Source organism: Thunnus albacares, chromosome 11 (assembly GCF_914725855.1).
Source record: "Thunnus albacares chromosome 11, fThuAlb1.1, whole genome shotgun sequence".
Lineage (NCBI taxonomy): Eukaryota > Metazoa > Chordata > Actinopteri > Scombriformes > Scombridae > Thunnus > Thunnus albacares.
In genome coordinates this window covers 4,374,666-4,489,861 of record NC_058116.1, presented here as the reverse complement: position 1 = coordinate 4,489,861, position 115,196 = coordinate 4,374,666, and the positions used below count along the sequence as shown (strand labels likewise).

Genomic DNA, 115,196 nt, shown 5'->3' with positions numbered 1-115,196 from the left:
ACATTAAATAGCTTGCATCTTGTCAGAAATGGAGGCTGACCAAACAAAACAGAACATACAGAGGACATGAACTCAGTGTGCCAAGTTTTGGTCATGTTTTATTTGGCTGTGCATGTTCCATAGTGACAAAGGCTGTAATCATGCTTAATATAGGCAGTGCATGAAGTGGCATGAAGGTATGAGATAACTAACACTACCTGTCCATTCACGTTGGCATAAGGGGTGTGCACCATGTCGTTTGTTGGCTTGTTGGTGAAACATGTGAAAACTCATGTGAAAACTTATATGTCATGTCATCTGAGTTTGGAATTCATGACCATAAATGACAGAGAACAGTTTGGAAAGGAGTGACGCAGTTTTCTCGGGCAAGAAATAAATCTACAAAATCAATGGATGAGGCACTGTGTGGTCACCAACTGAAGGTCACCTGTGAGACGAGAAAGCACAAAACTCTGGGGAAGATGCCAAGTTAGTAACATGCATTTATGGTACATGAATGTGTACAGTGGGAGAGGGATGGGAGGAGAGAAAAGCTCAGTGCATCATGGGAATCAAAATCACTGGGGTTTTACTTCAAGACATTTCACTAGTCGTACAAAACACTTAGTCAGTTGTAATTGTTCTGAAGAATAGAGTACACTGGAAGAAAAAAAAAAACAGTAAAACATCTGTCAGCAAAGTTTCCAGATGGATACTGCCAAATTTCAGTAATTGACCATAACACAAAATTACAAAAAAATATAGAGCAAGTTTTACAGTCAAAATTGATTAGATTACAGCATATTATTGTTGATAAATGTGCATTGAACTGCTGGAAAACGGCTGTTTTTCATGTATTTTGACATATTAAAAACAACTACCTTTCAGGTTAACCACTGTAAATTTAGGGCATTTATTACTTAATTTATGAAACAACCCAGTCTATCTACAGTAATTTCCTATTAAAATACTGTTTTTTCATGTATAGTAACTAAGAAATTATGTATTAAAATGCAGTAAGTACATAAAATCAATTTACATTAATACAATCAATTTACAGTATTAATCTGTCATTTTAGAGAACTATTATATTAAAAAAGTTCACTGGACAGTGGAAAAACAATCATAGTACATCAAAAATAGCTAAATTTCACTGTAAATTTAAGCTATTTAGGAGTTACTTTATGAAATTGTCCTATTTACCTACAGTGATTTCCTGTAAGATTATGGTTCTCCAAGTTAAAAAAAAAAACTTTGACACAATGTATAAATATAGAATATGTACTTAGGAATTTCTGTACATTTACAGTATTAGTTAGTAATTTTAGAGGATTGTAATATTAAAAAAAATTCATTGGATAATGTAAGTATTGTATGTCAACAGCCAATGAGGAAACTCCAATAGTATTGGAGTTTCCAATGAGGAAACTCCAATAGTATTGGAGTTTCCTCATTGGCTGTTGCTCTTTCAAAATGAATGGGTGCAAGATGATGGAAGCGGAGGACAGAAGCGTGACGCAGAGTGACTGTGTTTCCTGCTCCGAGCTCTGACGCTCTCAGCTCTGGTCTTAAATGCAGAGAAGCAATAACTGATAAATAAAAGATGCTGTTGGACTGTCAACTTCATAATCATTTGTTGGCTACCGGACTTCACATCCAAGCTAACACTGTGCGCTCAGCTGAAAGGGCAGTTTTTACAAGCTAATACTAATGATTGCTGTAATAGTAATGTCATTAAATTCAATATAATACAGTACAATGCTTGTGGGTTTGTGTCTTACCGAAGCTGAAACATGTGATTTTATTCACATAGCAACCTACACTAAGTTAATCTGCTACTGCACTGGCTAAACGTTCAACATCCTCATTGGAGCTTATATTAATTTGTCATGACTTTGCTGGCAACTAGCAATTACTGGAAATTATGTTTCCTGGATAGCCTTACGTAGCCCATTAATATTGTGTTTATTCACATTTAGAATGGTAGCCATGATGGCTTTGAAGTTGTGTGGCTAACAGTTTGATTCTAATGGCTTTTCACCAAGTGGGAGACTTGTCAGAAATCCAGATATCTCACACTATAACTACGGTCAAGAGACTGAAACTAACAGTTTTTCTCTACAACGTCAACAAATGGCCACAGTGCACCAGCTTCTTTCCCCTCATCTCAACCTCAACCCTGTCATCTTCATCAAGATGAAAAAGAAGAATGAAGAAGCAATGCAAGAAAAAGAAAGAAATAAAGAATTAAATGCTATTTGTTCCTCAAAGTTTTTTTTAATTTATTTTAAATAAGAAGTATGTTCAATTAAGTATTAAGTTAAGGATGTAAGATTTTGGTTTTAATATGATTGAAGATGTACAATGTACACTTTAGATTACAGCCTGCATCTCCTGTACTTATCCTGTAACTACATGTAACAAGAAGGGAACTAGAAGTGCTTTGAAATACAGCCCGCACACCCTGTTATTACCCTGTAACTAAATGTAACAAGAGGGGAACTAGTAGTACTTAAGATTACAGCCCACACACCCTGCAGTTACCCTGTAACTACATGTAACAAGAGGAGAACAACCAACATAACTTGCTCTGTAACTACAGAGGACAATGTGAGAACAGTTTGTTTCAATTTTACTTGCCTTAAAACATGGAAGAACAAGCTACATTAATTACACAGTTTGTAATCAGAAGAGTATATGAACCATATATATGTGTTCTGATTCATACCTCATGTTTTATCTTTAGCCGTATTTATATTAGCTTTAGCTATATATTTTTTCCTGGGTTGACAGGAGACTGTGCACAGAGCTGAAAAAAGGATAAGCTTGTACATTGAAGAGCCGTAATGCCAGGGAGAAGATTTTCAACATTTTAATGACTTCACAATTGTCAACATGTGTTTACACACAAGTGAGTGACATCTTTGGTGGATGAATTGTGTCCACCGATGATGGGCAGAGCCATGATGCCATAAACGAGCGTCAAGTGATGAAATTTGCTGGTGAGGTGAATGACAGCTGAGACAGTCTTCAGAGGCCGACAGCATCCATGACAATACACTGTCCCCTGGACCTTTGTTCCGAAATAAACGCACAGATGTACCCCATAATTATTTTCAGTACCCCAAAATGAAAAAGGAGCAATGTTTTTTGCCTGTTTGTTGGTAATAAGGTCATTTTGAAATAAAATCATGTCAGATTTATTAAATGCTGCAGAAGTCATCACCCCTGAAACATCCAGATTTTTTTATGGTCATACTGTACCCTGTAATAACATAACAGGTGCCTAGTAGTTAAATAATAACTAAAATATTAATTCTCTCTAAATTCTTCCCAAATTTCCAGATTATTGCTCAGTAGGTCATACGTGGCTGCTCTGCAGGTGCGCTTGATTTGACTAACTGCAGGAACTGGGCAGAGATAAGCCTCCTAAATTTGCACCCAAAATGCTGTTAAAACTTTTCATTTACAATTTCCACTGCAGCCTCCATGATAATCGACTCTTTTTTGACTCAAACATAGCTTAACCATGTTATGTGCTTTGCTACTTCATTGTCTGTTATAGTTATATTTGTTTAACAACAAATATCACTGGAATCACTACAGAAAATTGCAGATGAACATTTAATATCCAGGAATTCACATTATAGACACTACCACTGACTATCCCTATAACAAACTGGCCACAATTCACACAGTGAACATACACAGTCCAGCCATATCCAAGGTTTGACCTAGTCTTGTTAATAGTTTGCCCATCACTGACATGTCACTGGGTTTTGCTTTTCCATATTTTGATGACAGCCAAAACCCTAACCCTAACCCTTTTCCTTGACAGATTTGCTGACTGGCTGTAGGAGATCAGGATCTGATATGATGTTTACTACGGTAATACTCCCTCACCTCTACTTTTATACAAAATGCCAACAATAAAGTTAATTTAATGAGAAGACAAGAGGGCTTAGTGCCAAATGTCTTGTGATTCGATTTGTGAAGATGGGGCAGAGATTGGTGTACCCCTAGGTACATATAAGAAGCAATGCAGAACATAATTGCCTTTGATGCAAGTAAATTGCTGCACACACTGAACACAACATGATGACAGAGAAAGAAGAAGAACAAGAAGTGGTGTAGGTACGGAAGAGAAGAGGTGTTAATCTGGAAAGTAAATGTGCTAAAATTGCTGCGTTTCTGAAGAGCTGACATGTGTCAACACTTATAAATAGGCTAACACATGTCAACCAACAATGACCAACCAACAGTTTACAGGTGTGGGTGCTTTGACAGGCATCATATGCTGCTGGTGTGTGTTTCTCTTTAGAGTCAATGCCCACAGGTAGAAACATTTGTGAGGAAATGTCCAGTAAGTAAGAATGTTTACAGTATTTGTGTCAAAATTTTAAAAAGTAGACCACAAACAAGATATTACTTCTGTTTGACAATAATTTGAAAAATACTATTTTTGACTATAAAAAGTGAGAGATGGACAAACAAGATACAAGAACTGTTACAGGATGCATGAGGTCGACTGAGATAATATGCATGAGAGAGATATGATAAAATGTTTCTCTGAAAGAGAAAAACAGGAAATGTTTGTGCAAGATTCGGGGAATCTATCAGTAAGGGTAATTCTTATCAGGACAGTGTTTTTTTTGTGCTAGAAGAGACTAACTTAAGAAGTCTTGTAGGAACTCAGTTATAATTTAATTTTAAACTATTTAAAAACTGAATTCCAAACTAAAAATTCCTCTTGGGTGGATTTATTTGTGATGAAAGCATAAAGTGTGTGTGTTGTCGAAGGTTTGCAATGGTGCAGATGCAGGTTCATGGTGGAAGTACATGATGATATTGTATTCAACAACAACAACAAAATTGCGAGAGAGGGTGTTAAGAGAGGCGAAAAAGTGTGTAATTATTGTTGTAACTATTTGTTGATTCTGTGCCTACCCACTGGCTGAATGCTGGTATGAGCTTGTGAGACCTTATGAGAAAGGAGACATGATATCCATTCACCAAAAATAGGTATAAAATTGGGTAACAGAACAACAACTGAAAAAAAAAAACAAAAAACTGAAGGAGGTTGCCTCCACAAGTGTGCCGACAATGTACTGTCAGAAACCATCTTTTAGTTGTCATCTTGTTTGGGATGATAGACTGTTCAATCAATAGGGGTGCAGGATTCAGGAAATCTCACGATTCGCTTCGTTTTCTTGGGGTCACGATTCCATTCACAATCAATTTGCGATTCAAAATGATTCGCGATTCAAAATCGATTCGATTTGCGATTCTATATCAGTTCTCAATTCAATACATTCATAGATTTGATTCTAGATTGATGTTTTGAGTTACTCTTTCCATTTGACTGCAGCAGACACTTTTATAGGTCTCAAATAAAAAAGATCACACTGAATCAAATGTAAACATTTACTACTCAATGTCAACCTGAGTAAGATTTATGTTCCTTTAGTCCACTTAGTTAATAGCGGCCCTGAGACAAAAGGTAAAATGAATACTTAATACAAAAAAAAAAATGATTGCAAAGATAAACTGCTAAGTGTAAAACCTCAAATAATTTAAATTCCTCCTTCAATTCACAAAATCAAACAAACAATAGCTGTCTGCTACATTTAGCTGCAAAGCGCATACAAGAAAATTGATCACTATAGGCTAACTAATTTTGTTTCATTTTCTTAATTTCTCATGCAGATTACCATCTAATTGATAATTGTATATTTACTACATGAATATAAAGTAATGAAACGGGCAGCTTCGCTATTTACTAAATTTTATTGACTGTTTCAAAATGCAGAACAGCTGTTTAAACGCTTGTTACGCTGCTGCATCTTGTTGGCTCGTTTTTGGCAGTCTGTCATAAGCTTCAAGGAGACCACGTTCTTCATTGAGAGATAATTAATTTCTCATTCCCGTCCTCAGATAACCAGCTGGCAGCACACCTGTTGTGTGTTAAACTGCGGGGGTGGAGGGCTGCAGGGGCCGCAGCGAGAAAGTTGAGCCAGAATCAACTTTTGGAGAAACGCAACCTGTAACGCTGTACAACCTGCCATATGACAAAAAACATTACTAGGAAGACATTTCTCTTCCTTTGATAACGTTAAAAGTAAAGTTAGGCTTTGCTCATTTCAAAAAGACAGGAGAGAGAAGCAGTGGTCGAGCGAGCTAGAGAGTGACTGAAGAGAGGGAGCGCTGGTAACGTTAGTGAGGAAGCTGGTGAATCAGATCAATAAAACGTTATTGTCTTACTGTTTCACAGTGGTTACAAATAAATTAAGCCCACAATGGCACAAACCTGCGGAAGTGCGTTGCAGCGCCTGATAATGGCATTAGTTTTGTCAAGCCCCTTCTTCCCTTCGGGCTAAAAAATCCAGGATTTGTCCAAATGATCGCCTTTAGACGATGGACCAGGTTGTATTTGTTTTTCTGTCAGGTACTCCATTGCCCACAGCCTCTCCATGACACACACTTCACTTCCTTCTTGCCCCCGGATTTGGGTCCAGGGCGGCGTCATTGCGCCATCTATGGGATTTAGCGAGCTAATTCATGTCAGGAAAAAATGGAAAAAAAAGCGCCGAGGCAAGACTGAAAAATGTGAATCGATTCTTGGAATTTCTGAATCGATTCTGAATCGGCAGAGATAGAATCGCGATTCTTATGTGAATCGATTTTTTTGCGCACCCTTAGAGCAGCATAACTCAGCCCTGCTTATCCTATAACTGTAGAGGAAAAAGTGTGGGAAATACTCATATGTCGAAATTCCTCAAAGTGAAAGCAGTGTTTTAGTAGATCGTTTTTAAAATGTTTTTATATGTTAGAAACATGTTGATGTTGCTGCTGGTCGAGGTGGAGCTGTTTAATCTGTATCAGTGCATCATACTTAATAAACTAGAAGAAATGATTCATTTTAGAAATTAGCAAGTGCTCTAACTGGAAGTCTCCACAATTCTTCATCTGAACACATTGTTTCACGTTGGCTTAAAGTTCAAGTTAAATTAGATTTTCTTGGCATATTACTTTCAGATTTGGAAGTGAGTCTCAATTACTTAATTTCTTTGATTTTTTTTGTTTTGCTTTGTAAAAATACACCACATCAGACTTTGTCAGGGATAGAATGCTTATTCCTAATGCTTAGGGTTAAAACAGCATCAGCTGTAAATGATCCCCCTGGCGATGAATCAGCAGTTATTCCCCAGTTCAACTTTTTACTTCGGTGCATGGGAACTTTTTGGCTCCCATGCACTTGAGCTCCTAGCCCTGCAAGTTGTTTTAAATGTATATTTAATATCTCTCAAAGATTTTTATAAGAAACAAATATACTGTTTGAGTGTTTTTGATAAGTCGTACCACCAAACTGCTAAGAGTTGTGATTTTTAGTGGATTCCCTCTGCCCCAGCCTGCTCCCGCTGGAAGCCCTTCTGCTGCTTCCACTGCAATTTGTTGGCAGGCCCAAAACTGGGCCTGATCACATAATATGGATTCCAGTGGGTGTATTGAAAAACTGGAGAGATTTATGGAGATGAGCTATCAAAAAGCAAATGGGAACATGTTTCAGAAAGAAACAAATTTTAGGAATAAAGACACAAGAAGATTCTAAAGGATATCAATGAGGATTCCTGACCCTCCCCAGGCAAAAGAGCATGTTCTGACAGTGATGGGAGTGAACCAACAATGGAGATAGAAATTGCTCTACTGCAATCCATTGATAAAAGGCTTGCAAAGTTTAAGATATTGGATGTCATGAGAGAGGAATTGGGCAAGTTCAGAGCAAGCCCAGAATAAAGTCAGATGCAAATTGATGATTTGATGTCTGGGAATGTGGTGCTAAAATGCTTAATTCTAACTGTGGAGAATAAGGTGACTAGTATTGAAAAGTAGAACAAGGAGCTAATAGAAACTTTGCTTAGCACCGGCGACTATATGCACAGACCTTATTGATTGTGGACAAGCTGTACATAAACAGCCAGTTGTAGGGACTCAAAGGTTACTCTGTTATTCTAGATCAGTGTATGGTTGATGGGTTGTCTAGCCCTGGACTCATGATGGGTTTTTTTTGTTTTCTGTAGCATGTCAAAGCCAAGTAGGAAATGAGTACGCTCTTTGCATATAAGCAAAAAGGACAAAGAGCAAATTGAACTTCTATGGAAAGGGATTGTTGCATGAGGATAAATTATTGCTTGCATACAGACAGATCTGTCTTTGATCTGATCAGCAACAGCTAAAATTAATTACAGTAATTTGGCAGATGCCTACATTTAATTATTTAATTACTTTTTGTGGGTGCTAATGTCATAGATAATGTGTACTGATTGATTGGTCAGTTTGGTGTCACAGTGTGGCAATGTATGAGCTGCTCCGGCAACCTCTTGATTGAAGAAAATCATAAAAAAACATGCCAGAGTTTAGGAGACATGAGAGTGATGCTCAGAAGCAAAAGGCTCAAAAAGTAGAAGAAAAGCGAGACCAGGAGTTACTTTAAAAAATACCAAAGTTTGGTATTTTTCAAAAAGGCTCAAAATGACCATGTAGTAGGTGAGAGTCATGTGACTCAGACACTTGAAAATTCTGAGGCAGCTAGCGCTAATGTTAGCTAAGTGCCTCAAGAGAGTGGCGTTACCTAAAAAGATGACCTTCTTATGACAAAATGCCGATTGTGAAGTAGAGCAAATACTAGCACCACCAGGGCCGGACATTGACTTGAAACAACTGAAACAAGTGCTTCAACAACAGGATACCTTGCTATTCACAACACCAAAAGGCAGCTTCTGCCACCACACAAGCTGGAGAGACCACCAAAGATGACAGTGAGGATACCGATCCATCCGACACTGACCCTGGTGAGTTGATATGGGCAACTGCCATGGACAACGTTATGATAATGCTATTAACATGTTTGGCACCTACAAAGGTCTGCAGGCTTGTATTAAAGAGATTGACACAAGATGGTCAGCTCATTCTGAGGTCACAAAAGCACTCTCTCTGAACTATGCTAATATCCAGCATTCATTGCAGAAAATAATGGAGGGTGATAACCAAAACGTGACTACAAGAAATGAAGCACAGGCTCTACACAAGAAAAAGTGCAGGCTTAAAACAGCATTTGTGTGTAACTAATTTTATCAAGATTTCAGCGAGCGAGCACTGCCCTACAAGCAACATGCATCTGCATCGCTGTTCACACCATCACCGACAGACTATTGGGGGAGCTTGACAGATGATAGCGCTCATATCAAGATGTTCAGAAGTGGTTCACTTTTTTGAACACATTCACCTCTACTTTTCCCAGTGAGATCCACATACTGGCACTGAGGCAGCAGAGGAAATATTCAGTGGACTTGGAGGAAAGAATTGCTGAGTAAGCCGTTAAGTTCGGGGAGTTTAAATGCAACCAGAAAACAAATACAGTATATCTGCCCTTCAACTGCTCAATCTAATACGAAGATGGAATTTACAGTTTGTGTTCCATAATGTTGACATCGCCCTACATGTACTCCTAACAATGCCAATGACAAGTGCCAGTGGGGAGCGATTATTGTCCAAGTTTGGCTTGGTCAAGACTAGATTGTGCTCAACCATGCATCAGGAAAGACTAAGCCATCTGATGCTAATGTTCACTGAGAGTGGCATTCTTTGAGAACTGGACTTTAAGGAGTTGATCAGGAATTTTGCTGCCAAGAAAACCAGGCATTGACACCTCTGAGGGTCAGTCAGTGTTTAATTTTTACTGCTTGTTATGATTACATTAATATGTTCTAGATTGTATATGCAGCCTGCAATGCATCTGGTGTGGTCTGTTGTATTGGTAGTAGTGTTTGCAGTTGTGCTGACATTTTTGGAGAGAGATATTTGTTCTGTTTGAAAGATGTAAATGCAGTACGTTTCATGTGGTGAGGCTTGATTTAGCAATACCACTATGTGCATAGGTAAACTGGTTGGTTGAGGTGGTGTTGGATATGTGGTTGCGAGGAGTTTTGCTAAACCAAAAGGCTTAGCCAAATCCAGGGAGCCTATTGCAGGATTAAATTGCCTAAACAACTTGTTGGTGCTGCTCATGCTGCTAGGCAGAACTGTGAAACAGAGGAAGGCTTGTGGCACTATAGCAACCGGACAGCTAGATTATACACACAAACACACACCATAAACACTGCTTCAAACACTGTTGTTTTTGTACTGTACATTCTTGTTCCTGGAAGTCAGTCCCTTGCACCTCCTTCCAATGACATCATACAGGTTGTGAAAAACGGCAAGCTTTAATTGGTCAGGTACCAAGTATGTCATGTCTCTTGGCCAAGTCACGGCAAGAATTTATGACTCTATTATTGCCTTGACATAATGGTATCTTATCACACAAAAATTTTGTGTAGTCTGAACCTGGTGTAACACTTGCTCAGGTTTCTAAAAGAAGAAGCTCAAGTAACTCACTGTTAACTTCAGAATGTTGAGGATGTCTTTCATATCTGCTTCGTACACATACACCAAACTGTGTTTTCATCAATGAATTTAACATTCCTATGGTTATAGCTTCTGTTGAATACATTATATTGTATGCATTTATATTAATGGTTATTTTATACTTTCTGTGTTGTTTTTATTTTACATTGTATTTTTTCTACGACTCACTATAGAATCACTATAGTTACGTGATATTATTGGCTATCTTTAAAATCTAACGAGTTAAATAGCCTTTCTGGTCTACCACAGCATATCTGCTCTGTAAATAACATGTCCTGTGTTCTCCTTTGAGAAAAAAATCAGGAACCAAAAGGAAGACATATTTATTTGACTCTTCCTCCTACAGATGTCTGACCTGTTGTAAAAGTATGTCTGGTCAAACAGGAAAAGTGGTCAAAGTTATAGATGATGAATTTATTGTAAGGTATGATATATTGATCTGGTATTGTTTCACTAAATTTATACAGTGTCTACAACACTCAGACATGCTTTTGCACAGAGATCATGTTTGCTGAGGCAGATATTTCTGCAAGATTTTAGGTATTAAACTAGTAGGTTGATTACAGTTTACTTTATCATGCTTTTTACATCCTATATAATACTCCTGTAAGAAGAACTAACTAACTAAAGAGCTAATTGTTTAAGTTTCCTTCTGACATGCATTATTTTGTGGCATTCATTTAGGTTTTCAAGTATGAAATAAAGAGAGAGGAATGTCAGGTCATCACTTACTAGCACATGGCATCCATCCGGTCCTGAATTATTCCTCTATAACACACCAAGAAACCAACCCGAACAAAACGGACAGTAAAGCAGTACTTTCATTTCGTTTCAAAAAGCTCACGATCACGTCTTTGCTGCACGTGTGTGTTTGTGTGTGTGTGCGTACGTGCGTGTGTGTGTGTGAGTAAATAAGATAAAGCAGGGCTGTGAACATTTCCATCTGTTACCTGCCTGACTGCCTCCACCTAGCGACCACAACCTGCATCTGTCCACAGTGCAAACAGTCTCTCGTCCGGACGTCAGTCTGCGTGCTGCGACTGTCCAAATCCACGATTCATCAAGTCCACAAGGGACCTCAAGCTTTTGGCATTTACTTTTTTCAGTTTTGTTATAGGTTAAATGATGTAGTGAGGTATAATGTACACAGTAGGCCACAATAAAATTCTGTAGGCCTGTAGATTTTGAAGTTTTTTTTTTAATCTTAAACTGAGGACTTTTCCAGGTTAATCAGTGCAGCATTGTCATGACATTTAAATGAATTCATTATCAAATAATATTACTAAAACAAGTAAACCAAACCTTTCCTGAAATTTATTTGGAGGATAAAATCTCATAAACTGAATAAATGTATTCTTTTTCATAGTAAGGAGGACATACTGTAGACTTTGCTGTAATACTTAAAAGATGTCTGGGTACTCAGAAGTCAGTCTGGGGCTTTACTCCATGTAGGTAGCACTATTCTGGAAAAATACCACGAGATCTGGATTTATTTATTCATCATTGTGAATACTTTCAGCAAGCACTTTTGACCAGAGGTGCTTTGTGCACAACTTTCTACCACATAGGGCATTATAGTAATATAATGCAGATGTTATCAGTGGTGGAATGCCTGTATTGTATAAATGGCACAGTAGGGAAATGCTTGTCTACTGCAACTGCAATTTGATTTAAAAGTAAGAAAATAGTGTATGAACAATTTGTAGTTTTTTTCAGTGTTACCTTTTAAATAGAGACTGTGAATAGATGTCACAAATTAAATTAGAAAATGTGTCTCCCCCTACTGGATCAAATCTCTAACAACAGATACATTAAACGGGCGTTTATAGGCTAAGAATATCCCCAAAATGTAAATTCTACAGAAGTTCATTAATTGCTGAATGATGTGGGCTGGAACAAAGAATGCTTCCTTGCCTATAAATATGTCTATAATATTACTGATTTCCCCAACAAGCATTGCAAAATCCTTATTCTGTTGTGGCAAAATTGATGGATGCGAGTTACAAGTGCTAATTTCTAGTACTAAAGAAGACGCTTTTCTACTTTTTTTTAATCAATGTCAAACTCATAAATGTCACTACCGTCTGCAACAAATTCAATACAATACAATACAGATCTGGCTGACATTAATCTATATTTTTTTTGAAAAATGACTTTACCTTGATAATATGAAGAGAGCAAAAGAAAAAAAAAAAAAAAATCATGAGCAACTTCAATAGTGCTGTGGTATGTTTTTTTATTCATAAGCAGATGTTTGTGACAGAAATTGATTTTATTGTCAAATTTTAAATAAATAACAAATATAGCTAGTCTTCTAGAAAAAAGAATGACCCCAAAACTAAAAAAAAAAAAAAAATTGGTTACATTGGTTTATTTTATATTGATTTATATTCTTATATATTTGGGGACTTTTATTACTCCTTGTAGTAGCTTATTGTGTATGATCTTCAAAAACCGGAAGAGCCAGCAGTTATCTTCAAATTTTACAGAACAACCCTCAATAGAGCATATATACACACTATTAATTACATAATCAGACTATACATAGATGCTAGATTTCAAAGAATCTGCACCTCTGACACATTCATTTGAAAATAAAACCACACAAATGGTCACAGACTATAAATGACGTCTACATTCAGGAGTCAACTTCACATCAGTACAAGCTAGTGACAGCAGAACTCTGATATCAGCACAAAGTTGATGAGATTAAATGAAAATATCAGTGGTGCAGGGAAACAACACAATAAACAAACAAGAACAGATGCGCTTCCTAAAATAAAGGCTGTATCATCTCACTGATAGCAGTGAGAGTCCTGCCTGTGAAAACCCTGGACAGCCCCCATATCACTGGAGGTCCCAGGATCAGCACCTTGAACAGTGGTCATGAAACCATCAGAAAATGCAAAATTTTGCAGAATTATCTATATAATCTACCGGAGGAAAAGCAGGATTACACTTAAGACTGTAGTCTGAGCTACTGACAGTCTTGAATCTTTATCACAGCTGTACATACTTTCTTAGCTGTAGCCTTGTTATGATCCAAAAGCCACCAACAGATTCAGAACCTGGTGGAAAATAAAACACAGTAGAAAATAATCATCATCTTAAAATATGGCTCTCCAACAGCTTGTCATCAGCTGATTAACAGTATTTCTTTTCCATGTTGCTGTAGCCAGGATTTTACAAATGTTAAAGTCACCAGTGCAAAGTCTCCCAGTGTACACCTCTCACTAAAATTGTTCATATTCCTTATATATATATATATACATATATATATATACACTTTTACTTATATTTTTTTATATTAATCTTTCTAAAAAAGTTGTTAAAAAGCGTAATTTTCCAGAAATGCAGATACCATGACATCAATGTCTTCAATGGCAGCTATGGCCCTGATACAGTATTTCATTTCATTGTGCATTACAAAGGAGAGCAGCTGGAAAGAATGCATGCAGGTCTGACTGATGACTATAGTACAGGTATTCTACACCTCGCCTATCTATTGCAGCAGACACATTCAGTTGACAGGCAATACCTAATGTCCTCCTCAAGAAAAAGACTGGATAATTGTTTCTTTTAATAATGTACACTGCAGTGCAGTGTTGTAGTACTCGAGTCCAGAACTGATTTTCAGGACTTGTGACTCGACTTGGACTTGAGCACTGATGACTCAAGTATTGACTGCATTCGGACTCTGACGTTGGAGATGAGGACTCAGACTTGTTAAATGATAAAGAAGTATATGTTTTTTTTGTTTGTTTGTTTTTGTTAGTTTTTTTTGTAACAGGCCCTTCTAATTTGGCATAAGATATTAGCTATATGAATTAGAGATGCACTGATGAATTGTCCACTGATCTAAAACGGCTGGGTTTCAGCTGATCAGCTATCGGTGACTGGCAGATTTGTCTCATATATGTAAGATTTTTTGCCGGTCAAATTTTTCAAACATAGCCACACTATAATACACATCACACACACAGTGGCAGCTGCGGCACAGACAGTGTAGCCACACACACGCAACATGTTGTTGGTGTGGAAGTTCTTAAGTGTGAGTGAAGATGACACAAAGCTCATAATTTGTAATACCTTTAAGTCCAAAAATCCCAAAAAATCTTGTGTAATTCTTATAAAGAAAGAAAATCAGAATCTGCAAAATTTTCACAAAGATAAACCTGAGGCTGGTCATGTGATGATATGCACAGGGTTCTGTGGTCAAACTTGTGGATCATCATAAGTATTTGGGAGTGATCTGGTTGACACTGAGTGACTACATGGATCATGTCATAGGTATAAACAGTGTTTATAGTGCTTAAAACAGCTCAAGTAATTCACTGTTCATTTCAAAATACTGAGGACGTCTTTCATATCAGCTACATACAGATATACACTAAACTGTGTTTTATCTCTTTCTTCCTGAAGAGATTACTCAAACATCAGTGAATTTTAACATTTTTATGGTTATACCTTCTGTTGAGTACATTATGTTGTATGTTTTTTTATGTTATGTTTATTTTACACTTTCTATGTGTTTTTATTTTACATTAGCTTGTGGGTATGTAGGTTGGGTGTGAGCACTGAAATGTTAATTATTTTATGGATAAATAAACATAATTTTGAAACTAAACTCTCATATCTCTCTGGATTTTATCTGCGTTATACTGACATTCTGTATACATACAACTGACACCTGTGATTTTCTTCACACATCTGTGTAAAGGGTGTTATGGGACTGGTGTCAGTCCATAAGGGTTTCAGATAATAGCAGACTTTGGAGATTTTGAGGCTGGCTTGGCAGGCATCAGGTATCGCACTCTCTTCCAAAAGCGCGAGTTCCATGCAGCAGCATCCCTCGAGCCCTCTGGCCACCTAAGGGGGGCGCTACTGCGAATCAGGTGCTGCAAGCCAGGGGGAAGGTGTGTGTATCCCTGTGGCCCCGTGTCCCCCAGCTGGATCAGAATCACATTCATTTCCCTCTGGAACAGCGCATGGTGAAGCCCCAGCTGGAAAATGATCAACAGCAATTTATTACTCATTGAATGCTTAATATCAAAGAAATATCAAGCAGTATCAAAGAATTATTTGGCAATAGTAGTAGCAGCAAAGCTAGTATTGAAGCCTGTAATATCAATGACACCTCATCATTTTTTCTTTTAGCCCAGTTTTCTTAAAATATGACTTAATTATGATTACATGATTACAACTTGATAATCTCTGAATCTTAAGATAACAAATCATAATTTTCTGGTGCAGTCATTACTTTTTATGCAAATTAATCTACAGATAATCATGTTAATCTAAATTTTATTTTTATAGACACAACTTAAGGCAGAAATCAGACAAAATGTGTATACTAACAGCTCATAATACATTTAAAGATGCAACATTTTGCTCTCACAGATCTCAAAGTAACAATATTCAGTGTATGTATGTAGGGGAAATTCCCCTCATGTTTTGAATGCAGACAGTACAAACCCTCAAACAACAGCACCAGCTCTTTCTTCAACCCCCCAGGAATGCTGGCCAACAAGACATCAATGAGATTCCCAAACTTCTCACTCTCCAGACCATACACAACAATTTCTACAAAACCTTCATCAACTTGCTTAAACCCTGGTGCTTTCATAATTTGTAACCCCCAACTGGCAATTCAGAACTAAGCTGTTGTATCATTGATTTGACTCGCTGCTTCTCAGGTAACAGTCATCTCATCTGTTTTTCAGGTCTCTCATACTAACTATACAATAGATAAGTCGGCATCATTCATTTGAATCATTCACTAGTCATGGCCTTATGTACCAGTTTTTCCTTTCCCTCTTGTGTCTTGTTTTTGTAAAATGTTGTAGTTGTAGTGTTTAGTTCTTGTAGCTGTAGTGTTATAAATAAATATCCCTATTTATCGCCAAGTCATTTTAAATGGTAAATGGATCATAAGTGGAGCACTTATATAGCGCCTTTTTACCGTAACGGACAAAGCGCTTTACAATGTTTGCCTCTCATTCACACACACACACACACTCACACACCAATGGCGGCGGAGCTTTCATGCAACTGGAGCAACTTGGGGTTCAGTGTTTTGCTCAAGGACACTTCGGCACTTTGACAGGAAGAGCTGGGAATCAAACCATCCATCTTGCCTAAACTGTTTTAACAAACTGTTTTACTTTTTTAATCTGCATTTGTAAGACTTTTACCTGCCAGTCAAACCCTCCTACTACTGGGTTTAGGGGCGAGGTGGGCCGTTTGTCTGTGACCCCCATCCCTGATCCTGAACCAGGGGTGAGGATAACCATCAGTCTCCTGCTCTGCTTCATACGGTCCTCCACCAGCTCCAGATGGTCTGTGGGGTCAGACAGAGAGCTAGTTTGTATTGTTTCTGAAAATGGTTGCTAAGGCTTGTTCCATCACAAAAATGCTCCAGTGTTGTAAAGGACACTTTCCGAGAGGTTTCAAAGATTGTTTTTCTGGTTTTTCTGTTTTTTTTTAATTGAAATCACAATCTAAACCAAAAAAACAAAACAAAACACAATGACGATGTCATATGATATCATATGATGTACAGTATATTTATATGATATCATTAATTCTTATGACTTAGTCTTAGTCTTATTCAAAATATTTGAACAAGAGTCTTGGTGGACACAGCCAAAAAGTATTTTTCCCAGGATTAGTAATGCAGACCTTGCGGATGAAATTAATCACAGTGTCACTTCAGATTGTGTTTTGAAGAAGTCATATATTGGAGCCCGTGTATCCAAATAATATTAACTCACCTTCCCCAGGTATGTCATCCCTCCCATGGATGAAAAGTCGATAGCCGCACTTTTCCTCGAGCACAGAGGGCAAAATCTTTGTGACAAACTTGCAGAGTGTGTCCTCAGTGACATTGTCTCCACTCTGCATCTGGTAGACCACGTAGGCATCGAACGACTTTGCATCTGTGAAATACATGGTTGTGTACAAACTTCAGTTCAGTTAACTTTTGAAATATTGGGGTTTTTTTCCCTTGTGATCATTATGACCCACTGCAACCTTGTCATCACACCCTGCAATCTGCTGTTGGTGAATGTGAATTGTCATCATACAATTACAGTGCTGAAAATAGTCCTTTCGAATTATAGGGCGCATGAACATTTTGAAACCTAAATGTGAGCGTAGAGTTCCTGGAAAAATAGAGAATTACAGTGAAACTGTTATTTGTTTTATTTGGACTTAATTCAAACTCTCTCATCTGGGTGAAGCTGAAATCAAAGCAATGTGATTGAAGTGGGGTTGCAAAACTACAGCCAGAAGATCAGTAATATGTTCACTGATTTGTGAGAAAGAATTTCAGTTAAGAAACCCAATGAGTAACATTCAAAAAAAGAAAAGAAAAAAAGAACATATATCAAACTATGCTCCTGTGAAGATAAATATCCCTGCAGATCCACAAGAGCACTATACATAATTGTAGGTCACAGAAACTTACACTTCGCAAAAAATATGTTGTGCAGCCCTGCATATCTACTGATTGATTAGTTCAACTTTCTGTCAGGAGGCAGGTTTGAAACAGACATATTAAAGGTGCCCTCTGGAGTTTCTGACCACTAGTAGCGCTATGGAGGTCCCTGTTTTTCTGTCTATCATGCATGCACACAAGGACACACATGCACGCCCACAATCACTATTTACATTTCTGGTGTCAGTTACATGCTATTGATCAACAGTTTTATTGTGGTCATGCACAATGAAATGCTGCAATGCACCAGCAATGGCAGTAAAGTATAAGACAATGCACATTTTAAAATATTACAAAAATTCACTTTGTAAAGTTTTATGTGGAAGAAAATTTGCTCAACATGTTTCTTAGGCCTCAAGGATAAAAACATTACTTGTCTTTTTAAAAAAAATCTGAATCAGGTTTATTGCCAAGTAGGTTTGCACATACAGGAATTTGCCTGGGTGTTGTTGTGGTACATAACAGTCAAAATATACACAAAATTAAGTAATCCTAAATAATAAAAAAAGAAAGACTTTACAATAAAAAATATATAAAATATATTCTAAGTGAGAAGAGCTGTTACAGGTTTAAGTTTTAAATAGAAGAGAAAGAGATGATATGTACAAAATATTGACCAGGAATAAACAGTATTTATACAACACGTAGTTCCGACCAAGCAATTTGATTGGTCAATTAGACATTTAGAACATACTCAAATCAGCATGACAGCACACTAAGCTGTGCTCAAATGAAAAAAGCCTCATCACTAAAAATATTACTCCGCCATTAATTAGAACTACAGACCGTGATGTTGCACTAACAACAACAGTCATTTCTGGGTAGACGACTGGCGCCTCGTTCCTGACCGCATCACTGTCGTGCAAACAATGATGGTAAAGCACACCCTCTCATGTAATATTGCTTAAATGCAGTGCACAATCAATAGTAATAAGTAATACAGGTTGTGTTAATGTAACGCATCATGTTAGATCAAAGATCACAGATGTGCAAATATAAGATTATGGGGTTTTACATTGATATAACATGTAATATCCATGGGTGGGATAGAGTCCATGTCAGTGGGGGTCCTAGGCCTTGTTGATGAGGCCAGCTGCAGATGGAAAAAACTGTTCTTGTGGCATGAGGTTTTGGTCTTGACAGATCTCAACCTCTTGCGGCAGGGGAGTTTTTCAAAAAGATTATGTCCAGGGTGGGAGGGGTTGGGCATGATCTTTCCTGCTTACCTCAGGGTCCTGGAGACATGCAGGTCCTGGAGGGATGGCAGAATGCCGCTGATCACCTTTTCGGCACAGCGGATGATACTCTGCAGTCTGTCCTTGTCCCTGGCCCTTGCAGCAGCGTACCAGATGGTGATAGAGGTGAGGATGGACTCAATGATGATGGTGTAGAAGTCCACCATCACTGACTTTGGCAGGTTGAACTTCTTCAGCTGCCACAGGAAGTAATTCCTCTGCTGAGCCTTCTTGGTGAGGCTGCTGATATTCTGCTCCCACTTGAGGTCCTGGGTGGTTCCCAGGAAGCAGAAGGCACAGATTGACACAGGTTGATGGGGCTGCGTTCCTTCTGAAATCCCCAATCATCTCCACTGTCATTATAGCACCGAGCTCCAAGTCGTTTTGTCTGCACTAAGTCAACAGATGGTCAATCTCCCATCTGTAGGAGGTCTCATCCCCACCAGAGATAAGCCTAATGAGAGTGGTCTCATCAGTGAACTTCAGGAGCTTGACGGACTGATGACTGGAGGTGCAGCTGTTGGTGTACTGGGAGAAGAGAAGTGGAGAAAGGACGCAGCCTTGAGGGGAACCGGTGCTGATGGTCTGGGGGTCAGAGACGTGTTACCCCAGCATCACGTGCTGCTTCCTGTCAGACAAGAAGTCAGTGATCCACCTGCAGGTGGAGTCAGGCATGTACAGCTGGGAGAGCTTGTCCTGCAACAGAGCCGGGATGATGGTGTTAAAGGCAGAGCTGAAATCCACAAACAGGATCCTGGCGTAGGTTCACTCAGACTCCAGGTACTGGAGGATGAAGTGGAGGGCCAAGTTTACTGCATTGTCCACAGACCTGTTGGCTCTGTTGGTGAACTGCAGGGATCCAAGAGTGGGTCTGTGAAGACTTCATTACCACAGAGGTCAGGGTGATGGGTCTGTAGTTGTTGAGCTCTGTGGTTTTTTGGGGACAGGGAGGATGGTGGAGGTCTTGAAGCAGGCTGGTAAATGGCATGTCTCTAGTGAGGTGTTAAAAATGTCTGTGAACGCTGGAGACAGCTGATCGCTACAGTGCTTCAGGGTGGAGGGAGAGACAAAGTCTGGTCCAGCTGCTTTGAGGGCGTTCTGTCTCTTGAACCGCCTGTTAACAACCATCTCCAGGGTGGAGAGAGTTGTCATTGTGGTAGGAAAGGAGGAGACCTCTGAGGTGGGCAGTGATGGAGAGGTCCGGGCCCCTGCTGGGGTGGGGGAGGAGGAGCTGGTGGTCTGTAGCTGGCTGATGGAGTCATGGGGGTTTGTCCGATTGTCTTTCAAATCGACAGTAAAAGTCATTAAGGTCATTTTCCAGGTGCAAGTTATTAGTGAAGTGGACGGCTTTCGGTTTGTAGCCGTTGATCTGTCTGAGGCCCTTTCAGACAGAGGCCAAATAGTTTTCTGAGAACTGCTGTTGAAGCTTCTCAGAGAACAGATGTTTAGCATGTCTCACCGCCTTGCTAAACTTGTATTTAGCCTCTTTAAACCGGTTCTTGTCCCCACTCCTAAACACTTCTTCCTTTTCCAACCTTGGCTTTTTAGCTGTAAACCAGGGTTTGTCTTACTTTAACTAACCCTGATGCGTGACAGTACACAGCTGTCCTCATGGAAACTGATGTATGACGTCACAGCCTCTATGTAGCTATTCACCCAGACTGTTGGTAGCAGTCCTGAAAACAACCCAGTCAGTACAGTCCACATACGTTTGGAGATCCTCCGTAGCTTCACTGGTCCACTTCTTGGATGTGCTCACAATAGGTTTATAGAGTTTTAATTTCTGCCTGAATGCAGGAATCAGGTGGACTATGGTGTGGACAAAGTGGCCCAATGCAGCGCAGGGGATGGTGTGATAGGAACTGCTGATTGTAGTGCAACAGTGATCTAAATTGTTCTCTTCTCTGGACAAACTCATGGGGTGAGTAGAAGGGTTTAAAGTTGATGAAAAAGTGTCCAGAACAGAAGAACAGTGCTGCAGAGTCACTGTCACATCTTTACACCAGCCACTGTTAGTATAAAAACAAATACATCCACCGTTCATTTTGCCAGAGAGCTCTGTATTGCGATCTGCTCTGAACAGCTGGAAGCCTGCCAGCAACAGCACAGAGTCTGGTATCGATCTACACAGCCATAGGCGCCTGAACAAGTGGAGCAAGTGGAGTAAATGCATCCCCATTATTCAATTAGGGGGTGCAAAGTTATGGTTTTGCTACCCCACATTTTGTCTTTCTAAAACTGAACTTATAACACAGTCAGTGCTATCAGGTGATTATATTTAAGTAGCTTATATCAATGATCATTTTACTATTTTTAGCAACTGATAAAAAGAAGTAATAAAAAAAGAACACATTTTTGGACCCTTTAAGTTGGTTCTGATCGATCGGAGCAGACTGTGCAGTGAGAGACAGACAGACAGAGCGGAGCTTTTCCTCACAGCGTTAAAGTGCCTGAATTAACAAACAGTCAAATGTCCAGCGGTTGAAAGTGACTTATTTAGACTTCTACAGAATACTTTCCTTTAGTTTAAGTTTCAGTCGGACTTTGGATGAAATTATTTTTAAATATCAGGATGCGTCACTCCATGTAATGATCTCTCCTTTCATCCAGCTGCTCTGCGTTGTGTTTTCATTATTATGATTTTTCTCCCATTTTCTCATACAGGCTAAATGAAAGGTACAAGTTTACTCTAAGGGGGGTTTCACAATTAGGTTTCAACTAAAATGGCCCTTTCAAGTCTTGAGGAGCAAAAGTCACCTTCTGAGTTGTGCATCAAAATAGTCCTTGATATGAGATAATGTAAGTTAAAATTACCTGATTTTGAAGTTATGATATATTTTTGTATAACATTACAACTACATCAGCAAGTGGTGCTAATAGCTCCCACTAGAACCTGTGTGTATAATAAACAGGCGGGATTGGAATTAGATAGTTGTTGTGAGTCCATATTATTTGTGCTTAATTGCCATTGTTAGACTTTGAAGATGCTTTGTGAGTACTGAGAACAGCAACCCTCAGCTTTAACATTGTTTAACCAGGTTTAATTATACAAATCATATGGTGATGTGTTGTGAGACTATTTCATTTATGAGTTGATTGTCCTTGTTTGGCCTTGAACATGGCCTGGTAGCCTGCAACCTACTACCATTTAAGGCTACAAAATGTTTTTATAAATATAATGTCAAATATGAAATACACACACTCTCTAAGTTTGCTCCCCCATTTTAAAACATAACGAGGCACCCATGCACACAGCGAGTTTTTGTGAAGCACGGAACGTTTCTCTCTACAACAAATTTATACAGAGCACCATCAAAGGAGTAGTTCAGCATTTTGGGAAATTCACTTATTTGCTTTCTTACCAAGAGCCACACAGGTGCTGTGTTAAGACTGTGTGAAGTATGGCGTTGGAGCCCTGAGGCAATTGTCTTAGCATGGCATAAAGATTGGAAGCAGGGTGAAACAGCTAGCCGAGCTCTGTCCAAAGTACATAGCTTGTTTGTCTAATCTGTATACAAACAGACATGTAAAAACAGCCGGTGGTGGTTTTTGGGGAAGTTCAAATGGTGAAATAGGTAGAAAACATAAACCTTTTTTTTCCATTTATTCGGTATGGATCCTTGGTATCCTTTGACCTTTAAATCCTCAAAAAAAACCAATAAATTTAAAAAAAAACATTTTCTTCTTTACCTTTATTGTGACGGCTTAGTGGGAGGTAGGGTCTGAAGAGGAGAGCAAGGTCGATGGCGAAGCACTTGACCATGATGGCCACGAACACACACAAGAAGAATGCACACATCCCTCCAATGACCAGTGGAATTATTGTCTCTGGAAGACAAATAATGAAAATGTATCACTTCAGGATTAGGCTGGAGATAGTGTACTTTTTTCTTATTGTTAAGAAATTTGATAAAAAGACTAAAACCAACAATGGATTGATCCCACTAGGTATTAGCCATGTAGCCAAAGCCTGATATAGTCTTACCCATGAGTGTTCTGTCACTAACCTCTTTGCTTAAGAGTTAAAATGTCAGACACCTCCTCATAATAGCCATCGCCAATGCATTTAAACTCATCCTGGAAATCTTTAGCAGACACTCTTTCAATGGTCAGGATTGCAGTGGAGATGGTTTTCTTTGAAGGCTCTTCGTCAACTCTTAACAAGGACACAGAGTTTAGTTCATTAACAAAAAGAGATCGATGTCATCATTATCTTTGATTACAGATAATGAAATGATAAACTGGATCAGTGAAGCAAGACATGAAAATGTATGAAATAGGGAGTGAAATTTGAAAATATTCAGTTGGCCACAGTAACAGGGAAAGTTCTGAAAGTGGAACGTTTCTCTGAGCTCACTGAATATCTGATTTTAAGAGGCAGGCCTACGAGCATGATTTGTGACATCACAACCAGGTTGGAAGCCAGTCGAGGTCCAGTATGCAACTTACACAAATGTGATTTGGAAACTTGAAACCTCCAGTGCACAAACACTGGGAATTAACTTTACAGTGAAGCAAGAGACATCATGTGTGCAGCAGTTAAACTTTTGAGATGAATTATATTTGCATATTCATAGATTGTGGAATTTTGGAGGGAGAAGGAGAAGATGCCATAATAAGGATTTTAATGTGGTAATTATACTTTTTTTCTGGAAAAACCATATCAGACACACATTATTGTTCCAAACAGAGTATGATTGTATGTCTTAATAAATGTGTGGAGGGGATCTTTAAGTTTAGACCGAAATGTCTCAACAACTGTTGGATGGGTTGCCATGAAATTCGGTACAGATTAGAGGTGTTCAGCACCTGTACAAACAAATCTTTAACACCGAATCTTCCAACTGAACTGACTTTACTGAATCAGCATTGTCACTGACCAAATCAGTAGCTTTTAGCATTGGAATGAATTTACACCTTTAGTAAAGACTTTCATGACATTTGTTTAAGCTTTATAGTGACACAATTTCTACCGCCTTTTGCATTTCACACATATACACACTGGTATATACTGTATTTGAGTTTTGAATACTGTGCTGCTTTTGATTATGCTTACGTGTTGATGGTTTGATTGTACCCATCTGCCTTGTTGAAAGGGATTCCGTTAACATTCCAGCTAGCCTTACAGTTTTTTCGCACATTAATGCCACAGATAACTGAGCATTTCAGCTTGGTCTCAGAGCCTGGCACAGAAACAAGAACAAGACAGATTTTACTGGAGATATCAGACACGCAGTCACATGGAGGTAAAAATCATTCAGACACAGCAACCTCTGCTCATTTATTTGAGTGGCTTTGTAGACATGGCAGTGGCAAGTGGCAAATGATGAGAATGTAATAAAATACAATGGATTTAAAAGCTATAACAATATTAATAATAATAAAATAAAGGGAGATAAAAACTAGATTAAAAAACTAGATAAAATAGATTAAAAAGACAAAACGAGATAAAAATGATAAAAATGTAATAAAATAAAATTTGAAATTAAAAAAAATTAAAATAGATTAAAAAGACAAAACAAAACAAAACAAAGACAAATAAAATCAATAAGATGGGCAAAAATATATAATAATCTCAAAGCTGGGGTGCAGGATTGTCTCCTCCTTCTGGCAGTGACAGTAAAGGGGGGCGCTCGGCTGTGATTGCCTGAGTACAAAGACGTTACAAGGATGAGGGGAGAACTTTTCTCTTTGTTTGATGACAATTAAAGTAAAGTTAGACTTTTCTGTTGGCTTCCCAACTCATTAAAAAAAAAAGACAAGATAAAGAGAGAGAGAGAGAGCTGAGAGCACCAGCGAGCGAGAGAGACAGTAGCTGTGGTTGAGCAAACTAGAGAATGAATGAAGAGAGGAAGTGCTGGTAATGAGGAAGCCAATGAATCAGATCAATAAATTGTTATTTTCTGATAGTTTCACTGAGGTTATATTCTAGAGCACAAACATGCCCACACACCTCTGCTCAACCCTGCAGCCTGATTTGGTCTGAATACGGCCTGACACAGGCATGCAGTTATCATGCGCACCCCGAATGGCAGGCACACAGAGAGGGCTGGTAAAAAGGTCGGTCCACTGGCCCAAAAATTTATTTTTTGACAGCCCACTGGGATGTGTCCCAGTATGCCGAGGGTCTGTACACACTGGCTGTAACCTACTGTTGGGGCTATAACAAGGTGGATAAATTGTTCTAAGCTTCACAGAACCCCCAAGAAATGACTGGTTTCACTATCAGAATTTGATCCATTCAGTCCGATAACATTTGGAAAGTCTAGAAGAGCCCCACGATTAACCAAACAACGTCATGCTGGCCAAACATTCCTGCACTGGAATGTTGCCCTCGACATGAGATTTAAAAACTCACTGTGAAACACAGAGAGATTTATCTGGTGGTGATAGGCTTTATCAGCTTTGTGTGAACTTGTTTGGCAAGGGCTTGAATGTAACAGAACATCCATTTATATGTAAAAGTTCCACACGACAGGTTTAAGAAAAATAATCAAATAAGAGATCAAATAAATAAAATTTTCACAACATGAATACAATAAAATAAGTGAATAAAATAAAATTAAAATGTATAGAAATCATTGTTAAACAAAAGCCAGGCTGAAGAGGGATTTTTTTTGCTGTCAGATACTCAGGCAGACTGTTCCAGCTGCTTGGAGCATAAAGGCTAAAAGTTGCCTCACCAAAGGTTTTAGTCCTGCACTTTGGATCAATTAAAAGAGACTTGCCAGAGGACCTGAGGGGCCATACTGGTTCATACACAGTAAGCATGTGAGACATATAGGCTGGTGCAAGACCATGAAGTGCTTTAAAAACAAGTACAACAATTTAAAAATCAATACGGAAACTGACAAGTGACCAATGTAAGGACTTTAAAATAGGTCTGATGTGTTCTATTCTTCTGCTCGTGGTCAGCACTCGGGCCGCAGAGTTCTGAATCAGCTATAGCTGATTTATAACTTTTTTGGGTAAACCAGATAGGAGAGATTTATAGTAGTTCAGCCTGCTCAATATAAAAGCGTGCAATAGTCTCTCTGTGTCACTCAGAGAGAGAAGTGGTCACACTTAAGCAATGTGTTTGAGGTTATAAAAAGTAGATGTCTTGACAAACCCCACATTGAGCTTTAAGTTTAATTTTGAGACAGAGACCACACCAAGGTTTCTTGCTTGTTGTCTCTGGTAAGTTCTAAGGAATTTAATTTTGTGGTCAGTTTCTCTCGCTGAGCTTTTGAACCTATGGCTAAAATTGGCAGTGTCTTGCTTGAGAAGAGTAGCTACATCTGTGAAGGGCTCGCTGTGGATGTTTTGTAAATTAGTTTATTCATTTGTATGCATCTTCAAGAAGTGAATGTACACGTAAGGAAAATGTTTTACAGTGACCAGACTCCTACATGAGGTAAATCAGACATTTTTGTCTAAAGTAATTTAGCAGTTTTTTGCAATTTTGTACAGATATTCATGGTCCCCTGAGGAGGAATACAAATTACTTTATTCCAAAAGATGGTTCCTACTAACTTTGGTGATCCCCTGACTTTTTATCTGACACCACGAAGAGGTTTACATGTAAGGTTTTGAGTGAAATGTCTCAATATCATTTGAAAGGATTGGATGTAATGTGGAACACACATTCATGTTCCCTTGAGGATGTCATAACCCCTGAATTGTCCTTGAGATGGACTCTGCTTGTTCTGACTTTGGCTCCGGGAAAGTACCTTTCTAACTTTCTGATTATTAAGTTTGTTAACTTTTAACAGAGCCTTACTGGTATTACACCAGTACACCAGTGAAAATACAGTTCTAACATTAGGCCTACATTGATCAAAACAAGTTCACAGCTATCTCACCCAACAAGAATATACTGAATAGCAACATTAATATACCATCAATAATACATGATTTAACCGCACAAATAAATGTACAGGTACTGTAAGGGATTAAGTCGATATAGGGATTGTTGTATTTGCAGTGTTATGACAGCACTTTGGTGTTATTAGGTGAAGCATTTATCTTACCTTCATCAGCATACTGCTCCTTGTTTAACAAGATTAACGGTGTTTGATAGTGAACAAGAGGCTCTGTGGGCAAGCAAACATAAAACACAAAATAAAACTCCTTTCTGTTCTTTTGTATAGGACACTTGCAAATGATCTCATTCCAGTGTTATAACTCGAATCAATAATCTTTACCGGGTACACACAAAAATAGTGTCAACTCTTTTTTCTCTAACCCAAGGTTGTCCTCACACAGTGTACAAAATATTTCAAATTACTTTCTATTTTAAATATTCATAGTTATAACATTTTACCAGCTGTTACTTGTGAATGCAATGACTGTTTCATGTAGAGTGCTGTTCCAACACTAGGGTTTACTTGTTGCTAATCTTGACAGAGTGCAACAACACAGTCACAGTGAAATTTGTGCTAATAAAGCCATGCAAAAAAATCACTTTATTGTCAGTCTAAATATTGGAGGTGTTCAGTGTGTAAAAGGGCAAATCATGAATACCGTATCTGTATCAGTAGCTTTTAGCATTAGATTTCCATTAAATACAGTATTTTATTTTGACAACATGAAAGAAGAAGACTGATCCTGTCATTGTGGTGGAATTATTAATGATTATAAATAATGAAATCACTGCTGCTGTGCCACATTCATAGACTTTCACTTAGTGAAATATAAAAACATCCGATGTGACTGTACCGTAAAATGTGTTTGCAACTGTAGTGTGAGTGTGTACAGTACATTTAAATGTATAATACAATAAGTCAGATGGACAATATTAAAGTTCAGCAATTTAATTACTGATAAATCTAATTTTTGGTGGTGGTAAGTCGGAATCATTCTTAGCAAACTATATTGACTGTAGCTCAGTGTAGTAGAATCAATACTTGAAACATATAGACAGGGGTTAGTCACTATGCATAAATGTACCACCTATGATATGTTGGAAATTTTGTTTTGAACATATTTTTTAAAAATATCACGGACAAAAAAAAGTCTCTTTAATTTCCAGGTTAGTCATGAAGCTTTGATCACCACTAACATTTTTAGACCTACAATGGCGCTAAAGTGCACTAATCTGAGAAGGTAGACAGTTGCAGATATTCCTGCTAACCATGTCTTTGTTTACACTGGGTTCTCTATCAACAATTTAGCCTATTTTGGAAAATGAGAAAATTCAACATCACTAAAGCTAAATGTGTGGCTAAGTGGAAATGTCAAAAGTTCTGAGGAATACACATAGAAAAGGTCCTATTTAGAACAATCAGATACTACTTTCCCTGTTATTTTGTTGAAGACTGTGTAGAGCTATATGTAACTCAGCTATTAACTAATAGCTGGATGAATGTGTTGTTTCTTGATATAATTTCCAAAAAATATGTCAGATCTGCCACATATCTGTATTTATGAGGTTTCATTACTAAAGTTGCCATTACAAAAAGAACCACATTGCCTTGTTTTGCAAATATAAGTCTTCTTATTCTGGGTATAATTACTAAATGCTTACCTCTTACATGAGGTTGTAGTATTTTGAATGATCCATCAAGAATCAGATGATTTTTGCCTCTGTCATCATTTAACAGGTAAGTTGACTAACAGCTAATCTCTTGTACTCCTTTTGACTCCTATTACTCCAACTAAAGGCTTATAAAAAGTGCTCTCTCACCCATAACTATTAACTTCCTGGAGCCTGAGGAGTTGTACACCATGTGATTGTGTTTCCAGGTACAAATGCAAGTGTAGATGCCCTCATGATCTTTGCTGGCATTAAACACCCACAGGTCAGCTTCATGTTGACCTTCAAGAATACTGAAGTCCTGAAGCCGGTGCAGCAGGGGCCACAGTCATGAGGAGGAGAAAGATAATATGTAAATGTTCAGTGATACTTTAATTTACAACAAATTGATATGCAACTTTTATTTCCTCAGAAGTTCCTAGAAAGGGCTACGTAATCTGCTACTACAGTACTACAATTGGTACACTCAGGTTTTGTAGGAGAGAAGAGAGAAATGATGTAGGAGTTCCACAGAAAAAAACAACAACAGCACAGTTGAGTGGAGATATTATTTCCACCCAAATTTCCTGGGAATAACTGTAAAATTCTTACAGCTAGAAAACCAACAAAGATCTGTTTGGTAACCTAACTGGATATTCATTTCGTATTGGAAAACATATTTCTTATATTGATTATACTGTACATTTACCTGTTATTGACAGCAGACAGACAAACTATACTTTTGCACGTTCAGCTGACCTGTTGACCACTTAATAACACGCTCTAAGGTGCTACAACAGTTACCAACAGACTCCCTTGTCTTACTGTACATTGGTACCTTTGTTAGTGAAGGCCAAAAATATACTATATTACTACTGTTGCACACAACACCAGGACTGTTACCAGAACTTTCCTGAACTGTTACAAATACTGGGTTCCCATTGATTAGATATAATTATTTTTAACAGATATCAGTTATCAGTTTACCAAAATATAAAGTTTGATTATTTTGATCTTGAAATGCATCATAACTATTCATGGCTGTTCACAGCAGTCACATTCAAGTCAAGTTACATTTATTTATATAGCACATTTAAAAACAATGCAAGTTGACCAAAGCCCTGTACAGAACAAAATCAGGCAATAAAAACAGAATGAAAGACTAAAAACAAAACAACCACATAACATATAGCACAAATCAACAACATAGTTGAGGCATAGAGTAAGAATCCATTTCAAGAGGATCCAAATGCTAAAGAATAAAAGTTTTGAGCCTGGAATTGAAGGGATCAATGGAGGGTGCAGATCTGATAGAGAGGGGGATGGTGTTCAACAGTCTAAGGGCTGCAAGAGCAAAGGCGCAGTCCCCCCTGAGCTTAAGATTTGTTCACAGGACAGCCAGGAGCCCCAGGTTAGATGACCTTGGAGTCCTGGAGGTGGAATAAGGGGTTAAAAGGTCACAAATATAGGAGGGGGCCTGCCCATTTAGGGCTTTAGAACCTTGAAATCGATCCTGGACTGCACTGGAAGCCAGTGGAGAGAGGCCAGAATAGGGCTAATATGGTCTCTCTTCCAGGCACCTGTCAGGAGCCAGCTGCGGCGTTCTGGACCAATAACAGGTGGGATAGGGACCACTGACTAATCCCTGTGTATAGGGATTGCAGTAGTCTAAACAGGAGGAAAGGCATGGTTGACTTTTTCAAAGTCTTGGAATGAGAGGAAAGATTTGATTTTAGCAATAGTGCGGAGCTGAAATAAGCTAGCTTTTACTACTGCATTGACCTGCTTGTCAAATTTTAAGGTGGTCAAATATCACCCTGATGTTTTTAACATGGGGATTGATGATTTGGTGGAGTCAGAGGGGCCAAATAGGACAACTTCAGTCTTGCTCTCATTTAGCTGCAGGAAGTTTCTTGCCATCCAACAGTTGATGTCCTCAAGGCAATTCATAAGACTGAAAAGGTTGCACTGGTCGTTTGGTTTCAGGGGGAGATACAATTGTGTGTCATCTGCATAGCAGTGGAAAGAAATGTTGTACTTTTGGATGATTTGACCGAGGGGAAGCATTTAAATAGAAAACAGAATGAGACCTAGGATGGATCCTTGTGGGATACCGCAGGAGAGACTGGCTGGGGGAGAGGAAAAAACGCCTATGTTGACAGAGGAGTTTCTATTGCTGAGAGGTAGGCAGAGCGAATAACACCAACCCTATACTGGAGATGGTTTATTAAAATGTTATGATCTACTGTATCAAGTGCTGCAGCAAGATCGAGTAGAATCAGGGTGGTACAGTAGCCGGAGTCAACGGAAAGGAGCAGGTCATTAGATACTTTCAGCAAGGTAGGTTCTGTGTTATGGTGGGTCCTAAAACCAGACTGGAATTTTCCAAGATGTTATTTTGGTGTAAATACAGCAGAAATTGATATAGCATAAACTTTTCAAGAACTTTCGATAAGAATGGGAGTTTAGAGATTAGTTTATAGTTACTAGACAGGGTAGTGGGTTGTGTTTTAACAAGAGGGGCTTGACCACTTTGTGCTTGAAGGAGTTTGGAACAGTACCAGTTGCCAGGGTGCTGTTGATTATGGAGAGGATGCTGGTGTGAAAGTGAGTTTTAGTGCATTAAAATGAGTTAAAGTGTGTTCAAGTGAGTTAAAGTGCCCATACCTTGTACCAGGTGAATGTTCCATTCATAGTTTTACACACTTTCCTGAGAGGATCTGGACATCTGACCATTTTGTTCTGGTCAGAGTTCTCAATTTCTCCATAGAGTAATTTTTCATTCATCCTATAGCTTGCACTGAAGACGTCAACTTTCAAAGGATATTTGTGACAGTCTCCTGTTGGAGTTTTATACCTAGAAGAGAAGCAACATGTCTCTGTCATTCACATCAGGGGCCATATCAACAAAGTATCTCTGTGAAAAGAATGATCTCACTTTAATGAAAGAAAATAAATAAAATTAATCTCTTAAGTTTCCACAATGTTTGATAGAAACAAGTATTATTACCGGCCAATGTAAACACCAGAGTCCTCAATGGAGAGGTTTAAGAAAAAGAGCGCAGCACTGTGGCGATGTATCCTCTTTTTCTCATCAGAGGAGATGTACTCCATCTGGGAGCTATTTTTGTACCACATGAATGCTTCATCAGAGAGGTTCCTCCCTTGCGGCCTCAAAGGGTCATAATGAAATGATTCACCTTCAAGGAGGTTAAATGATTTCAAGCTCCGGTCCTTACATGCGGGCTCTGCTCTAGCTGAAAATGAGAGATGATGATGAAAGTGAAAAGCATAATATTATTACTTCCTAGATGTGTTACTTGCACAGCCAGATATTGAAGAGGACCATACTATTACAATCTTTGTTTGAAACTTTGTATCATATTATTATAAGCATTATTTGACCAGGTAAGATCCCATTGACATTCCAAACCTCATTTAAAAGAGGGTGATGATAAAAAGACATTTAATAATGGTTTACATGTAACTTATAATAGGGGGTTATTAAGTGTTTATACACAAGCACAAATCCTTTACAATTATTTATAAATGTGTTAAAAATGACAGGAATTATGTAATTATATATAACTATGTTCTACTGTAACCCCCTGAACAGGGGGAGTTAAAATAAAGTGTTACCTAAAAGGGTGACCTGGCAGACATGAAACAGGCAGGAAAAACATTTAGTACTATTGTATTAAGTATGTATAGAAGGATAAAGATAAGGATATTATAGAATAAAATATAAAAAAAAGTCAACATATTCCATAAAAAGACTTAAAGCCACAATGTGTTCATCCATCTCTGAATAGGCTACTTTATGACTTCCCTGCCCCATCTGAGGAAATTTTCAGCTGGAGGTTAATACACATTTAGTGTTCTAATGAGTATTTCCGGCAGCAGGACAGTGTGTGTTGGATTGAGTCTAAATAAACTACATATCACCCAGTGTAATGGTCTGACTCACTGATGTGTTTTTAATAGTTTTTTGACAACAATGAAGCTCTATGGGACAGAGGAATAAGATACACAGACAATGTTTGTTAATTGTTTATACATCCATTGAAGGTTTTGGTCTTATTGTGAGATGTGTTCTTTAAGTCCTCACTGTTTGTTGTAAGAGTATTAATAGTCCTGTTATTATGCAATATAAGTACAATTTACTTCATAAAACCCTAATACAGATACATGAAGTCATAGTTCATATTCAGACCCTGCATCCTCTAAATACAATCACTCTTCCATTTATGCGTACAGTATATGCATGCAACTATCCTCAGTTAATGTAGTCTACTGCGGTAGCTACTGTATCATTTAAGACACTTTCCACCATAAGTGCAGCTTCAGTACTTTGAGTGTACTGTATATGCTGGGTTGATTCAATGGAGTCGACTTCTTACATGGTTACAGCTGCATAAACAGATCCATTATATCCAATACGTGTACACTACCTGAATATTCAGATGCAGATATCACCATTAGGATGAAGAAGAGAAGTTGGGAAGAATCCATTTGCTGAGAGAAACAGAATACATTCAATGTTAAATTATACTGTTAAATAACATGTGTCAGTCTTGCAAGAACCTTCAGTCTTGAGGTTACTTCCTGAAACTCCCTAGCAGAAGGAACCCACTTCTGCAGAATGATATGATCACAACAGTTTCGTAATCATTCTAGAGGAAATTCTTTATTAGAAGCACACAGCAGATGTTAGAGGGCTCAATCATGTTAGAAGGAAAATCACATGTTAGAGGACTGTGAGGATGTGAGATTTCCCTGATAATGTGGTAGTTCTATTTGTATACTTTGTTTTTGTATACTTGTGATATGGATGCCAGTGACATAATTGACTGCACTTGAGGCTTAATATCATAGTTAGAATATGCACCTAGAAAAAGACAAGAACAGACAATTTCTAGTCTGCATTTGCATTCTTAGTTAACAAACTGTATCATTATCCGAGTATTGTAAAAGATTAAATTTTGATTCATATAAGCAGTTGATCACTGTAATCACTATAAGTGGTTTCCACTGGTACTATACTTACAGTGCATTCAGAAAGTATTCAGACCCCTTCAGTTTTTTCATATTTTGTTATGTTGCAGCTTTATGCTAAAATCATTTAAATACCTCATAAATCTACACTCAATACCCCATACTGACAACACAAAAACAGGGTTTTAGAAATGTTTGCAAATTTATTAAAAAGGAAAAACTGAAAGCCACTTTATTTATCATCACTATTAACACATAGAAACATGGAATACCATACTCCTTCATAAGGATGAATTACCATGGATATCCCATATATGAGTACAGAACTGGGAAAAACTGCATTCACCGACTATGCTCCTCATAGGTGGAATAAGCTTCAGGACTCCCTTAAGCTAGATCCATTTTTATCTCTAGAACATTTTTAAGATTCTGTTGAATGATTAACGTACAATGTTCAATGTTTAATGTATTTTTTCTATGTAATTTATTTATTTATTTTATTTATTTACTTATTACAGAGAAGGAGGGTTGACTTCTCATCAAACTTGACAGGTTGAGCTTCTGAACCCAACTTTTGACCTTCCGGCCCCACCACGAAGCAATCAGAAAGCATCAGGTCATCATAAGTCCGGCTCTCCTATGCACCACGCGGCAACCTCTGGGGCTGAAAAATGAAACCAATGCAGAAGTGCCAAAAACTGCAGTTCCTTGAATGGCCACTAAAAGCTGGCTCCAAAAGCGAGTTATTCTCCATAGACCCCAATGTTAAAATGCCCAATTTTACAGCAGAAATAAACATGTTAAAGCCTGGTACAAAAAATGATTTTGGTCTCTATTGCTAATTTCCCCTTTCATGACAACTGTACAGGGGTTTAATTTTTTATAACCCACCCACTTAAATAAAGTTATGCATAATTAATGACATGGCCGCTTTGAGTGACAGGTTGCTAGCTGCTAGGTGTTTCAGCAACCAGGCTTCTGCCTGACTCAGCTCCACCTATCTGCCCATTTTTGATTAGCCAGGAGTTAGGCGGAGTCAGGCACTGCCATGGTGACAGCCAGAGCCGCCCACTTTGAGCTTCAAAACCACTCTTCAGAGACCAGTTGGTGACATGACGGTGGCTACATCCATATTTTACAGTCTATGCTATGCACCAATCAGGGAGAAGGTGGGTGGATCTTTATCTGTCTGTGTGCAGGATAAGGTCAGGTCAGTGGCACAGGTCACCAGCTGCAGCCCTACGGGACTGATGAGAGAACAGCCCACAAGGGTGTTGATTACATGGTATGTGTGATAGGAGGTGGGATAGGATTTAAAAAAACAGAGCATATAAGAGCCTGTGTGCAGGATAAACACATGTCATCAGCTGTGGGGTCATAGAGGAGTAACAGTTTTCAAAATCCTGACAACAGTGTATTAATCCTTCTCAACATTTCATATGTAGTGAAGGACAGAGCATCTCTCAGCATGAAAGTATTTTGATTTATGCAAAAGCATGACAACTGATCAAAGTAATTTTAAAAAAGAGCGCGGTAGCTACAGATATCATGGTGGTGTGAATGCTTGAGTAACATCTGTCAAATGAATATGTTCTACTAGGAAGAAATTAGCAGCAATTGCAGCAGCAGTTTCACGAGCATACAGTATCTGCACAGGGCAGAGTTATCTTATCTTATTTTCAACACAGCAAGTTCCTCAACACACAGTTAAACTCTACTCTATTCATTAAAAAAAACAATTTCTCATAAAGACAGCTTTGTAATACACCTTCGAAGAGTCATAATTTAAGTATTAAATGAGTACATTTTTTACTATCTTCAATAAAACAAATGGTCTTTTTTTAATAAAAAAAGGGTCCAGCATTGCTTCATTGGGTATGAATTGTAGGCTCATCCATGGTCCTGCACATCCACTATCCTAACACAGAAATGTTTTGCTATCCTGGAGCTCAGGCACTCCACATTAATTCAGTGCTCCATTAGGGGTGTGCCTGAATACACATATGTTATTCGGCACAAAGCACAAATAGTGTTTTTTTTTTGTTTTGTTTTGTTTTGTTTTTTTTTACAAATATTTGTTTCATACAAATATTTTAAAAATTATTTGTTTTCGAGAAGAAAAAAAAAACGTCAAATACCAGCACGCAGGTTGGTTACATTGCTATCTCAGTCTCTCTCCTCTGCTCCACTGTTAAGTTCTATCAGCAGGTCTCAACTAAGGGAGTCACATCCACCTGCTACATGACACATATTTCATAATTTGGACATAACTCCTGGAGTTGGGGGTGTTCCCCAGAGATAAAGCTGAGCTACTGACACAGGCAAAGTGCCCTCAAGGGACTCTCCATAACCTGTTGTTCCCCTTCTCCTTTCTACAGTTAGGTTGTAAAAAATAGGCAATAAATGAAAAGTGCAAAGCAATAATCGCCTTTGAAGTTCTTCCCTACTTGTTACACAGTGTGCTGTCTCTGTGTTATGGGTGTATAAATAGGTAGAGGTCTGTCTGCAATTAGGTGGTGAATAAAGTTTTAGCCCAGTATCAGCGCAGTCGCCTATGATCTGGGAGACTCTAGTTTGGGACCTGGTGTGGGGACCTGCTTCGTAAGGTAGTTTATGCATGAATACTTATTGTAACACTTTAATTTTCTAAAATTAAAAGCATAATAAAACAAAAACAGGATTTTTACGCCTATTTCCACTGTTGGATTTGGCAGGGTTGTGCTTGGTTATTAGTAATAATTAATAATTATCAGAGATAATTATAAATTATGAAATCAAAAATTATTAATATGAATTAATAATACAAGGCACCAACTGTTAGAAGGCCTCACATGGGGACACCAACTGTTGGATCTGTGAGGAGCACAGCTGGTTATGATAATTATCAAAGATAATTATTAATTATAACATTAATACAATTATTAATTTGAATTAATAATAGCGGGGCACCACCCGGACACCGGGACCAATAACCAACCAATAAGGTAGTCTCATAAAAGAGTTCACTTAGAAGGCTAATATTAGAGGGATATCAATATTCACAGGTGAACAAAGAAGGTTTGAGTTTGAGCTCTGTCAATCAGCCACTTTTCACAATATACACAATAAGGACAAAAGACTTCTCTTTAAAGATATAAGTGTTAATTAAGCAATAGCAGAGTTAACAAAGTTAGCAGATACTTTGATCAATAAACCACTATCCTAAAATCTAATTGTACCTGAGCAAACATACAGCTATGTACAGTGAAAACACATACAAGCAGGAACGTGTATGTCTGAAGCAGTTGTCCACAGACAGCGCGCCAAAGCAACTTACTTTCTCACTCACGGTGCCACAAGCAGAGCAGTCCCGAGGGGGACAAACACAATACAGTCTACTGTGGTGAACACAACTAAACAGGCAACAAACTTGAAATACTCCTCGGAGTGTAGCAGCACAAAGGAACTCGGTGGTCTGTCAATTCACAAAATAAACAACAGCACTGAAGCTGAAAATTACACACAATGTAATCTATCTCTGCCCAGACAGACCTCTTGGTCGCTTCAGAAAGCGAGTAGGATGTGTGTTTCAGTTCGTCTTTCAGTTCAGCTTGCTTCCTCAGCGGTGTGGCAGAGAAAACAGCGGAGTCGACTTAGCTGAAGAAGAGAAGGGAAGAGAAGTTAACCGCGTCTTTGTGAAGAAATCCTTTTCTTCCTTCTGCAGGCTGTAAGAGCGCTGGGTTGCAGTAGCAGCGGTCTCTGTCGGATCCGGTGATTGTATACGGGCGAACACGGTCTTGTTTGATCCAGCGAGGGAAGAAACTTCCAGTCGGTGGAGAAAAATCACACGTGCATGGGGTTACCTCCTTTAGTAAACTGGCTCACAGAGGGAACAGAGCTTTCCCCCCAGCACAGTTACAAAGGACAGGCGGGCATTTCTGTGTGCAGCCGGTACTTAAAGCCGCGGTGATGTCAAGGCACAGCACAGCTGCCATGACTTGTGCCAGTTGCATATCTGTCTTAAAGGACTGTACCGTGTAATGGGAATTCCTTTTGTGGATAACCTCCCTGTTTTCTGGAAGTGACCTGACCTCTTTGCATGGGATGGACTCCATCCCAACAGAGAAGTTAACAACTATTAGCCTACTGAAGTCCTGTAAACCATCAAAAAACTGACATCCATGTCATGTAGGAACTGGTCGTGGTTCAGTCATTTCACAATGTCAATACATCAAAATACCCGCCTGTTCCTACCACACTTCAACAGCTGTGAATAGTTCCTGTTATAGTTAGCTGTCACAATAACACAAATAAATACCAGGGTGCTCTTCACAACAGCTCAGCCTTGCACATTAATCTCACACCTATCCCTAACCATGGAAGAAACGTACACAACCAAGTGAAAATTGGGCTGACACAGTTGGTCCCAGTGAGGCCCAAACCGAAGCCTATAAAGCTAGCACTTTTGAATATTAGATCCCTCTCTAGCAAGATATTTTATATTAATGATTTTATTTCTGAACATGGTCTTAGCTTTTTATTTATTTATTTTTTATTTCATTTGTTTTATTGGTGATACTGTTAACGAGACACGAGTAAATAAATAAAAGACAAATCAAGCAAATAGACAAACAAACAAACAAAAATAATGACAACAACAGCAATGACAACATCATATTAATATGAAAAAGATAATACACGTAGAGAACAACTAAGCAATATTGATTGATTATGGGTGATAAGGAAAAGGGAAGGGGGGGAGAGTGAATGAAAGTGAGAAAAGGAGAGTGAGAGAGCGAGGGGGGGGGAGAAAAAGTGAGAGAGCTAATAATTAATATAATAATGATAATAATAACAATACAATAATATAATAGTTTTGTTTGATAGTATACAGTGGCCACAGCAGTGAGTTTATATTAATTAAAATAAATTAATATGGCTATGGGGGGTGAAGCCAAACACACAGAGCCCAAGGAGGGGAGGACACCATCACCCTCCCACACGACAGCCAGCCCCCCCAAGCAACACAGCCACAGCCCAGGGACCAGACCATCTGAGACCAGCTAAGGGGTATTCCTCCTATAGTGTTTGTTTGTTTTCATTCTTTCCTCTTCTCCCCCTCTCTGTCTTTTTTTTGTTTGTTTGTTGGTTTGTTTGTCTGTTACGGAGACGGCCCAAACCTAGTCCACTTTGTCGCTGGACCACTGTCGGACCCTTTTGGAGAGAGTCTGTCCAATGGGAAGTGGCCATTAATATTTTTTATTTTTACTATACAAGGGGTAGGAGTGGAGGTACCCCAGCCAGCTACCTCCCGTTGCCCTCGCCAAGGACTGTGGCCATACCACCAGAGGGCAAGGAGTTGGGAGAGGTGGGCGCCCCCACGCCCCGCACCGCTTGGCTCCACCCCCCACCGCCCTGCAAATTAGCATTACCCGGACTTGCGACTCCCTCTACTGCTACCGCCACCACCCTCAAGGACCACAACAACGGCAGTCATAATAACAATAACAATAACAATAAAAAAAAATAATAATAATAACAGTAATAATAATAATGATTATGATAATTATAATAACAACAACAGCAACAATAATAACAATAGTATCATTCATAATATCTGGGATAACAATAATAGTGATAACAATGATAATAATGCCAATAATGATAAAGATATTTAGTTTCTAAACAACAATAATTAGCCTATTATGATATATATTAGTGATATATTTGTGTAACTGAAATGAGAGGGAGCGGGGAGGGAAGAGGCAAAAAAAAAAAAAAAAAAAGGAAAGGAAAAGTGAATTAAAAAAATCTGTTATGGGTTGGAAATGTGATCTGATATGTGGTCATGTGTGTCACACGTTATGGGAGAGTAAATTGGTCCAGTGAGTAATATGGCAGGAATGTTTGGATTGGAGATAGTTAGAGAAATATAGTAGGTTTTTGTGTTTAGTTTGGATTGTGATGTGTGTCAAGTCTCCCAGCAAGCAGAGCCATGGGGATGCTAAGATTCTGCAGCCAAAGATACACAAGAGTTTTTCTGTGACTGTTATCCAAAATGAAAGAACTGGGAATATAATCGTCTGTGTGACCCAAGGTGAACAGATGTCTGTATTAATCAATCCCATTTTAAACATTTTCCCTTGAGTGATGTGTATTCTGTGGATGGTTTTATATTGTATTAGTTGTAAATTTGTATTGGTAGTCATGGAGAAGATGTTTTTATTGATTTGTATCCAGAAATCAGAGTTGGGAGATAGAGCATTTTGAGGTTGGGAGTGTTATGGAGGTTTCTGACAATGAAAGAAGTTTATAAATTCTTCTGGAGATTTTAAAGATTTCTTCGCTTAATTGGGAAGACTTTAATATGTTATTGGATATGTTGATTTTAGATTTAATAATGGATTTTAGTTGTTGGTATTGGAAGAATTGGTCTCTCCCAACCCCATACCTCTGGATAAGTGTATTAAATTATATGAACTAGTTGTTTTCACATAAGTGGTGGACGTGAGTGATTCCTTTTTGTTGCCATGATGGAAAGTGAATGAAAGTGTTATACAGCTGGAAGTCCGGATTGTGCCAAATCAGGGTGAACCTACATGGTGCTAGTGATGATTTGGTGATTTTGTGGGCTTTTCACCAGGCTGTTAGAGTTGAGGAGATTATGATGTTCTTGTAGTAGTCCTGTTTCTTGATTGATTGTGGTAGGAATGGGAGGTCTGTGAGTGAAGTGGTTTTACATTGATTTTGTTCTATCTGTAATCATGGTATACTGTAATTATCTTTATGGATCCATTTGAGTAAATATTGTAGCTGATTTGACAAGACGTAATGAAGGAAGTTTGGTGCTTCTAGGTCGCCCTGTGATTTTGTGCTCTGTAATGTTGAAAGTGAGATTCTTGGTTTTTTATTTTTCCAGTAGAATTGAGTTGTTAAAGAGTTTAATGTTTGAAACCAGTTGTTAGTGGGGGTAATGGTATAGGTAATTAATTTGTAGAAGGGTTTTCATTTTAACTGTTGCAATGCGTCCAATAAGAGTAAGTTATAACTTGGTCGTGCGTTGAGGTTAGTTGAGGTTAAACAACTCTGACAGCCTGGAGGAAATATTAATGCCTAAGTATTTGATATTACCGAGGTGGAGTGGGAGAGAGGGATCTTGGGCTGCAGAATCCCAGGCATTTTCAGCCAAAGGTAGAATAGTGGATTTGTTCCAGTTTATTTTATAGTGTGAGACTGTGGAGAAGATGTTGATTATTTTGAATGTTTCTTGTAATGATGTGAAAGGATTTTATAGGTGTAATAATAAATCATCCGCATATAAGTTAAGCTTATGTTCTGAATTAGTATATTGTATTCCTTTGATTTTATTGTTTTGTCGTATGGCTGTGGCAAGTGGTTCGATGAAAACTGCAAATTGAGATGGAGAGAGTGGACATCCTTGCCCGGTTCCCTGGTTGAGTGTGAAGCTTGGTGAAGTGATCCCGTTTGTGATAACTGTGGCCCTAGGTGAAGTGTATAGTGTTTTAATCCAGTGGATGAATGACTCTCCGAAGCCAAACCTGTGGAGGGTGGAAAATAAATAAGCTTTATTAATAAAATTAATAAAACTTTTTCTGCGTCTAGTGATACAATTATGGTTTTGTTGTGTTTTTGCTGTAATGTATTGAACAAATTAAAAAGTCTACGGATATTGTCTGAAGCGTGTCTATTTTTGATGAAGCCTGTCTGGTCGGGATGGATTATAAGTGGAACGACTTTTTCTATTCTGGTTGCCAATGTTTTTGTAGTAATTTTGAGATATGTATTAATTAGTGAGAGGGGGCGATAACTGGGTTGGGTCCTTATTTGGTTTTAACAGTAACATCATTACGGCAGTGTTCATGTGGGTGGGTATAATGGAGGTAGTTTTCATTTCTGTAGTTACTCTGAAGAATAGTGGTGATAATATGTTCCAGAAATGTTTATAGAATTCTGCAGGAAATCTGTTTGGTCCAGGTGATCTATTGTTTGGCATTTTGAGCAGAGTTTTATGTAGTTCTTCGAGGCTGAGTGGTGAATCTAAAAAGTGGGCTAAATCTGATGGTATTGTTGGTAGGTCCAGATTACTTAAAAATGTGTCTATTTCTGTTTGACTGGATTTGTAATTTGAGGAGTAAAGGTTGCTATAAAATTTATGAAATATATTATTGATTTCTTGCGGATTATGTGTGACTGTACTTGTAGAGTTGAGTATAGATGGGATTATTGCTTTTTCTTTTTTGTGTCGTAATAGATTAGCCAAATATTTACTTGATTTATTACTGTACTGAAAGTCTTCATATTTGAGCTGTTGAATAATGAATTGTGTTTTCTTGTATATGATGCTTTCCAATTGGGTTTTAAGTTGAGCTAATTCATTTTGTTTTTGTTCACAGGGACTGCTGATTAGTTGATGCGTTAGGTGTTTGATTTTTGTTTCTAAGCTAGTTTCTTGTTCCTGTTATTGTCGTTTCTTATGTGATAAATATGAAATTATTATTACTCTGATGACTACTACTACTCTTAGTCTGATGACTGAGATCTCTGGAGAGTCATTCATCTCCAGGAAGGATGCCCACTCTCTCTGGATTAATGTGATGAAATCTGAATCCTCCAAGAGTGATGTATTGAAGCGCCATCTTGTGGGAGACTTGATTTGTGTTTGAGTTTTTATTGATAAGCAAACTGGAGATTATGATTGGATGGATTGTGTTTTCTTAGATGTGCTGGGTGACTGAATTGCTTACAAGAAAAAAGTCAATTCTGGAGAAAGATTGATAGAGAGAAGAAAAATATGAATATTGTCTAGATGATGGATTTTTTATGCTCCAACTATCACCAAGTCCAAGTTCCTTCATGTATTGTTTAATTACTTCAGTTGAGTGCCAGCTTCTTGTGTTACCAGGTGTGCTAGAGCTGTCGGTTGTAGGATTGATAACAATGTTGAAATCTCCAGCTATTATGATGTTTGCTGAATTGTATAGTAAGGAGAAAAAATTATGGAAAAAGGATGGGTCACGTGATACATTACCGCTAAAATTAAACCCACAAGCTAGCAAAATGAGTAAAAAACAAACGTCTTTGGAAAGCTTCTTTGTGAAGGGGAAAAGGCCCAGTGAGGAGACAGAAGAAGAGCCTACGACTTCCAAGAACACCACAACAGCACTGAAAACCCTGTTGCCATTTCCAACATCCTATCTGTGTTTTCTGCAGTGACAGCAACCAAAACAAAATTACCCCTTGCGCACGTTGGGGCACGGTGCATTCCAAGGGCTTCTGTCACGGCATGCAGATGTTGTCAGACCTGGGCTGACAGGTCTGACAGGTCTGACTTTACAAACATGTGAAGTTTGGTGCAGACTGGAGCATGTACAATAAAGTGTACATGATAGGATGACAATTTTCTGCAGGGTGAGACATGTCTGTCTTGCTCACCCCTCCCCCCTGTCATCAAAATTATGAAAGTTTTGGGCCCTTTCACTGTAATTTCAATTAATAATTTGAAAACTTTTGATGAGTTTGTGTGTAAATGAAATTCACTTCCTAATTTTCATCAAGTCTACTTTTAGAAAAGTAGACTTTTAACCCACACGACCTGGTCAAAGTTTGATTGAAATGTGTACTGTCAGGTGTGTAGAGACAATAAGTAACTGCAGCTGCACATATTTTTTCCCACTTGGCTGAGGAGACTATTACACATGCAATCATATATTGTACTGATGATCAAGAAAGACTATAGCCTATATAAAGGGAAGAACTCAGGAAGACTGGAGTTCCAAAGCTCAGCATTAAAATTTTTATGGACCCGCCAAGAGCGTGGAGCAGCAGTTTTGTTTTGTAGTTTATTAGACAGACAGGGTTAATGTGTAGGATTTAATCATTGGTTCACAATCCGAGGCGGAGGGTGGCAGTAATGCACCTAATATGCTGGTTGCCAACCGCTGTTATAAACCAAAAAGAGGAGAGTAAAAGACTTCTTCTTTTTGGTTTGTGCAGGCAGTTGGCAACCAGCGTATTAGGTGCATTACCGCCACCTTCTGCTCTGGAGTGTGGTCCAGAGATTAAATCCTACACATTTATCCTGTCTGTCTAATAAACTCAAAGAAAACTCTACTGCTCCACTCACTTGGCAGGTTCATTAAAGTTCTTCCTTCATATATTGTCTTTCTTGATCATAGTATAATCTGTACTTGCATGCATAATAGCCTCCTCAGACAGCTGGTAAAAATATGTGCATATATCGGTATCGGCATTGGCAATAGGCCACAGTGAGTTGGAAATATCAGCATATTGGATATCAGCAAAAATCCAATGTCATGCATCCCTAGTTAAAAGTCTTGACTTTCCTAAAAATAGACTTGATGAAAATTAGGAAATTAATTTGTTTTACACACAAACTCATCAAGGGTTTTCAATTTACTAATTGAAATTCAAGTGAATGGGCACAAAACTTGCATGATGTTTATGACACAGGTGTGAGCAAGGCAGCCATGTCTCACCCTGCAGAAAATTCTCATCCTCACACTGTTGAGATTTAATGTTTCACCATGACAGAGGAAGTTGCTAGAACTTTATTGTAAATGCTCCAGTCTGCACCAAACTTTACATGTTTGATAAGACTCCCGGCCTGAACACGTCTACGTGAAAATATTCCACCAGTGATGCAAACTGGCTGAATACCGCCCCCCACGAAATTTCAGTAAAGCAGCCCCAACAGTGGGCAAAATGGTGGACAAATGAAGTGATGTTTAGCCTATCTCCTTCTTGAACTGTCTGAAAACAGCCAGGGTCTGAAGACATCTACATGCCCGTCACAGAAGACCTTCGATTGCGCCGCGGCCCGACGTGCGCAGAGGCGCGAGGGCCCGTTCAACGCTGCTTGCAGATTTAATTACATTTAGAAAAGGCCGGTCCGTGAAAATATTGCCTGACATTAAACCGGTCCGTGGCGCAAAAAAGGTTGGGCACCTCTGACCTAAGGCACACATGTTCCAACTGATGGGGAACATAGTACCGTTGCTGTTGAGGGGGTTGCTGGGGAGGTTGCCATCATAGAGTGCTTTTCATTACGCTCTTCACGAGGACGGAGGAACTTCATTCACCAGACGGGACGTCCTCCCCCTACAGTCTATGGTCCTCGCTCACTCCAGCGTCATTTTGAGGAGACACAACGACTCATGACCCACAGCACCTCAACTGTCAATTATGTAGCCTGGAAGTCAGCTTTAAATATGTAGAAATTATTAAGTAACAGTTTAAACTCTAGAGTTTAAACTTAAAATTCATTCATACAATTAATTAATACTTTACACTGTTACTTAATATTTTATACATATTGATAGCTGGAGGGAAAACACCTGATAACTGCTCCAATTTGTATCATTTGATTATAGATCTATGGCAGCGTCTGGTTGTCACAGAATAAGACACAAATAGACAATTTAAACCTGTTAATTACTGAACGAACAGAACCGACATAAAAGAGCAAAAAAAAGTGTTGCTTATTTAGTTTGTGAAAGTCTGACGTGATGATTTTATAGGAGACGCAGCTGTGCAGCGTCATATTCTCCAGAAGGAGCTGAGACGCACTGAAACACAGAAGAAATGAGAAGCCTTTTGGCGCATGAAGAAAAGAAAGTCACAAGAGTGTTTTTTTGTGATTGATTCATGATTCAGTAATTTTCATTTTATGAATAAATATGATCAGCTGCTGTTGGTGCTTTCATTCCTGCTCCACAGGTAGTTTTGCTGATCTGCTATATTACTACAACAGCGGACGGTTTACTGTCCCGTTAGATCAGCTGACCAATCAATGAACACATAACATATATAACGTAATGAAAAGCACACTGCGTTTAGCTGGCGGCTAACTGAACAGGCTGTACAACAAACGTGCGTCACTTTGTCTTGCAAAATACACCAAACAACGTGCACATAACACCGCTGCAAAGCCCACTTACCGGCAGCTGAAGTTCTCCTTTTTTTGAGTGAAATGAAATCCCAAATCATTGTTATTTCTCCCGCTGAGCGTCAGTCTGCAGCAGCGACTCAGGGTGCATCAAGTCTCTTAAAGTACATCCACGTTTCCCTCACTTGCGTCTTTTCCTTGCGTCTTAGTCCCTCCCACCGTGGATGCAAGGAGAGACGCAGGGAAACCAAGCGAGGAGAGAGGAAACGAGGAAATTTGTTTTAAGAGACATGAGACGTCCTCTCCTCTGAAGCGTCATGTGAAGCGACGTCCGTTTCTGATGATTTCTGATCACAGCTGGTTCTCCTAATTTCACCTTTTTATTCTCCAGTAGACAAAATAAAAGAGGGGAAGGGATCGCCACTATTTTCTCTAGCAGTTTTACCTGCATTTGATGTTCTTTTGGCATTTTTCTAACATTTGAATACTTGATTATCAAACAATGATTATCAAACCACACCTGTTCTCACTGTGACTGTCTATCTGGCCCCCAAACATGACAGCAGCTTCTTATCTGAGTTTTATGAGTTCATGTCCATTGTTCTTTCCAGTCATGATAAAGACATTTTACTTGGTGATTTTAATCATCATGTCAATGACTACACTAATTCAAGGGCTTTGGATTTCCTGGATCTTGTTGCTCGTCTCAATATTGTTCGGCATGTACAGAGTGCCACCCACATTCATGGAAATACACTGGACTTAGTTATTACTAGGAGTATTGTATCATCCATTGCCAAAGTCCCTGTTTCTGATCATTCTTATGTCTTTTTTAACACCACCTTTTTTACATCAAATAATTGTCCAGAGACTGTTGTTGTGAAGTGTTACATTGACGATTTTATTTTCATTATATATGCTCCCACTCGGAAACATTATTAACTATCACCTGTTATTTACCATTTTTATGCTGATGACACGCAATTGTACATCGCTGTATCACCAGATGACCCCAATGCATTGCATGCTCTCATTGCCAGTCTAACTGACATTAATGTTTGGATGGGTAAAAACTTTTTAAAATTAAATGAGGAAAAAAATGAAATTCTTTTAATAGGACCCACAATGGCAAGAGAAAAACTGCACTCAATGCTTAGTCAACAGTTTAAAACACAAACACAAACTTGGGAGTGATTTTAGACTCTGATTTAAATTTTAATTCTCATTTTAACAAGGTCATTAAAATATAATTTTTTCATCTCAGAGACATTGCCAAAGTCAGACCTTTTTAACTCAGAAAGATGCTCAAATGCTCATTAATGCTTTTATTACTAGCCATTTAGACTATTTTAATTCCCTTTTTACTGGATTACCTAAAAAGAAAATGGATCATATCACCCCACTGTTGAAGACACTGCACTGGCTTCCTGTATCGTTTAGAATTTATTTTAAAGTTCTTTTACTTGTTTATAAAGCTTTAAATAACCTCGCTCCTCCCTACATCAGAGATTTTCTTTCATTTTATATTCCAGCCAGATCAGTAAGGTCCTCCACCACTATGCCCCTAAACTGTGGAACGCACAGCCTCTGGATATTAGAATGGCAAGCTCTCTCTGTATTTTTGAAAGGAAATTAAAGACCTATCTTTTTAATCTGGTTTTTAACTTTTAATTTGGAGTAATGTTATAAAGTTTAGCTTTAATTTTTAAGTTTTAATCTTTTATGTTATTTTATCCCTAGTGTTTATTTTTTGACATTCATTTTGTTTTATTCTATTTTGGAAACTTCATTGTTTTATTGTTGTAATTTTAAATCCTGCAAATTTGTATTTATTGTTGTTTTAATCCTGCTATGTTAAGCACTTTGGGCTGCATGTTTGTATGAAAGGTGCTGTATAAATAAAGCTTCGTTAAATTTGTAGCGATTAGCCATCCCTACCTCAGAATGCCCCATCACACACACACACACAGCTGTCCCGGACACGCCTACTCCTGACCCAACCGTGTCATTCACCTTTTTCTGGAGTGATGACGTGGTACGGTAGTAAAAAAAAAAAAAGATTGCGCAGTACTACGAGAATATGAATGGCGGCGTCCGGCTTCCTTGTTTTTTCGATTGAAAATCCGCGTTACCTACAACCGCGGTGCTCACGGCAGAATTCTCCAAGCAATGCAATCTTGGATGTCATGCACCTCGTGGAGCTACGGCGGATAATCGTCTGATGTGGAAGGAAACGCACGGACGGCCTTGACTTCACTGAGCAGGACTCACGTGACAAAAAGGTACTCCGGTAAAAGAGTTTTGTTTTCCTTATGGGTGGGTTTTCTGTTCTTTTTCATGCTGCGATTGAACTCAACTGAATTTACTGTGATTTTCACGCTGAAATTGAACTGAATTGACTGTGGGTCTTCATGCTGCAATTGAACTGAACGGAATTGAACTATTGTTTGAAACGAACTGAACTGAACTGTTTTTCTTATTTGGAAATAATATTATTTTGAAGAATATTTCGTTTTGGGGGTTATTGAGGGGGAACATTTATTTTTGTTTTGGTTGCACTTGAATCCTTAATACGCTTATTTTTTTGCATTGAGAGATTGCTGTTGTGGTGGTTTATTGTTGTTGGTTCAAACTATATGGTTTGCTTATTGAACGGTGTTTTGGAGGGTTCAAGTGAGTATTGTGTTTGTATGCTCTATACTTGAGTCCTGTGGACGGTTGACTTAACTAAAAAAATTATTGACTCTCAAGGAGAATATTGTTAGGCGTGGACCTAACTGGCACCCCACTCTACTAGTCAAACCATTACGAGTTGAATTGAGTTGTAGATTTGGAAAAACATTCACTAAATCACTCATTCATCGCTTAACAGGTGATGATTAAGTGACATATGTGTTAGAAAGCAGCTGCCTATTTACACACCCAACAGAGACAGAGTTGTTGAGAGTTTGTGGGCCAGAAAACTAAAACAATGAGCTTAAAGAGGCTAAAAAGCTGTGGAGCTGCAGAGATAGACACTTGTCTGTTAGTGAGCCCATTCACATTGTATATAGTAAATGTACAGTAGTCATTTGATCCACTGTTGATATAGAAATGTTGATTAGTACAGTTTTAATCACTCTGTACCTGCCATGTGCAGACACTGTGGAAATAACAGATCACTAAACCATTTAACAAAACCCATCACACACAGTCCCTCTTTGAGTATGTTTTCCTCTCCCTCACAGGGCTGTTATTATAACATCATGCAATTAACACTGGTATAATTTTACATAAAAGGTACACTTACAGATGAAGCCACTTGCTCCACTGCAGCCTCAAAAAAGAGACAGCATTTTGAAAATACCAACTTGCTTTTTGCCTATCCAAAAAAGTTTTCAACTCTCAGTAATTACATTTAAATATTTACTCTGGCTAAAAGTAATTCTTTTTCTTGCTTTTATCGTTCAGATCTATGTCAAGTTTCTTTTTTCTTAAGTTTAGACAAGATTATGCACTTAAAGTATAATGCATATTCAAATAAACATGCAGCAACAGGGTTCAAATTAAAAAGCTTTCTTACCTCATGAAAGAGTTTGTTGAGAGGTGGAGCAGATCCGGTTAGACTGTCTGTGATGTTCTTCTACAGTGATTTTATATCTTCTCTGCTATCGCTCAGCAGTGTTGGTGAGCAGAATCACCTTGACATGAGCACAAGACAAAAACGGAAATCACATTGCACCTCCCACCCTTCTCTCTCTCTCTCTCTCTCTCTCTCTCTCTCTCTCTCTCTCTCTCTCTCTCTCTCTCTCTCTCTCTCTCTCTCTCTCTCTCTCTCTCTCTCTCTCTCTCTCTCTTAACAAAACAGAGAAAAAAAATCTTATTCTTATTCACAAAGACATGACTGCTTGTATGTTGCCACAGAGGCTATTTGGTTAAGTATCAAGGTTGAATCAACTGCACAGGGGGTTGAACTTTACATCAAAACTTTATCAGTAGATCATAGTCAAGTTGCAGATATCCCATAGCATGAGGCTGTTCTTGAGCTCAGGGCATACTTTAAACTGGGCAAAGCCATGCATGTTCCCCTAATCCTGTCTGCTTCTGGGATTCCTAAAGATTGGAGACTTCCCAGACTGAATTAATGGAGGACTTTAAAGAAATGAATCCCTGTTATAGATATATGCAAAGTCAGAGAGATGACTGTCAGTGCTTCCCAATGAGAGGACTCATTGGAGGGACTAAGTAGATGAGAGACTGAGAGAGGACTAAGTAGATGATTGAGAGCACTTTTCAATGAGGAAACACACTGAGTGAATGAATGAATGAAAGTGCATCCTAACAGCGCAGCTTATTTTCTGTTTAGCCGTTCAGGTTCAGAACAACAGATATGCATAAAGCTTTGCTCTTTGTTCAAGACTTTTCTTTTGGAAATGTAGGCATTGTCTTTGCAGGTAAACTTTTAATAGTCTGGATACCGATAATCAGTATAACATCAATCTACATTATTACAGTACTCTTTCTTTTGGGATGTTTCCTGGGATGTCACAGAGAGTATATTGCAAGCACGACACTGCTTTCCTTCTCTACTGCAGCTGCTGGCCTTTGAAACTGCTGAAAGACAGCCCTGGAAATACATACGCATGTAGGGGTGGGGAGGTAGAGTGTTGTATTACCACGGAAAACTCAGTGTGCCAAGTATTGGTCATGTTTTATTTGGCTGTGCATGTTCCATAGTGACAAAGGCTGTAATCATGCTTGATACAGGCAGTGCATGAGGTGGCATGAAGGTATGAGATAACTAACACCACCTGTCCATTCAGGTTTGCACCATTTTGTTTGCTGGCTTGTTGGTGAAACATGTGAAAACTCATGTGAAAACTTATGAGTCATGTCATCTGAGTTTGGAAGTCATGACCATAAATGTTAATAAAAACAGTTTGGAAAGGAGTGACGCAGTTTTCTCGGGCAGGATATTCCCTGCCCGAGAAAACTGTGCCTCATCCATTGATTCTACTGAATCAATGGATGAGGCACTGTGTGGTCACCAACCAAAGGTCTCCTGTGAGACAAGAAAGCACAAAACTCAGGGGAAGATGCCAAGTTAGTAACATGCATTAATGGTACATGACTGTGTACAGTGGGAGAGGGATGGGAGGAGAGAGAAGCTCAGTGCATCATGGGAAGTCTAGGCAGTCGAGGCCTATAGCAGCATAATTAAGGGCTGGTACAAGGCAAGCCTGGGCTGGCCCTGACTATAAGCAAGAGAAAAACTGCACTCAATGCTTAGTCAACAGTTTAAAACACAAACTTGGGAGTGATTTTAGACTCTGATTTAAATTTTAATTATCATTTTAACAAGGTCATTAAAATATAATTTTTTCATCTCAGAAACATTGCCAAAGTCAGACCTTTTTAACTCAGAGAGATGCCCAAATGCTCATTAATGCTTTTATTACTAGCCATTTAGACTATTTTAATTCCCTTTTTACTGGATTACCTAAAAAGAAAATGGATCATATCACCCCACTGTTGAAGACACTGCACTGGCTTCCTGTAACGTTTAGAATTTATTTTAAAGTTCTTTTACTTGTTTATAAAGCTTTAAATAACCTCGCTCCTCCCTACATCAGAGATTTTCTTTCATTTTATATTCCAGCCAGATCAGTAAGGTCCTCCACCACTATGCCCCTAAACTGTGGAACGCACAGCCTCTGGATATTAGAATGGCAAGCTCTCTCTGTATTTTTGAAAGGAAATTAATGACCTATCTTTTTAATCTGGCTTTTAATTTTTAATTTGGAGTAATGTTATAAAGTTTAGCTTTAATTTTTAAGTTTTAATCTTTTATGTAATTTTATCCCTAGTGTTTATTTTTTGACATTCATTTTGTTTTATTCTATTTTGGAAACTTCATTGTTTTGTTGTTGTAATTTTAAATCCTGCAAAATTTTATTTATTGTTGTTTTAATCCTGCTATGTGAAGCACTTTGGGCTGCATGTTTGTATGAAAGGTGATGTAAAGCTTACTTAAGTTTGTAGCGATTAGCCATCCCTACCTCAGAATGCCCCATCACACACACACACACAGCTGTCCCGGACACGCCCACTCCTGACCCAACCGTGTCATTCACCTTTTTCTGGAGTGATGACGTGGTACGGTAGTAAAAAAAAAAAGATCGCGCAGTATTACGAGAATATGAATGGCGGCGTCCGGCTTCCTTGTTTTTTCGATTGAAAATCCGCGTTACCTACAACCGCGGTGCTCACGGCAGAGTTCTCCAAGCAATGCAATCTTACAAAAGAAAAGTCTTGAACAAAGAGCAAAGCTTTATGCATATCTGTTGTTCTGAACCTGAACGGCTAAACAGAAAATAAGCTGCGCTGTTAGGATGCACTTTCATTCATTCATTCACTCAGTGTGACTATAAGCCTTATCAAAAAGGAAAGTTTTAAGCCTACTCTTAGATGTAGAGAGGAGGTCTGCCTCCCAGACCCATAGATTATTATAATTAATTAATTAATAGAATAATATAATCATCACTGCACACACAATGGAAAAAGCCAAATATAGTACTGACAACCTAATATGTTGAGAAAGTAGAATCAAAATCACTGGGGTTTTGCTTCAAGACGTTTCACTATTCGTACAAAACACTTAGTCAGTTGTAATTGTTCTGGAGAATAGAATACATTGTAAAAAAAACAGTAAAAAGTCTGGCAGCAAAGTTTCCAGATGGATACTGCCAAATTTCAGTAATTGACCATAACACAAAATTACAAAAAATATAGAGCAAGTTTTACAGTCAAAATTGATTAGATTACAGCATATTATTGTTATTGTTGATAAATGTGCATTGAACTGCTGGAAAACGGCTGTTATTCATGTTTTTTGACATATTGAAAACAACTACCTTTCAAGTTAACCACTGTAAATTTAGGGCATTTATTACTTAATTTATGAAACAACCCAGTCTATCTACAGTAATCTCCCATTAAAATACTGTTTTTTTCATGTATAGTAACTAAGAAATTACGTATTAAAATGCAGTAAGTACATAAAATCAATTTACATTAATACAATCAATTTACAGTATTAATCATTTTAGAGAACTATTATATTAAAAAAAAGTTCACTGGACAGTGGAAAAACAAACATAGTACATCAAAAATAGCTAAATTTCACTGTAAATTTATGCTATTTAGGAGTTACTTTATGAAATTGACCTGTCTACCTACAGTGATTTCCTGTAAGATTATGGTTCTCCAAGTTAAAAAACAAACAAACTTTGACACAATGTATAAATATAGAATATGTACTTTAACAAAAAGGAATTTCTGCACATTTACAGTATTAGTTAGTAATTTTAGAGGATTGTAATGTTAAAATTTTTTTATTAGATAATGTAAGTATTGTATGTCAAAATACATGAACAATAGCTATATTTAAACATAATCTCTGTAAATTTAGGGTATTACACAGTTCTGTTATGGAATTTCCCATTATATCTACAGTGATTCTTTATTAAAATACAGGTTTTACTATGTTCAAAACAAGGAAATAATGTGTAAACATATAATATGTACCCTCAATGAAACAGAAAAGTCTGTGAATTTATGGCCATTTTAGTGTATTGTGAACAAATATAATAAATATTTGTTCACAATACACTAAAATGGCCTTTCCTGTAAAATTACCCACCAAAATATACTGATCTTAGACAAAGAGGTCAGATGGTTTGAGTGAGGCTGTTTACTGTATGTCAAACCTTCCCTGAACATAAGAGGAGAATGAAGACAACATTTTACAGTGCTCTGCTAACATCCATGTCCGGGTATTTCTCCCAACTCCTTCTCACCAGTGCAGGTGAGGACATGCATGAGAACAAGACCTCCTCATACTGGTGGGTGGACCCATGGTCACCTGTAGTTTTTTTTTTTTTTTTTTTATGTTTATAGACTTAAATCAGTCTGATATCAGTCTTTTCCAAAAAATGTGTTAACTTGACATGTGCATGGGAGCTTACCATAAACCAAAGCAGATAAATACTGGTAATAACGTGGTTTGGAGTGAACATTAAAATCATTGTGAAACTGTGCCTCCTCGAAATAACTGACTGACTACACCATGCAAGTTCACTTACATATTTTAGTGCTGTTGCTGGTATCAGTGCTTTGGGCTTGGAAGGTAAGTTGGCATGGACCTCACAGATTTCCAATGAAGGGATGTATCAGTCTGATGAAAGATATCTGCATGACATCTGCTGTGTTTTTCTCTGCAGCAGAAGTCTTGAATGACCAGACAGGGAGGAAAAGTTGAAAGCATAGTGACATGCACCCAATGACAGTGACAATGTTCCTATCCTTATCTTGCATGCAAAAGTAACATCTCAAATGATGATCACTTTTTGATTATATTATTATTGGTCTCATAGCTGTGACAACTTAACTAAGCTTTATTTATACATCACCTTTCATACAAACATGCAGCCCAAAGTGCTTCACATAGCAGGATTAAAACAACAATAAATAAAATTTTGCAGGACTTAAAATTACAACAATAAAACAATGAAGTTTCAAAAATAGAATAAAATAAAATGAATGTCAAAAAAATAAACACTAGGGATAAAATAACATAAAAACCACTCGAGTTTAATATTATATTGTGGAATTTTTATTTGATGGCTCTGTGTAGGGGAAATCGTAGAGTTTGCCACACTAATTTTAGGCTATGGTTTTGCAATCAATAACTTTATTTGAACAGTATAGCCCTACATCTCATAGAAACACCAAGAACATAAAGAAATGGTTTTCCCAGTTCCCAGAACCCATTAAACAACTTTGGGATGAACTGCAACACCAACTCCAAGCCAAGCTTTTTCACCCAACATCAGTGTTGGATCTCACTGATGTTCTTGTGGCTTAATGGGAGCAAATCCCTGCAGCCAGGTTCCACAATCCAGTGGAAACCTTTGTCAGAAAAGTGGAGGCTGCTAAATATTTTTGGCTGGACCAGCCATGGACCAGGCCTATAACCGCAGTTGTCCGTGAGCAAGTGAGTGCCTGAGTGAGTGATGAATTTACACCATTGGTTGGCCGGCCAAGTGTTGGAGTTTCCTCATTGGCCGTTGCTCTTTCAAAATGAATGGGTGCAAGATGATGGAAGCGGAGGACAGACGCTCTCAGCTCTGGTCTTAAATGCAGAGAAGCAATAACTGAACAAAAGAAAGATGCTGTTGGACTGTTAGCTTCATAATCATTTATTAGCTACCGGACTTCACATCCAAGCTAACGCTGTGCGCCCAGCTGAAAGAGCAAAGCGATAACATTACCCTGCAGTTTTTGTGCAGATTTGCAGTGCAGATTTGCTGACTGGCTGCGTAAGATCAGGATCTGATATGATGTTTACTAAGGTAATACTCCCTCACCTCTACTTCTATACAAATTGCCAACAATTAAGTTAATTTAATGAAAAGACGAGAAGGCTTAGTGCCAAAGGTCTTGTGATTCGATTTGTGAAGATGGGGCAGAGATTGGTGTACCCCTAGGTACATATAAGAAGCAATGCAGAACATAATTGCTTTTGATGCAAGTAAATTGCTGCACACACTAAACACAACATGATGACAGAGAAAGAAGAAGAACAAGAAGTGGTGTAGGTACGGAAGACAAGATGTGTTAATCCGGAAAGTAAATGTGCCATAATTGCTGCGTTTCTGAAGAGCTGACATGTGTCAACACTTATAAATAGACTAACAGATGTCAACCAACAATGACCAACCAACAGTTCACAGGTGTGGGTGCTTTGACAGGCATCATATGCTGCTGGTGTGTGTTTCTCTTTAGAGTCAATGCCCACAGGTAGAAACATTTGTGAGGAAATGTCCAGTAAGTAAGAATGTTTACAGTATTTGTGTCAAAATTTTAAAAAGTAGACCACAAACAAGATATTACTTCTGTTTGACAAAAATTTGAAAAATACTATTTTTGACTATAAAAAGTGAGAGATGGACAAACAAGATACAAGAACTGTTACAGGATGCATGAAGTCCACTGATATAACATGCAGGAGGAAGTGTAATAAAATGTTTCTCTGAAAGACTGAACAGGAAATGTTTGTGCAAGATTCAGGGAATCTATCAGTAAGGGTAATTCTCATCAGGACAGTGTTTTTTTGTGCTAGAAGAACTTAAGAAGTCTTGTAGGAACTCAGTTATAATTTAATTTTAAACTATTTAAAACTGAATTCCAAACTAAAAATTCCTCTTTGGTGGATTTATTTGTGATGAAAGCATAAAGTGTGTGTGTGTGTTGTCGAAGGTTTGCAATGGTGCAAATGCAGGTTCATGGTGGAAGTACATGATGATATTGTATTCAACGAATGTATCAACAAAATTGCAAGAGAGGGTGTTAAGAGAGGCGGAAAAGTGTGTAATTATTGTTGTAACTATTTGTTGATTCTATGCCTACCCACTGGCTGAATGCTGGTATGACTTTATGATGGAGAAAGGAGACATGATATCCATTCACCAAAAACTGTTGTTTCAAGTTTTTCTATCAGCAGGTCTCAACGAGGGGAGCCACATTCACCTGCTACATGACGTACATTTCCTAATTTCCTTATCACTCCTGGAGTTGGGAGTGTTCCCCAGAGATGAGCTGAGCTACTGACACGCAAAGTGCTCCCAAGGGACTTTCCATAACCTGTTGTTCCCCCTCTCCTTTCCACAAAGTTAGGTTGTAAAAAAATTGGCAATAAATGAAAAGTGCAAAGCAATAATTGCCTTTGAAGTTCTTCCTTTCACTTTATATGGTGTGCTGTTTCTGTGTTATGGGTGTATAAATAGGTAGAGGTCTGTCTGAAATAAGGTGAGTTAATTCATGAACAGTTATTGTAACACTTTAATTTTCTAAAATTAACAGCGTAATAAAAACAAAAACAGGATTTTTAAGCCTCTTTCCACTTTTATTCGAATACAAATACAATTACAAATAATTTTGCTGCCTCAACAAATATAGATACAAATACAAATACTGGTGCCTTATGCACATCCCTACCATCTAGCCATAGTCATGATCCTGTCATACAGGGTCCTCCCACTGTGTATGGACTGAGTGCAGCTGTGGGTCAGGTGGATGTGCAGAACTTGAGATGCTGGTCTGTTCTGAGACAGTCAAAGTAGTCTGACAAAGACAAAAGTATGGTCAAAGAGCCATACACAAGGAGACAAGTAAATACAACAGACACTGTACATCTGAATCACTTCCATGTATGTGAATGGGTATAGAAAATAAACTGATAACTCAGTGTATGACTTGCATTGATTATTAAACTGTCTACATACATGATTATATTCAGACCGTGTAACATACAGTTTTTACAATGACAGTATACAATATTATATGTAATATAATAAAGCAACAGATTTTCAATTTGAGATATGATATTCATTTAATATAAATATTACCAATACTATTGCCCAATAGCTAATGCTAACCATCATATATGCTATTTGCTGGAAAAGTGATGCCAACATATGATTTGTTGTGTATAACAGGGAATAACTGTAATTACAGTTTAACTTATGAGGTCCATGTTCAACACCTTCACTAACATTAACGCTGCTGCTGCTAAAATTAGCCTTTTGAGTCCGAGTTGCATGGACTAGCTTTCACTTCTTCTTTAGAAGAGGTCAGTTGTAGCCCAGATAGAGCTATGGATCGGGGTCCAGTTCTGTGGGCTTTTTATTGATGAAGTGAAGGAGCAAACACACTCTCTTAGGAGGAGATATTTCAGTCTCAGTCTTAGCCACGCTAGTTCTACATCGCACATGCTCTTCATGCTGAAAAGCTGAAAAGCTGAAAAGAAATGTTTTTTAAATTTGGACATAGCTGTTCCCCTAACTGCATCCCAATTCCTTTCAGAATGTACAGACATGACATTGGTCTGATTCTTGTCATCTCAAAAATGACTATATTTCCCAATATGTTGAATTATTCCTTTTAAACAAAGGGGCAGAACTTATGGAAGTAATACGCTAAAGCAACACAAAGCAGAGGCAGAAAAAAACCTTGAAATCTTCAAGCAACTGCAGTCACCCTGCTCCATGAGTGATTCAAACTTGTCCATTGAGAAAACATTGTATTTGAGGAGAGCTGAGGAGAGAAACTGGATTTTATATTGCAAGAGCTATGCCTCCTTTTCCTATAAGTATGAGTCAGTTACTGCATCAACTGATCCCTTGAAATTAATCTGCTATATTTCTGGCAATCGTAATATTTCATTCCATATCCCCTGGTTAGTTATCAACTTCAAGTACTCAACAGTGTGATTAAAATGTCTTTTGGCTTTTGAGCAAAAGACTCACACAATACCTCTCATTATTTATGAGAAATAAATGTTCATAGCAGTGTATTCTGCTGAAAATAGATATGGCTTTGGTTTCTTTTCCTACTCAAGGAATCAGAACCAGTATTATATAGAAACTAAGAATAAATAACTAATATTTGAATTTCAATTTGATTTGACATCATAAAAACAATACCCAACCCCAATCAAGGGTGTTTAATCATCCCTCACATGAGAAACACATTACGCTCAGCAGTTCATTAGGCTCACAAAAACATACAGTAAAAAAAATCAAGCACTTAAATAGGAGAGCATAAGCTTACACTCTAGTCAAGAATGTTGTCCATGTGTGTAGCATAACACAATACATCAAAAGGGAATATAAATATCAGTTTTTTATAAGGACTCTATCTGGAGCAATCTTTAGCAAAATAAAGTCTAAGCTTTCAAATACCATATGTCTAATTATACATCAGGTCTTTAGAAACCCCTACCTCCATTAGAGATGATGTGCCAACTGCAACATAGCCAGGCCTCATATGTATATTGTATGTATGACCATTGTCAGATATTGAGCACATAAAGCAGACAGTAGAACAGAAACGGGGTCAGACATCTGTTGTTGTAGGTTTAATGTTATACTCACACTCTGAATGCATTATTTCTGTTGGAGTTAAAGGACAAAAAGTCAGCTGAAAGTTTGCTGAAATTCATCAAGGTTCTCTGCTCCATGACTGTGCAGATAACTGTGCTCTTTACATTTTGTTTTGATCATTATCTAACTCTTGAAAACAGAGTTGAGCAGTTTTCAAGAAGTTTCTTCTGTTGTTTTACTGAACCTCTCTGGCCCTGTTTACACCTGGTACTAACATGCGTCTCGGGTGATCCGTTCACAAGTGGACATCTTTAAGTGTGTCTGTTTACACCTGGCATTAACATGCATCTCCACATGCGTCCTGAGTGACCACATGTGATCGGATCTCACTTCCCTGCTCTATATGCAAATAAATACGGACATCATTTCCGTTTTCAAAGACCAAATTCGTTTGTTATTCATCCAAAGCTGTGTTCAACTTGTTTGATAACAGGATAAATATTTAGGATATAAATAAATATTCCGCGTCGGGAGAGATAGAGAGAGATGCAGCGATCTCCCCGCAGCTGCATCTCTCCATTCAGAGACACCGTGTGCATTTAAGCATAAGATACAACAGCATAACTTCATTGATTATGCTAATGTTGATTAATGTTCTGTATTCTTCTACACATCCAGTAGGTCAGCTGTTACACACACAGTCCAGGTTCATACAGTGAAACTGTTTGGAGTAAAGCAGTCATCATCCTGATAAATCCTGAGCTCATTATGTTTAGCAGCGCAGCAAAACTAAAAACTGTCGTTATCAATTTGACAGGACAGAGCAAACTATCCAGCTACGTTTAGCTTCTGAAATATTTTTTTAGACAGACAAGCGAAAAATTAATGGTTTAATTTCTATTCTAACTGTCGATTTGAAGAGGGAAACTGGTTAGGTTGTTTATCCTGACTGTTATCAAACAAGTTGAACAGCCTTGGACAGAGGGTCCTGTGTCTAATCTGCCGAAAAATAGAGGACGTCAGTTGAGTAGGTGGTCCTTCAATGTCAGGGCCAAAGAAGTTGAGGTCTCGTTTCCATGTGTTGAGAATAGAGGTGCTTCCAAGAAACAAGCACATTTGTTTCCTGACAACCAAGCATCCATGCTGGGTCCGATCAGTATCAATCAGTTTTTAACTTGGTTTATACAACAGTCTGATGAATCCCTGCAGGCACTGAAGGCATGTGGTACCTCAGATTCTTCCAGAAGTGTCTGTTTGAGTTGAGTTTGTGGGTTCCAAGAGAGGTTGTCTTCCACTTCAGAGCTCCTTGTTTCCTCCTAATAAAGTGCAAAGACTCTGGTAGGTGACTGTAATCCACCGGACCACCTGGTAGAATAGAACAGAATGGTGACCATATATTACAACAAACATATTGAGTGTATTAACACATGTATTGTATCAAACCTTGACAATCATTAGTAAAAACCATTTTAGCATGTTTCCCAGTGGCATGTTTCACAGCTTCTGGCCTTCCAGTTGTTAGTGCTCAACTTTGACTTTTAGTGTAACAAGCAAGTTTATCCCCACACTTGCAGCCCCATGTAGCTTGTAACACACCAGAAGGCAAAAGTGTTAGACTGATGATAAATGCACAGAGCTTTGCTATTTTTAAATCGTTACTACTAGTGGTGCAAAAAGGTTAAAGTTTGCCCCAAATATTGCTAAATATTGTAATATAAATCAAAGGGTTTATTCTCTACACAGATTTTTCCTCAGACTCACCATGTCAGGCTCAGCTCTATGTGGTCAAAATCTATCTAGAATTATGACCTTAGACTTAAATTTGATGTTTTTAAGTATGCTAGTAACATTGCTCTATAAGGATGGCAATGTGGGTCTGTCAGCTGGTCAGTCCTTCACTTTGCTCCAGACTAAAATATCTCTGCAACTATTGGATAGATGAATTTTGGTACAGGCATTTATGTCCCCCTCAGAATAGATTATCATCACTTTATAGCCTTATAGAGTCACTAGCATGACTGGAGACTCTTAGTTTTGTGAAACATAAAAAATGTCACAGCTGTAAGCTATCGGATTGGTCAGTAGTGACTGATTCCCAGAAGTTTCTTCAAACCTTTTGGGGATTTGCTCTGACACATCTGGGATACATAGTGCTGACTATAAGTTACTGTATCTATGAACAGAAGGAGATCAAACTTTCTTGTTAAAAAAAATTATGAAAGCTGGAAATCATATTAGAGTCTTCACAGATCCACTCAGATCCTAATAAGTGAGACCTGACCCCTGGACTCGAGTGGAGCCATATCCAAACTATATTCATTCTTACTAGGTCGAGTCAGGGTCATGTTCTATTGGGTCTGTGATGTATGTCTAATAACCAAGTGGATCCAAAAGTAAAAGTTAAAGTACATTGATTCTTAAAACACGTGTTTGTCATTATTTTGGACCACTGCTAATCATCAATAGCAAATCCTGCTGCTGTCAGTGCTGGTGTTCTCTCTGTATTTGTGTCCTTCATGAAGAATGTTTGAACATTTTGGAACCATAAAGACCTCAGCTTGAGATGTCTGCAAAACACCATCCATTTGTGTCAGTGGGGTGACTACATTAGCCTAGATTGCTAAATTTGGACTTAACTTCTCAGATGTGCGATCATATGCTCACTTATTGAAATGCATCCTCATGAGTCTGAGTCTGTCCTTACCTATTTCCACGAGAATCACTCGTGGTTCGTTCTGAGTCAAAGCGTCATGAAGGCCAACTTTCTGCTCATAGCACAGCTGGTTTTGGTCATTATGTATGGGACATGCCTCCTCTGTTTTGCCATCAGTAGAAGATTTTGCCTCGGCTGACAAGATGATTATAAGTCTGCGGCATCTCTGCACGGTAGACGCAATGAGATCATGCATTGCTGTAAGAGATTAAGCACAGGAAACAAATCATTACTGCAAGGTAAAACAGGGGCAGGACTACACCTCAACCACACCACTTCTGGCATTCCTATAAATACCAACCTAACCCTCTCCTCCTCTTTTGCTCTCATATTCTGCACCCCTCCCCCCACCCTATTCTTTCTTCCTGTTTCTCCTCTCCTTCCTCCCCTTGTAGGGTCCTGGGGGAGTTCATCGTTTCCCGGGTGCCCTATGAAGCCTCCCCACACCGCATTCAAGCAAGCAAATGGAAGAACATCGCTCATCAAACTTTTTCTTTAATAAATCATTTAAACACATCTTGTTGATGGTGTGGTCCTTAGTAGTGAAACTACAGTTGAACATTTTCCAAAGCATAGCATAAGCTTTTAGGCATATATCCATCTTCTTCTAGGCTTTTCAACTTTGTTTATTTTCTCAGTGTTAAAAGGTAAGTTCACCCAAATTACAAGATGAAATGTTATCTTTTGTGGTCTGTGGAATATTCTGAGCAACAAGGACAAGGAACAAGGTCTTTTTAATGTCATTTTAGAGCTTTGAGGGACTCAAACTGATTTCCATTAAACTCAGCATAAGGTTCAGAGGCAAATGTCACAAAATCTCAGCACATACTGTAAAACTGAAAACTACCTGCAGCTATTCATGTATTTACACTATTTACGCTAATTTACACTTTTGAATCTTATTTACATAATCTTTTTTCCAATGTCCACGCTTATTTTTTTATTCTCACTACATTTTTCACTTTTCACCCATCCACTAGATATCGGATGCTAGAGTGTCCTTAAATGAATCACTAAGTAACTCAGAAATTGTATAAACCCCTGACAAAATGAAATAAATAAAGGAAAAAAAACAACAGTGCCATGAAAAAGTATTTGCCTCCTCCTCATACTAAATTGTTTCAGATCTTCAAAAAATTTGAAACTAAAACAAAGGCAACATGAGTAAACAATGGTAATTTTATTTACTGAAGCAAAAAAGTTATCCAACACCTACGTCATCCATGTGAAAAAGTAATAGCCCCTTGTTGTGTACCACAGAATATTGTGAGAAAAACAATAGAGAGAAGAAGTTGGCAAAATACGATGGCTACTTCAGAGTGAGAGTTTGCATGAGAGATGGCTTAATGCTGCATCCATATGAAAAAAAAGTAAAGTAAATGAGTGCTAAACAGAAATGGAAACATCCACTTGATATGACTAACTCTGACTGCTAAAGCCTCATATAAGCTTCACATCAACTTTTAAATGCATTTTTGCACAAAATGACTGTGTGGACACACTGTGGATTTTGGCCCCCATCAGTTACACTGAAAGCACATTTGAAGGGGATCTTTTAATAGCCAGTATGAACAGGAATAATGATTACAGTGAGGAAAACCTCTTTCACTGTTCATATGGACACCTGACTGCTGTTTGAAGACAGACTTATGACTTACTTGAACCTATCCTTTAAAAAGTGCCCTATGGATATTTTTTTTTACCACTAGTGGTGCTGTGATCTCCATTTTGTTTGTATCTCATGTTATGTGTCATGCAAATGTGTAGCACATGGAAGCCATACAGCAGGAAGTAGAGGAACAGCTGAAGGCTAGGCCTGCACATCAGATCGCCACATCTAATGGTAAGTGAAAATGGCTTTTACCTTAAAGTAAAATATATGTATGTATGTATATCAAATGAAAGGATGTGTGTATGATTTATTAGACATCAAGGATACACAAAACACGTTTTGGTGAGAAAGGCTGGATGTAACCATGTTTACAAGAAAATTCCTACTGTAATACACCTTAAAATGTGAAGCGGGTGTCTGTTCCTGACCTTCTCCAGGGCAGTCATCCCGTCCTCTGATGTACAGGGAGTAGCCATGTTGTTTCTCCAGCTTCTCAGGCAGGATCTGCAGGGCAAAGCTCTCGGCTGAACTCAAGGTGTCGGGATGGAGATAGCTCACAAAGGCGTCATACAGCTTCCCATCTGGAGCTGTACAGAAGACAAGATGAGGGCGACCATCATCGCATCTTTCAATTCTGTAGAATTCACTTCAACTACCTTAATTCTGCTTGTATAAATTCCTGTTGGTTTTATTTCCCATTTAACTAATTCTGTGTTCATTTCTTAATGGTTACACCTTGTTTGATTATTTTACTATGTCAAACAAGAGATGAAATTGAGCAATAAAGCACGAGGGAAATCTTGGCAGTATCCAGTCTGATGATCCACAGAAAAGCACATATCCTCCTGATGAAATACTTACACTTGGAAAAATGTCTCATCACTTCCCTGGAAGCCAGCACCAAATCTACTTTAAAAAAGAGGAGGGCAGCAGCCAAGGCCAGAAGAGTCAAGGTGGCAGCAAGGCAAACAGCCACATTGGTGTAGAGGGCACTGTGGTCAGCTGGAGAGAGAGGGAGGCAGTCAAATTTAACCTCTAAATCTGTAGTTTGAGAACACATAAACAAAACTGGTAGTATTGTGGAAAGACTTTCAGGAATATTCCACCCTGTGGAAATCTTTCTAGGCAACCAGCAGTTTATTTGTACATCACATTTCAAACACAAAGGAATCTTGTGCGTCATATAAGGTTTAGGATTTCACTGTGTCTATTACATTCCTTTTCTTCAGTGAGTCCATTGGAGAATCTTTGTTTTTCTCTTTAAAGTTTATAGAGATCTTTAGACACACAAAAAGAGTGGCCTTTTTCTTGTTCTTTTTCCATGGTATGCTGGAAGCAGGTAATAGCAAGTATGTGTTTTCCTTTTTGGCCCCATTATGTGTCAGTGACACAATAAATTAAGACATGGATATGTGATTACTGTGCTGACTTTGTGTTTGGTAAGTGCAGTTAAAGTAGTCTACAGTATGTGTAACAAAGTATAATATAATAATTATGAAACATTATTTATACAGCATTTCATACAAAATATGCAATACAATGTTTTTCAAAAAAGCAGAAATAGGAACACTGATATTAATATTTCCATAAACAAATTAGTTTTAGTATTGTTAATACTATGTTCTGAGAAGTTTACATTATTTTAATTTGTACTTCACTCGCAAGAACCACACCACAAGTTAACAAGTTAACTACATATTAATATGTGTTACATAGGTAACGGTCTCTGAAGACACCAAAACACCCATGTCCTTAAAGGTACCCTGTGGTGGTTTTTTATGAGTGGGTCCCTGTCTTGTTTGTCTCAGGCTTCCGCGTGACACAATTCACATTCCTGCCAATGGTTTCCCACTTTTCCAAAGATCTCCAGGTGGCTGTAGTGTGGCACAGCCATGTGCCAGCAAAGGCAATGAAGAAGAAGACTGCAAGCCAGTAAGCATGGACGCAAACAATGCAGGATTTAAAATTCTTTAAAAAAAAATGTTTTGCAAATGTTTTATGATGAAGGATATGCATTTAACACCTTTTTGTTAGACCTCAAGGATATACACAATGCATTTTCATGATGCACAATGAGTAACACTCAATGTAAACATGACTTATGTTTGTTTACATGAAAACTCCACAGAACACCTTTAAAGGTGAAAAAAATAATCAGAGAGAAGATAAAGCTCTGTACATAAAAATTGAATTAAGTACCTATAGTAGACAAAAAATACTAAAGGTTACAGAGCCATTAAAGTGTAACTATAGTGAAGTTGTCAAGTTACACTATATGGCTCAAAATATGTGTACACCCTTTGAGTGGACATAAGTGATCATTATGTAGATGTAATTTCAGGACCATGGGCATTAATATGCTGCTTCAATAGCCTCTGCTCTTCTGGTTTCAGATGTTCCAACCTGGCTCCTATCCAGCCACAGGAGCATTAGTGAGCTCCAGCACTGATGTTGGGTGATAACATCTGGCTGGCAGTCAGCGTTTCAGTTGGTCCCACATGTTTGTTGGGGTTGAAGTCAGGGCTCTGTACAGGCCATTCAAGTTCTTCCCCACCAAACTGGGAAAACCATGCCTTTATAGAACTGGCATTGTGCAAGAGGACAATGTTGAAACAGGAAAGGACCTTCCCCAAAGTGTTGCCACAAAGTTTGAAGAACACTATGGTCTAAAATATCATTGTATGCTCTAGCATTAAGATTTTACCCAAATCATAAAAAACAAACCCAGAGATACACAAATCTACGTGGACAATGGTGTCCACATACTTTTGGCTATACACTGTAGTGTAGATAGACAGACAGATAGATGTGACACTGCAGAAACATTTTTGTGATTGTCATTTTCATTTATATGTTTATTCACATTTATGGCCTTTTTCTTTGCTTGCCCTTCTAAAATGTTTTGAAATTAATTTCAGTGATTTTAGGAGTGAACATTTACAAACACTGACATCTTATACAATGTGTAGAAGTTACAGAAGAGAGGAAAATACCTTCTTGAAGCCACACCACACCATCTTTCTCTCCAACTGGGCTCTTGACATGGCAGCGAATGGGAACATTCAGGAACTTACGAGGAACTTTAGAGATGGACAGAGTGGACAGAATGTACACCCTGCCTCTGACTTTATTACTAAAATGGACAGGACCAATCAATCAATCAATCAATCAATCAACAAATCAATCAAACAGTGCATCAATTAGTCAGTCAATTAATCAGGTAACCAAACAAGAAATGAAAATTGTGTTTAAAAGCTGCTTTAGAAATACTTAGCAATGGGGCAGAAAGATTACTTAAAATACAGCATTTGGCAGTTTTTTGAATGATAAACCTGCAATCTGTGCACAAACTATTCAGGCTCTATGCAGTTCTGTAAGTTGTCTTGGTTTTTTAACTCAAAGATCACATGCTAGACGTCTTTATCGACTCTCAGCCTGATGCAGTGCACTGCAGTGTTGTATTGCAATGAGGCAACTTCAGACTTCAAATCCTTTTTCCAAGAAGTGCTTCTGTGTTTATCTTATTCAGTTCCAAGCCCCCTCCATGTCCATATAGAGGCTGAAACAGAACGGCAAGAAGCAGAAACTCACTATTCCTGGGACACATCAAGCTCCTTATGGTCCTCAGTGAAGTCCCCGTCAACAGTCCAGTATACGAAGGCGTCATCTTCCTCAGTGACGCCTATGTAGGCCAAACATTTCAGGTCCACTCTCGCACCTGATCATCAGTAAAATTTATAAACAAAGCAGCTGTCACTGTACACATCCTGGTGTTTTGATAAAATTGTCACTGTCAGGTGAAAAAATCTTTAACTTTATTTTGATCAGTTAACGCAATACTGACCTTCATATCAACAGTAACAAAATCAGAAATCAATCAATAGATCACAAATGAAAAAGACTGTCATTTTAAAATATGATTTGATGTAAAACTTAACAACTGTCATGTCAAATTTATGTTAAAAAAAGACATTAATATATATCAGTCTTCTATTTTCTCAACTTCAAATTATCAAACAGTGGTAAAATTTAAGGTACCCAAGGCAATGTGGCACATTAGTAACATTTAAAACAGTCACATTTGTAGTAGATGATGTGTGTGTGTGTCACTATGGCAGTGGTTATGATTTAAAACAGTGTATTACTTGCCCACTTCAACCATGTTCACTGTCTCCTGAGGGTACACCACCTCAGGGTATGCCGAAACTCTTGGATCTGTTGACACGAAGACACAAAATCATTGTAGTAGAAAAGATACAACACAATACAGTACGATACATACTGAAACTGTGCTAATGGGAAAAGCCAGATAAACTGAAGATGAAACTTAAATGTCGGTAAATTAGCTGAGAGAATGCACTGACTCATAGATAAAACAGAGAAAAAAAAACATTTTTTTTTTTTTTTTACAAGGTTGCTTGACTTAACTCCCACAACGGAGCCATTGGAGAAGCAAATGCCTTGATAACAAGCCCCTTAGCAGTAATATTAGTGGGAGTGAGTGTTGGTCATTCACTTTCCCCGCTGCTCTTACCTCTTGCAACTTATCTTATAAAATAATCCTAAAATAATAAATTTTGTAATCCAATGCATTTATTTCAGATGAATGACATTTCAGAAAATATAAATAATTACCACCATAAGTAGTTTTGTCTTTATCTTTTATAAGTAGAAGTAAATGAAAAAATATACTGAAATAACAAATAATTCTCAATCATGCAGTAAACCTAATGACACTTCAGGCTCAAGTGACCTACAGTACATACCGTTGTCAATATTCAACTGGATGCTGCGTGCGGAGGTGTACCTCCTGCCGTCCAAGTTGACATCTACCAGGCAGGTGTATTTCCCAGAATCCCTCTCTGAGGCCCTAGGCAGCCTCATGGTGCCGTCCACTTCCACAGAGATGGGCTCCCCTTGTCGTTTCACAGGCTGGCAGTCCTACACAGAGAAGCACAGACTGTAATTATTGATGACAATAAGTAAGAAAAAGTAGCAGAATAATATAAAATAGGGAAAAGAAGAAAATAAGAAGAACAAAACATTTTTTAAAATTAGACATAATAATTTCATTAGACAACTCATGTTAAATTGGTTTAAAAATTCAAGTAAAACCAGGACACGCTCATGATAAGTTAAAGGACTATTTCTTCTTCTCATCTAAGTTTTGGCAAGAATTGTATTAATTCTCAAAATGTCAAACTATAACTACAAGAGTTCATGCTCTTTTCCTGCCATACTGTGCTAATATAATTATAATTGATAATAAAACAATATCAATCAGTGCTCTTACTGAGCATCCTGCTAATCTGTGTCAATAGCAATTACGCAAACTTGAACTCAAACTTGGCAGTGAAAAGCATTGTTTTCAGTTGTTGGAAGTCACATGGAACACTGTGTTGTATAGTTGCTTTACTTTAAGACTAAGGCTGGCAATATGCAATATTTTTCTTATTGTCAACAAATTCCATGAAAAGACCAAAATGATGCATTAATCCAACTCTCAATACTTTCCGACTTCCCATCCCTGTCTGTGGCATTGAGCCAAAGCATCATTTGTTCCTACTGTAGATGTAAATCCTTAAAGAGTAATTGAATACTCTCTGAACATCTTGTTTGTGCTGACCTACAGAGGTTTAACTTCTCATCTGTCTGCAGTGATGTCCAGGTGTACTTCAGGACCCCTTGATATTAGTGCTGGGTGTGGTTACAGGTGCAACAAAGCACATCTCTGACCACACCCAAAAACTTTCAATCACTGTGTTTACATGCACCTAAGTAACCAGAAACCAGGTTATATGCAGGGCTGACACACTGACCATGAGACTCATGCAACTGACACTTTTCACATGCTCTCAAGCCACACATCCATTTTCTCACATAGTGAAAAATAAATTCATAACTGATAACGTTGCAGTGAAAAGAGGACACTGACAACGTACACACAGAGAAGACAGAGCAGCACAGTGCATCAGCAGCACTGTGCCGCAGCGAGTTAGTCAGTCCATTGGAGGGGAAGTGACAAATATGCACAAATCTATTATACTGTATATGTATTGTACTTTATTCCCATGCATGCTGCTCAGAGTAATCTCAGTCATCAGCAGCACAGCGTCTCTCCCTCTCCTCTCGCACAGTGTGCACGCAGGCAGGAGTGAGAGTGAGTTACTATGGTTACAGGCACACTTGTGTCTCTGTCACTCTGAAACTTTATCCCAATAATAGGTTTCGTAGGTTAGTTATGAGGCAGTTTCATTCATCCAAATTGTTTGTGCTTTGTTGCAATTGTTAGACTTTGAAGATGGCTTTGTGAGTACTGAGAATAGCAACTCTAAGGTTTAACATTGTTTAACCAGGTTTAATAATCCATATTATATTGTGATTTGTTGTAAGACAATTTCATTTATATAAATTGTTTGTTCTTGTTTGACCTTGAAGATGGCCTGGTAGACTGCAACCTGCTACCACTTAAGGCTACATAACATTTTTATAAATACAAATTCAAATATGAAATAGCCATTCTTCTAATAATCATTTCCTGTCCTGATCCACCCAATTATATACTGTTCTTGATGCATTCTTGGTTTTCATAGCACCCTCGATCAAACTAATCTAGACTAGTGCAAGTGTCTGTTTTTTTACTTAATCCAAGAGTTAAGGTGGTGTAGAAATGCACAAAATTTGTTTTAAATTACAACTTTATGTGTCTTTCCAAGTTTGCACCCCCATTTTAAAACATAACCAGGAGCCCATGGTGAGGAGCACAGATCTTTCTTATCCTATGTTTTGAAGAAAAATATGTTTAATATCTGGAGTGTATATCAAAAATGCTACCCAAAAAACACAAATTAGCAAAAAGAAAAAGTCTTATGAAAAAGGTTTTGGTTCATAAATCTCATTCCAAGCCGAAGTCAAAACTTGGCAGCCCTGTTATATGAATAATAGAAGAACATGTTTACATGCACTGTAGTAACCTGGTTTCTGTAAATCTGCACATACGTGCAGAAGATCAGAAACCAGATTTCTCATCCAGCTGCAAGTCGATTAGAAACCTGGCTACATGTGTACATGGCAGAGTAATCTGCATTCTCCAGGAGAAATTTACCAGGGGAAACCAGCTGTCTCTAATCCTCTTTCCAGATTACAGAAACCAGGTTTCTCGTTTACAGTTAAGAAATCATCTTTCTGGAGAAAGATGATTGTAACCTTGTTACTCAAGTGCATGTAAATGCACTGTTTATAGCAACCCTTATTCACACAGAGGAATTTGGTGAGGGTTATTTTGAGCTGTGGGTTGATACACATTTGGTACTGCGGTGCGTATTTACAGCAGCAAGTCTGTGCATGCGTGACTCACTGATGTTTTTTGAATAGTTTTGGGACAACAGTTGAGGTATAATATAGCAGGCTTTGGCTGCACAGACTATACGTGTTGGTGGGATCAACTCATTGGGTTTCATCTTTTCATAGGATTTGTTGACAATATAAAAAAAAAGAATACACATATTATCTCTCTTTTATGATTAGTTTATATTCCTTTTTGTTTCGATTTTATTTTCTTTTATTTATCTTTTTAAGTGTTTTATTGCTTTTGTTTGAAATTGTGCCCTACAAATACACTTGGACTGTGAGTCATGCAGACAGACTTTCCGTAAAAATGTGAATATCAACTGATGCGGGTTTCCTGCTGCTATGTACAGTATGCTGCATGAATAGAGAGTGGTTTGGGACTGTGCCCTTTGGTTTTTCAACTCAATGTGGGTTCCTTCCTGACTCAGATGAAAAACTACAACAACAGCAAAACTATGGCAACCAATGTAAACATCCTCAACAGATAGGGCAGATGTTTTGTAACCTTCAATGTTGGCACACGTCCACATGTTCCTAACAATAAGGGGCGGTGTTGCATTTATCAAGCCAGAATGTACTGGAAATATTGCAGAAACCTCAAAATAGTTATGTGTTTTCAAGCAGAATTAAGTTATAGCCTATAAAAAAATCTGAGGCTTATATAATTTCTGCTTTTGCCATTCATATGCTTTTAGACACACAATAAGACACATAAATGCAGTAAAAAGAGCACATAAATATCAGGAAGTGTTTATACCTTCAGCCATCGTATGTTCTGTGTCTTATTCAGTCTGATGATCTCGTTCTGTTGACAAGAAACACCTCTGCTGACTCCCTGGGTGATGGGTTTCGTATCAGCTGGATCAGGACACTCTCCACTCGACACTGACACCCCTAACTCCATTCTCAATAATTTATCTTCCGTCCTACAGAGGAGATTAACATTGAGACATTGGCAGGAAAGGCCAGCCTGAGCTGCAGTAACACATGACCTGTATGGGGCTTGACTGTACTTTGGCAAATTTAGACTAAACTGTCAGTTGATTTTTTCCCCCCAATATTTTATTATTGCTCTTGATAATCTTGATTATCTTATTGTCTTTGCCTTGCTCCTGCTCCTTTTCTTCTTCATATATATTTTTTAATTTAAATGCTCATATTTTTCTGATTTCTTTACTGTATCATTTTTGTTCCCTTTTTTTGTTCTGTGAATTGTTTTTTGTATTTTTGTATTGCTTAATAAAAACTGAGAAAAAAAAAGTCCACATGAGAGCTCTCAAGCACATATTGATTTCACAGCAGCTTTGAGCTGTGTCTGTGTGTCGGTAAAGGTGGGCATTGGTACTGGGCTTGTATCTCATTTCTATTTTTGTTTGGTCAATTTTGGTTGTTTTTTAAATTTTGCTTTAAACACTACATTTCCCATCAGCCCTATTACCACCTGTCTGACTGCTCTTCCAAATAGATGTGTCAAAGTGAATTCAATAATGGTTTTAAGACGTTAGAATACTTCACACAGCAGCTTTGTGCTCTCATGCAGTCTTTAAGGGTCAGGATCATTTGCAGTCAAACCTACTAAGTCATACAGGTGTTTTTATACCTTATCTCACAGTTGTAGGTTCCATTATGAGACATCTGCAAAGGCAGAAACCACAGTAACCCGTCCCTGACTTCCACTCCAGCAGGCAGGCTCTGGTTGTGCTTCCCCCCTCTACTCCAGGTCACGTTGGTGTGAGCAGCACCAATGAGGCACTTCAGCAGAAAGAGATGGCCAGCACTCACACGGAATGTATCTATCTTCTCCCTGTGGCCTGGATGTGACAGTACAAAGGGAGACCAGTCATTTATCTTGCAATGCCAGGGGTGAAAACTTCACATTCACACACCGGTACACATGCATGAACAGTAGACATAACATTTCTCAAGTAGATGGAGAAGAGTAAGAAACACAAAGCCAGAAGTGTGCTCTGGCACAAATGAGCATCAAATCAGCATCACTTTTTGTGATTGTGTCTATTTTGACAAAGATCAAACTTAGAAAAATTGTAGACATTTACTAATATCAGTAATCACCAGCTCTTAGGCCAAGGCAATGTTTAGAAAATAATAAAGAATTGTGTACAAGCTGCTTAAATAATTAAATGTTTTTCTACCTTCTAAAAAAACGAAGCTGCCCAGTTTAGCTCTGACCACAGAGCCGCACCACTGCCATACAGATCACAAGCAATGATGATGCGAGAGAGATAGTCCAAATTCAAGTTTAAGTGCGCAACTAGATACAGCAACAAAATATATATCCAGTTTTGGGGAGAATAATCCGTTTTTACAAAAAAGTTTGAAAATGAATCATCAGGTACAGAACAAATGTGGGGAGATTCATGAATTTAAAAGATTAGATTACAGCTAGTACATCAAAGGCAGGAAAACTGCAGCCAAACTCAAAACTGATTGGCTTAATGCCAACACTCATGAAACAACACATTAAAAAAGGCTGTGGAGTGAAATGTCTGTTTGATGCCACACTCAGTCATTTTTAACTGTAAAATGATGTAGCCTACACCACAGACCTCATTTCCTAGCCAACCCTGGAAACAATAGTTCAAAAGAAAGTGCCACTGATGATTTATGCAAAGAGCTTAACCTCTTACACTCCACAAGGACACCAGCATCTTTGGCCAACATTACTGTCTTTCAGAGGCTGTAGCAGGCTCAGTTTTAAAGCTAAAGGGAAGATTCTGATGTTATATGTAACTAGACGACCTAAGGCATCTGATGGTACCATGTCACGTAACCATGTCGTGCTAGCTTGTCAGGAAGGGGGCTAAATTACATTCCAGATTTTGGTAATGGAAAAACTGGCATAATTTGAATAGGCACCTAACCAAAACACAATGTTTATTACAGATTTATGACCAGAAAAACTTGAAGCAGTGCTGAGCTGCATCTCAATCAATCTTCAGGTCCCCAGCTTTCAGATGATGTATACCACTTCTATGTGGCATATACTGTTGGCCTGCTATCTCCCCCTAAAGATCCCCTGTCCCCCCCTAAAAGAGACAAATGGGTCTATGGTAGGGAGGGGCAGATGGCAATGTGTAGTTTACAAAAATAACAAAAATCATGTTTATCCTTTTCTGTAGATGTGTACTCTATATGCTGTAGCCTTCTTAGTGTTCTTTATATGGTATGTGCTCTACGCTCTCATGCTTTTACTCTCACCTCCGCATAGTGACACTGCTGCATTACATCTCGGGCAGATAGGGTTAAAACTTTGAGCATTATGTCACAGCTTGAATAAACCAGTAGACCAGTGAAAAATATAAAAACACCAACAAAAAAGATAAAGGGAGATACAGCTTGAATTAGCTTTTTTAAATTGCTGATCATAGCTAATTTTTGTAGTGGTTAGTTACAGTCTCATACAGTATGATATACAGTAGTTAGCTTCTTTATATAGCTACATCAATTTATTTGTGTTAATACTGGATTTTGTTGACAGTGGGCATTATCATTACCATCAGAAATTTAGATATTTGTAATCAAAGCTTGTTGTCCATATGGATCTTCCAGCTCGGATACTTGTATTTACTGTCTTGCTTGAACAGAGCATGAGACGGATTTCAGTAGGCGGGCTACTTAACATAAACTATTGATGCACGACTATTAGTTAAAAACAAGGTTGATGGAAACCAAACTGGCTTTAGAATTGAAAAAGAAGCAAATTTTGAAATAGACAACTACAATAATAAAATAATGGAGGAGTGAAGACGTATTTTGACAACATTTTTAGAGGATGTACATGCAGGCAGTGGTAGTAAAGTTGCACAGTTGACTGCAATTCTGGAGTTGATACTGTCAACTCGTTACACTCCATTTCCATCTTCAGTCTGACTCTCCCCTCTTCTCATTTCTCAGTTTGTACATCCTCGATTCCTTTCCTCGCGTCTTAGTCCCTCCCACCTGAGATACGAGCGGAGGAGGCGAGGAAGAGACACGAGGTGAGAGGAGTCGAGGCAACAGGCATTTAACAAAACGAGACATCCTCGTAATATAACATGCGGCAGAGCTGCATCACCTGTCCTTTGTTTTGTTACAGCCTACCGCTGTATTTAATGATCTCTGACAGATGAGCATAAGTGTTCATGGCAACTTATATATTTACTTTTAATTCAAATCACAACGTAATAATATATATGATATAATAAGAATGTCACAGCTGGATGATCACAGCTGGATCAGCTGTCAGTCGGCTTTAAGAGCTGTAGAGACTCTTGATGGAGTTTGTGTCTGCACCGCACACATGTGCACTGTGCTGACACTAATTAAGGTTCACAGTTATCACCGCTAGAGCAGCTGTTTTCTCTCTGCAGCCTGTTACTTGTTTAACAAACACCTAAATATAAACCTGCATTCTACATTTATACTGTGTCCTGCTCAGAGGCACAGGAACCATTTCTACTCGCAGAATGCTTTTATACTATTTATTGATTATTTGCATCTGTATTTTTTGATCATCCTGATAGTGAATTCATTATTCAATAACCCATAATATGATCAAGGTGTCCTCTGAACACTGGAAAATGTGTATTTGGCTAAATGTTTCAGGGAAAATGGAAATTATGTAACTCATATCAAACCCGACGCTCAGGAATTTTCAGCATCACATGTGACTGAATGGAAATAACGATAAATGGCGTAAAATATAAATGTGTTTAACTTTTATTATGGATAAAATTAAAGTCAGGAAGAGTCTGTCTGTCAGCAAGAAACAGTTTAATGGAGGAAATAACAAGATGAAAAGAAAAATCTTTCTAATAAATGAAGAAAGTTGTTGATGGTTATTTTGTTGATCAGACCGACAATTAACAGAGTTTCAACTATATGATGAATCAGAAAACAAGTAGCCTAAAGCATAAAACTTGGGAGTGATACACTTAAATTTAACCTGTAATCTGTCTCCGCTTCGGCATGAAACTCAGTCTGATCAGCTGCTGCGTCCTATAAATAACTGATATCCAATATGGGGGCGTGTCGGCTGATAAAACACTTCCGGGAAGTCTGCTCTGTTTTCTCGCTCCTCAAAGATCCCTCCACGCTCCTCGCTCCTCCGAGCAGAATAAGAGGGTGCATCCCAGGTCTCTTAAATTGCATCCACGTTTCCCTCACTTGCATCTTTTCCTTGCGTCTTAGTCCCTCCCACCGTGGATGCAAGAAGAGACGCAAGGAAACCAAGCGAGGAGAGAGGAAACGAGGAAATTTGTTTTAAGAGACATGAGACGTCCTCTCCTCTGAAGCGTCATGTGAAGCGACGTCCGTTTCTGATGACGGCGACAGCCGATCACAGCTGGATCAGCTATCAGTCGGCTTTAACAGCTGTAGAAACCATTTGTACTGGCAGAATGCGTTTATACTATTTATTGATCATTTCCGTCTGTATTTTTTGATAACCCTGATCATTCAATAACCCAGAATATGATCAGGGTGTCTTCTGAACACTGGAAAATATGTATTTGGCTAAATGTTTCAGGGCAAATGGAAATGATTTAACTCATATCAAAATCGACGCCCAGGAATTATCAGCCTCACATGTGACAGAATGGAAATGACGATAAATGATGTAAAATATAAATGTGTTTAACTGTTATTATGGATAAAGTTAAAGTCAGGAAGAGTCTGTCAGCAAGAAACAGTTTAATGGAGAAAATAATAGAATAATAGAATAGATGAAGAAAGTTGGTTATGGTTCTTTTGTTGATCAGACTGACAATTAACAGATTTTTAACTATATGATTAATATATAAATAAATATATAAATATATAAATACATAAAACTTGGGAACGATACACTTACACACGTCAAAATGGCGCATCAGGAACAACTTCCGATTCAGGCGAGGAGCGAGGAGACATAGAATAAGAGACTTGAGACCATGGATGTATAATAAGAGCTCTTATAATACATCCATGCTTGAGACTTACCCAGCGTCATAGATGCAGATTTAAACGCACAATATGTAATTTCAGCCGCTAGGGGTCTCTCAATCAAAACAATAACAAAGGACGGAGTGTGATGGCGGTGTGAAGTAGCAATGGATCATGGGAGTTGTTGTCTTCGTGAAACAACCAGTTTCACCAGGATAGAATTACTCCAGTGTTCATCGTTCGGGATGTTTTTTACCGGGAGCCGAATTACCCGCAGAGGTCTTCTCCTCTCCAAAACAAACGGACCCGGCGATTACGGGTAAAAACACTGAATAAAGCGGTTTAACCTAAAACAAAAAAATCTTTCTCTGACGATAGTTGGCGAGCACCGGACGCTCGGTACAGGATGTTAGCTGAGCTGCTGCTAACACTTGTTCGGACTATTTCTCTCATAACTTTAGATCCAGACGTTCGGCAGGTTTCTCCCGGGAGCCGAATTACCCACAGAGGTCTCCTCCTCTCGAAAATCAAGCGAACACGCAGATTGAAATCGTTAAAATACTAGTTAAAGCATTTTCATCTAAAAAATCAATGTTTCTCCGACGATATTTGGCTAGCACCGGGCTTCCTAGAGGGGCCGAGCTGCTGCTAACGTTTGCCCAGTTTATTTCTCTGATTACTTAAGATCCAGACGTCCAATTACTAAAATCCTTCTTCCGGCTAAAAGATATAGTAAAAAAACGACAAAAATGTATCACGAAAATGTGGCTTAAAACCGAATAAAAGTCAACTTTTAGCAGTTTCTAGTTTCTGTGGAACAACCACAACGCCGATGTATTATCTTGTAGGTGTGTAAGTTGCTCTTTGGTAGACGCCATTGTAGCGCACAAATACAGCGCCGACGTGTGCATCTTGTGCACTATACTCTTTGGTAGAGGGGTATGACGCCATTGACAGGCGACCAAATGAAACGGTCCATTACTTTTATTAAAATTACAGATTTCTCTGGGTTTGAAAATTGTAGGAAACATTTGGGATAATATAAGTACACAACTCAACAAAATATATAACATAGGTCAAGTTGGTTTTAGACATTTTAATGCGAAATAATTACATATTATAGCTTTAATTGGTTTACGAGCTGTTTTGCGTATTTCTCAAGCGGCTGTAAAATGATGCCTATGCGGAAGTGCCAAAAACTGCAGTTCCTTGAATGGCCACTTGAGGCTGGCTCCAAAAGCGAGTCAATCCCCATAGACCTCCATGTTAAAATGCCCAACTTTATAGCAGAAATAAACATGTTAAAGCTTGGTACAAAAACCGGTTTAGGTCTCTATAGCTAATTTCCCCTTTCATGACAACTGTACCAGGGTGAAGTTTTTATAACTCGCCCGTTTAAATTTTATTAAGCCGTAAAGTTATGCATAATGAAGGACATGGCTGCTTTGAGTGACAGGTCCGCCAGCCGCTAGGTGGCTTGTTTCAGCCATTCGGCCCACCTCTTTGCCCATTTTTGATTGGCCGGGAATTAGGTGGAGTCAGGCACTGCCATGGTGACAGCCTGAGCCGCCCACTTTGAGCTTCAAAACTGCTCCTCAGAAACCAACAGGTGACGTCATGGTAACTACGTCCATATTTTTATACAGGCTATGGTATTTCTCCTATGATTTCTCTCAGTAACATCACCGATAGCAGGTGCTAACAGGCTAAGCTAAAAGTATGCCCGTGGCGTTGCACTACCAGCAGTCCGGATGGAGGAGCTGCTGTCTGTGAAAACTACGACTATGGTCCCAAAAAGAAGTAAAACTACAACTGTGGTATCAAAAAGAACAACTGTGGGTCCATGTAACACTTATCACTTCAGTTTTACATATAAAAAATGAAGTTCAAGTGACCATCTCACCATTCTCTCACAGGCTTTACTTGACAGCTTTCCACCCTGAGCGTGACGTCAGAGAAAAATAACCATTGTTTGAATATGGTCCATGCAACATGTTATTAACAACAGATATATGGTATGCAGTACCTTTTGATATTTCTGTGTGTCATTTTTCTTTGTCATCCCCTGACATTTTCCTTTCCTTTCTGTTTCCAATACATATTGTTGTAGTACTTTCTTTGTTCACTACATGAAGTTTGGGTGTATAAAGAGAAAGACTTGCAGGTGCCAGTATGTGTGAGTACAAGTTGCTGTGTGTCTATTGATTTTTCCTGATTAAAACTTGTATTGACATGCAGGTGCTTATAAGTGGAGCTTCACCTCTGTGTGATGCTGCCATCTGGCATTTGATATTAAGGTTGATTGTTGGCAAACAGCATGATTTTTACATAAAATGATAATTAGGTCTCCACTATGTGTCAGGCCACAAGCCATTGTGTTTGTAATCTGCGGATGATGTCTTATATCCAGTTCTTGACATTAGGGAAGCAGTTTGTGTGTTTCTCTGTATGTGTGTGCTTTTATTTTATTGTACATTTTTTTAAAGATAAATCTTTAAATAACAATAATAATAATAATAATACTTTTTTTAACTTTGTCTTTAAACTGCTTGGTGCTTGGCAGGCAATGTACTGTACAATCACTGAAAGCAGCTGCCTGCTGACACAAACATTTCCCAAGGATTGTCAGATGATTTCTAAAAACAGGAATTTATGCAATCGGACTACTGTAAAAGACACAGTATAATCACATGACAATTATACTAATAGGGGCTTTAAATAATATTATACAGAAACACATCTTGATATTTTGATATTACAGGAACAGTTTGGTTCGTCAGAGTATAGTGTATTTTCCTGGAATATCAACTCCTGTATGTCCTATCCAGTTGTTCTTCAAGCAATGAGGATGCACCCTGTTTGCCAATGACAGTCACATATGATGTAAATCCATTATAGGCAAAGTTACAGTAAATTATGTAAGAGGGATCATGCAGTGCTTATATGACACTATTTGGACATGACATTTCTACATGAGAGAATACCGGGTGCAGTGGAGGAAGAAGTACTCAGATCCTTCACTTAAATAAAAGTACCAATACAGCAATGTAAAAATACTCCATTACAAGTTAAAGTCCTACTTAAGTAAAAATACATAAGTATTATCAGCTTGATGTAGTTAAAGTATTGCAGTAAAAGTAGTAGTGTGGTCCCTCTGACTGATATATTATTATATATGACATCATTATATTATTAATAGTGAAGCATCAGTGTTAGAGCAGCATGTTACTGTTGTAGCTGCTGGAGGTGGAGCTAGTTTACACTACTTTATATACAGTTAGCTAGTTTAGTCCAGTGGTTCCCAACCTAGGGGTCGGGCCCCTCCAAAGGGTCACCAGATAAATCTGAGGGGTCGTGAGATGATTAGTGGGAGAGGAAAGAAGAAAAAACAAAGTTCTGATACACAAATCTGTTTTCAGTTTTTGGACTTTTTTTCTAATCTTTGATTTTTGGTGAAATATTAAATTAAACCATGTGAGAAGTTTAAAGGGAAAAAATCACTATTTGGTGGAGCTGTTAACAACTCATAGACATGCGAAATGTGACTCCGACTACACACTGCTTTTTGTAAGACGTCAAAAGCCAAAAAGGTTGGAAACCACTGGTTTCATCTTTAACAGTGTGTTGGATTTTAAAAACTTGTTATATTCTCCGTTTTGTCAAATCTTCATCTGAAAAGTAACTAAAGCTGTCAAATAAATGTTGTGGAGTATAAAGTACAATATTTCCCTCTGAAATGACTGATGTATTATTCCTTCAGTAAGCCCAATTTGAACTGCCTGTCACCTCTCTATTTGGTCAGTATGACATTATTGTTGTACGATGCAGAGGTGTCAACTGTGAAAAAATAACTCAATTGCAAAATATCAAGTTCACACTATCCTTTTCAGGACAACATGTTTGCTTAACTGACTCATTTGCCATGGAAATAGTGCGTCCTTGAATGCTTCAACAATGAGACTTTTGAAAATGTCTAATTATAAAATGTGCTTATAATTACAGGGCAGTAATTAGAGTGCTCACTGAAAGAAAACCAAGCTGCAGTTAAGTAGTTCTTGTCAAGAGTAAAAAAATCTTGTCTTTCATTGATTTCTGTAGTTTCATTCTCCTGCACAAAGCTGGAGGATACTTCATACTGAGTGAACAGTTTCCTTTTTAACTCAATTCTGACGTCTTTCAGACAAGGGACTTCCTGGAGACTCAATCATAAAAGTGTGAGAAAAAATATTTGCCTTCTTTGACCTATTTAATCAGTAGAGGAGGCAGAGTGAAAAAACCCGCTGACTTTGCAAACTTTTGCATCTGCTCATAGGTTTGTGAGCACGTTTTACAGTAAGCCCCTCACAAAAATAAATGTCTGTCATGAGATAGACATAGTGCATGAGAACTGCTTCACACTATTATTGGCAACTGTCTATATTTTCATATTATGCTATTGTCATTGTGTTAATTGACTGAAGGCAATGTGATCAGAGGATATGAACCCACATGTGGTCTACTACTGCTTAGCTGTCACTCTGTCAGAGACTTTCCACGTATACGTATACATGATAATGCATAAGATGCAGAAAGAGCCATGGACAACAGTGACAGTGCAGCCCTCAGATGACAGCAAGGTCTTAGTTGGACATTTCATAAAGAAAATCTAATATCAACTTTTCAAAATGTAACAAGCTGGAGGTGGAGCAAGCAAACATAACAGCCTGTAGAGGCCAATGATAAAGTAACAACACAACAGCAAGGATAATAGTTTATCTTTTGTGGATATTTAATATTTTTATATGTTATTTATTAGAATCTTTAACTTCCCTCAGTAAACAAACCGAAGCTTTTGTCATTTGGAAGAACGCAGTGCATTTATATCAAACTGCAGCCTTCCTCTGTCAGATTTTCAAAGGTACTGACATACAGAAGGTACACTGGAGAGAGAAGAGTTTTGTTTAGCTTTATTCTATTTAGACAAGTCATAAATATATTTTGTCCCACTGACCAATAGATAAAAAATACAACGAAATAAGTAGTCTCAAAACTGGCATCATAAGTTGGCAATCAAAGGGATGGGGTGTGGTAGCGTTTTACTAAATTCAAATCTGGTATCCAATCCAATTATTGAACCTGAATCCTTTCAAAGCCCTAATTGAATTGTATTAGATTTACTTTTCAAAATGTACAAGTATCTAAAGGCTAAAATAACTACAACTCCAAGATGTCTAATCACCTTTCCTTGGATGAGAAGACAATAACACTACAGTCTTTAGTGACAGCCTAATTCATGTTCACAGCCTGTAGCTACAACCTGAAAATAAGATGAGCAGCATAATATATGAAATGTTAATTAAATATAGCTGACACATACAGTTAACAACCAGCCAAACCTACTGTACTTCACCAGTTATTGTATTCCAAATACTGAAGGTCCTGATTCAGAACTATGTGATAAAAAGGTTCAATAAGAGATTCATTAGAATCAGAGGAAATCTGGTTATTTTGCCAACTGAGAACCGCATCCAAAATAAAAACAGAATATGAGCGTTTGCACCCCCTGAACTTTGGCACTAAAAAGACTGTAACCTTGAAAGATATTTACTTGATTTGACTCATTTGAGCGACTGAAGCTTCATATTAGCTTCAGATAAACTTTTAAATACATTTTTACACAGAAGGAGGACTGTGGATTTTTTCCCCCATCACTTATATTGTAAGTGTATTATGAAGGGATCATCTAATGGTCAGTATGATCAGGAGGAATGATTACAGCAAGAAAAACATGTTTCACTGTTCATTTGGCTCCTGAAAAATTGTGAACCTGTCCTTTAACAAACACGTTTCTCAAGTGCCTGTTCTACAGCTTATAAACATGAGAAGCAGTGCATCGCAACTTTCAGTTTAATATTTAACAAATGTGGTATAAATACTGTATGTCCCTGTCATAAAACTTAATATCTCTTTTCTTCATGTTAGTTCTGTGACTGGTAGAATACTGAAAGTGAAAATGTTCAAAGCTAAGCGTCAGCAAATCATCAAAACAGCATTCAGCATTTGACAACAGCTTTGTGTTATAGATTTCCTGTAAAGCAGCCACAGTCTGGTTTTAGAATTTCAAACAGCAGTATCTTTTTTTCAGTCTGTACAGCACTTAGAAGTATTGTGATGATCATTACTCACTGTGTGTCACCGTGAACATCAGAGACAGCAGTGCAGCCAGAGAACAGACCCAACCTGCCACTTCCATGGTCTCTCGTCTATGGAACTGGACAGGTTACATTTCATTTAAGTTCTGTGTCATCTCTCAGACATGGCTCATGCTCTCAGCCACACTGAGTTTCTTGACACATTTCCTGACAAGATTCAGCTTCCAATAAAGGGAAGTGAAAGATTTACACAACTGTGACAAGGAAGACAGGGCAGAAACACTCCCAGTAAAGTCCCAGGAAGTTCCACTGACTGCTGTTAATTCAGAGAAGCTCTTTGTCTGTCTGTCATTATCTGAATCTCTCTCAATCCACCTTTTTCATAATGAAACTGATTCAGCTGAGTTTGTCATTCATTATTTTCGTATTCAGTATTCTTTTCAATTTGTGGTTGGTATCCTTTAATATGACTGAATTTCACTCAAATATTTATGTTGTATCTTGGAGAAAATTACAATAGAGTTGCTGTGCTTCTTTTATAATAAATCACTAGCATGTAAGAATTAATTTGCATCAACACCAGTATCCAAAACAGTTAGGTTTTTTTTGTTTTTTCTTTTTGTTTTGTTTTTTGGCACCAATGAATTGCAAATCACATACCAAAAACGGTAATTATGGGTAATGGTTAAATAATAGATCAATACTTCTCATGATGTCAAGAAGAAGGACTGACTAATGTAACATATCAGAGTATTTATAGTTAAGTTAATTTGCAACATTTGTCCCTTTTTATGAAAATACATATGATGTGCTATTAAAAAAATACTTACTCAAATATAAAAATAAACAATTATACAAATAAACAATTGTAATGTATCATTAAATCAGATAAAATTCCAAAGAAAGTCCCTGATCTTTTTGCACAAATATAAATATTTACCAGGTTGCTATTTTGTGACCCTCATAAGCCCACATTGACCTAAAAAATCCCATGGCTGCAAACTATCTGGGCTGCAAAGCTTTTATTAACATTTATAATTACAGACTTGGTGGCTATTTTTTAATGAATAAACTTTTGATTTTGTCACTGCTTGGACTGTTTTAATACTAGTAAGAGTTTTTTTTCCTCCTGTGAGTGCTCTTCAGTTATGGGAATCCTTCCCTTAATGTGTGCCTTAAAACTGGCAACCCAAATCAATACATATATAATTACTGAGTTAAAATATTGTACTGAAATAATTTTGGCCAAGATACTATGAATTTTCTGTTAGCTTAGTGCCCTCAGACATCCTTTAATTTGCCTTGATGTAAAGTGGTACCCCACAAAGAACAGTGAAGCCGACAAACTCTTAGTCCCTCTACAATAACACTGCTGAACATTTGAAATATATCAAAGAAGCGTTGAGACATACAGACACACTGTAGGTAGAAGGATTATAGCAGCAATATACTTATTCCAGTGGATTTAAAAACTGTTGGTTATAAATTCAGTATGTAGTACCAAAAGGTTTAAGGAACACTGGGTATATTATATGTAATATGTAATTTTGATGAACTTACCAGGCTGAGTGTGAAGACTTAAGGAGAAGTTCTTATTACCTGTGCTGAACTTCTGAAGAGCAGCTGGGTTTTCCCTCCTCCTCTTTTCAAACCACTCAATTCTGCTCCACAAACGTCTGCGTCAAATTTCCACTCAACAGAAAAAAACACCTCTTGCTTTGCAGTGTAGGTGCGCTGCAGCGGTTCAGTGGAGCTTTGATTCAAATGTAGGCCATCAGACCTCAGTTGCTTCAGATATGAATGTAACAGCTATAGTATATTGTCCCAAAGCCAGAACTACTTCAAGAGTGTGTCAGTTATTCGTTCATACTTATTTAAGAAATTCCAAAATAAATTTTATGTCAACATTTTGTGTTCTTTTACTTTTAAGATACTTCTTCTTTAATATGCGCTTCCCTCTCAAAAACAGAAAATCTTTACTGATGACCTCACATGTGAGAACTGGTACCAAGAAACCCTCCAACCAATAAAAGCATCATGGATTATTTAATAGTTACCACATCTAATCAAACTGCCTCTCTCTTCATATCTGAAGTTACATTTAACTTGTGTCTTGGAAAGACCAGATAAAGAGTATTCAAAAGCTAAAACCATCATGAAAAGTAAGTTGTGCTTTGTAAACTGAAGGTGCATTCAAAGACGCTCCAACAACCGAAATTTCAGAGACAAGTGCCAAACAGTTAATGCAATAAACATTTACAGTATCCTCCTTTTCATTCTCACGCCCTTGTTTGTTTTGTAACATACATGAAATAAGTCCCTGTTTGCAAATGTGTTCCTACATGACAATTATGTAACTTAAATAAGAATAATGTGAACTGTGATTAATTACCAGCTCAAGTAACTTACAAGTCTCTGAAAGCTCATTTACACAGTGTACAGAAGTAAACAATATACACAGTTTGTAGGTTATGGGCTAAAACATGCAAAATCACTGGTGCTTCACTGTATTTGTAATGAAAAAGGAGCAGGTTAGGAAGGACAAACAACTTCAAAATGGAAGATCTGTTTCCTTTTGAAATGTTCCATTTATTGACAAAATTGTCAAGCTTTTATACAAAGACCCTCATCCATAAAAGACATTCATCAATAAATCTTGTTTCAAAGCTTTAGTTACCCAGAGTTTCCTCACCATACATCCTCAACATCCAGTATGTGGTGGATAATTTGTGTCCCATGGCAGTAGAGAGTCAATCCTGATCCAGAGGCGTTTGCATATGAAACACTGGATAAAACCCTATAAGCATGTAGGTGTGGGGTTTGACAGCATTAAATCAAACTCAAATCTGGTATCAAATCCATTTATTGAATCGGAATCCTTCTGAATTCCTTATCAAATCTCATTAGGTTTACCTTTCAACATTGTAAGTAATGCTGAAGGCTGAAATTACTACAACTAAAAGATGTAGAATGACCTGTTGTTAAAAACATTTCCCTCCCTTGGCAGCTGCTCTTTACAGTTATTTACCTGTTGTTCATTAACAGTAAATGAACAATAGTACAAATGATATAAAGCTCACACTTTGCTGCTTGACTTTTACATATTTACACTTTTCACTGCACTATTGAAAATTTCTGAACTTGAAAGAGTTGTTTACACTGATGACTCTCTGGATAAGTATAACACTATGTGGTCACCCTTCTCAGCAACTCTTCTGAAGCCTGACAGACAGGAAAGACTGTCTTGTGTAAATAAGACTTCTGTGCAAGTTTCCACTTGTTAAAAGTTTGCTGACTTGAACTGTGTGGATTAACCTCCCCAGCCCTTTTTTCTTGTTGTTTACTGGATTTGATTGATTTGTTGTCTGTATTAGCTATGAGTCATTGTGTTAGAATTTAAAAAAAAAAAAAAACTATATATTTACACTTTTCATCATACATATGTACATTTTACAGTCATACATGATCATTTGGTTTGATCAGTCCTTCGTCCATGTCGTTCTGCAGCCTCCACCTTCCAGGGAATGTCGACAGTTCATACAGAGGCAGGCTACCAGCAGTATATCCCAGGCACTGTGATGATCTGTACATCAGGTGTGAGGTACTGCTGTGGCATATTTGAGCAAAACATCTTGCTCCTTATTGAGATCCGTTACTTTGTGCTTCAGTGAATGCTCTGCATTGTACAGTTATGAGCCACTTGCTGTCATAGATGTGCTACTTGAAACAGAAGAATTGATAGTCAAAGGACAAATGTGCAGAAATGCATCCATGCTGTAACCCTGACTCTGACAGCGTGACTCACAACTTATATTAACAAAACAGTGTGTGTGTATTTTCTGTGTGATAGGGAATTCACCTCTATACACATTTGCATCTGAAACCAGCTTCCCTCTGGTCCAGCAGTTCACAAACACATGTAATAACACCATCACAAGTTCAGCAGGGCAGTTTTCTCAGGGTACACCACCCTCTTGCCCCTCACAGGCATATGATACTTCATCTCCTTCCAAAACCTGGAGGAAGGGGAGAGGGATGGCGATAACTCTGCATCCTGTCCGCCTTTCTCCTCATCTTCTCTCCTCATACATGTCTTCCACCTTTGCTTCGTCCTCTGGTTCTTCCACCAGCACACAGCCCCCTGCTTCTTCCTCAGGTGACGCACTGACTCTGGGAAGAGAGCCAGCTGAGCAGGGGTGACCTTTTCCAACTCAACTAGAACCACCTGAAAAGCAAATGGGAGCAATTATAGTTGTATACAACAAGTTGTATGCTGTAAGTGTTCTGAGGAAACTCTGACGTCTGATGTTTCCTTGTGAATCATTAAACCTGCATTCATTTGCCACTCTGGGGCAGAAGAACTCCACCAAGCTGACAGACATACAGCCGTGACATATTATCTCCCTCTTAAGTTGTTGCTAACCTGTGAGTGAATTGTTGCCTATTTACATATCAGGAAGACACAGGGCAACATAAGCATTATTTTCTATTATTTTGGAGTTGTTTCTCTTCACCTCATGAATGCAAGTCCAGTACTCACTCTCCTTTTAGCTCTGGTTTGGTCTTTACCAACTCCTGAGAGAAATATCTCTTTAGCTGCTAGATAGTCCACTTTTATCACCAGCTAGTTGATAACTTTGCCTCTCTGGCATTTGGTGCCTTGTATGTTGTGTCCAGTGGTTTAGCAGAGATCGTTTCTGAAAAAAAGTTGCCTTCTGTGGGAAATAGGGCTCATGAGAGCCCTGAGACTGAACCATACTGCAAATGCGCATAAAACCTAAGCAATGAGCTAAAAGGGCTAAAAGAGCTGATTGCAGAGCTGGTTGCAGTTATCTGTGGGTTGGTCATTAAGAGCAACCCTTCTCACATTATTCATTACTCTGAGAGAATCTTTGAGATTGTTTGTTCCTCCAAGACAGCTCTACCTCTAATCTGCTGTCAAGAATACACATGAAAGTGTTTTTTCTCACCTTGAGAGATGCATCCAGTAGCGCTCTGTGCATTGCTGCCACACACTCCAACTGTTGCCTCATATCTGAGTAGACTCCATCAAAACTCATGCTATTGTTGTCACTGGTCTTGCTTTCATTATTATTGATACCATCACTATTCTTGGAGATGTTGTTGTTATTATAGCTACTAACGCTGCTGGTGTGGCTTTTGCCGGTGAAAGTAGAGGCGTTGTAGAGCAGGAGGAGGCGGCGGCTGGCTTGTATGTTGTTATCCACTGAGTCAACTATGGCTGCAGAGAGGAAACAGAGGATTAAGACACGTAGTGGAGTTTGATTAGATAAACATGAGCTTGATATGTGATGAGTACCAACATTGCTGTACATAAAGGGTATATTAGTGAACTAACTCTAATACTATGATTTCGACCAGTGTTTTCAATGGTAGACACTGTATTGTTTTGAGGGGCCACAATCCAAAAAGGTTGAGAAGCACAGATTTACACCAGTTTTCCAATGAAAATGAAAGCAATTGGCCAACCATTGTTTGATTGGTGGGTTACTAAACAAAGAAACATAGATAGCTGCCTACAAAGTATCTATAAGTCAAAATGTGGCTCCTTTTATCAGCACTGCCATGACAAATACTATACGGTGCATGATTGGGTGACTAAAAATATGATATTAGTAGTGACAACCTAAGAAACGGTGCTTCAACTTGGCATTATAACTTTAAAGCCAGGAAGGATTTTTCTGAGCAAAGTTGCATTGAAAACACATTTCTACAGTGGACACCTGTCATCTCCAAATCTGAGTCAATACTACAATGCTATCTCCGCCATGTAGGTGACTTACCCTGCCCGGGCAGACAGTCACGGCCTGCTATGAAGAGTTTGTAACCGCAGGCCTTTTCCAACACTTGAGGCAGTGTGTGAAGGGCAAATGTCTCCACTTGTTCGTTGAACCCATCCAGACAGTTCTGTGGGTATGCCACGTAGGCATCATACAGCTTTCCATCCAAATCTGACACAGAAAAAAGAAGCATATTTAGTGGTTGGTGTTTTTGCTCAGGTGAGAAAAAATGGTTCTCAACCTCTGATACTGATATGTCTCGGTAAGCAGTGGTAAGAAGAACATAATCAGCATTTGTTGGTCTGTTACATGTCTTCATGATAAGGTGCTCATTCACATGTGAAATATGTTACTTGAGTGATCTTAAGCCATGCCCCCTCATTTCTTCTTTTTTGTATGACCCAAATAAGTCTGACAGCAGTCCTGTCAGCCTGTGTTTCTACAGTAAGCTAGTCACTGCGGTCAGTCACCTCCTCTCATACAGCACAGTAGTTGAGTGGTGTAAAGCCACATTTATTTGTGAAACAGTCAGTAAGACTGTTCTAGTGAGTAAATGAACAGCAGCCCTAGCATTTTTAGTGCTGACAGCTGCTGGAAAACACATGCTGCACTTTAACTGTTACTAAATGATTTCTGTAGTTAGCCAAAAAGCTAGCTAATGTCACGGCTGTTACAAGGTCCTTCTGTTGCATACTCAGAAGATGACATTTGATCAGAAGCAGTGGAGGTGGCCCTGTGGTTTCCTTTGTTCGCTCTCACTGTTGACACATGCACTCTGGTATGATAGTTGTGATGTATGTGGGGGTACTGTATGTGTGTGTGATGAGAAGTCAAACCATCACTGTGGGGTTTTCTATATTGGAGTGTTTGCATATTTTTTGCGTGGGCTGGCATTATTACATTGCATACTTTATGTAAAAAAGAGCTCGTTACTAATTACAAAACTGCAGTGTAATGTTACCTGTATTGGTATAGAAGATGGGAAATGCTCGTCTGAACCACAGCACAATGTCAACCTTGAAAAGGTAGTAGACGATGACACTGATGATAAAGAGAACCGTCACACCACCAAACACCAATCCCATGGGAAGTATGAGGTCGGGCTCTGTAGAGATGGACATCACAAATACAGGACATATGATTTCTCCACCATGAATGTGTGTTGAGAGTAGAGACATTTACAAATGTCAATCCTTTCTTTACTGTTTCATTACTGTACTGTACTGTTCGGTATTGCCAGTATTGCAGGGCTGCTCTAACAGTCTACAAAGCGAGCATTTTGCTCCTTATATAGACACAGAGCTTGGCAAAACACACAGATTCACTGTACTCTGCCTCTAATTCTCTTTCTTATTAGCAAAAAGTAGTGTACAAAACATTCAGGTAGCAGCTTCTCATTTTTAGCCAGCATTGACTGTCGCTTTCACCGGTTAACGTCACTAGTGGCAGATCATATCAGCTGTCACTAATTAATGTTAATTCTGTCAGTAACTTGATGAAAGGCCAAAATAACTCTCCCCTCCCCCCATCATTTTTTGATGTCAGATTAGGGGTGCTGTTTACAACAATTTGTGTAAATTTCTAAAACCTGACATTCACACCTACTTCACCACATGATTGGCCAGTTATGCAGAAGTGAGAAAAGAGCCAGGGTTAGGGTTAGGAACTTCTCTCTCAAGCCCTCTTTTAAAACTTGTCTACACAATTATTGGACTCAGTATCAGCTGTTTCTTTTGTAATGATTGCGCACAATCCAGCAGGCATCAAAAGACCTGCAGCTTTGAATGTGGCCATGTAGTCTTTTGTGTCCTAAGTCTTTTCGACGGAAGAAATTTTGTCACAGTAAGAAAAGCACAGGTGTAAATAATAAAATAAATGATGGCTGAATTCAATTTAGTAGCCATTCAGGTGCGTTGTTAATGTTTCTCATAACCCCTTTGCTTTTCCTACTATTACAATTACAAGTCAGCTGTGAAAAAGGCCTTTTAAGTGGGGATGAAAAGTGTTGACCTGCACCCTCTACTGGTTGTCTTTCAGAAATGAAGGTCCATCTTAGGCCTAGTCCACACATACATGGATATTTTTGAAAACGTAGCTTTTTCTATGTGTTTTGGCCTGTCGTCTGCATGCAAACTGCATTTTAGGTCACTGAAAACAGACCTGTTCTCCTTCCAGAGTGAGGACATTCAGGAACTCTGTTTCAGTGTTGACATTTAGACAGGGAAAACAGAAATTTTGACTTTGAATGTCGTTATCGTTATCTCCTCTATTTATATGAGGCGACATTTCGTGCAATGATGGACGTGACCAAAACAGTGCTGGCTCTAACCTTGCTAACAGGACTTTTTATATTTTTACACATAAATGTACAGCCACTCTATTGAGGAACAGAGGCATCAGAAAGCACCATTGCAGGTAAGCGTTATATCACCACCTGTTGGTTTGGCATGCTCTTGACAGTGTTTCTGCATTTTAATTTGGACAGAGATTTTTTTTAAAAAAAACAAGTGCCTGTGTGGACCAGATTTTTTTTTTGAGTATGAAAGAGGGAAAAACCCTGTTTTCAAAAATATCCATGTGGACTAGGCCTTACATTAATTGACCAGTATTCAAAAATTATTGCAAAAAAAGAAATCTAATTTTTTGGTGGGGGGATATATGCATACAAACACGATGTGAAGTATGATTGCCAGAAAATGTATTGGTAACAATTTTGATAATTGTTTAATTATTTATGTATTTTATTAAGCAAAAATGCAAAAAATCACTGGTTCCAGCCTCACTGGACAAAACAAACTGACATTTAATAAACCAAATGGTTAATCAATTGATCAAGAAAATAACTGACATATAGTAAAAATAATCAATTATTGGACGCAGCCCTAATCATTATTAAAAGTTGTCTTAAATCAAGTAACATCTCAGCCATGTCTAAATTTCCCAGTGGAACATCAATATCTTTATTTCTCAGGTGGCTGCTACAGTATGTGTCTGTAAGGAGATTTTCCCATAGAGAACCATTGTGAAATCCACAGCTGAGACACAATTCAAAATGTCAAAACCAAACAGGGCTGTGCAGAAAGCTAGAGCCCTAGAACAGAGAACCTTTACGGTAAACTGGCTACTAGAAATATCTGACAGCCTTCAGAAATAACAAGAACAAATTAATAAGAGGAATCAGGAGTTTGAGAGGTTTACTCTGTTTTTACCTGCTGGTAACAGAGTAAAATATCCCACAGGATTTCCCCGGTCACTGTATGCGCGACAGGTATAGTTGATGTTGAAATCCTCCTCCGTCAGCTTAGAAAACATCAGCATCCGCTCCAACCACACACCTTTTCTGGGACTGTCCTGACTCCACATACTGTTAAGGACAGAGAGATGAGAAAAAAGAAAGTTAATACAACAAAATGTAGGGCTTCACTGTCTGTGCCTGGATAGAGCAGCTGTCTCTATTCTTTATACTGAATATTCTACTTCTGTCTACTCTTTAGTCTTGGTTTAGTTGTACATGCTTACTTGACCCAGTTCTGATTGATTCCAGTCTGCAAGATATTTTGAATGGGATTAAAGCTGCATTAATCAATAATTTTAAATCTTTTGCTAGTATAATCTGAATATAATTTTGCTAAAAACAACTTTGTGACAATATGTTTGGGCCATATGTCAGCTGAGTTTTCCTGCCCCCTCACGCAAATACCATATATCTCTCACTTATTGTACCTAAAAAGCAGTAGATAAAACAAAACAAATGAAAGGAAAAGTAAGTGTGCTGACCGTGTTTCTGATGTGTAGAAATGGTCAGAGGGGTTAGTGCTGAAAACGAATTCGTTTCTGACCAACCAAAAGATATCAATCATGGGCCACCCGCCACCCGGCACAAACACCAGGCACCTCCGCTTGAAACTGGACCCTAAACACATGCACAAAAAAAACCATAATAAATAAATAAAACAATTTCTCTTAATCTATCAAATATATAGATATTTAAAAACATAAAAATGGAACATTTCCAAATATTTTCCAGACGTATATCTTAAACAGACTATGATGTATGTCAGCTAAGGGCCTCGGACCAGTTCAGACCAAAAATGGCACTGTGTGTGTGTGAAAGTATCTTACAGGTACAAGTCTGGTTGGAATAATACATCAATAATTGTAAAAGCTTATCATGAGTCAAAAGACTTCACAGTGGTTTATAATACAAGACAGGATTTTCCAACTCTGATGTAAAACTTTACAACTACAATCATTTTATCCTCTGATTTGATGATAGCGAGGTTAAGAGTAGAATACCACAGTTCACATTGCAAAGTATTGTACCACCTTGAATTTGCCACTTGTACTTAATTGGTACAGTGCATAGTGCATTGTTAGATGACATTTCATTGTGTTGCAGCAAACACTGAGCCAGGTTAAACTTTTTTTTGCAGATGATTTTTTTGCTGAAATCCTTTTCATTGGGACCCCTGTTGTGCCATCAAAGTGGTCCCAAAAGAACTGAAATGAATGAGGGGGCTGCATTTTTGACACAGTGCTGATGTCAATCTCCTCAATACACATGTTAAATTGCAAAACATTTCTAAAAAATATGTTACAGGTAGAGGCTCACCCATCTCTGCCTTGATGATTTCATTGGCTGGTTCCTGCACTTCCGGAACCAAACAATAGTCCTCTGAAAAGAAAGACAACATGAAATACATGCGTGGCTCATACATATGGTAACAGAGGTTGAGGTTGTCTAATCATTCAAATGTGCTGTACATGGAACCATATCAAGGAGTTGCCAGGTTGGTGAAAACTCAGTAAGCCCCACTGCCATTTGGTGGCGCTAAATTCTAAAGTATTCTCTTGTCAGGCTGCTATGACCTTTGCACTACTCACTAGTGGTTGCTTGTAAATTTGGTGATTTTAAAAATTAAAACATATTAAATATAGCACATGCTGTTGTAATCATTTTATCATGTTCCGGACAAATAGCATGAAGTCCCTCTCTCTCAATCATTCAATTATTCATCTCAGTTCTAACCTTTGACCCAAGCCTCAATGGTCTCTGACACAGATCCTGTGACGCCACCAAGGGTGAAGGTAAGAATGCAGGTGTAGGAGCCGTTGTGGTGGGGCATCACCCCTTTAATCATCAGTTTGGTCTTGTCCCAGTAGGTAATATTGTCCTTTCCATCTACTATGAGGTTACAATCCTGGAAGAGAAAAGGAAATATAAAAGTAAATCAGGCTTTATATTATGACGATTTGTAAAAAACAACAACTAACAAATTCTTTCTATGAGAGACAGTCTTGTTAGTAACTTGGTGAGCAGATTAAAACCTGCCACATCCCTGTATGCAACAGAGTTTTTCTGTCTGAAAAGGAGCCAAATCCAACCGTAGACTGACTGTTTGATAAATTCAGGATGAGACTTGAGATGTTCCCTCCCATTGACAACTGTCAAGATTTGTTATAATAATCATCCGCAAATTAATTTGGCTGAAGAAAGAAGAACTAGGTTTTCATCATGAGTAGTGATGACCACCAAGCTGAACAGACAAAGAAATGACCGTCATCTCTGTAAGGCAAGCCTAAAGGAAGTCATGCAACATAAAAGAAGAGATTACAGTACTTACTACAGTACTACAGTACACCTCCAATGAGTGCTTCAAACTTTTACTGGTAGAGTTGCTCCACAGACAAAACATCACTCCCTTGTTCACTTATTCACATCTCCCTATACTATTGACAATCAATAGTTTACTCAAAAGTGAGCAGCAAATCAAGATTTTGGACTTACTAATCATCATTTTCCATCATCAGATTCACTGACAACTGTAGAGTAGCATAACGTCAATATTCGCCTCTATAAAATGCGGCGTATTACATTGTGGAATTGTTAGCAGAAAGTAGTCCATGTCATGGATGCTGCTTTTTTCTTTGCTTTGTGGCATTTTTAAGGGCAATATATGGTGGATACATTTACACTCTTATACACTCAAATAAAATGTCAGGTGATTATAGTGCACTATATAGTAAATAAGGAGTGATTTCAGAAACAGCTTATATCTGACACAAGACGACACTTTCACCAGAATTTTTAGCATGTTCACATACATGTACCACATCTCAGTTTATATACAGCTGGTCTCAGGGCCAGATGTACTACTGTACATCATGTTATGAAAATAATACACACATCTGACATAGAAATAATGGCAGTAGATGCAAGTAAAATTCATAACAATGCCATGGCCACAGCAGGATTTTCTTGCAGAGAGCAAGTTCGTTGTATTTACATAGCCCATAATGGCTTTACAATCTGTATAATGTACAACACCATCTACCCTTAACCCTTGATTCAGATCATGTTCAACTCTACAAACAAACAAAGAACAGGAAAACAGGACCCTGCTTAAACTTCCTTCAGTCTTCTGGAGGATGCACAATTGAAACTATATGTGATAACTTTTAATTTGCACCAGTACTGTATCTGACACTTACTGCACATAATTAAGCATCTAGCCTAAGTGAAGACCCTCCATGATTGGATCTGCTGCGTGGTGTACAGGACAATTACAATTTTGTGTCAATTCCAACCATATTTAAGCCAAACTGACAGCTGTTCCCAGATTATGTCTGTAAAGACATGACACTAATACTCAATATCTGGTGTAAATTATGTCACCAGTCAATGAGACTTTCTCATACAGTAACTCACTTTGTACCACTTGATAGAGGAAGTGATGTTGTAGCTGTCCAGTTTCTTTATATAGTCTTTCAGAGGGCAGAACAGATTGTCATCCACTCCCCCCATAAGCGTTTGACCAGATTTTTTTGGCCTCACACACTCTCCAGCATCTGGCTGATTCACCTCCAGCCTGGTGGTCTGCCTGTAGCACTGAGTAGGAGTCCTGTCAAACAAAGAGGAGAAAAATTGCTTTTTTTCTTACTTTTTTTTTGTACAGTGAAGAGAATCTGTTCATATTCAAGCAATGGGCAGCTGAATCAGGAGCTTCTCAGGTTAAGGACAACAAACCCTTGTCAAACCTTTCACTCAATAATGGTATTTAGAACAGCAGAGAAATTTAAGGACTTCAGGAAAACTGCACATGGCACAAGCTCTAAAGATCTAATATCTGTGAGTCCATCGCTCTGTGGCTCACTGCTATTTAGCAAGTGTTTGTATTTTACCATCAGTTTCCTTTTATCACACCTGAATCTTGAATTAATTATAGCAGTGACAACATGCTCTGCTGCCTGCCACAGTGCCTTTTGTGATACTACCGCTATGAGTCACCAAACTAAGACATTTTCAGATCCTAAAACAGCTACAATGTCCGGCTCCAGATGTTATTTAGAATAGGTGACACATAAGGGCACAATTTATATTTAATGTTCCAACTTATAATGCTATTTCTATTTTATTTGATGCTACCGTACCTCACTATGGTGATGTATTCCCCGTCGTCGTCCAGCGTCACGTTAAGCAACCACAGAGTCTCCCTTTGCACCAGGATTTGACCAGGCTGGTTGCTCAGCTCTCTGCCAGTCTTTGACTCATACCAGGTGATGTTATAAGGCACTGAGGTGAAGTTGAAGACATCTGGAGACACCAAGGTGCTATTCAGCATAGCTACGTCCCCGGGAACAGAGAAAACCCTCTCAAACTGGAGCTTGTAGTTGGTACAGTTCTCTGCAACAAAAACATACGAGTGAAGAATGGATTTGTCATTTATTCATCCATTCAGTGTTAATAGAACTCTGAGCAAACTTTTCAACGTCAAATTTGGGAATTTACCAGGAATAAATAATTGTTTGAAAAGCAAGGCAAGACAATTTAATTTATATTGCACTTTTCAACTCAATGTGTTTTACCTAACCTAAAGTTACTTTAGAGGAAACTTAAAGTAAAAGAGTGGGATTAATTCCCTGCCCAGACAATCCAGAACAGACTGCACACAGCCAAACTCTGGTCTCATAGGGCTGCCAAGAGGCCTGCCATGAATGCCCTTCACCGTCAGGCCCATTTGCGCTGGTGTTGGGTACACATGCACTGGAACCTGAACATGTGGAGGAACGTTATGTTCAGCGATGAGTCCAGATTCTGCCATCATAGGGTCAAAGTGTGGAGAGGAGGCAGAGAACACTATGCTGATTGCTGCACTAATAGAGTAACATCTTTTGGTGGAGGCAGTGTGATGGTGTGGGGCAGCATCTCCCTCACTGGAAAAACGAAGCTTGTCATCATTGGAGGCAATCTCAATGCAGAGAGATATTGAGATGAGATTCTGCAACCAGTGGCAATCCCATATCTCCACAGTCTGGGACCCAACTCTGTCCTCAAAGATGACAACGCTCGCCCCCACAGAGTGAGGTTTATCAGAGACTACCTCCAGAATTTGGGAGTGGAGAGGATGGAATGGCCTGCCAGGAGTCCTGACCTCAACCCCATTGAACACTTGTGGGATCAGCTTGGGTGAGCTATTCGTGTCAGAGTGACCAACACAACCACGTTGGCTGACTTGCAACAAATGCTGGTTGAAGAATGGGATGCCATGAGGGGGAGGTGCCAGGCTGTTGTGGCTGTGTCTGGTTCTTCCACACGCTACTGAGGCTCCTGTTTGTTAAATGAATAAATTGTTAAATTGCCAATATGTCCTGTTTCCTCAAACTTCAATCATCCAATCCACCAAACACCAAACAAGAGTCAATGGCAGAATAAGCTGTTTGGCATTGGCAGAGAAGATTTGGCATATTTTTCATGGGTGCAACCCACATACTCAGCTCTGCTGCTCATCCCACAAATGCATGTTCCTTACAAATGTGGCACCATTTAAAATGAAAATAAACAGGCTTTCCAACGGTATAAGATTTATTGCCAAGAAGCATTGTTACAACAAAGAAATAATCTACCAAACACAAATTTCCTTACTTTTTGTGCTATGTTTATTTACAGTATATTTGCTCTTATGTTTATTTTTACTTTGATAAATAGAGAAATAGGTAAAACAGATCAGTCATCTAATCCTATATATTTGATTTTGCAGCAAACCCTTCCTCCTAGTTGGATGTTGTTTTCCTGCATTCAACCAGCAGCTCAGAATTGAGAGCTGGCCAGAGAACAAAATGCCTGACCTCCAGTATTTTTCCATGCTGCTCTATGTCACTGAGAAGGATTTTTCCAAGCTGAAGTGATTTTGATTTTGCCAGCTGAAGCCAATATTACCAGCCAGTTTTGCTTTTTTACTGTCATACACATATGAGAAAACATAAGCTCCAATGAGGATTCATACTGTATATAATATATATGGCATGTACTTTTTAGTAGTGATACCTTTGTTCAGTCTGCTAATGTGTGAACAGATTCAGGATTCCCTAAATGTGTCTCACAGAAACAGGAAACTGTATTTTCTGCCTTTGTTTACCTTGTTGCTGAGCATGTATGCTGTCATATCTGCATCTAATGGTCAACGAGCTACTGAGAAGTTAAATGTCTTGCTCAGTGACACTTCATTGTTGAAGTAGAATTACTTAAACTCAACCACATTACAATCAAAATAACAACATTGGTGTTTGAGTAAACTAACTTGCAGCCTGACAGTTGCTGCTGTTTTTCTTTTGTCCAAGAACAGTCTGAAATCAGTGTGAGACATCTGAAGAGCTCACAGCAACCAGAAACACTGAAGTTACTCTAATTACACCAGTGTCCAGAAGAGGGCAACAGAATTCTACTGTACAGGCTGGAGGCAGCTGTTGAACTTAGACTTGACAACTTGGCAAAAACATATGAAATGTAATACTTTATATATATATATATATATATATATATATATAAATATGATAAAATGTAAAAAATAATATTGCAACACTGCAACACTATCTCATTTCCCTGTACATTGTGGCACAGATTTGTTTTAAACAGTCTCAGAGCTCTTATAGTATTCATGTAGCTCTTTGAGAAAACAGTGTGACTCAGCTCACCTTGTAGAAATCCTGAACAGATCCCGTAAAGCTCAAGGAAAAACAGGAGGCTTTCCAGTTTAGAACATAGGCCCATGGCTGAAAAACAGAGATATAAACAAAAGTTAGCAATGAATGTATACAAGAAGCCAGAGTGAAAATGCTACAGGAGAAAAAGATACAAGAGCCTGAAGTCCTGACAAACAGCTGACAACTTACTGGAAGTTCTGTCAGTGACACTGACAGATCACAAGAGGCTTTAAAACACAATAATCACCAAAATCTTTATATTTTAAGCCAAACTTTATCTGTCTTAATGTTTCTTAAGTTAAGTATGTCTGATTTTACCTCTCTCTGCTTTTACCTCCCTCTCTCAGCCTCCCTCTACCTCTCTCCCACTGTCATGGATGACCAACATTCTGGTAATACATTTGTGAAAGAAGCTCTGACAAAATGCTGCGTAATATTTTGATACTGGAACAAGGCCCAGCATTCCTTAACGCTGCTCAGCGTCAAGTCAGTTTTCTTGTTCAGCCTTGCCAGTAAATCTGTGAATGAGCACTGCAAATCCTGAGGGAAAGTGGTTTCCTCATTGTCTCCAACTTATACAACTACTATAGATGCTGCAGTACTCCAGACCACAGTCTGTGTCACGCAAGCAGTTTGCAAAAATCCCAGTTTTTAAAAACCACAATCTGTACTTACAATAGATTACATATTTGATAGATTTTTGTGATGATATGAACTATAGTGAACAAATACTATCAATATATATTTTTGAAGTAAAGTTACTGTTGGGCTTCAGTCCAGTCACACTTTTTTTTTTAATTGGATGTGGCTCCAGTATGACGGGAAACACCAATCACATTAACACTGTGGTTTTACCAAACATTTAACCTTTTCTATTGTAGACATTATGTCAGTTTTTCCTAAATCCCTTTTTATTCAACAAAAGAAGAAAAACATCTTAAATGTTAAATGATGTCTAAACACAAGCAGCCATACAAGAACATTTCTTTAATTAAAGATTTAAATTGGAAACTGTCTGTTAAAGAATACAGTAAGTAAAGAAAAGTAGAAACCCCCTCCCTTCCCCCCCTTAACTGTTTAGATGCATTAAAGTAAGCTTAAACATTTTTATATTGTAATAAATATCTTTCTTTTGTTCTCTATGGCTTAATGATAACACTACAGCAAGATCCATTTCATGAAAGCTTTTCAATTACTGCTGTTGATGAATGAATGCTGATATAATGATTAATAGGAAGCAACACATTTTGTTCATTTGTGCCACAGAAACTGAAGAAATTATAATTTCATGATGAGTTCAGTGGACATCACCATCTGGTCACTATTGGTTGTTTATAACCCACCAGTATCAGACAGTCAGAATACCAGCTTAATCTGACTGTATGTCCAGTCATCTGGGTGGGTTGTAATTAAAGAATGTGACTAAAGCTGGAAACAGTCACAGATGTATTTTGGTGTGACTCAGTTAAACAGAACTCTTAAAGTTTTCCCTATTAGATCTGAATCCAGGAATCCCATTTACAAAGGAACTTACAGCCTCAAAACACATGAGTATAAAAATATTCATGTCTTAAAGACACATAGAACAAACATGTCCCTCACCCATTTGGCTGTCCAGTAATAGTAATAGATCTGAAATGAACATGTGGAAACCTACTTGAACCCAAAGTGCATAAATTTAAAAAAGACACATCCAAAAGGGACCCATGAACAGTTAGACCTGATTCAAATAGGCCCAGGGATAATTAGAAATGTGTGTGATAAGAAACAAAGGATGACAAAAAGTCTTTTACTGATTATCAGCTACCAGTCAGCCTTGATGTAACTCCATGATAAGATTTACATATTTTCAGTAAATAAGCTGGAGGAAACACTGAAAACCTGTAAGTTTATTCTCTTGAAGTTGGCATTTTTTAAAAACACTGTTACTAAAATCAAAGTTGAAAAATGGGACATCAATAATGTACAGTATAACAAACCAAGAAGTAAGAAACCCTCAAGAGAATGAAGCTGTTGTTTATGTTTGGGCTGGTTGTCAGACCACAATCAAATGGGTGAGTTTTCAACAGATAGCAGCTATTCTAATCTACCACATCCTTCACCTCATGCATTCACAGATCAGCTCAATGACAACTAGCTCGTGGTGACCTCTACTGTACATTTAGCAGCAGTGTTAGTGTTTCACTAGCAGTTGATAGTATATATAGTATAGTATAGTATAGTATGGTATAGTATGTAAAATGAAAAAAAATGGTGCTTTGCCACTGCACTTTTACATGGTCTTATGGTGGATCCATTGTTACAAACACATTTTGTGTGGCCAAGTGTGTTTTTTAAACCCACAACTTTATATTTTGAATGATTAGGGATGAGGTTCGATAGCATTTTATCAAATTCAAATCCAGGATTTAATCCACTCATGGAATCTGAATCTTTCGAATCCCTTATTGAATCTTATTATGTTTATCTCACAACAATTTCAAGAACTCAGCTGTGTGGTCATTAAAGTGAATTGAATTCAACTGAATTTGCAAGTAAAAAGGCTCAGATAGTTTGTGTGTTGTCAGGACAATACTAAGACAAGCTTTAAGGAAGCTTTTATGAAAAAACAGTAGCAACAAAATGAGTTGAACTGCTGTGGGAAGAGGAAAGTGAAATTATTTTAACCACAAATCTGCAGCATCTCACTACAAGAAGACCCACAGATGGAAACAAAACTGTGCACTGGTTGAGTAGGCTGCAGTAAATGTGATGTTCTGCATGTGCTGTGGTTTGACTCTCACTGTCAGCTTTTGTTGTTCACAACTTTCAGATCAGCAATTTCTTTGCAGTCAATCAAAGGACAAACGATCCCTAAAGCTTCCTGTCTTGTAAGACATGCAACAATTTTTTCCCACAACACAGCATCTAGTGTGCATGAATATGTTTTTTATCAAGAACAAATTATGTATTTTCATTGTATATGTTAAATTCTGAGCCCAAGTTCCCTGATACTTAAGAAATCTTTAGTACATAAGGAAAGTGGGAGAAACCTTGTGAGATGCACCCAACAGGAAGCTGAGGGTGCAATAGCCATAGATACAATATTGAGCTGCATCTAACAATTGTTTCACTGTTGATCATTCTGTCGATTATTTTTTGATCAATCAGTTAGTCGCTTAGTGTATAAACTGTTATGTCAGTGATGTCTGCAAATTACTTGTTCTCGTTGACCAACATGCCAAAACCCAGAGATTTCAAGTCAGATTGAATAAAACAGAAAACCATCAACCTCAGTCATTACAATGGGTGGGACCAGCAAATATCCAGCAATTTTATTGATAAACAACACAATTAATTGATTGCAGATTATTTTTCTGTTAATTGACTAATCAATTCAGCATTAATGCAATATAACAAGAACAAAAAGAAAGCATTTGAAACAGTTGTGGATATTTTTTTTATCTGTAGGGGTGTATGACAAAGCGGCATTAAAGTGAATCTGAACTTATTAAAAAATGTGTTCAAAAAGTTGTGTGTTGTAGCTTTAAAAGCTACAACACAAAGTGCTCTTTTGATCAAAAAATGTTTTTTCAAGATACATTAAGATCGATAAAAGAACACCAGTCTTTTAGTGCAGCGTCTGGATGTTGTTAAGAAGGATCCAGAGTTTGAGGAGCAGTTTAACAGCATAGTTCAACTCTGGGACAAGTCCAAGTAGAGAGGAGCGTGGGAAGAGATGTGGGAGTAAGACTTTGGAGACTGAAGTGATCGGAACTGATTGCGTCACATGTAGTAGAAAAACGTCTTGCAAGTGCTTTCCCTCACTACTAGAGGTCTAGAGGTGTTAGTGCTCTGCTGTGTAACAGGATGAGCAGTGACTAAGACAGTGTTGTATTTTTTTAATCTTTTGTTTACCAAGGGTTGAATGACAGGCCACCATGCTTTCAATGTATTCACTATCTGTTAGCTGTCTGTCACATCTAATGTGTCATATTACAACACCTTCTTATCTTTACTTCATCCCGATGTATAACTGGTTCTCTGTGCTTAACTGCAGACAGCAGCTGATGGAAATCTGCCTTCCTGACAGGAAACTGTTAAATGAAAAAGGCTGCTACTGCCAAGATTTTGTGTTGTTATCATGCCTTTTTATATCCACATCTGCTTTCTTAACCTTGAGGCTACCAGCACTCACATTGACACTTGAATATGAGGATCCACAGCAGATATATTTGTGTAGCACTGTAGTATCCTTAAATGACCATATTTATTTTTGAGACATTGGTTTTTGAGCTCAGACAATTAGTCAGTTGATCGATTAGTTTTTCAAGCAAAGATGCCAAACATTCTCTGCTTCCAGATTCTCTACTGTAAGAATTTGCTGCTCTTTTGGTCTAAATTGAATATCTTTTTTTGGAGAGTTTTGGAGATTTAAAGGTGTCAAATTGGGTTTTAGGAAATTTTGACTGTGTGATCTTTCAATATTTTCTGACATTTTATAGACCGAATGATAAATTGATTAATTGCAAAAATGAGGTTATGACAGAGAAGACTAAACGGTAAATGGACTGTACTTGTAAAGTGCCTTTCTAGTCTTCCGACCACTCAAAGCACTTTTTACACTACGAATCACATTCACCCATTCACACACATTCATACGCTGAATGGGTACAGGGGCTACCATACACGGTCCCAACCTGCCTATCAGAGGAAGCTAACCATTCACACACATTCATACACTGATGGCACAGCCAGTACATCAGGAGCAATTTGGGGTTAAGTGTCTTGCCCAAGGACACAGGGGCATGTGGACTGGAGGAGCCAGAAATCGAACCGCCGATCTTCCGATTAGTGGACGACCCGCTCTACCTCCTGAGCCACAGCCGCCCCTAGGACTAGCAGCCTCTATCAACTTCTAAGCTGCACCAAAACTACACAGAAACTGAAGGCCAAGCCAATCATGTGCCACCTCTATGAATGAGACAGTCTAGCCTCAGAGGAACCAAAACTATTAATGCAAAGTGGTGCAAATTTTATTACAAGGAAGTAGCTCACAAATGGATAGAAATAGTAAAGAGTAAGGGTTAGGGGTGGGGTCTAATAGCAGTATCAAATTCACAGATCTGAATCCCTTATCAAATCTATTTAGGTGTCAACATTTTAAGTACCTAATGTTATACAAAAAACCCTAAAACTCTGTTATTTAATCCAAGTTGTATTGTGTACTTCTTATAATGACAAACTACCAGTAAGTCACCTCTGACTGAATGTTAAAGCTAATGATGACTAACAAACCGTATATTATATGTTGATAACTTTGCAATTCAGCTACTGCACAGATTGACAGGACATATTTCCTGCCCAGAATACTGGAGGTCCCGATTCAGATGTATTGAGTTTCTAAGATTCAAAAATGTACATGTATATGATATGATAAAGTTTACAATGAGATTCCAACTACTGAAACTCACATGACAGTTATTTCACTCATCACTCTGCTGTATGGCAAAAAGACAGTCCACTTGCTATCACAGAGAGGTGTATGGGAAAGTACAGTACAGACACCAGCATACATGAACCAAACAACAGCAAGCTTGTTTTCTCATTTGGCCAGGTCATAACAGAACCCAACCCTACAAGTGGTAAACAAGGACAAATTCCATGATACCTGTGTTTACAGTGGTAATGTTTAATTTTAGAATATGTCTGTAACACCCTGTGATTACCAAAATATCCAGTGGACTAGAAGCAGGTTTTATTTTTCTGAGTGTCTGTTGAGTACAACTGAGAAATCCCTCAAATGTGTAACACAGACCAGGTTTTACTCAGCAAAGGTACATACAGTACATAAAAGTCATTGCCAATGTGTTTATCCTGTGCAGGGAAGGGCAGGGGGAGCATGGACAGGAGGGAGCAAGGCTGCTGAGATTTTTTTAAAGCAATAACTGCTCTACAGATTTTAGATAGATTAGATAATCTTCAGTATGATCTTTTCTGTGAGAATTCATTTGACAAAGTGACATGTCGTAAACCAAGATCCAAGGCAGTGTTGTAGAAAACGCTCACATGGCAGAAATGAGACTGTTAGGAAATGGCCCCTACTAACTGAACAAATTTGTGCAATGTTCAATGTCACTAAAACAAACTGACTGAAAGGAACATGTCCATTTACTTCTGTTTGCATTCGCTTAGTGTGCTGGCTTACAAATCTGCTCAGTCACTTGAACTTTGTCCATCTGTTTGTGGGACAGCGGTTGCAAAACAGAGTAATATAGAGTGAGCAAAGGTCCAAGGTTGTGACAACATGAAAATGTACAGAGCAGATAATGATCTAATCAACAACATGGAGTCTGTGTTTTTATTGTGAGTTATGTTTGTTAATTAGTTATGTTGGCAATCTCGAAAATTAATTATATGAATAAAGTATATTTTACTGTCTCTTTTACTGTCATTGTGTGTACTGTCATACATGTTTTGAACAGTCGTTGCACACAGCCCACCGAGATACAATTCTGGTATGAATCATCATAAACACTCAGATTTCCATCATGATTCACTTACATGACAAACGTGAGATGGCTACAGCAAAATGTACTTTCACCTGCTGTTCTTCTCAACTGTTCACACTGAGTCACTAAACAGTGGACCGATTCTAAACTGCTGGAAGGAAAACATTACAGTGAACACATGGCCCAGACTTCATCTGGTCCTCTGTGTCTCATTTTCTCCCCAGCACAACAAAACATTTAGGAAATTTTATCTACGCAATTTGTAAAAACCTAAAATGTATGTGAATAATTGAGTTAGGGCTGCAACAAGTAATTTTTTTTTCTTGTAAATTAATTGAATATTTTTTATTTGATCATTTGTTTTGTCTCAATATGATCAATATGTCAAAATTGTTTCAAGTACAAGTTCTAAGAGCCCAAGATGACATCCTCAGATTATGCAAAAAGAGCCCAAAGCTAATTAGATTGTGATGATTTTATAGCTGTAATTAACCGTAATTTCATTATGGCTTAATCTGCTGTTTATTTTCTTTATTAATCATTAAAAGGTTTTTACTATAAAATGACAAAAAATTGTAAAAAAAATGCACATCACAATTTCCCAGAGCCCAAGGCCAACAGTCCAAAACCCAAAGATATTTTGTTTTCTATCATGCATCACAAAGAAAATCAGCAAATCCTCACATTTCAGAAGATGAAATTAGTTTATCATTTTTGGTTGAAAAGTGACACTGAATCGATTATCAAAAAGGTTTCAGATTAATTTTCTTTGGACCAACTAATGAATTTATTGCTTCAGCTCTAAATTGTATGAAAAAGTGAATCTTCACACTGGAGGGGCTGGAATAAGCAAATACAAAAGTATATATTATGTACTACTTGATAAATTATTAATGACCAATGACTGATTATCAGAATTGTTTATTCATTTCCTCCAGTCAGGTGAATTAGATTTACAGATCTGTTCGTCCTTTAAACATTTCTAGGCATTATTTTAACCTACTTAAATGTGTACAGTGCTTCTCATTCAGTCTCCTCCTTTGGATCCATTAGACTCTATCTCTCCTGAATTTGATTTGAACTCAACTAACTTGAGGCTCTTTCTCTCAAAAGCACTGTTACACTGACATGATCACATCAGTGTTACATTCTCATGATTATAGAAGGACAGAGAAGTGCTGAGCAAAGCAAAAAATCAGTTTTTTGGCAGGAGAAGAGGATGTGATCCTAAATGACGATGGAGAATTGAAACTCAGATCCTCAATACAACCTGCAACATGAGCAAAAACTTGTTCACATGACAGACAAGCCTTTGTATGAGAGCTCACCGGTCACACTATAGTAACGCTTCATAATGTATTACATAGCACATAGCTTATCACATGCAAACAAGGACTTACTACTATGTACTACTAATACTAACTACTTAAGTATATATTGATCTATGTGTGCATATTTTGCATCATAGAGTTGTTATGTTAATGCCCCTTGACTCTGTTAAACATTAGATTAGGATTATTTTCTTTGCTGAGAGGAAACATGCTGGCCCTAAGAGAAACACACTACATCTGATTCTGATGTCCCGCCTCTAAACCAGTTTATTTTTAACTATGTCTGAGAAAATATCTTTGAAATTAAAGACACAGTATTAGCAGGCACCGGAAATCTGCAATACAGTAGTAAACACCACTCTGCAGGACTGGTTTAGGGACAAAACAACATGAGAATATTCTAATATAAAAGACAAATTTCAGCCCTTAAGGGAGGAAAGGAGGAAACCCCAGACAGTATGATGGAAATGTCCCGGGATGAATGCATTTTTAATAATATTTCACCACTTTTTTACAACAATGACTGAAATTTACATTAACTAAGCTTTATGGTAAGTTTTGAACATATCAAAACAGAATAAATAAGCAATGAATATGAAAATCACTATATTAAAAAAGAGTTTAAAATGCAACCTGAAAAAACCTGAAATGAAAACTCATGGATGCAGGTTGTCATAGTAACACAACACGTTTTCCAACTCGGGAGTTTTGCAGGATCTAAGCGGTCAAAAAAAGTGAGCGTCAGAGCAGCAATGAAAAGATTTGACACAAAAAAACAGCTCAAACAAATGCTGCAACATCTCAGTTCTCAAAAGACACAGTGAGTTCAGACTACTGGCAACAAAGTAACAGGCTACAAGTCATTTTCAATGGAAGCCGGTATCATGAAGCTACAAACTGACGCCCAACACTAGCTGGCCATGAACGGCCGTTTTGTAGCTTTGTCGCTTATAGTGTCAACAGCCTGAGGGACGACTGAATCTGAGCCGACCGACAAAACTACTCTGCTAATGGCTTAACGGACAGGTTTTGGCTGCTTGTGGATGATCTATCCATCACTGTTTGTAAACATTCACTGTGGTCTTATACATTCCCAAATTCATATTTGTGTTATTTGCTTTCTCATTGCTGGTAAACATGAAAACAAGACAAGACACGTCCTGTCAGAGTCAGACCAACCAGTTCTTGTTCTCTTTCTCCACTTCAACAGCAGCTCACATGTCGCATTAAAATGCCCCAAACCTTTTTTGTTTTATTTGTTTGTTTTTCCTTGTACACTACATCTTAAGTATCAGTGTTGTTGCTAATCATCGACATATCCTAGACTTGCATTTAGTATACAGTATATACAGAAAATAATACATTTTTTTTGTTTTTTTTTCATAATAAAATAATAGTGACATTATGTAAACCACCTGGCATTTAAAGGATTACTGAATATTTGGTACTTATGATTAGGACTGATGTTGGTTAAAAGATTTAACTCAGTGAAAATGAAAAATAATATTAATTTATAATATTTTTATGTCAGTTTTTCAACATGGACATTTTTGTCTTTATCAGTACAACTTTTTTTTTACCATGAGGCACTTCAATTTTCCACTGTAGCTCTGTTTTTTATGTACAAATGAACTCAACTAAATTAGATCTGAAAAAGTGGGTGCAGCAGCATGCATGAACAACATATTGTATAATGTGAGGCATTTCCAACTCAAAAGTCTGTGAAACAGTAGTGAAAGTTGTGAAAGTGAAAAAAACAAACATTTTCCTGTTGGATAAATTATATGCATTCAACAAACTACAACACAGCAAGTGCAGTAGGAGAAGTAAACAGGAGATGCACAGTTAACAGTAAATAAAATCAAGTAATTCTAATGCTCGTGCCTAGCTAACCCAACCTCAGTTAAGAATTTAGTCAACAAAAAACCTCATAAGGATCAAAGCCTAACATGTACAGTGTGGCTAACCTCTTAGTTTCAAATTCTGTGCTATCTTGGTGAAAAATGTGGTCACCTATTTATTGGTGCATAACGTGCCTCACCACCTATCTTCCATGTACCTGGCTCTGACATGCAGAATGTGAAAAAATGTATTCATAAATGCCCTACCACTATTGTAGAGAACACATCTACATAGCACTGACGGTCAAAACACACGCAGAAAGAAAAGCTGCACGGTTTCCCCAAATGTTTGATGTAGTTGATTTTTGTCTGATTCTTTTGTTTTTATTATTATTAATTGACACCATGCCACTTATTTTAGGTACATTTCCATTGGTTTACTAGGAGAGAAGGAGCATCAATCTGTCTTTCTACACAGTACAAATCTTAAAAGATACCATCTTTATTGGATATAGTAGATCCTCTAATATTACAACACACTTCTCTAATACAGTAAACACAAACCAGAACGGTGTGGTCCTCAAAGCCTGAGTATCCCTCAGTTTCTAACAAGGAAGGTAGCTGATCTGAAAATATACTTGTGTTTGCCGTCAGTCACTAACTGCTAAGGGTAGGAACTGTCCTCAGATAAGCAAAATTGAGCAGAATATCGTGACTCACCTCAGAGTGACACAGAGGCACTGAACAGACGGAGGAAGGATGAGAGAGTTTACACCACACAGCAGAGCTAACAGAGGAAACCTCACCTCTGACCCATGCATGCAGAATGAAGTCTCTACAATGCAGCACAGCCAGTTACTCAACAGCTCTGTCCCACCTCCATGGGACGTAATCACAAAGACAGACAAAGAGAAGGAAGAGTGTGTTTGGATTGCATTTCTCAACTCTCTGTTCACCTTCCTGTGCATGTCAACCTACTGTTAAACCGTCAGGAAACATTTCCCAAACCCCAGCCAAAATAACTTAGTGTACTTTCACTAGGATAATTTAACACAAAGTTTAGACCAAACACTTGACAAAAAATGACCAGAGGTGTTGCTATAATTTCAGTTTCATACAAAATATTACCACATGTTTCTATAGATATAGAAATGTCATGAAAAATAAGCCTTTTCACAGTTAATATGACTGAAAATTTACAGTCCTATGCTGTTGGTAACTGCTGTGAGTATATTGTTCTGTCAGTTACTGCATGTGAAAATGGGGCTTTCAGTTTTGAATGGTAAAGAATTAAAAATCCTTATTTTAAAGATTCTCATAATTTTAAGAAATAAAGAAACTAAACGAGTATAAAGGTGCATTATATATGCATGTATATGTTGTATACATCTACCAGTGACAGGCTTCCAAAAACCAATGCAAAGTACGGTCTTGCATAGGTATAAAGCCACACCTGGGTTTCCCCACTTGATAGAGGAATCACCAAGAGACACAGGCATTCATTCAACTATGAGTCAGTTCCCATCGACCATAATCCCTTATTAAATGTCACTTTCTCAAACGGGATGCACTGCAGAAAACGTGAACTACATTCACAGCCACAAAATGGCAGTTAGAACACACATCTTGACTTGCTGGAATGAGCTCTGTTCTCTTTTCTGTTTTGCACGACAAAAAGGTATCAACCACAAGATGTTTTTCTTCTTCTTTCCCCCCCCAAAACTTCTTTGTGGTCTACATATGACTTTGGGGCAGCAATGATAACAAAGGGTATTTTCATTGTTTCATCATTAAGATACAGTGTACACCTTGTAATGTTTTGCTAAATTATGTCTTTTGACTGTGTGGATAGTTGATGATTTACAGTAAGTGTTTTTGCATACTGACTAACACTAAAAGTTGAGAAGTTTTGAATTTAATCATTTTTATGTAAGAAATAGGACATCGACTAATGATTACCTTGCCAACTGATGGATTTGATTTGGGTTTACTGGCACAACTTCATCTACTTCCAAGGTGCATTGAAAGGGGAAAACTGTCTCACAATAAAGTTGTTCGTCATTGATGAATTTGCCAATTATTTTTAATTATTCAATCAATGGTTTGGTTTATAAAATGTCAGAAAATTGTATTATTCTATTTCCCAAAGCCCAAGCTGACATATTGGCTTAACTTACTCCAAAACCCAAATATGTTCAGTTCACTATCATAGAAAACCAAATGAAAACAGTAAATTCTCCAGAAGAATATTTAGCATTTCTGCTTAAAAAATTTCAAGTCGATTTGATCCAAATGTGTTTTTCACAGTGAAAATGCTTGTTTTCGTGGTCCACAGCCATACCTATTCAATCCTTGTTTGAAACTCTGTGCCTTTGAGGAACTGTTATACAAAATGTCACTGAACATCAACATCAGATACTTCAAATACTTTTTTTCATAAGAGTGAAGCGACAAATGATTTTTCAATGCCTTTGGCCTCCACACACAGCACCATCTTTTCCTTTACATAGCATCCATCAGTACAACAGACTAACACTCACCTCTCTGATATTCTGAGTTTCTGTATGTAACAGAAATTATGCTTCGTTTACTAATTAATTCAAGTTAAAAAGTTTTAGGCCAAGTAATAAGTAGATAAGTATTTTTTTTAAAAATCATACTAATTGTGCCTAACTGATTTACATTTTATATTAAAGGTACTATATGTAAGAATCAGAAATTCCTTCGCATTAATGACACATCCTGTTGCTCAAGCACGTGCTCACACTCCTTCAGCGCAAGCAGCTAAAACCACATGCTTTGCAGTAATGTTATAGCCAGCTCGGCTGCCAGTCATTTATTGATGTTAGCAGACTCTATTTCTAAGCTAACGTTAGCTAGTGTTGCTCCCTGTTGATGCTGTAGTGAGAGGCAAGGCAGCGTGCATAAACATCACATCCCTTGGGTTTTCCCAGCAAAACCATCCTGAGTCTACATAGAAATCAGTCTACAGGCTGTTATAGGCAACTGAGAAAATCAGGGAAGTTCTCATTTCATTACTTATTCACATTCTGTTGATAATTTTAGTTAATTTTTTAATGTTTTAAACTAAATTCTTAATACATAATTAATACATAATTCTTACATATAGCACCTTTAACAAGCAAATATATTACCTTCAAGATATTGAAATTTCCATCACAGATCAAGATCCATACTGAACCATCATGTGTGAGAAACTGTGTTCAAACCGAACTCAGTCTGTGGAGGACTAGTATGAAAAAGATTTCACTTGCAAAGACCATGTCACAGCAATTAGCAATTAAAGGATTATAAAAAATGCAGAGATATATTTTGGATGTTAAAGATGGACATAGGAAGGGAAATGAATGTCGTACAGTTAGGCTGGTCAGAGAGATATAAATAGGAGCCAAAACTAAGAGAGGATAGGTTAATCATGTATAAGTAGGCTTGACCGTTGGTTGGGGGTGCTGTTGAGGCACAGCCTCAACAAAACCTGTGGAGGTTTTGACCATTAGTGGTGCTATGGAGCAATGATCGTGTGTTGGTTTTGTTTGTATCTTGTGCTTTACACAAAGATTTCACTCTTTTCCACTGATTGACAACTGATGTAGGTAACTCACTAAGAAACACAGCAATGCACCAAGAAAAGACAGGAAAGAAGAAGACATTGCAAGCAAACATGGATGTAAACGGTGCAGGTTTCAAAATATTCAAAAAATGGGCTTGTGAAATGTTGAACGAGGAAGGAAACTAATTCAACACTTTTGTTACAACTCAAGGATGTAAACGTAACTGTGTTTTTCACATACAGAACTCCCTACATTTTTAAAGAAATCCAACTGTGATTTCCTTAAAATTTGCAGAAATTTCTGTATGCTGACTTTGGGGGTCCTATAAGCAAGCTTTTTCAGCTCCACTTAAGAATATATTGACAAAGTTAAGTGAAGAAAATGTTGTGGCTCAGAAATTGTTTGAAACTGTTAAGGTACTATAAAATGGTATTCCACCTATGTAGTTGAACAACCCCCTTCATCTGCCTGTCAGGAATCCTCACAAATGTGTCAGATGGAGTTTGAGGTGAATAAAAAGAAAAAAAGGTGTGCCAAAGTAGCTTTGGTGTTTGGTGACCAGTGTTGGTCCCAACAAAATTCTATCAGCTTGGTTGACATAGCACTTAAGTATTGATCTTGTGAAGAGTACATGTGTGGAGCAGGCGTGCCTGCAGGGGTGTCACAGCCAGTAACAGTGATGTCAGGGATTTTGATCATACAGAGTAGTATTATAACTCAGCTCTGTGTTAATATTGTTCAAAACAGAGAACTCACCCGTCTAATGTTATTCTACTCCTTCCGTATAATCAACAGCCCCCTCAGGTCACATGAAAATCTCGTAAAAACATCTTCTTGCTTTAAAAAAACGTAAATCTGAGCTCAGAAGTTTCCTCCCCAGCTCTGGCTTCCTCTTCTGTGGAGACTTGAGCACATGTTGCAATTTCCTTTTCATGGATCTTTTGAAAGCCAGCATGTGTCCTAATCTGTTGAGCAATAACTGGGAGGAGAGCAACATGAATCCTGCTGTTCAGATGATTCACACCATATACATTTTTTCTACACAGCTTTTGTAGCATTTTTAAAGGGCACAGGGAGAAACATGCTTATACAAACTGCTCTGTGTCTCATCCTGTCTTGGCACATTTCAGCACTAATACATTCCAATCTGCTGAGCACAGCTATGGCCCATTCTTCTGGTTTATATAATGGTGTCACTGGAGGCTCCATTTAAAACACTCATGTTGAGACCTCTTGTGGCTGCACAGTAAAGCACCTTGAGATCAAAATACCAGCAAATAAGCTGCAAAAAATCTCCATCATATTCTTAAAATGTCAGAATTTCTTTGTACACCTTTACCATAGACTTGTAAAATTAATACCAATGTAAGTTATAACTTCTTTAACCATGAAACATTTTTATGTAAATGATTCCTGTGCTATTTCTAAATGTGTTTAAATTTATAAATTATAATGATCTTTATTGTGCCTCTTTATCTGTGTATGATTTTATTTACTAATCACTTTGTGGTGCTGCTTTTTATCATACCTTGTTTTTAAACAAACTAGAAAAGTTATATATGGGTAACAGTTATATCTCTTCAAATTTGAGACTCCAAATTACCCTTTTGTCTGAATGTGTTTGGCCCAGTCCCAACATCTGTACTAAGCCAATAATCAACTTCAGTTTATTTAAAGTGCATATCAACCAAAAAGTCTCTGTACATTTTATAAGTTAAAAAAAACAAAAAAACAAAACATGACTTCACATGTAAAGGTACACACATGTGCACACAGGTAATAATGTAATAATATATAATAATACAGGATTGAGGTAAGGAATTTAAAAAGAGAGATCATATAACTGGAACAGAGTCAAAGAGGAAAATAGTGATTTGATTTCCCAGCTGGTGAAATTAGGAGAGGCCATAGCATACAGAGAAAAGATGTGTATTCAGCCTGGATTTGAAAGTCTCAACACAGCTTGCCTCCTGAATGTGCAGTGGTAGTTTATTCTAAAGAAAGGGAGCTCGGTGGGCAAAGGCTCAACCACCAAAAGATTTTTTGTTAAATCACGGACCAGTCAAGTAAGCAGCATCAAGAGAATGTAAAGGACATGATGGAGTTTACAGAGTAATAAGGCTGGAGATACACGAAGGAGCAAAACCATTGAAAGGAGTAAAAAGGAGTAAACAGGAGGTTTTTGACATCAGCTCTCATTTGAATTAGTAGCCAAAAACATCAGGAAAGGTGTTATATGATCTAGTTTCTTAGATCTTGTGAGGACTCTAGCAGACCAATTGGAGACCTGTTTTGTTTGTTTGTTTTGTTGCTGTCACAGGTAAGTCAGATAAAAGTGCATTACGGTAGTCAATTCCGGGTGTTATAAAGGCATGTACAAGGATTTCATTATCTGAATTGGATAAAATGGGTCATATTTTGGCTAAGTTACAAAGGTGATAGAAGGCAGTTCTTGTACTTGCTGTGTGGCTCAAAGGTAACAGGGATCAAATAATATTCCTCAGTGGTGGAAAGTAACTCAGTACATTTACTCAAGTACTGTACTTCAGTACAATTTTGAGATATTCGTACTTTACTTGAGTATTTCCATTTAATGATACTTTATACTTCCACTCCACTACATTTCAGAGGGAAATATTGTACTTTCTACTCCACAATGTTTATATGACAGCTATAGTTACTTTTCAGAGGAAGATCTGATACCATGGATAGAACAAGTTTTTTAAAATACAACACATTGTTAAAGATTTCCAACTTTTTTGGCTTTTGATGTCTTAAAAAGAGCAGTGTGTGTAGTTGTGGTCACGTTTTAGATGTCTATAAGCTGCACCACATAATGATTTTTCCCTTTAAACTTCTCACATGGTTTAATTTCAATTAATGTTCAAATGATCAAATATTTCACCAAAAATCAAAGATTAGACAAAAATTCCAAAAACTGAAAACAGATTTGTGTATCAGAACTTTGTTTTTTCTTCTTTCCTCTCCCATTAATCATCTCACGACCCCTCAGATTTATCTGGTGACCCTTTGGAGGGACCCAACCCCAAGGTTGGGAACCTCGGGACTAAACTAGCTAATTGTACAAAAGTAGTATAAACATATTAAAAGTTAAATGCTGCTTACACATTGATGCATCAGTATTAATAATCTAATGATGTCATACTGTATATAATAATATATCAGATGCGGCAAGTACTTCTACTTTAATACTTTAAGTACATTTTGCTGCTACTACTTATGTATTTTTACTTAAGTAGATTTTTTCATGCAAGACTTTTACTTGGAATATTTTTACATTGCTGTATTGGTATTTTTACTTGAGTAAAGGATCTGATCTGAATACTTCTTCCACCACTGCTATTCCTCGAGTCTAGTCTAGTTGGACCAAGAAGCAACTTTTCAGTTGTGTGCATTCCAGAGACAGACCTCTGACAAGCATTTCTCTAGTTTTACAAGCCAGGAGGAATTATTAGCCTCTTTCACACATAGTCACTGGTAAATTACTGGGATATACTTTTAGGAACTGCTAGTGATTTTCACTATTCACACATGCAGCTGCATCCAGGAACATTTCCGTCTTGCACCTTTCCACACATGCCATGGCAACACCGGAATAGATGAGCAGGGGACAGTCCAGCAGGTGGCAGTAATGCAACACTTTTGGATGCCAACTGCCATAAAACTCAACAGAAGAAGACGGCGAACCTCACGAAACTCAGATCAAACTTTCAAACTAGGTAGTCCTGATCAAATATGAATGAAGAATATGTTACTGCATTGCCCATTTCTTGCCTCAAATGCTTCCAGAAACATATTTTAGTGTACTGTTTAACTGTAATATGAGAAAGTTTGTGACACGAGCGCCGTGTTGAAAACAAATGAGCCAAAACCAAGCACTGCCCAACTCGCAGTATGTCACCCACACATCAAGTCTTGTGATTGGTTTGCTGGCT

The 115,196-nt window shown here is 38.0% G+C and overlaps 3 protein-coding genes and 2 long non-coding RNA genes across 10 annotated transcripts; 1 reads left to right on the top strand and 4 right to left on the bottom strand.

Annotated features, from left to right (window-relative positions):
• Positions 1-2,835: 2,835 nt before the first annotated feature.
• LOC122992250 lies at positions 2,836-6,846 on the bottom strand. Its single transcript, XR_006406002.1, has 2 exons — positions 6,287-6,846; positions 2,836-3,052 (listed from the first exon to the last, which is right to left on the bottom strand). It is a non-coding gene; the product is annotated as an uncharacterized LOC122992250 (long non-coding RNA).
• Positions 6,847-13,064: 6,218 nt separating this feature from the next.
• LOC122992045 (interleukin-1 receptor type 1-like) lies at positions 13,065-49,233 on the bottom strand. 3 transcript variants are annotated; one of them, XM_044365592.1, is made up of 12 exons: positions 49,135-49,233; positions 33,124-33,187; positions 31,683-31,929; positions 31,340-31,529; positions 28,844-28,994; positions 27,189-27,251; positions 24,233-24,359; positions 23,184-23,332; positions 22,867-23,004; positions 17,217-17,381; positions 16,638-16,783; positions 13,065-15,446 (listed from the first exon to the last, which is right to left on the bottom strand). In XM_044365592.1, exons 2-12 carry the CDS (start codon positions 33,182-33,184, stop codon positions 15,198-15,200), a joined length of 1,686 nt encoding a protein of 561 aa, XP_044221527.1. In that variant the 5' UTR covers positions 33,185-33,187; positions 49,135-49,233; the 3' UTR covers positions 13,065-15,197. The 3 variants fall into 3 exon arrangements, with proteins under 3 accessions (XP_044221527.1, XP_044221526.1, XP_044221528.1); XM_044365591.1 differs by lacking the exon at positions 49,135-49,233 and adding an exon at positions 45,625-45,781; XM_044365593.1 differs by lacking the exon at positions 49,135-49,233 and adding an exon at positions 37,199-38,079.
• On the top strand, positions 47,517-61,724 carry LOC122992050. The gene is made up of 2 exons (XR_006405980.1): positions 47,517-47,854; positions 61,604-61,724. It is a non-coding gene; the product is annotated as an uncharacterized LOC122992050 (long non-coding RNA).
• LOC122992047 (interleukin-1 receptor type 1-like) lies at positions 59,235-82,516 on the bottom strand. Its single transcript, XM_044365594.1, has 11 exons — positions 82,258-82,516; positions 71,771-71,981; positions 70,928-71,096; positions 67,587-67,761; positions 66,970-67,035; positions 66,412-66,538; positions 65,814-65,953; positions 63,682-63,822; positions 63,249-63,407; positions 61,200-61,406; positions 59,235-59,860 (listed from the first exon to the last, which is right to left on the bottom strand). The coding sequence occupies exons 1-11, from the start codon at positions 82,322-82,324 to the stop codon at positions 59,676-59,678; spliced, it is 1,647 nt and encodes a 548-aa protein (XP_044221529.1). The 5' UTR covers positions 82,325-82,516; the 3' UTR covers positions 59,235-59,675.
• Positions 82,517-85,629: 3,113 nt separating this feature from the next.
• LOC122992042 (interleukin-1 receptor type 1-like) lies at positions 85,630-112,354 on the bottom strand. 4 transcript variants are annotated; one of them, XM_044365588.1, is made up of 12 exons: positions 111,997-112,354; positions 97,997-98,074; positions 95,456-95,708; positions 94,734-94,926; positions 93,054-93,225; positions 92,637-92,699; positions 91,802-91,937; positions 91,234-91,388; positions 88,986-89,129; positions 88,028-88,195; positions 87,194-87,465; positions 85,630-86,448 (listed from the first exon to the last, which is right to left on the bottom strand). In XM_044365588.1, exons 2-12 carry the CDS (start codon positions 98,070-98,072, stop codon positions 86,155-86,157), a joined length of 1,926 nt encoding a protein of 641 aa, XP_044221523.1. In that variant the 5' UTR covers positions 98,073-98,074; positions 111,997-112,354; the 3' UTR covers positions 85,630-86,154. The 4 variants fall into 4 exon arrangements, with proteins under 4 accessions (XP_044221523.1, XP_044221522.1, XP_044221524.1 ...); XM_044365587.1 differs by lacking the exon at positions 111,997-112,354 and adding an exon at positions 108,389-108,514; XM_044365589.1 differs by lacking the exon at positions 111,997-112,354 and adding an exon at positions 98,324-98,416.
• Between the last annotated feature and the right edge of the window lie 2,842 nt (positions 112,355-115,196).

What these genes read in the sequence shown, in the direction of transcription:
- LOC122992045 (XM_044365592.1), bottom strand. Translation starts at nt 33,184, where the DNA reads ATGGATTCTTCCCAACTTCTCTTCTTCATCCTAATGGTGATATCTGCA. An exon ending in TTTAACTCTTAAGCAAAGAG is followed by an intron (nt 23,005 to 23,183) that starts GTTAGTGACAGA and finishes TTTGTCTTCCAG; the next exon opens with AGACAATAATTCCACTGGTC. An exon ending in GGATGACATACCTGGGGAAG is followed by an intron (nt 16,784 to 17,216) that starts GTGAGTTAATAT and finishes CTGACCCCACAG; the next exon opens with ACCATCTGGAGCTGGTGGAG.
- LOC122992047 (XM_044365594.1), bottom strand. Translation starts at nt 82,324, where the DNA reads ATGGAAGTGGCAGGTTGGGTCTGTTCTCTGGCTGCACTGCTGTCTCTG. An exon ending in CCAGTTGAATATTGACAACG is followed by an intron (nt 67,036 to 67,586) that starts GTATGTACTGTA and finishes TCGTGTCAACAG; the next exon opens with ATCCAAGAGTTTCGGCATAC. An exon ending in AGTGAACATGGTTGAAGTGG is followed by an intron (nt 66,539 to 66,969) that starts GCAAGTAATACA and finishes ACTGATGATCAG; the next exon opens with GTGCGAGAGTGGACCTGAAA.
- LOC122992042 (XM_044365588.1), bottom strand. Translation starts at nt 98,072, where the DNA reads ATGGGCCTATGTTCTAAACTGGAAAGCCTCCTGTTTTTCCTTGAGCTT. An exon ending in CTGTTCAGGATTTCTACAAG is followed by an intron (nt 95,709 to 97,996) that starts GTGAGCTGAGTC and finishes TTTTTGTTGCAG; the next exon opens with AGAACTGTACCAACTACAAG. An exon ending in CATTGAGGCTTGGGTCAAAG is followed by an intron (nt 92,700 to 93,053) that starts GTTAGAACTGAG and finishes CTTTCTTTTCAG; the next exon opens with AGGACTATTGTTTGGTTCCG.